The sequence below is a fragment of the Molothrus ater genome, chromosome 6 (genome assembly GCF_012460135.2).
Source record: "Molothrus ater isolate BHLD 08-10-18 breed brown headed cowbird chromosome 6, BPBGC_Mater_1.1, whole genome shotgun sequence".
Lineage (NCBI taxonomy): Eukaryota > Metazoa > Chordata > Aves > Passeriformes > Icteridae > Molothrus > Molothrus ater.
Genome location: NC_050483.2, coordinates 47496808 through 47623549, shown reverse-complemented (window position 1 = coordinate 47623549; position 126742 = coordinate 47496808). Strand labels below are relative to the sequence as shown.

Genomic DNA, 126742 nt, shown 5'->3' with positions numbered 1-126742 from the left:
GCTTTTCACTCCTACTGCCATGTTGATGGATAAACTGTTTTGTGGTTTTTGGTTTTTTTTTTTTTGGAAATTATAGAAGTAAAGGTCTTAAAGAGCTTTCTGCAAACTTAACTCCTCCTGTCTGGAAATTTCCTAAAGACTTTACTGCACAGGTTCTCAGCCCTTTGCTTTTTAATAAATCATTAGCAACTATGCTCCATAGGAAAATCCATCAGTCTTTAAGACCATATGAGAATCTGCATCTTCAGTTTCCTACTGAAATGGTGTCTGTTGTCAATTTGTCAGTGGTTGATCACTTGCTAACCCAGAAGCCACAATAACATGCAATGAAATATGAAATAACAATCCACAATCATATTCTGAAGGTTGAGAAAGTGCAAATCTTATTATAAAAGTACCTTTAGGTTTCAAAACAGGGACTAATGAAGAGGACCATTTGTATCTTGAAAGCTTAAACAACAAAAAAAGACCTCTACAAATCACAGCTGCTAAGTCTTTTATAATCTTATGCCTTTAAAACTAACCATTATCAAGATTTTTGTGAGGTCTGACTCATGAGTCTTGACTGTTTGTGATTGGCCAGTACTGAGTAACAGATGGATGATTCAGATTGTATTTAATTATCTGTGAATTCAGAACTGTAATAAAATGAAATTAATTCCATGAAAGTACATAAATTAACTACAAAATGTGAACATGTTGTAACTACATTGAGAAAAATATATCAGGATAAGGAAAATTGCCTTCAGAAACTGTAATTAATATTTTACAGAATCCTTACAGCAAAACCATTATATTTCCTTTCACCATAATTTTGAGGTCAAGCCAGTTAAAATCCCTTTCTGCTTTGCATTCCAAATAAATAGAATTGGCATTTTGAGGCAAATAGAAAAGCCAAACTATCAGGTGTCATATTTTGTAATAAATATTAAATGTGATGAGACAGAGAACAGGTGGCAACTTATGTTTAAAATGAAATGTTTCTCTTTTTTGGTATTCATGTTCTTCTTAATAAATTATGACTGCAGCTGAGTAAATAGTTCATAGTAAATAATTTATCCACAGGCAGCTTCTGAATCAGCCTGCTGGATATGTGGAAATAGATTAGGCTTAGCTCTGATGCTTTTGTTTGGGAGTTGATTTGTCTTCACAGTCTGACTAATACACTGGCTCACTGATAATAGTTCTTAAAACTCAGAACTGGAGCTCTTGTGTTGAGTTACAAGTATCTAGATACATCAAGAATTATTTCAATGTCAAAATCAGAAGAGACCAAACTATAACTTAAAACTACTGTGTACAGTAATTGAAAATGTTGCTACCAAGAACCCAACCATTACAGTTCTTACACTTGTCAGTAATGCTGTTATTGCAAATCGGCCTGCTTTTTAAAATTACTTATAACAAACATATAAATGTTTGAATGTTTGATTATAGCTTGAAAATGTTTTGTTGTTCTCATGAGTCTATCTGTAAGTGGATATTCAACTACTAATACAAATTGCTCCCTCTGATGATGTAGAGAAAGCAGGACCATAGCATAGCACTTTTTGATGAGGTTCTCAAGTTGAGTCATGCCAGAGATGAAAGGTGCAATTGGTGTGATATGTCTCTCTGTGCACAATTTTAGCAAATCTGGCTCATTATCTCCTCAAACCCTGTGCAACTCTTGCACCATTTCTTTGCCCTAGATTCCTCCTCAGAAATGAGGCCTATTGGGACATTCATACCCCATTTCCAAGGTCTCTTTTTAAGAGCTTATGGAGTGCAGTGTCAGCTCTGCAATGAAACGTGGCTACCACAGCCAAGTGTAACACATTGATAAACCCTTCACCCTTTCACCAGTGGAGCAGCTGATAAAAATAAGGCCTTGTTCTTTGTAAATGGCATTGATTACTTCTGCTGTGCTGAAAATGAATCCACTCCAACAGTTTTGTGTAAGAGACAGCATGTTATTTCAGGTTCTTATTTAAAACATTACATTATTTCTATTCAGAAAAAAACCCACCTATTCCTTAGAGAGGTAGGTGCTTATATCTGGTTTGCTACTGAAGAACAGCCCCCATTATTTGTCCTTCTTTTAAATAGGACACCTTATCAGCCTGACCAAAAGTTTATTTAAAGATCTCCTGCCTGCCTGTTTGCTCAGATTCTGTTTCCAGGTAGCTACTGATTGCTGCTCACTTGCATGAATTTCCTCTTTCTCCCCTAACTCACAAGACACCAGACCTCTTCTAAGATGAAATTTTAATAAATTATTCAGACCATTAATGTCAAAAATAGAGTTGCACCACAGCCTTTCAGCAATTAGCCAAGAGGTGTTTTGTGATGGGATATGCTCCATTCTCTAGCCTGCTGAGGGTGCTGTGTATTCAACTAATCCATGCTGAATTTTGCCTTTGCAGGTATTTAGGGTGGGAGTGGCAGAAGGAGTTGGCAGAGACTTGCCAGGAGGCCTGGGAAAATTAAAAAAATTAAAATCTGGCAAGAATTGGAAATCGTGGAAACTGAGGAAAAAAAGAAAGAGATAAGACTTTTTGATTCTGTGGTAATGAGAGAATAACTCTTTCTACTTAATTAATTACTTACCTCAGTAACATCATGTCCTTTTTTTTTTTTTTCTGTAGGATTTTAATACAAGAACATGAAGACCACATTCTACCTAAGTTTGCTGCTGGCTGGGTTTCACACTGCTGCCCACAGTCAGCTCCCACCCAGTGACCACAATGGACATGACCCAAATGACCCTAAACACCACATACATCATGGAGGTGAAGCGATGGCTTGCCTCAGACTTGTGCCAAACAATGCTGACTTTGCATTCCAGTTTTTTAGGGAGGTTGCACAGGAGGCACCAAATAAGAACATTTTCTTCTCTCCTGTGAGCATCTCCACTGCCTTTGCAATGCTGGCCCTTGGGGCTAGATCAGCCACAAAGTCTCAGATCCTGGAAGGACTTGCCTTCAACCTTACAGAGATTCAGGAGAAGGAGATACATGAAGGCTTCCACAACCTAATCCACATGCTGAACCATCCTGAGGGTGGAGTCCAGCTCAACATGGGGAATGCCATCTTTGTAACAGAGAAGCTGAAACTCCTAAAAAAGTTTTCAGATGATGCCAAGGCTCTGTATCAGCTGGATGCTTTTACAACTGACTTTAACAAACCCACAGAAGCTGAAAAGCAGATCAATGATTATATAGAGAAGAAAACACATGGGAAAATTGCTAATTTGGTCAAGGACATGGACCCACAAACTGTAATGCTTCTGGCTAGCTTTGTTTTCTTTAAAGGTAAGTCTCCTCTAGGGTTCACATTCTCCCTATTCATTCTTATCAACACCCCTAATGTCGCCTACCTCAACTAAAAACTGGTCTGGGGAAAATTTCCAATGCTCCTTGCTGAAGGCCAGAAGATCCCCTAATGGCACAGTGGAGGTGGTGGAGGGGTAACAGGAGGCAGGTAATGGGCAGGCAGCTGGAGGCCACACAGTCTTGTTTCTCTCTGTGACAGCTCCAGGAGCTCTGTTCCAAGCCACAGCCTTCCAAGCTGGGTGTAACTGTAACTCCAATTGTCCCATATTCTTCTCATTTTCAGTGAAGGCACTGAGACTTATATAGGACCTCATGCCTCTTTTTAGATTATGCATGATTCCATAGCCTAATTTACTACATACTCCTTTTTTTCTCCCTATCAGAGTCCTTTATGCAGGCACACTAACATTTATATATGGGAGAAGCTAGTGACGAATAGGGGGGAACATTTTAAGGAACAAAGCAGAAACAATGTGCATTTCTGATGTGGGTTAGATGTGCCCTTAAGCCCGACATAACACCAGTCAGATATGAGATCCTACAATATTTTATCTACAAATATGATTAAAGTCAGTAGAAATTATTGCATGCAGTATATGAGTACACAGATGATATTTACAGAAAGCCCACATAGATCTCCTGAACAGAAAAGCTGTGGTAGGTACAAAAAACCCCATCTAATTATTTCATTACTGGCATCTGAATTATAAATTGAAAGTGGAATACAATGCACTTTTTTGAACAGGTAAAAGATCCTTGCATTACTGTGATACACATTCTAAAGTGTCACATTTGAAAATTCAGTATTTAATGCATGGAGAAACAGGTAAATATTACTAGCTATAAAAAACTTAGACTATGATGAGATAAAACATTGAATATTCAGTTAAATTCTCCTTCTCTCTATCAGGCAGCTGGGAAAAGCCTTTCAAACCAGAGCATACTGAAGAAAGGGAGTTCTTTGTGGATGCTGAAACAACTGTGAAAGTCCCCATGATGTACCAGATGGGCAGATTTGACTTCTACTTTGATGAGGAGCTGTCATGCACTGTGGTACGGCTGCATTATAATGGCAGTGCTACTGCATTTCTGGTTCTGCCTGCAAAAGGGGAAATGAAGAGTTTAGAGCAAACTCTGGACAAGGAAACCATCCAGAAATGGTCAGACCATCTCTTCCAGAGGTAATCTTCTGCCAGTCAGCTGCAGTGGCACCTAATTTGTAGTATTTCTTCTTTTTGGGGAATGCAAACACTGTGATTGTGGTGATTCTGGGAACTGAGTGGGTTATTTTTGGCTCATATGCCCTAGTTGTAAAAATCTTGCAGCTGGTTGGTATTTAACTATTCTTTTGTTGGTGGATGAGTGACTTGCTGGTCTCCCAACCAGAGCAGAGACCATCCTATTCCTACCTAAGGAATAGCAAGCCTAGACGGGTGTTTCTAAAATACTCCATGGACTGAAAGGAATGGTTGCAATTTTAAGTCAAATCTTCTATACTGAGATTTCACCTAGTGTGTTTTTCCTCTCTTATGTCACTGATACACTGTGACTCAGGCATAAGTATGAACCTTAAATAAACCATAACTTACACAGTTTGTAGTAATGCTTACAGGCATGGTATGTCCTACACAATTATCTTGCAGCATTCAGTTGTTGTTAGAACAGGCAAGTGATTAATTGTGGATGTCCTGATTTTCTGGCATTTTGTTTTGAAACTATATCTAATGAGTTTCTGTTAGCTTCAACCATTGACACCAACATCAGCTAATGCATTTTACAACCTTGTTTGTCTGGGAGAGACCTTAGCAACAGTAGATGAGTAATATCAAGTTAATATATGCTTAATTTACCAAGCTCTGCCCTAATTCACAATTAATAAGGCTGTGCAGTTCACACCCATCTATCTCAGTGCATCATCACAGAAATACCAGCACAGTTAGTAAAAACATAATGGATAGCAAACTGAATATGAGCTAATAATGTGATACCTCAAATATCAAAATTAGAATGTATCATTCTCAGCTGCAATATCAGAAAAACCCTTATCTAAATGAATTTGTGGTGCAAGGTCATTGAGGATGAATATAGGAATAAGTTCTCCATGGGAGAAACTGTGAGAACCAAATGGCAATTTCTGTTTTACTGTTTTGTTGCAAAGCAGCAAAAGACTTGAGCTACCTAAAGGGTAATCACTGCTGTGGGTGACTGAGGACCCCTGGACAGGGTGTGAAAAGAAACCCAAGATAAATCATACTGAGCAGGAGCTGCCTGCAGACAGCTCACAGTCAAAGGCAAACTTGATCATGGCCAGCCCACAGGAGGAAGACAATTAGAGGACATGGAATCCAAACGTGCAGGCAGCAGATCTTTCCTGGGGCCATGCCAAATGCCCCAGTTATGCCAAAAAAACTTATTTGATTTGAAATGCTGGGATTTGCCACACTTCTCCCCAGGCAGACTTTGATCAGGACTTCTCTTCAGCTGTCTACCTTCCTGAGCATCATGGGCTATCCTTTGTCTCTGCCTGTAAAGAGGGGCTCTTGCTACTGTTCTAGTAGAAGGCAAAGTGCTTTCAGATTTCCTGAAAAAAACACCAGATAAATACTATTATGATTGCTATTTTTATTATTAAGTATGATAGTGCTTCTATCACCATGAGAAGCACCAGCAATTGAATTGGTGCTCACTGTACATTCAGGGTCCAAACACCTGGGATTTGATACTCATGGGAATTAAACAGATTTCTCACCATCCTTTATATTGCTGAGAAATCCTTCTCACCACACTTTGTGTTTCTCCTCTATCTAATAGATCTATGAACTTCTATTTCCCCAAATTTTCTATTTCTGGGAGCTATGAAATAAGTAACACCCTTAGAAAGATGGGAATTGTGGATGTGTTCACCAACCAGGCAGATCTCTCTGGCATCACTGGCACCCCAGATCTGAAGGTTTCCAAAGTAAGTATTTTCCATTCATGCAGGAAAATCCATAAGTGGTAGTAGCATCCAGCAACACCAGGTATCTACAGCTCCCAGCTTCCCACCTTGCCTGCAGCTGGGTCACCCAGGCCTCAGCCTGCAAGCTTAGAAAAGGAGATTGGCTCTTGGTGACACTGGAGATCAGATTGGATTCCTGCATGTCTGTTTTTTACCAAGAATAGTATTGGCCAAAATTTTTTGGGCAGTATCTGAAACATGGGAGGAGCATCAACCCCTGACTCCTCAAGGAAAACCACTAATGCTCCCAGACACAGCACAACCTGTCCTTCTCACCCTGGAGACTCAGTTTTGGAGGCACAGACACACAATTACAGGTGGAGCCTCTATCCTTCATCCAGTATTTTGGACTTTTTTAGGAGATCTCCATAGCCCCATCCTAACCCTCATTTAAGCAGCCATGACCACAACAATAGAGCTCTTCTGCCTCTACTCACTTCTCAGTGGATCCCCCAAAGCAAGGCTGCTTTAAAAGGACTCTGATTAATTTCTCAAGAGGCTGTTGACTGCCCAGAGTGACTCTATTTTCCTTTTTCCTAGGTTGTCCACAAGGCTTCTCTGGATGTTGATGAGAAAGGCACTGAGGCAGCAGCAGCAACTGCTGTTGAAATAATGCCAATGTCTCTTCCTCCAACCATTGAATTCAGCCATCCCTTCCTCATGCTGATTTTTGACAGAGATACAAACAGTACACTATTCATAGGAAAAATAGTTAACCCAACTAGTTGAAGTGACATATGAATTTTGTTTGCTACTACTAATTAAAGATGTGAAAATGCATTACATGATTTATTTCCATTTGTACCAGCTCATATATGGTTCTTTGTTAGTAACAGTTTTTATTTTATGTCATCATCAAAAACTGTTGGTATTGACACTTGCTGAAGAGGAAGGAAGAAATTGTTTTAAATTCAGCTAGAAAATAATGCCTTTTTTACCTGACTGAAAGACCTAAGCTTTGCCAGCATTTGGAAAGAAATGTTTAGATTATAATGGAAGACTCCTGCTTAATACGAGGTAGTCACAGGTAAAATTATGAACATCCTTGCAAACAAAGCAGAAGTGGTTGCAATTTACCATAAGTAAATCTGAGATGGGAACAGTTGGATTAACATTGCAGGGTCACAGAAAGCTGAAGCTCCTAATAGATTCAGCACCGGGAATGTGAAAAGCGGCCTTCAACAGTCTTCTGTACCAGAAAGCCTTTTATCATTCTTAGTATCAATCTAGCAGCAAATCTTCCAGAGTTTCTTGCAGCTTACAAGAGAGCAGGAGGATCAAATCTGCCTTGAATCTGATTTTCACCACATGTTACCAATTTGACAGATTTAGATGGAGTTACTGGCTCCTCACATATGTATCTATCAGTGGTGAGGAGGAGGGTGTAGCTGAATGGGAAGGTGAGGTATTTGGGTGGCAATTACTCAAGCATACTGTCAGCAGAGATTTGTGGAAAACCTAAAAGGAGACTCTGGAAATTAGAGATCTTTCAAATGCTTTTGTCCTTTTACAGCCAAAGGTGTAAGTCAGGAGCATGCAATAAGCAAATCATCTGACCCAGGTGGGGGTGCCAGGCACGTAGGTAGAACATAGGGCAGCTTGAAGGCTGGCTGGAAACCACCTTCAATGGACTTGCCTTGGCACCTGGTATCAGAGGGAGTACAATTGGCTCTGTTTTCCCTAAAGTTGTGGGGTTTGGGAAGAAATGAAATGGTGTCATGTCATTGTCAATGATGCTGGGAGCAGTCAAAGGCTTGGGAAGCCAACACAACTTCAGCAAGTTCTTGTGTGCTTGCTGTGAAATTAAGAGCAAGTGTGATTTTATTAATGTGGTGCAAAGCATTGTCTCCCCTGTTGCAGTCTAAAGGAAAGCTCCCTTTCTGCTCTGTGTTCCTAGTAAATACCCTCTGTTAACAGGATGCTTGAAGGTGTTTTTTGACTAAATATAGTCTCAGTATAGGTGAACATACATATCAACAACTCACAGTATTGAAGGCAGGACTCACAGTGACAGAAATCCAGGTACTTTTCCAGCACATTCCTGCATGTTCCTCTGTTTGGGTGCCTTTGTAGCCCACTACCCACACAGCAATAATTAATGAGACCTCTTAAATACAGCTGGAGGCTGCCAGCCCCAGTGGGGTCAGTTTCAGCTGTTCTCACTCCTGCTAAACAACGGGCATCCAGTAAAGCCACAGTAAAACCTTTGGGGGGTAGAGAGCTCAGAGGCAATATCCTTACTTATGAATTTAATTCCCTAGAGTTGCAGTTAAAAAATGGAAATAATTGATTTTAGTTGGGTGATTGTCAGTTGACATCAAGAAGTGTGGAAGAAGCAGAGGCCACAGATGAATTAAATATTCCTTGCTCCCTTGTAAACCACTTTGAACTGGATGAAGACATAAACATAGAAATACAGCATAGTAGGAGGAAAGTTGTTCCCATGTGGTTCTGGGAGAAAATTGAAGAGAATTTCTCACCTAAGCTCAATCAGCTTTTGCAGGCTGTTAATCCTTATTTTTGGAAGGAGATTCCTACCTCTTCTACTGTTAGTGCCTTGGTGCCCTGACAGACGTGCCCCCTTGGCAAGCAGGATGCTGGAATTGCATTTCCCTCACATATTCCAGGGAGCAGAGCCCACTGGGCAGCAGGAGGGGGGCACAGGAGCAGCTGCGCTGCTGCCAAGAGCCGGCACTTCTCAGTTTGTGCTTCTCCTCTCACTGCATCTCTTTCTTACCCGATCTCTGCGTGTCTGTAAATGCGTGGGGAGGTTACGGGGACGCCGAGCGGTGCCAGCCGTGGGAGGACAAGGTGGCAGCGGTGCGGAGGGGCGCCTGCCGCTCCCACAGGGGATTTCCTGTCCATCAGTCGGCGTCCAGGAGCTGTTTGCTAGACTTGCTTCATCAGGCAATAGCTCCTGCTGTACTGACATCACGCTGTGATTTTCCACTGCGGGATTTGCCAGAGACAGTGCTGAGAAGAGGCAGGCACCACACTTAGCACAAAAGAGCAGCAGACAGCTTGCTCCCTGCCTACATCCGTACTGTGCTGCTGGTTATGTGGCCCCTTCTCATCTCTGCCCCCATCCGCCAAGTCCTACTCTCTTAATCCTGCTCTCGTCGCTGCAAGCAACAAAACAGGTTTTCCTCGTTACAGTCACTCTTCCCATTTCCTCTCCGGACCAGCTCCTTTTCGCAGCCTCCCACTCTCCCTCCTGCAGGCTAACATTTCGTCCCTCCCACTCGCCGGCGCCGTTTGTTCACGCAGGAGGGGAATGCTGCCGCCTCAGCTGTGGCGGCGGCCCCGCCAGCAGGCCCTCCTCTCTCCTGCCCAAAAAATGGAGGGCAGGAGGAAACAGGGTCCTCTGCCTTCCACAAAACACCTCCAGGGCACTAGGAAGGCAGGGCTTCAGGTCACTAGGCTATTGCCATTTGCTGTGATGGGCAGTGTGGAAATGTAAATGAGCCACAGGCACATCTCAGGGACAATTAGTGACCAGGTTCATTAGCCATTGAAACAGCTGATACAGGTATAGAGTGCAAGGATGGAACTGACGGCTGTGCTTGTGGTCATCCCAGGTTTGGGTGGCCTGCCTGTCACTGGGCCGGGTGCCAGCCCTGTTTCAGTGACTGCACCCCGGCAATGCCATGGGCAGCAGCCTCCAGGTGGTCCGAATGGCCCATCCGGAGGCTGCCACAGCCTCCTGGGCTCACACACTGCTTGTTGAAGCAGACACTGAGGGATTTGCTCTTCCCTCACCATCACTGAGGCTGTACCTCCAGGAAGGGAGCCAAAAATCCCCTCACTTCCCACCCCACACCGTTCAGCCTCCCTCCAAAGAGGAGTCAAGGGAAAGACGCCTTATTCATGCTTCAGGCAGGTGTGAGCTGATAGCTCTTGCTCATCAGGAGGAAAGACACAGGTCAGCAAAACCTCTAACTTTGCAAATACAGTAGTGTTGTTGTTTCTTGTAGCCCAGTGGCCTCCTTTTTGTTAAACTAACAGTACAGGCCTTGATTCTTTGCACTTGCCGGGCTGTGCTTGGACCTGCCCAGGCCTGCCTGGTGTTGTGTTTTAGCTACTTTTTGTGTAACAGTAACTATGCAGCAATTAGGTGCTAAAACCCACTTTGTTTAAATTTTCCCTTAGCTTTGGATGATTGTATACAGATATTTGTGTAACCAGGAGATATTAAGAACAAGGAGTTCTGCATGAATGAAGTGCCTGTGGCCCTAGACTGAAAAATGAAGGTATGCAGACATGGTAGAATGATAGCAGGGGACTGGAGAGTACAAGCAGAGGATGATGCTGGACACCACAGAGCTGAAATAATCTTGCCAGTGGTCAGTCACTGGTCATCAAAGCTTTACAGACCTGGGAGCTGGGTGAAAACAATTTGGGGCTGTTTACCTAGGAATAACTAGGAACTATGAGAACAGAGATTGAGTACACAGTGTATGTGAAACACAGCCCAGGTACTGTGTCCAAGAGTACTGTGGACCTGTGAAACATTGAAGAAAATCAAGGGGAAGAACAGGTGAGCAAACATGTAACAGTGATCCCAAGCAGACCCCAGAGCACAGAGGTTACATTTGCCCCTTGTACTCCTCCTGGCAAGGATGTAGCCATCCCTTTCCTGAGGTTGATGGTAGGTGAAAAACTGATGTTTTGGAAAGAAAGCATGCCCCCCAAAACACCCCTTTGTAGTCAGTCGGTGAGCTCTGCCAAGTGCTTCAAACCTTGTGGATCAATGTTGGACAAAAGGCAAAAGTTGGTGCAACAGGGGGAAGAGGAATCAGAGGCAAGGAGCCAGCCCTGGGTAGCAGTCCCGATCCTCTCCCAAAGACCCTCCCCTGGCCTGCCCTCCCACCAAGCCTGCTGCTGAGTGTGGGGCCGCAGGATACTCAGCTCTTGCCCACAGCTGGGCTGCAAGACCGTGAGGAGGGCTGGCAGAGGGGCAAGAGGGGCAAGGCCCCAGGCAAGAAGCTGTGATCTGCAGCCCAAGGACCTCCTGGGTGACCACTCTGGGGCTAACAGGCACAGAGCTCTGTTGAGGAGATCTGTCCCACAGACAGAATTTCACACTGCTTTCTTTGTTAGTCCAGAAACTGAAGAGAGCAGTACAACAGGCATCAGTAGAACTCCTTTTTCTGTGCCTCCTTATCTTATCTATTATGCTGATACTCTGTTATTCAGTCACTAGATGTTTAGCAACTTGACCAAAGCACCTTTTTTTTTTTCCCCTGGATAGCTAATGATGTCATCATTATTTATTCTGTCTTATCTTCAGGAGCTGAGCTAGTCAGCTACAGATTACTGGAAGGCATGAGCATGACTCTACTCATTGACAAAGGAGAGGAGCTCACTAAAAAGAGGTGAAATCAAAGCTTAAAACTCTAGTTGGTTGCTTTCTTCATGGTTACAGAGAAAACCTATTTTAAAACAAATCTTCACATCTGTAAATGACTGTCAGTCCTGTGACAGCAACAGACAAGCTTCTGTGGCAAGACGCCTGTGTGCTCATTCACATGTGTCAGAGCTCCCAGCCTCTGACCAGAACTGAAACATCCAGTGTTGTTGGTGTTGGGGCACTGAAAACAGCCAGCATTTTTAAGGGCACCTTGTTGCAGGCCACATGTGAATGTGGTTGTGCAGGTTGTTGGTTGTAGGAGACAAGCATGAGAGTCTGGTTTTGTTTGTCATCGCTCCCTAGGATATCTGGGTATAATTTGAAGCACTTAGATTACAGCTTGATCTAGTTCTATCCATTATTTTATATCCCTGGGTTGGCTATGTTAATTTACACAGAGAAATTATTTGCCTGGTAAATGGCGCAGCTGAGAGATTGTCAGACTACCTGCTGTGTTGAAATAGCTGGCTTCAAAGCACAGGAAATAACTGTTTAATCAATTTAACATGTTTGGCCACAGGTAGAAGTCTAGCATGACTTAAGAATTGTATAACATTTAAAACTTTAACAAAAGCTTGGGGGATTTATTTTGTTTTATTTTATTTTATCTTATTTCTTGGTCGATTTAACTTTCAATATTCTCAAAATATATCCTCAATCCCTTATACAGTCATGTGGAAAAGACCTACTACTGGAGTGGCTCTGCAGTGGAAATGAGCTCAGCCTGTCATGCTGGCCAGTGAGGGTGATGCCATCCCACAGAGCCCAGCAGCATCAGCCAAGAAAACCTGTCTGAATCAGCAGTGTTCCCAAACAGGCAGATTTTGTGTGCATGTTTCTTTGTCAAGCTTGCATCCTTTGAAGAAAACAGAAGAAAAACTTCCTAACGATTCCAGACTTCAGTAAAATACAAATGCAAAGTTCAAGGATGTGTTTAAGCTGGTGTCTGCAGAAAAGCTCAGCCTCTTTGGATAGCACACGAGGTCATCTCACTCTGCTTCTGCCCATGGCCACCAGAACTGGCAGTGCTGGGGCTCAGCCTGGCCATGTGTGAGGCCACTTGGGCATAGAAAATGGGGGTATCCCTCCAGGGGGGCTGATGATAAGCAGGAGTTGAGGTGAAAGGAGCCTTGGGTTTGTAGCTCTCAGCCTCACTGCCAGGCAGAGAGCCACTGATCATGATACAGAATCCCAGTGCCATCGATGGAGTGTCCCTGAGTGTGCTGTCCTTCCTTGGGTAGCACACACAAGCACATGAGGGGAAAGGAAAGATTTCCATGAAGCTGGAAGTCTGAAGTCAGGAAAGTGTTTTTGCTGCTATATTTGTAGGCATGATCTCCCCTGCAGAAAAAGTACCAATTTCCAAATGTGCCCTTTAACATGATACAAGCAAACCCCACAATTTTTAGGATATGACAGCTGAGATCACCTTATCACTGCAGAATCAAGAATTGACACTTGAAGACAGCCAATGCATTCTGTTTCAGCTCATCTCTGCCTACCATGTATATCATATTGTAACCCATGCAGGTCACATTTACCAACACAGGGCATATCTCCACACCTCCCAAAGTGCATCAAGAAGAGATGAGTCTCAGACCTGCTGCAGCTGGGGAAGTGAACAAAACCACACATCAAGATGGCACAAAATCTGGACATTTTTGAAATTACTGGGAGACTGTGATGACAGCACTTTATAATACAGATTTCTCCCCAGCTCAAAGGCATCACTGTTGAGATGACAAAAGCAACAATGGGGTTTAGGTCTCTGCTCCCTCCTGGCTGTTTCCCCACATCACTGAGCAGTGCTGGGGCTGCTTGACATGTCAACAGGGCTCCCCATGTGGGCTGTGCTCCAGCAAGGCATATTGTCTTCTGATTCCTTCCCAAGATCTGCACACAGGCTGACTTCAATTTGCCGTCATTCCTAAGCAAACCCTGGCTAATGGACAGAGAGACACAGCCCAGGTCCTCCCAGCTCTGCATCTGTTTGCTAAAGTCCTGGCACTCAGGCTCAGTGTCCTATTTCTTTCCTACAGATGCACCCACAAACAGATACACTTGCACACACTGGCACACACTGATCTTTACTGTATGGTTTGGGGACATCAAAGTGTTAAATTACACTGTTAGTGTAATTGAACCAAATTATTCTAAAGGAGATGGTGGGTAAGGCCCTCAGTGCACAGAGGAGGTTCCATGAGAAAATGCTTTGCTAGCTTATACCTTTGTTTTCTGCTCTCTCAGGGCAAATTTAAGATAAGGCTCATGTTTGCTTTGCAGTGAGCATGCTGACGTCGCATTGTTCTTCCACCCCGACTCCCTATTGCTTGATTTTAAACTAGGAGATAAAACTCTGGGCAAAGACTCCATTGCACAGCTCATTTTTCTTTTCAGCAGAGCTGAAAAGAGATGAGGCATTTGCATTTCATATGTGCTTAGGACAAAATTTCTAGCCAGGCTTCAGCTTTTGCTTTTGCAGCCTCATCTGTTAGAGCTTGTTTGCTGGCAGGCTTTCAGTGTCACGCTGTGGACTGGCCTCAGCAGCTGAATCTATCACAACTTCTTGAACTAGACATGCTGTTACCAACATAAACTGTAGCATGTGCATAATTAATTACTGAAATGGTCCTTGCCTGAGCAAGGGCAGTTAAACCCACAGCCTGCTCAGTGGAGTGATGGAGTTAAGTCATTGTACCACTGTCTCGTAGGGAGACTGTTTATGTCACCTCCCTGAGCTGCTGAGCTGCACTGCTACAGGCACAGCTGTAGTGGTGTAATTGCTCCTACAGGGAGTCTCCCCCTGGCTCAGCTCTCAGTGAGAACTCAAAGCACCATGGCAGGTCTGGGCATGCCAAGAGTAAGAGCTGCTGTGCAAGTCAGCTGAGTATGGAAGTACATAGCCACAGAGGGACAACAGACCCAATCCTTTGGTGCTAGCTAGCAGTGGAAGCTGTGAGTTTTACAAGGCTTCATGTGTTGAATTTTGGTCAAAAAGGCAGAAAGAGTTAAATCAATTTCCCAAAATTATATTCAGTGATGTGCTGAATCATTCCATCTTCCATTAAACTTGATGCACACAAAACCAAGGTTCTGCTATGATCTAAAGGATTGGTTTAAAATAATGTAGTTCTAGATTGAAAAATTTCTGTACAGAAACTTTTGTTCTGACATAAGAAATCTTTTTTTATTTGTCATCTGTTGAAGAGTTTGCGAGTTTAAGCTCACCGAAGAAGTCAGTCATGCTAGAACAGAAATTCACACAAGGATTTAGGATAGTAACACTTTCCCATCACAATTCCACTACATTATTTCCTCAGGTAATAAGCCCTATGTCAGTTAAAATTTACTGCTATAACAATGAAACATCCACAGAGAAGGCACTGGTAGTTTTTGTCCCCTTACTATTGGAACTGTCTGTATCTTGTATGTTTCTTTTTCATATGAAGAACAGTTCTCTAGTTTTGATGTTCTGTTTCATGCTCCTGATCTGCTGCAGCCCATGGTGTCACACTTACCTGGGAGGAGCAATTTGATCTGGTCACAGCAGCAGGAGAATGAGCATCTGAGCACATTGTCACACATGATCCACATTGCTGGCACACAAACCCAAGGAGCTGAGACAGGATGCCTGCAGCAGGTTAAAAGCAAAGCTGTTTGCCAGACCAATCTATATGAAGTGGCAGGGTGGATTATCATTGGGTCTGACCTCCCACAAGCATCACAGTACAATGCAATGACTGTATTCTGCCTTTAGAATGGGAGCATCTTTGTGTCTAAGCTTAGATCTTCCAATGCCTACCATGGCTACCTTGTGCTTAAGTTGTAAGATAGCTACAGTCAAGCAAAAGATACAGGTTTGGGTGGCAAGTGTATGAACCATGATTTTAAAAAGTCTTTTCTCTTACAGTCTCTTGATAGAGTCCTCTATTCTTCGCTATTACTGCACTGTGTGTTCACATGAGCACTTGTTTGCTTTTTGGTCAGAGAGAGCAAAGTCTTGTTAAATATAGCCACTTGCTCAATAAAATGTAGCTGAAATATCATATTCACCCCACGCTTCCACGCTTATCTTCTACTGAACAGAAGTGTTGGCTGACAAGAAGTCTGACCACAGGACTGGCTGTCCTTTAGAAGGACAGTGACTGGAACTTGAAGACACCACTGCTCACTGAAGAAGAATGGGTGGTGGCTTGTAATTTAAGCCTCCTGTCAATGCAAATGTTTCCATGCTCATTACAATGCCAAAAAGAAAAATGAATACCTCCATCAAAAGCAAATTATATGATGCAGAAATCTTGCATTCATTCTATAATCACATGCTGACCAAGGTTACTATCATTTACTATAGAGCGACTTCAGTGGGATCCAAAAATTGTTTCATTATATAGGGAGCAAAATAGGTGCTTTCAATCAAAAATGCCTAAGAAGGAACAAGTAAAGATGCTAGATGAGGCCTTCTGGGAGGTAAGAAGGATGGCTTGGATGTGTTCAGGCACTTATTCTGATCTGGCCACAGCCCCAGGAAGTGTCTGAAGTAAGACTGCTCCCACACTAGAGATACCACTCTCTTTAAAGGAATATATAATACAGTGTATTATAGGCTTTTAAATGCTTCAGTTTGGCACAAAATCCTGACTGTAGGAGGCTAGGAATCTTTCCAAGAAAAGGCATAAAGAACAGTGCTGATACTGTAGTTATGACCGTAGCACAGAAAAGCAAGACTAACCTGCAGCTGAATTGCCACCGGGGTCCTGACAGTGCAGGTGCTTTGAGCTGACCCATGGTCCACATCCTGTGGGAACACAGCTTTCTACTCCAAGTGACCCAGAGAGTTCCCTGAGAGACTGCATTGTCCATGCCAGCCTCTTGGGAATGTGCTAGTACTAGCCAAGAAACAGACCTTGAACAGCCACGTTTCATGGATTGATGGAATCTTGGGCCATGCTTTGAGTGCCTGCAAGGTTCCTTTTTCTGAGCTCTGTTTGATAAAGTCTCAGCTTTCTGCAGCCTTGATTGTCATCCTTTTCTTCTCCTTCCAGCTGTCCTATCACCCTATAGGAATGGATACTTATACAAAAACTGTTAATCATGAACATGTCTCACTACTCTTTGTTATCCTGGAAGTGAGTATTAAGATTTTATCTGCCTCTGACACATTGATGGGATTAATTTACCAGCATAAAAATAAGTATCTGAAAGCAAATGTATTTTCACTTTTTTGGTACATACAAAGAGTTATCTGGCCTGCAGATTCAGTGAAACCTGGTTTCCATATCTTCTCTGGTGTGGATTATCTGATGTCTGACAAGGATGAGCTCACCACTTCCTCCCACAGTACAGGCTGTAAAAATATCTGCCCTGGATCAGGTCATTCAGCTTCATGAGCTTGGTATATTTCAGACCTTTATCATTTTGTCATGGTGGATGCAAAAAGAATACTTTCAAAATACATAAAATGCAATTGAGAGAAGGCAAGAGAGAGAGAATGAGATAAAGAAAATATAACCTAAATCTCAAAAAACTCAAGCAGAAAATTTATTGACTCAAAGTTCAGAGTTGGATGGCATTTTAACCAGAAAACATCAGGAACTGGGAAGAGCAGTTCTGGGAGGAGTAGCAGGCTGAAAGAAACCTCTCAAAAGATCTTTAAACTTAGCACCTGGTTTCCATCAGGACTGAAAGTGGTTCATGCATTTTCTCCATTTGCCAAATTTTTTTCCAATACAAATTATCCTCTCACTAGCAATGTATGTGCATCCTTAAGAAGTTCCATTTCAAAGATGAGTAAGGTTGCTAAGTGACATGAGCGCCTAAATCAAGGAAGTGAAAAATTAACACCTCACATCTGGCACTGCCCACATATTAAATGGAATATTTTTATGAAACATCAAGAAAGCCACATTTGAGTACCTATACAGCTCACAGAGGTTGCTGTCCACTTAATTATTTCGCTGTCTAAATAATTTTCCTTATGAGAAAGAAAATGGAAATGTAGATACTGTAGATACTGTCTTCAAAATATAGATACATAGATCACAACACGGATACTGTCTTTAAAAACCTCAGGAAGGGCCTGGTCACAGACCAGCATGTATAATGAGTAGAATCAGAGAGGCATGGACATGTCTCATGGAAGAACAGGTAGTGTAAAGTGCTGGAGCAGCTTAAACAAAGTCACCAAGTCCTGTATGAAAACTGATTCCTGCTTAAATACTTCATGAGAGCAGAGCCAAGTAGATACAAGCTTTCTTGAGGAAGAAGTGTTGCTTTTGAATATCCAATCCATGCATCCTCCAACAGGAAGAGCACACACAGTGCCAGGCCTGCACTGGTTACTGCGTTGATAATTCTGTTCAAATGGAAAAACCCCTGAGAAGCACAAGTACCCAACCCCACAATGCAGAGCTCTGCCAGTCGCTCTGGACAATGCAGGTAGCACTAATTTGCACTCATTTGGTGCTTAGTAACCCTCAGCACATTTCACAGGTGCCAGAGGGCACCTTTTGCATGTCTGCTACAGAGGCCACAGTGCAGAGATTTCGTCATTACATCAGATAATTGCTTCAGGCCAGACAGTCAAACACTGCAAGTCCCAGGGACTTAGATTGATTATCACAGCAGTAAGGAGATGTATGTGCAGTGCATGCAAATATAGAATTTGATTAAGAAATAGTGGGCAAATATATAACTTTTCAAGTTCAGGTCATCAGAGATTATTGTCTGTAAAATTTTCTGCCATTCTGAAGGTGCAAAAATAAGGGTTTTTTTCCCCTTATACATGCCAGTCTCTTACACACTTTGTCATTCCAGCCTTTTGAATTGGATTTTTTCCAAGAATTTAAAATAGAAATGCACTTGCATTTCACATCTCCTGGAGAAACTTTGAAATGCCCTCCCTGGAGAACAGAAATATCCACCAGTACCATTTTCTTAAGTTTGTGTCTCCTGCCTGCTCAAGTCCGGTCTCGTGACAAAAACTTAGTAAGGCACAGAGAAGGGCAGCTGTCCAAACACACAAAATTATCCTTCTTCCCATCTGAGAACTAAAGGTTGTGATGACACCTGCTGGCTCGATGGGGACTCAGCAAACACCAGCCAGCCCCTTCTAGAGCTTTGCAATACTTGCAGGTAAAAATGGAGGATAAATAAATATTAAAATTTTTCATTGCTGCAAGCCAGAAAATCACAGGAAACAAGGCTAGGCTAACTTTAAAAGGTCATTTACTCAATTTCCTGGAAAAAAAAAGGGTTTGTGCTACTTCCATCATACATCATGAATGATTGCCTCTTTTTACCTCTTACTGAAAATTGACAGTACCTCTCTGGACACACTGTTACAGTGTTTCATCATTTTTGCATTTCCTATAAAAGATTCCACAGTAAGATGTGTTATTAACATACAATTATACTTTCATTTGTGTGTTCAAGGACAGTTAGACAGCCCTTGACTGTGAAGTTGAAAGCATCATGGAGATACTTCTGCCCTATTTATGAGCTACTGCAGCTTTGCTGCTTTGTTGAGCTTGTACAGTAGTACACCCATCCCACCCCAGGTGACAGGCAGCAATAGGTGCCTTCCAAAGAGGCTTTCACTACAGCAATCCTGTCACATGAACAGTGGCACAGTTGTACAAAAGGGCTCAAGCTTATGAATAGCGTAGGCCTGGAGCCACGGTTGCATCCTGATGATTTCAATTATTATTGTGCCTTCTTGGAGTGGGAGAAGCAGCAGTCACCTTGATGAATCAGCTCGTTGACAAACTAAGTGTTTTCAGAAGACTGTATAAGGAGCTGTTTCATAACTGCTGGAGCATGTTAGTTTATGTGTTATGAGTAATTTCACAGTGAGACTTCAGAAGAAGTCCCTGCAAATCATCCCTGAAAGTCATCCATCCCCTGCACCATTCCTGGGATTTTGTTTAGTCTAAGAAATGTGGAAGAGGTTAGATCACATTCAGCCTAAATATTCTCCTGAACTGACACTTTTTACTTTCTCATCACTCTCCAGTATGGTCAGTATTTCTGACTGATTTCACCTAGATCCCTCAAGACAGTTGTAAATGCCCTGTGTCTGCCCTTGAGAACCAAATGTATAGCCATTAGCTGGGGACAGAAATTTGCAGGGTCTTGACAGAAATGTATCTGTTTAGTTACTACCTTGTTTGAGCAAGGCAAGAAATTCAGTTCCAAAAATCTCTCACTGGGAAGCTGGTACAGATACAAGTAATTAAACCACCCATCTCCTTCCTGGAACCTGCTCTCAGTAGTGCAATCATGCCCACGATATCTCATAGCCCACTTTGAATCTCAGCTGTGGTCGAGTTACAAACTGCTAAAATGGGCCATGGAGTGTGGAACAGAGGCATTACCTAGTCAAGAACTATTGCTGCTCCAAGGAGATCATAACTGGGAGGAATCAGACTCAGCACAGGGAACCTAAGCCCCCAAACCCCCAATATTAGGATGACTGGTTTCTTCATGGTCACAGAAGGTTTCCTAAAACTGACTGAGGAAATTAAGTAAGAGGAAAAGCAGCCATTGAAATAGAGGTGTTGCCAGTCCCACAAAAACTGAAAAAGGAAGAATTCTGTCTTATAACAGAAACTCTCTGACTATTTGGAACAAGCAGCTGAATCTGCCTCTGCAGTATCTACTCCCAGGTACTCAGGAGTCACAGGGCTATGTCAAACAGATTGGTGAGAACCTGGACTACATCATCACTGCCAAGTTTTTCAGAGTTGCATATGCATCCAAAAACAGTTGTCTATTAGAGAACAGACCATCTTTAGCTCAACTGCTGGCCAGCCTCAGCACTGGCACAAGCTCCCAGCAGAGACACAAATGGGCAGCAGTGCACCTCCATTGGTCTTGCTTGGTCTGGTTTTAGAGGTGGTTCTGTCCTGATGAACTGTGGAAAAGTGCAATTCTGCCAGAGTCACACACAGGCAATCCTCTCCCAGTAAATCACTCTGCATGTATAGCTTGGCAGAGTGTTACCCATATGTTGTGTGGAGTTTAACTGCTCAGAATGCTCTGTTGAATCCAAAGGGCAACTGACAGTATAAATAGGAGTTGGTGGGAGGAATACGTTACTCCTGATAGTGCATGGTGGATACACTCAGCAAGGTGTTACCTGGCATAAAAAACTAGCTAGGGCTTTGTGAGTAACTAGAGAGGAAGACAGTTTTCTCAGATCTCTGTACACAGCCAATACATCTCATAACAGCCTCCTTTTTCCTCTGGGTAACACAGGATTGATATGGGCTTTGTGGTACAGCAAATATTTAGCCTAGAGATTAAAAAAATTTAAGATTTCTTCAAGCCCCTCTTTTCAGTACCACCTATAAACAATCTTAATCTTTTGAATATTAAACATCAATATTGAGTCTCTTAGCTTCCAGCAGTGACCACATGTGTCAGCATCCTGGTGCAAGGAGGAAGAGCTACTCTCATTGCAAATAACTGCTGATTTTGCTGAGCACAAAAGCCAGGATCTCTATCCATCAGGTTTTCCTTGTATTTTATTTTGGGCCACAACCACAGCACCACAGTCTCCAGAAGACACACAGATTCAGAGGCACACCACAGTAATGCAGCTTTGTTCAACCATATCATATGCAAATTTCTTCCATGCGATGAGAGGACATTTGAATTTCAAATCCAACTGAATTAACACAAATACATATAGACTAGGAAGTAGGAAAAAAAAGTCCAGTCACATGGACAGAGAACAGAAGTTCTGAAGTCACTGGGGCATCCACAGTAGAGCTTTTTCATGCTTAGGGACTAGACTGCCTGACATTACAGGCCCTTCAGTTTGTAACCCCATCTTATTTTCCCATATTCTGTAATACAATGCCTACACTGGGGGCCTATTATGACTGGGATTGCTTCTAAAAGGAAGAATATTTTAAATTAATTTTTAAAAAATGGAATTTAACAAGCTAGAGCCTGTGACCTCTCTGTTGAACTCCTTAAGAGCATAAACCCCACAACTGCCCTCCAGTATGGTATCCTTGCAACAAGGATACAAATCTGCTTAAATAATAGAGGGGCTACATTCAGTTCTTAAGCCCTTCCTAATGAAATCTTGCATCTTGTAAGCAAACACTCTTATAGAATCAATACTCATCAGCAATAAACAAAAGCCTTTTTTAAATTGAGTCCTGGATGCCCTAATTCTTAATGGGCTTTCTAAAATGTCTAATGCATCCATTTAGACTGCATATAATATTTATTTTTTTCAGTTCAGTGGAAAATCAGAGACTAGTACCCTTATCTCACATTCTAAAGCCAAATTATTTTTCTTTTACAATCCAAATCAAAATTAAGTGTTCTATTTCATTTGGGAATATTTTTGAAAACAATTTAGGACCATGAGGAGATGATAGGGAATTCCATGTGTATGTTTTATCTGGAATTAGGCCAACGATCAAAATAGTGAAGAGTTTGGACCATCCCACTCTAGAGAAATTGTTGAATGAACTGTCTTAAAGAATGTGCCTTGCCCAACTAATAAGGCTCAAGACCCAAATCTATTCAAGCAAGAGAAACTGAAAATTAAAAAAATTTATTAATGCCTACCATAGCTCTGCATAACTTTTGCAGGGATATCAGCTCGGCCCACTTTGTATTTTATGGGAGAACATCCCTCAGTGGTTATCAGGCATTGATGTTGGTAGACTGATACATCACCAAATACCTGGCATGCTCTTCAAAGAGGGAGTGGAGCCCTGGCCTCTCCTCTCAAAGCACGGCCAGATTGCAGGGCAAGGATGCTGGTAACACCCCTACCAGTGTTCTGGACCTTCTCCCTCTCTCCTCCCTCATGCTCCCCCTGCCTTGGTGAATATTGATATATTCTTCTATGTAAGGGGATAATTTAAACAGGATTGGATACTCTACTGAGTAGCTCAGAGCCTGCCTGAAAAATAATTCTCATGGGCTACTGGATGTGGGGGGCCACATCCTGATAGGGTGCTGAAGGGCTAAATGCAAAGAATTTATTGTTCTCTTGTTTCTCATGAAAGACAGAACATATTTACTGGAATATAACCCTCCCTTATTATGCCATTTATAGGAAACACACATTCAGTGTTTATAAAGCAGTTAATTTATAACAGACAAAACCAGATTATCTCTCTTTGGAAGAGCAAATATTTGTTCAAAAACTTCTAAATGCAACAGACATCTTCATCTCATTTTTAAACATAACTGATTGAGAAACGTAACAGAAGAGCCACCTAATAGGTAAGATAAGATTTATATGAAGCATTTAGATTTTAAAGGAAAGATTATTATATCTTTTTATATATATATAATGCAAGTTTATATATTTATCAATGATTGTCTAGATGTGATGTTTTAAATGGTTGTCGACCTTAATTAGCTCCTAATGGATTTTTCTCTTGCTCTAATGCCTTCAGAAGAAAAAGGCATTTGCACAAGAAGCTTCTTTCTTTGATATTGATATTACTAGAAATAAATATTTCTTTAAATGGAAATAATGTTCACTTTGCTCTAACACACATTTATTAATGAACTGTCTGGTCTACAAATAAAGTGAGTTGTCAAAAATTAGTAATAAGCTTCACTCAGGTCTAAAAATATGAGCCTATAATGTACATAAATTCTACTTTATTGTTCCCAGAACTGTTTTTCCTAGTTCTAGAGGACATGCTCTATTTGTAACCAGTAAAGGTGAATGATGCAGCTGCTTTAATGTTAACTTTAAATGTTTGCAATCTCAGATTTGCAGTGATTACTTAGTGCAACTGCAAGGTTTTTATTCCCGTGTTCATTGCACCCAAATCAGTAGCAGATGTGTATGTGTTTGCCTGAGGATTCAGGAATCTTGAGTGTTGTATAGTTTGGGAGAAACCTGTAAACAAGAGCTTTTGCGTTTGTCCTGCCCTTTCTGTCCAAAACCTCTCTGTGTTGGGAAGGCAGAGCCCTCTGGAAGGCAGCAGCACTTTGCCCAGCCGGTCCCTTCACATCTCCTGGGGGAAGCTGGTGGCCACTTGAGCCAAGTCCTGTCCCAGACCTCCCAGAGAGAAGCAACAGTGATGTCTGCCAGATGCAACACTGTGTGCAGGAATTGCACCCTGCCTAGAAAAGATGAGGAAAGGCTTGTGCTCTGCAATGCTTGGTGAGCAGTTAGGCCTGATGCTAACTGCATTTAGAGGGACAAATTGCTGCTGCAGTGATTGAATATGATCAAAAGCAAAATTTTCCAGTCCCTGCCTCTTTGCTAGAGCTGACTCTGCAGTGTCCAAGGATGCTTCTTCAAAGTAGGGATGATTCTCAGAGGAAAGAACCTCCTTCTTTGCTGCCAGGGCAGATGCAGCACTGCGGCAGGAACAGGACCCCTGTGCCTGTGCTACTTCCCACAGAAGTGGGTCACTACACAAGCAGAAGGAATGCTCAGCAGTTACTGCACTAGCTCTGAACTGCACTGCTTCAGCCTGCCAGGGGACAGTGAGTATCCCAGCATTCCAGATGTTGCAGGCACCACTTGACCCACTTGACCACCAAGGCAGGAGCTGAAGACAAGTCATCCCCTTCCCTACTCCAGTCCTGAAAATCCAGACACTGGGAATCTCATTAAAAATAAATCAAGGGTTAATAGGAAAGAAAAATAAATTTTAAAATATTCACAACATATTTACTGCATATTTTGCTCTGTTCTCTGTCTGCCATGCACTCGAGAGCAGGCATAACATTCATCGAATTCGCTGCCTCCCGATTAAGTCATAACAGCCCATCTGTGCTGCAGCAAGTACAGAACGTGACCTATTATCTCCAAAGAAAATAGCACACCACCTGACTGCCAAAAGCACCTCGTGACTTGGCACCCAAATGTCTCAGTACTCACAGCAACATACCTTTTCAGGACTAACTCCCACAGCCTGAATCAGCCAACTGTGAAATTCAGCTGAACTCTGAATAAACCGGGTAAAACCAGCTTTCCCATATGCCAAATCACAAATTATACAGTGACCGTAATTTGCTGTTACAGATCCTGAGCTTAAAAGGAGTAGTTAACAATTGCCACGTGATTCTAGACTGTTGAATCACTTACTACTTTAATGATGGGCCATATAATCCATCTTTTAATCTCATTTATCCCTTTGCCCACTGCTATACAAAAGGAATCTGTGCAGGTTTGGTGGTCTTGAACATCCCATTTAATTTATAATTGGAAAATGCATCTCCAAAGATTGTAGCCATTCAAAATTTTTCCATGAAGTGCAATTCAACACTGCTGTATGGGAGAGAATTCATATATTGCTTTATGGAAAGATGGATGATAATCATATTTGCACTATATGCAAAGTGCATTTCATTTGCAAATTTACACAATGTTTGATGCTAAGGTTTGCCTTAGGTGTCCTGTAAGATCTGCCTGGTCTTCTCTGAACATTTTGTTAGACAGGTTTGGAGTATATACCCTGAAGGTGCAGAAAGACCACTACATCTTTAACCTTTTGCATTGTGAATGGAAGAACAAACTAAAAAGTCATTTTGTTGCCTTTCTTTTTTCTAGGAAAAAAACCAACTCTAAATAGTTCATTATTGGATGTCAACATGAAAGCAGGAATCTACATACTTCTCTTAAGTGAAATATGTTTTGAATTCATCCAGGCTGATATCAAACCTAAATTTCCAACGGAGGAAAAAGAGAGTAATTTCTTGGAAAGAAATAACATCAGTATTTCCAAAGAGTGGTATCATCACAAAAATATCTCTAAGTCTTTTGAACACCAAGGTTTTGAAGACCAAGGTCTTGAAGACTTCACTCTTCACAACTTCACTGAAAAGACCACAAATTTTGGATTTAACCTCTACAGAAAAATTGCAATGACACATGATAACAATGTAATTATCTCTCCATTTTCTGTGTCAGCTCTCATGAGTGTCTATATGATGGCAACCAAAGGAGAAACACAGAGACAAATTGTAAAAGGTCTAAACCTCCATGATGTGAAGGACAGAGTGGATCGCCAACATTTACCAGCTTTGTTTAAACAACTGACAGGTAACATCACAATGAATGAAGAATTTCTCCTCATGCAAGGTGTACTTTCTTTTATTCAAAAGGACTTCAAACTCAAGGAGTCTTTCCTGAATTTATCTAAGCAGTACTTTGATATGGAATTTCTGAAAGTAGACTTTGAAAACTTAACACAGGCAAAACTTTTCATCAATCAAAAAATTAACAAAATGACAAAAGGAAAAATCCCAAGACTTTTTGAAGAGCTGGACCGCCATAATAAACTGGTGCTTGTGGACTACATTTTCTTTAAAGGTAATTGCTGGTTTTACTATGCAGAATAATTATTTATTAGGATAATCAAGACTCTAACGTCAGCTACATTAGGAGGAGTTTAAATTAATTTAGATGTCATGTTTTCTCTATGTCTTTATCTAAGATTACTTTTTTCTATTAAGCTCATATAATAGGAAATTATTTTTCATTATAGGAAACCACAATTCTTCTATGCTATCTTCCATAAAATAGAGTCTCAAAGAGAACAAAAAGCCCTGTATCAAACTATCTCAGTCCATCTCCAAATTATCCCTCTTTATGACAGGAAACAATGTTTTATTTTAATTCACCCATTAAAATGAAAAAGTCTTAATCATAATAGTTTTAAATGCTGAATACTGGGCATAAAATCATGCACTGATTTAACATAGTACACAAAATCATTGAAACAAAAATAATTTCTCTATTTCCATCAAGAATCATCTGCCCCAGAGGAACCCAAGAATCCCATTATATCACCTTACAGGGGGAGGGAAAGAAATACCAGGGATGGTCAGAAACCATTCCATGGAGAAGTCAGTGAATCCCCATCCAAAATATTGGATAATTAAATTAAATACAGGATACTGAACAGCTGGTAGACAATTTCAGAGAAGGTTACATGTTACAAAAGGTCAACTGATACTGAACAGCTGGTAGACAATTTCAGAGAAAGTTACATGTTACAAAAGGTCAGATGCTCACCAGGCATTGATAAAATAAAGATAACATAAATTCTGAACTTGAGTGGCAACTAACCAACCTTAGAAAAATATTTCCCTTCTTTCTGCGCAATGAAGCAGTTTATTTTGTGGATTACTCTGGGGTTTTTTCTGTAAAAAAAAATTTATATACAATAAACATAAAATATACTGAAATTGTCATCCACTTATCCCAGACACAACTGACAGCCACTTCAACTAGATGCAAAAAATATCCTATAGGTTTTTTAAGTTTTTAGAACATTTTTCAGAACAAATCTAAACACACATAATGATTTAATTTCTTTCTTTCTTTCCTCAGGCAAGTGGGTCTATCCCTTTAATTCCAAGTTCACAGAAATTGAGACTTTCCACATAAACAAATACAGAAGCGTACAGGTACCCATGATGTTCAAGTCAGATAAAATTAATTCCACTTTTGATGAGAACTTAAGATGCACTGTGATAAAGATACCTTACAAAGGGAATGCCCACATGCTGGTTGTTATCCCAGAAAAAGAGGGTGACTACATTTCAATTGAAGACCATTTGACTGCAGAGCTTGTGGAATCCTGGCTTGGGAACATGAAAACCAGGTATTGCTTTGACACCCATGGGGCCCTAATGTCTTTGATGTCCACTGCAGAAAAGCAACAAAGCCCAGTAAAGATTAGCTGGTCTTCCTAAGCCTTTTCCCATGGTAGCATGGCAAGAGCTATGTACAGAGTAGAGGTCCTTTAATGGCCTTTCCACAGCCCAAGTGGCATGTGAAAGTTGTGACTTAGAGGCAACAAAACTTCAGCTCATCTCAGTTAAAAATGTCTCTCTCTGTGAGAGAAGGCATGAGTCTTTCCATATTCTTCCTTAGGTCTCCTCTCTCCTTAAATTTAGTACTGCCAAGCAAAAACCACTATAAATCTAGACATTTATTAAACATTTCTTACTAGGGGAAACCCAGAGGAATTGATAAATTTGAATATAAAAATGTAAACCCAAATGATTCCTGTGAAACATAGTTCTTGAAGTGAAAATTCTTTTCACCAGTCAATAAATTAGTGTGTTGCCCTGGTATCAGGGCACTGTGACTGCTGGTGGAAGTATTTATACAGAGAAGGAAATGATTTGTAGCATCACTGGCAGCCAACAGGTTAGAAATTATTTTCTGCAACCTAAATGCCAGCAGAGACTGTCCAGTTTTTGTCCCTTCTTTTTCTGTGTAAAGCTTAATTCCTGAGTAGTGTGCATTTCAGCAGTCAAGTGACTGTTTGCGTTATTTTTTTTTAACAGAAAAGTGGATATTTCATTTCCAAAGTTTAAACTAGAGCAAAAATACAAAATTAAGAAACTGCTTCAAAGTCTTGGAATTAAAAAGCTTTTTACACGTTCAGCAGATCTTAGTCATCTGACAGATCATGAATATGTAGCAGTTTCACAGGTAAGCCCACTAAAATTATTTGTTGTTTGGATTATAATAGCATATTATTATTATTATTATTATTATTATTATTATTATTATTATTATTATTATTATTATTAGCCCAGCCAAGATGGTCATATAAATTTATAGGGACACTGATAGCAAAGTACCTCATCAGCCAGGTATGTGCAATCTACACATCTTAATCAGGATGGATCCCACTTCAAATATGAGTTATGTAAGGGAAAGAAGCAGTGACATCTCATAGGTGCTCAACACCTCCCAGAGCTAACCCATCACAGGAGAAAAGCTCTGCCTCAAGAGGAATATGGTTGGCAGAGAATGAGCACAATTTCACAAAAACTGTGAACAAGAAAGACAATGTAAATGAGAATCAAATGGTAAAACCCAGGGCAAGTAAGGAAATTCAAGGAAAGAACTCCTCGTACACATTCCAGAGACAGTTATACGTTATACTTCTCAAAAAATAAAGAACCATAGAAAGATTAAATAATAAAATCTCAAAAAGGTAACAGTGAGAAAGAGAAGTCAAAGCACTCCTGTTTTTCCCTCTATATACCATGGAAGAGAAAAAACACAATCTCACAGGAAAGGATTGGCACGATATAGTTGCACTCCAACCCATATTGATGTTCCACCTTGAATGCTGAAACTTTCAAAGAACCTTTAAACAGGTAAAGGCAAGGGCAGTGAATGGCCAAGAAGGCAGGAGCACAGCCCCATGGAAAAAGAGGAGCAGGAAGAGATACTTTGTACCACTGTTTAAGGGAGAGCACAGATGAAATTCAAAAGACTGATGGAAAACAGAGGCAGAACGAGAAGCAGAAGAGAATGGAAGACAAAGGACTTGTCAATCACGTCAATATCAAGAGGGAACAGGTCTATGTGACCAGAGATATCTTATGAAAAACAAACAGCTAGTCTATAAAAAGGACAATTTGCTGGTAATAGAAAATTAAAATGAATGGTCAAAGAAAGGAGATGAAAGACAAAACACACAGAGATACTTGTGCCCACAAGAATGGAGTGTGTGGAACAAGATGAAAAGCAATGAATTCTAGATACAAATTCATACATTAAAGTTAAAAAAATTTCTGAAACAAGATGAATTTATAAAGAAGATCCAACTAAAATTACTCTGGCACAGGATTTAAAAATGTAGCTTTATAAACTTATGTAAGGAAATTGTAGCATGCAACTGCTTGTGGTTGTGGAGGGTTGTATGGCAGAGACGATCCAGGACCACAACTCCAGGAGAGACTTCCCAGAATCACAGAATGTTTAAGGTTGGAAGGGACCTCTGGAGGTCACCTGGTCCAACTCCTCTGCTCAAGCAAGGTCATCTTGAGCAAGTTGCTGAGGTCCATGTCCAGACAGATTTTGAATATCTCCAAAGAGGAAGAACTCACAGTGTGCCAGTGCTCAGTCAGCCTCGCATGAAAAAGCATTTCCCAGTGTTGAGAGGGAACCTCCTCTGTTCAAACTTCCTGTGTTTCACTTGGTGCCCACTGCCTCTGGTCCTGTCACTGGGCACCACTGATGAGCCTGACTCTACCTTCTTTGCACCCTCCCTTTGGGTATTTGTACTCTATGAGAAAGAATCCTTCAGGTGCTGCTCTTACAAGTCTCCCTACACCATATCCTTATAGAAGCCTTTGTGCTCAGCCAATTAACAGGGTGGGATAATAAACACTTCTATACAAGTTTCAAAAACTCTCATGCTTCATCTAAAGGTTTTCAAAATTGCAGTGGCTTGAAAAAAAAAACCTTCTTGGGAAGATCTAATATCCTAAGAATAAATATTTAATGGATAAAATTGCAGAGATTTTCAGTCTAGTATGAACTATTTCACCATTGGGAAATATAAAGGCAATCTGCAGCACTTTTCTCCCTTCCTCTTGATCATGTAACTTTCATGCTGATTTTCAGCCGTTAACTATTGTGTTATCAAAAAATCACACTTTAACAGGAACTGCTAACTGATATTAGAAGCAATATGTGCATCAGCTACAGAGTGCCAGAGGAGCATCCTGTCCCTGGGAATTGTGACAGACAGAAGTATTATTTAAAAATATGTAGCAGAAACCTCAACACTGGTGAAGTCCTTCAACTGTTTTCACATAAGTAATTCCTAGAATTAGGAGTTTAGGAGCTGTAAATCCACTAAATGACCAGGCAGTTCACCAGTACAGACACTAACATAGCAGAAGCACTCATAGGTATAAGCAGGCTGAAAGAACAAAATGGAAAATATGAAAAAATGAAAAATCAGATTCTGCCAGGCTGCAATTTCAGTGGGAGTGGAAAATATTCAAACCAATCCAGGACTGTACCTCATTGCTCTACATATTTAGTCTGTGCTACCAAATGTACAAATTAGAAATATGCAGGGGAAAAAACAAATATTGGTGCAATTCCCTAAGCTCTCACAAAATGAGCTGTGAATGACATATCCAGCCAGTCAGTGTTTGTGACTGGTGAAAACACATTTCCTACAACTGAGAAACTCCTTTGCACAGTTAGGTGTCAAAGAGGAGCACTCTACACAACAAAAATGCAATGGCTATTTCACGCAAAACCCCCGATTTCTAAGTAAGGTCTGTGCTCAGAAATGTGGAAAAGTGCAATGACTCCTGAACTGGCATCCACACTGTGAGCATTGTGGGCATAGTGGCTGTGCTGACTCCTCTACCAGTCTGACAGAGGTAGATTGCACTGAACTGCTCATTTTAATCCTCAACAGAAGCCTACTTCAACTGAATGCCTGCAGCTGGAAAAATACTCTTCAGGTTAGTATTTACTTCTGTCACATACTTATTTCTGCCTTGCACTTCAGGTTATCCAAAATGCAGTTATTGAAGTGGATGAAGAAGGAACTGAGGCTGCAGCAGCAAGTGGCTCAGAAATAATTGCATTCACATTGCCTCGGGTCATCAAAGTGGACCGGCCATTCCTGTTCATGATTTTTGAAGAAACTTTTAAAACATTACTGTTCATTGGCAGGGTGGTTGATCCAACAGAAATGTGAATAAAGGTAATAGCTACTATTCTTTGGTATGTAAGAGGCTTTATTTTTAATAATTTATTTTATAATAAAAAGACACTAAAATATGATATGTGAAAACCTGTTCTGTCTCTCCTAGCTAGCACTAGGTCATCCTAGCAGTATTTTATTAATGCCACACAACAAGCTAACTTCTTTAAGGCTCAAAGCAATAAAAATGTGACTTGTAAAATCTACCTTTGGTAAAAGAAAACTCAACAACCACAGAAGTGAAATTTTTTAAATCAGTATTTTAGTGATAAATCTGAATAAAAAGCCCCATTCAAATACCAAAATATTCAGGAAGCTCATTCCCAAACACTGCAGATTCCTCAATGTTATCTTCTGTTACAAAGAGACGAAGAGCCCAGTGATGTCAATGTTAGCAGAATTTTGCCAGTTATAAAAACAGAAGCAGTATCAAGTCCTAAAAGAGAATTTACAAACTTTGTCTAGAGATCTTTATTTTATTACTGTAGAAAATAAGTCTATCACGAAGTCTACCTTGTGACCTCTTTCAAAGCATTTATGCAGACTACCAAATCACCTCATTTTCTCAGAGTACATGATGTGCCTTGAAAACATTCTTTGAATTTAAAAAAATTAGTTCTGAAGAATAACTTAGTTATTCTGATTTTGGAAAATCTGGCCTGTACTATTTCATAGCACAAAGCTAGCCCATAGCACAATTCTAGCTAACCCCAGAATTTCTACCTGTAATATCATCTAGACACCAGGGTGAACTTTGTAACAGGACTCTATAACTGAAATAGGCAGACTTTGGTAGGAAAAAACATACCTCCATTAAAGTGTAATAAATCTATTCACAGAGTTGAGCCTAAAAGCCAAAGGTGTTGCCATTATGTTTCAGAAAAATATTTCAGAAATATTTTCAGAAAAATATTTCCATGATCTAACAACAATTTCCTTTATTCAAGTAGAGCAGTGCATCCAACAGAATGACAAGATCTTAACATTTAATAGATTTTAATTAGCTGAGTTCTATCTATAAAGTACAAAACAATGCAAAAAGCCACTTCTAGGTTTACGTAACTTACAGATGTCAGCATTATTCTGCTTGCTCATACAACCTTCACAAAATATCTGCCCAAAAAGGAGCAGAAGACTGTTCAAAATCATTTGGCAAGGAACTTCACAGGTGTCTATCAATTAACACAAGATAACTCTGCTAGAGAAGATACAAAAGATACATTATAGGATAAAGCTGGTAAATCTCAAAAAATCACCCCAGTCACTATTTGGTGTCTGCTCACAAGAGCCCAGACACTGATGTACCCCACTCACCAAAGGACTGAGGAGGCAGGCTCTGCTATCTGACTAGACTATGAAGGTGCATCTAACCTAGCTCCAGACTGCATTACAAACATATCCAGAAAGAGAATCACTCCTTCCTGCCACTGGTCTATACGAAAACCAACAAATGGCACTGCACAGTTGACCTTCAGCTCTTGTTCCAGAGCTACAGCTGACCAGCAGGTATAAACAGAGCTTTGAAGGGTTCAAATGCAGTGGTGCTGTTTAACGGAACGAACCCAGAAGTAAGTGACCCCTAAAAAGACTGCTTGGATGGAGGCCTGTAGTGCAAAGGAGTGATGAAAGTATGCACAAGACACCAGAGGTACTGCACAAGGAAAATGACCAGTCCAAAAATGTCTAAACACAGCATTTCAAGATTACATTGAAGGAATTTTAGGTAATTGAGTAGAGCACGTTATCAGCATTAAATAAATTAATCAGTTTAAAATGACAGACAGTGACAGCCAAGAAGGAACAAAAGACACACTGTTTACAGAAGTCATTACCTGCTTATTAAGGGGAGAAAGAATTTCAATTTTCTGAACTTACTGGTTGTTCTGCATTGCTCTGCAAGGCGTCAAAAGAGCAAACACAGTTTTGAGTCCTGTTCTACAGCTGGCTACTGATGATCTGAGTTTGGTCCTGCCAAAGGTCAGACTGAGAACAGCCTGGGCAGTCTCCTGTGGCCCACGGGGGAGCAGCTGTAGCTGGCACCTGAGTCAGCTGTGCCTGGGGAACTGGAGGTATCTGCTCGCATCAATGCAGAACCCAGGAGGAGCCAGCCCAGGTCATCGGTACACCTCTATCAATACTGAATGTTAAACATCATAAAACTCAAAGAAGCTTTTAAAGAAATCCATGATGTACAAGATCCTATGCCAGGCTGCAGAGCAAACTGAAAAATTAAGTATTTCCAGAGAACCCAAATAATGCCTGTGACTTAAGACAGAGAATACTGCTAAATCTAACTGAGGTGTAGGAAGCTTTAGCATTTAGACAGTGCTTAATCCAAAGAAACATTTTGTACTTCACACAAGACAGCACACACCCAGCATTATTAGTATTTTAAATAAATACCCTCCATGGGTAAGTGCTTTTATTCATTTTAATTATAAAAGATGCCCTGAGATTTTTCTTTCAAGAACATGCATGTACAGCATTGTCCTAGATTTTATTTTGAGTAAATCACCATTCATGTTTTTACATTATAAAAAGTAACCACACTCACATTTGCATACACAGACCAGATCATCTTTATCATACACCAATAAATTTTAAAAACCATATATTTCTGATATCAATATATTTATGCTGCCTCCATTTTGAAAGAGAAGCTGACAATAGCTTCATAATCTCTCTCAAGTATTGGCATAAATAGAACTTTTCAAAATATGATTGCATGTTTTTCCACATTAATTTTGATAGAAACATTAGCATTAATACAAACAAATGCAGATGACATCACTGAACCATGACAGCTTGCAACAGCAGCTGATTAAAAACTAGATTCATTATTATAAATTATTAAATTGAAAATACAATTTGAAATACTAAAATTAAAACAAGTATTTATACAACAAAACTTATGAAATACAACTTTTTTTTACATCATCTGGAGACATTTGCTTTTAGATTGCTTTGAAACTTACACAGGATTTTTATGAACTTAGTACTTGTAAAAACATTAATTCCAAATTCACAGCACAATGCTTCAAAAGTCTAGGTTTTTTTAATAATGGTTCTGGACTTTGGTCTTAAATTAGGTTTGCAGATTCTTGAAAATGTGGGATTCCTTTTTCATATTCATAACAATTCCTTCTATTTCTTCCTTAAAATATGGGAGCTTAGGGTTGCTAAGATTGTAAAGAAGCCAATTAAATAATGGGTATGTGCATTCTAAATCCAAGACTTCAAACTATAAAGGCCTAACTGAAGAAAACAAAATCTCCTTAGCTGCAGCAGTTAAGAGCACATAGCTGAAGTTATAGTTCAAATCATTTCACTATGATGTTAAAATTCTGCAACCATTACATTGTTTATCAGAACATATTTTACAGCTTGGAATTGTATGTAAAAGATTTATTTTAAATTTTTAACATTGCAGGATGCGTTTTATTCAGTTCGGGCATCAGAGAGTCCCATCTGCTGCTCCCACCTTATCCCACCAGAACGTTGCTTCCTCCAGTCCCTGGTTCCCTCATTTTTCTTTCAGGTGATTTAGGAGTTTGATTTTCTGTTTTTTCTTCATACAAAAGAAGAAACACACATAATATGTTGTTACTATATCATTAAATTGCATAACATATTAAACTGTTATTGTGTAGAACATTTTAATATAGCTCTTAGCTGCTGTACTTTAAAAGTTATGAGCTGTTCTATTGCACCCAGTGAAAAAGCCAAATGGATATATTCTGAGGGCATTCTTCTCAAGAAGGGTGAAGTTCTCCATTCAGGTGTCTACAGAAGTTCTTGTAGAGATCCATCTGAGTGAGATGATTAAGGTGGCACAAACAGTCTCTTCATGGCTCCAAAAAGTGCCAAAAGTCTGGCACATTGCACTGTGATTTCTAGCTGTTCTGTTGACCACAAGGTCATTTAGGTAATTTCTGGACTTTTCATGGCTTAATTTTTTTAATCTTTAGATATACTGGTTTTCAGTTTCAAAGAGTAGTAGATGTCAATTAAAAACAATTTGTATCAGACAGAAATATTTCCAAGATGGGTGTAACTTTTAGAACTCTTGGAAAAACTAATTTTCATCAATATTTTACACTATCATTTACAAATAGCACAATATATTGTTCTGTTTCACTGCTTTAAAACTGCTGAATATTTAAAAATGGAATATATTATATGATAATATATCAGTGTCAGGATACCTACTAGTTTCATCATAGAAATGGGACACAAAACACATGCCAGTCCCACTGGAACTTGGAACTTCCAGCATCTTAAATGTGATGATCAAAACATGAATAACATCCGTAAGCAACCACCTCCAAATGTAGTAGATCAGTGGCAAAACTATTTCATCTTGTGCTTCACTTTCTAAGCAATTATAGCACTGGATGAAAGACATTACTTTAAAATACTTATCTTAAACATTTAACTGGTACATGCACCAAACTAGATGTCTTATAGGTCAGTTGTGGAATCTTATAAAATACTGATATTTATTTAGATTTATTGTTGCATAAAAATTAATTTACTAATAATAAATTGGAAAATTAATTTTTACACAACAATAAATCTACTCCCTCTTTTTACAAGATGGAAAACCTGTACCACACATCCTTGAAGAAAGTTTTGATTAAAAGTGAAATAAAATCAACCAATATTTGTATGTCTCTAGGCAAGATGCAAAATACTTAAATGCTATCTATGAAGTGGATGTATTCATTGACAAATCTATAAAGTTTCTAAATAGTTTTAAACAATTGCATGTTGAACATTTGCAGTCATATTACAGCAATATAAACTCAAGCAAAATATCTTATATCTAACAATCTCATAAAGCTGAAAACATTCAAAAGAACATAATAAAGCTACATGGCCTAATGATAGAAGATCAGACTGCTTGATAGAACACAGTGTTCATGATTTATATCAATGTCTGCGCTAGGATGATTCATGATCTAACTGGCAACTCTTCAACAGGAAGTCAGAAAAACTTTTCTGCTCTGCATACTAAGCAAGATTTCTTGTGGGACAAAGTACTCAACCAGTGCTTTTTCTGATTCTTTCCTATCCATCAGGTACTCAAAGCAGGTAGCCTTCTCTTTTGTGAGTCCCTCATTAAGTTATATGGGTGCTGCTTTAGCATAATTCTGGCATTTTCTATGGCCTAAGTATCACCTAAGACCTAGCAACTGACACCTACACTTAAACAATACTTCCTTGTCACCTGCTTGTGAGTACTGGATCATTATTTACTATTTTTTTTGCAGCTGTGTTATTTTCAAAAAGAGATAAAACTTTAATTGGCACATACTTATGAATAAGTTCAGACTGAATGTTTGAATGCATGAGTGTGATAAGAAAATACTGCAGGTCTCCACCAAAGTAACTCTGAGTTTTGAAAGATTCCTGGAGCACTCTCATATATGAAATCAGAAATTCTTCATCCCTGCAAACTGCACTATATTGTCAAAAGCGAACACTTACCAATAATCTGCAGAGCAATTTTATGGGAAATATTAGGCTTAAGCAATTAAACAATATTTTATCCAAACATATACCACTTCAAACTAAGAATCAATAATTTTATCTGCTTATAATTTAATTATTGTGTTACTACCCATATATTTACTTAGAAACAGAAACATATTAGAAGTTACTCTACTCAAGTTGCAGAGCCAGGAAACTAAAAGTTAGGTCTTGCCAGAATTAAGATGGTCAGTGCAAATTTTAACCAGCACATACATGAATCTGCACAATGATACAGTCTAAAAAAACACCCAAATATTATTTTCTCACCTTAGTGAGTTTTCTGCCTTATTCAGTCCACCAAAGGTGGTGCTCATTGTTGAGCATCAATTCAATTGTACTTCTCACTGTACAATTGTCAAATTCTTCTCACAGAGTGATTTCTGTCAGCTGCTTATATATTTGGATATCAATTTTTTCCATCATTAAACTTAGAAAATAATGCTTCCTTGAAACTGACTTTTTTCTGGTTTGTTGTTGTTTATTTTTAATTTAAGTGTGCAAATATTTAGCACCAGGCCTGATTTCCTGAGTAAAAGATAAAAAAGTATAGCTAAACATGTCTGTGATTGAATGCATTTACCACCAGACATTCCTGTATCTGTATCTCTTAATATCTCCTCATAGAGCTGCTTCATTTTCTTATGAAAACAGTTAAGTATTGGGTCAGTTTACAAACAAGAAGTTGAATCTACAGCACGGCAGACATCAGACCAAATTGAGAGATGTCTTTTCCTAAAAGAACACAGAATACTAAAACTCTTATTCAGAACTAAATGTAGAACATCCTAAGCTTCCTCTTCTTTTCCCAAAAATGTTTTTCTTCCCCTGATACATCCTCTTAGCTTCTGACCCTATGCAGTTCAGGGACTTTCTGAACCTGACAAAGCACCCAGATCGCTGTGTTTGATCAGATACCTACTTTCAAATACTCTGCTCTTAGGGTATTTGTTTGGGAATGGTACACAGAGACTTGAAGCTGTGTTTCTTACATTCCACTGTCCTGCCTGAAGACAAAAGTGCAAACTGCTCTGTGTGAGCCTTTTCCTATCCCTCTGTATTTAAACAAAAGATATCAGTTTTATTTTAAATGAAAGATGGAAAACCTTTGAAATTTGGGAATGTTTTATGTGATAAAAAATATGTCTAACTAATCTTTGCACCTCATTGCTTCATGAATATTAATTAATTCATTTTTCCCCAAATCCTTGTGGGACAGCAAGTAATTGGAATTTCAACAGATTGCTAAAAATATTTACAACATTTGAACTAATTTGAACTAATAGTTTTAAAGCAAGGAAAAGAGGCATACAGTGATTAGGGTGAAAGAAAATGAGGTTTTGAGCACACCTGATTTTTTAAACTATGTAGCACTCCACTACATTTTATTCTCAAGATAAATGCCCCATTTACTTTAGAGATAGCTGAAAATGTCAGCATGTCTACTAATCTAACTGCTGACTTAGAAATGGTGCACTTTGAAATAAGTGACCCCCTAATGATCACCTATAAAAAGCCTGAAGTGCTGTGGGTAGTATTAAGAGAAGCCATTAGACACTGGCAAAGACAAGGACAGAGGGCAAAGTGATTTGGCACCTTTAAGTACTACTCCTGTGAAGCCACTTACTCAACAGAGGCCATCTGCATTCACAACTTAGCTTCCAACCTTCTCTACAAAATAAAAGCAGTTTTAAAAACTACAGGTCACTATGCAAGCTTGAGTTCATTCCAGAAAACAATTTATCTTGTACAGTGAAGATGGTAGAATTCCAGCAGAAAAAAAATCAAGTACACAAGGAGCTAAACGAATATTGTCCTGAGAATTTCTCTTTTTGTTTGTTAAAGTTTTTAGTGCTTTATTTTGCAATTTAGTAATTTTATTAACTTAAAATCCTGACTAAGGTGGGAAGATATTTTGGTTTTTTTTTAAGGGAACTGAAAATACAGAAGTGGAAAAATATATTCATCCAGATATTTAATTCACCAAAACAGACCATCACTATTGTTTCCTCTCTCTACCTAGCAAACCAGTATGTTTTCTCTTTCCTATCTTAGCTTCCAGTTGTAATTTCATTGTACATTGTACATTGAAGTCTGCTTTCCCAGACTCCCTTTCTTGCTGTAGCAGGCTCCTTCCCGTTCTCCATTCTGCCTTGACTAAGAATGCAAATCTCTGCTAGCAAAGAAAAGTCTCAGTTTGAGCCCACAAAATTACAGCTAGTCCAATGACAGTAATTTAGTTATAGTGTAAAAGGAATCTGCAGGGAATTTGCTGCTAGAGTCTACAGGGATCTGGGTGAGTGTGTGTCACAGTGATTTTCTATGATTTACAGTTTTAGCACAGGAGAATAAAATACATCTTTGATTTTGTTCTTGCAAAATGCTGAACAGCACTGGCTGATGTTTAAAGGAAAGCAGCCTGAGGGAGATGCCTAGCATTGATTTTTTGGTTTTTTGTAAATGGTAAGGCAAAGAAGTCAGCATTAATAACAAATACCAGTACCAGTTCATTGTAAGGCTCAAGATTCATGATGGAATTGTTACATAACGATAAAACATATATAAGTCCACAAAAAGAAGGAAAATTAGAAATGAAGTAGTCTAAAAATACTTCAATTTCTCCAACTACAGGCAGCTAAATCACTGTGACTGTAGTTATTACATATCAAAGGCACTAACCTTCACTTTTTCCCATTCCACCCTCTCAATTATATACCAGCTGAATGCAAATATGTGCAGGAGAAACAATGTGAAAGACTAATTAGAAGGTAATGCCATCTTAGAAACAGTTACAATTGCATACACCACATTTCTACCCTGCTATTTTAGTATCTCAAAATCTGTGTGAAGTATAATAAATACAGGTCTAATTTTTTTTACATGGCTCTTTTGAGTTCCCTTTGAAAGCATTACCCCTAGGCTCAGATTAACATCTTCTCAACAACTTACATGCTCATCTTTCTGAGGGTCTGACTCTCCTTATTCCCATTGCTCTTGTGGTCAGCTGAGTTGAATAAGTTGCGAGAAGAGCTGGAATGGAAGGCAGCATTCCCACTATTGCCAGCAGCATGAGTCCTGAAGGAGTCATCTGAAACACAGAGGGGCAGCTTAGACAAAGAACTTTGGTTGAAAACACTGCACAGAAAGTAAACAGAATGAGCTGTTTTTCCTGTGACAATAGTGGCTTATTTCCTATGGCACTAATCCGAAATTTTAATGGAATGGTTTCTACTTAATATTTCTTCAAGTATTTTTATTAAACAGCCCCACTAAATAACTGGAATACACATTTTCAAAGAAAATATTAATATATTTAATGTATGTAAAGAGTGTGATTTCTTAGGCCAAACTTTAGCTGCTTAAAATTTAGCTCTTTAATGTAATTTAACTGCCTAGTGGCTAATGGTAGTGAATTGAAAGAAAGGTTTCTCTAGGAAGCCATTCATCTCAATCTTATCTTTAAGCATCCAAACTCTTTAAAATTTAGTGGACAGAACCTGCAAACAGTAGTTTCTCTCTCTTAATTCAGTAGAATTTTTACATAATATGCATTCTCCTCATGTAAAATAGGTGGAGAAAAACTCCAGACTCAACCTTTTTATGATACCTGAAATTCCAACCAGGACATGACAAACTCAGTTTACTTCTACTGTTTTTAAATGTCAATTAAAACAAATGTGTAGGAAAAAAAAAAAAAGAATCTGAAAAATACTTACTAGACTAGCACTTAAATGCCCAAATCTATTGGATTTCTATTATTCTGTTTTCTTTAGGAGAATGACACCTTAGAGTATGCCTGCCTAATTGGGCCCATATGTTCAATAACCAAGCAAAAAAACTGAAGTAAAACACATTATAGTGACCTACTTACCACTAAAGGATAACATACAACTCTTTCCCATCCCTGGTACTGAAGATGTATATCCTGTAGCAGAACTTTTACTTTAAAAAACCAAACAAAACAAAACCAAATTGGTTATTTCCAAAAGTGTTCCTCTCAATTACATCATCCTGCAGTTTAATAGTATTGGAGGTTATTTCTGAGTTTATATGAAGAAATTAAATGAGAAAGTTGTGCTGAAATGTATTTAAGAAATGTATAAAATTAGATTTAGCAATTCATATTGAAAATTACTTTTAATATATGATAAAAGGTGACATTTATTAACTTAAAAGGAATTCATAACCATTTCTAGGCTTCAGCATGCCTTAGATGTTTCTTCCTTCAGTTAATCAATTAAACAGAAAGCTGAAAATATAAGTCACAATTCAATGAGCACATCACTGCTTTCAGAGATCATGAGCACTAATTTCATAAGAGCTGTCCATTAGCAAACATTTGCCTATGAGGTAAGGCAATGAAGATTATAAAGATACTTAGGGCACTTGTCTATGTTGCTGTATTTTGGATGCAGTACTTGAGTACTGAAAGATTGGCTTCGAACCAGCTTGGATTTTTTTTCTTCTTTGCCTAAAATTATAAAGAACATTTTTTAATATGAATATTGCATTTCCTCAATAATTAAGAACACTTTTAAATATATTTTTCTGTCAATCTATGATAAATGAAGGAACGAGATGATTTAAATACTTTAATTTAAAAAATAATCCTTAAGTCACTATTTATATATTACAGAATGAAACAAAACTAAAAACCAGAGAAATACATTCAGTTCTAGGAGAAGTATCTTTTCCTCTGTGCAGTAGGTATAACTACTTGGGTCCACAGATGTCAGCAGCAGCTTTGCTGGGGTTTAATCTGATGATGTGAAATCAAAGTGTTTCAGTGAGTCTTTGAACTCTTCTTACCTGCTGATGTACCAGAAGAGCTTCCAGAAATAGAGAGATTGATACTTTTTGCCAACACTGATGATGTTTTACTGTCTCTACCTACAAAAAAAAAAGTCTGGTAAAATCCCTTCCCTCTTAAAACTTAAATTTTTATATGAGAGAGGACATAACATATCAGTCCTGGAGCAAAGAGTAATACTATCTAATCCAGTGCTACTAGCACTTCAGAAATACCACAGACAAGTACTTACACTATAACCCAAAATGAAAAATAACAGAGAACTAAAACTGTAATGTATTTTATTAATAAAGCCAAAATAAAATACATGGGTTATTATATATTATACATAATATGAGGCCATTTTTCGTAAACAACTTCATTAATACATAGAAACAATTTTTATATCCAATTTCTAAATCTCTGTTTATTGTATAAAGTGTCTCTTTCCTGCTCCTTTCTCTACTACCTTTGTAGAAGACTAAAGCATGCATAAACATGTACATAAACAAACTTACGTTTCTTTTCAAACATTTTATCATTAATATTTGTAGATCTTCCTTCATTTTTCTGCTTCTCTTTTTCTAATTGTTCCTACAAGAATGAATAATTTTCTTAGATATTACTCAGGTAAAAGTAAATAAACGTGTTTCCAAGTAACAGTTCATTTCTACTCTCCTGCTCTACAATCCCTGATGAATATCCAGAGAACCAATTAAGTAATACAGAAAGAAATCAGGGTACATATCTCATTTTAAAACCACAATCTGAAGAAAGCTCAGAGTTGAAGTTCACATCTAGAACTTATAATTAAAATTATGCCCAGCTTTTGGCATTTTTTATATTCAAAAAGATACAGACATTGGCAGCTGGCAATGTAAAAATGTTCTGTAACACAGACACCCTGAAAACAGAACAGGCAACACTTTTATTTCATACAATTCAATGAAAATGTTTTTCTTAAATTTTAAGCTGTGTCACATATATTCAAACTTTATAAAGAACTAAAATCTACAGTTGATAAATCTTTATGACAAAATCGACTATGTAAAATTGTTCAGGTTCATGGAATTTATTTGCCCTTCTGTAATACTACCCAGCCTAAAAATATATTCCATTTGATGAGTAGAAATCACACCAGCTTCAAAAAATTACACAATATTATCTAATTTTCTATACCATTTTCACAATGAAAGTTAAGTGAACCATAATTGCTCTAATCTATATTTTTCATGCCATTCTAATTACTACCCAGTCAAGAAAAGAAAGAGGTAATTAATTCAGGGTCAGGGTTGCTGGAAAATAGTTCCTACAAAATCAGCTACTAAAATGAAGGAAACTTATTAACATATTCAGTACTAAAATCTTTGGCAGTCAGATACATTTAAGTGGGTTGAATGGCTCTGCATCTGTTTGGGACTGCAACATGTCCCAATTCACTGTGTGCCTCTCAGGTTCCCCAAAAGCATGGCTCTCACAGACAGTGCCAATGAGGCCTTTGTGATACAAAAGGGTGGCACAGATCGGTGGCCTAAACCATAAAAATTCAGGTGCTTTTCTAAACTGCAGCTGTAGAAACAGGGTAAAAATTGATGTCATCATACAACACACAGTAGCACTGGAGGCTCTTTTGCACCAGGCAAACCCTTTCAGTATAAAAGCATTAACTGTATCTACCTGCAGACTGCCTGAGCCAAGTTCAAGACTTTGAGTTGAGTGTGTGTGCAGGTCTGAGAATCCAGCTGGCCCAGGACACTGGAAGTGGCAGGAAATCTGTGGCTCAGGTATATTTGCTCATGCTGACCTGCAATACCCACTGACAGCAAATTGGACCACAAAGGAGGAAACAAGGACATTTTTGGGACCCTCCTAAATCTCTTCTGGTTCACTACAAAGAAGTTCATTTACTACAAGTCAGATGAACCATGCTAACAATTTTAGGATCTTCTGAATCGTGTCAGCTGCTCAGCTTCTCCCACCTCAGGCTGGAGGTGGAGGGGAGGCAGCAGACAGGAGGACTGCTGTGGTCTAATTTAGGCTTTGTGGAGATGTGGTGAAGATACAAGCTGTGTGCTGAAGTGCCTACTGCACCTTCTGCTTTTCTCTCTTTCCTGGCTAGTTGGAAAGCCTGTAACACAGAGCATTCTTTGGCTTCCTTGGGACAAAAGAAGTTATGAGAATAATTTCCTTGCCTAGGGAAGCTGTATGTGAATTCCAATTCCATTGGTCAGTTTATCATGTTATACATGGTATTTCTCAAAAAACTCAAGTTTGCCTTTCTAATTGACACAGCACGATTTAGGTAGTAAAGAAAAATGTTACATGTTACTTTGAAGGACTTAACCCTATTACAAAGTGAAACCACACACAGATAATGAACCGATCAGGTCTCTCCAAAATATGCATTTCCCCTACCTTAAATTACTGCCTCATTAATATAGAGCTAGAAACTATTTTAAAATAATGACAGTGTACTGATAAAATATACCATTTCCAAAAGTAGATGTTCTTGTCTCTCTTTTTCTTGATCCAATAAATCATTTTCGTAAAATCTTTTCTGAAACTTCAAAGTAAAATCAATAAAAATAAAAAATCACTACATGAAACTGGAAACTAAGAGGAGTTTATAAGTATTAAAGTTAGTAAGTACTTACAGCATCCACAGAGATCTCCATTCTGTCCAATTCTAACACCGTCTACAAAGAAAATTAAACCATTATTTATTATTACTCTACAGCATGCCACACTATGAAGTAAAGAATTGCCTTTTCTTCCTACATATTTGAAGCCTATGCTTTTATTTTTGTGGCACAAATGCAGTTTAAAAGCTGCATAAAAGTTTATCAGAGAGTATTCTCAGAGCCCTGCTGAGACTCACAATGAATAGATTCACAGAATATCTGTATGGAAATCAAAACACACTCAAGGAAGCACCACAGCAAGAATAGCTATAGCACAGGCATAGGAACCAGGACTGAAAAAAGCAACTCAGGAACCTGTGTCTAACTCAGAAGGTTCCACACAGGTTTTCACCCAGCCTCTCTCCTGCAGACTGGCCCTGTAAGGAAGCCATCTACTTGAGCTATTTCACTTCATGGTTTCTAAATTTGAGTCTAAGCATGGACATTCCTTAAAGATGTACTTTTTTGAATATTCACATTAAAAAGACATTTGTAACATTTTAAAATCCTGCAAATGCTTTGTCTGTATATTGAAAAATATCTAGTCTAACAAGATATCTCTGTCTCACAAACCTGATGAGTTTTACTAGAATCAATATTCAATCTTTCTCTAGTCTTTTTTTTTTCATAAATGGTCATTGAGTCAAAATCCTGAATTTGAATCACTACAAAATAACTGCAATATAAGTAACCAAGGAAAAAATTAACACTTCTAAATTTCACAGAACATACTATCATCTTTTAATTGTTCAAAATTACATAATAGAGAATGGAATTTTTTAATCTCCTGTTCTTACATTGAGAAAATCCACAGAAAGCATAACTTTAGTCATCTTAACTTTCAGTGATAACCCAAGATTAAACACTGCTTAAAAAGAAAAATGCTTACTCTTTTCACAATAGTCAAGACATCTTTGTCTTTCTCTTGACACAGAAGTTTCCTTATACATAATTCCAACTGCTGAAGTAAATGTTTATCAGTGGGAATCTTCAGAGTAGATTTGACTTTTGGCAACAAGCAGCATAGCTTCATTCTACAAAAAAAAACCCAAACAAACAACCCAAATATTCACCTTTTGATGCAGACGCTTAACATAAATCATTAATTCTCAATGCATTGCATGCTAGCATTTGACACAAAATAATTAAGTGGTCTTATTTTTCAGAAGTGATTGTTGCTTATGTGTTGATTCCAGACATACTGTTTTCAAAAAGTCTCTATAGATCATGAATACAGTCCATAACCATATTTGGTTTGTCTGGGTTTCTTTTTAAAATCTAGAGAAATAAGGAGACCTCTGGATTTTCCAAGCGATATGCACACCTAACTTTATCAGTTACCTACTGACCTGCTTCTGGGATTTTCTAGCACCATTCCCACACTCCCCTGCATCTTTAGTACTGGTCATTCTGAAAGCTCTTTATGTTTTCATTCAATTCCATTATTTAAGCAAAACATAAAACTATTAACAGTATTTCTAATATATTATTTATAGCTCTTTTTCCTGTACACTGCTACATAGTCTACATACCTGACATTTGCCACTGGGTCATGGGTAAGTTCAAGCACAGGTAAAAAGAAGTATTTACAGAAGAATGATTTTGAAAACAGTTCCATAATGAATTCACAAGTATCTAAAAAACGAAGTCTGTTCCAGTAACTTTTTCCTTGGCCCAGTTCTGGAAAATAAAAATTTGCAGATATTATCTGTCAAGTTTTCAATGTCAGATAGAAAACATTTCACAGGCTGACCTTTGACTTAAAAGATGATAATCACAGGCATCAAAAGACATATTCTCAGCCTATCTCAATTCTTTCTTTTAGTAAAAAACTAACATTCTGAATTCAATTAATTCTGTCAGTGAGCACTCAAAAAAGCAACAGAGTGAGTGAACTACCTACAGAGTTAAAATAATTCCTGTAGGCCTTTCAAACCATGTTACATAACTATCAATATTACTGTGTTAACATCAAGGAATGTTAATGAGAACTGTTAAAACTTCTAAGCTATCTTTAAAACACATAGCATACACCAAAACATCAAATTTAGATGACTGATTAATAAATTAATTTCTGAGATTTATTATGCTGAAGTCTCTAGAGAATTTTACTTCTACAGCGGAACTCTGTTTTTTATATTGCTGCACCCACAACTTAGTAATTTTGGCTAAAAGAAGTAGGGTTGAGGGGTCTTGGCATATTATCAGTTTCTGCATTGCCTCTTCCCCAAGCCCTTTATATAAATCTATATAGCTCCAGCTCTATTCCTCACATATGCACAGTACATTTTACTGGTGATAATATGAGCAACTGAATGTCTTCGAAGCGTAGTCCTTCCGATGATGGAAAGAAATTACACTGAATAAATGTAACTGTAAATAGATCTTCAGCCAAAACTAACTTTCATTTCTCAGTAATGGAGGAAAGATCATCTCTTACGTTCGATCAGTTTCTGAATAACCTCGTGTCTCTGTTCCTGTTTGCGATTGTAGCGCAAATAAACGCACAGAGTCCGAGCAGCTGCTTTCTGCACTGGCAGGACATTCTTGAAAGAAATAAAAGGAACACAGTTAAATGTATCTGCAGGAGTATGACTAAAAACATTTATAGAATTAGAAGAAAAATAGCTAAAAAGTTACGCAACTTTATGAATTTTTAAATAAATGCCATAACGTAAGGGAGAATTAGGAAGTTTGGCCAATTCATGAGACACCTGCTTCTTTATTCCTTCTGCCCAACTTATAGATTTAACTATTCCATAAGCACCTTAAAATATTCCATGTTTGGCAAGGCACCTTCTGTATTGCAGGTGTTAGAAATAAAATTTACATCATCTTCTTTTACAACAGTTTTATTCATGAATTATCTCAGAAAAATTTCAGAGTAGTGGCTCTAAATGAAAATTTATTTTAGAAATGCAGAGTTCTTTCATAAAGAACAAACACGAATGTATGGAATCAGGAAAAAGAAGGCATATTTCAGAGGAAAAGGTTTTGATTTATCTAGAAACAAACTGATGATGAGCACAAGGAAAGGAAGAAGTCTTAGGTAGGAGGAAAACTGTCAATCCAAATTTTGTTCCTCAAATGGGGGCAAGTTTTCAGCAAAAAATCTTATAGAAATAATGACAGGGCTTGATATACCATATGAAAAGGATAGGAATTTAATACAACACAGGAAGTACTACACAGAGCAAATACCCAGTGGTCTAACTTGAATTAACAAACCAAAACAAATGAGAAAGCGACAGGTGGGCTCACATTTGTCAAAATGATTGTCAACATCCTGTGAAGAAAACGGTAATAGATCTGATCACTTGATATGATATGAGGGAGACAAGCATATTTTTGCAGTAACTTCTCATGTGTTCTCCATTTTAAAGAAGTCGCTGCTCTCTGTTCTGCTGCCGTTAATGCAGGAATCAAGTCAGGAATAGAGAGTAACTAGAAACAGAAAGATAAACAATAATTTTACATTTTCAAGCTGTGTGTCTTGTCACTATACTTAAAAAGAAAATCACAACAATAGAAGAAGGGAAGACTAATACAAAAGGTATTTTAGTACCTAGCTAAATAGACTTTCATCTCTAATCCCTTCTCCTGACAAAGGAAAACTAAACACCGTTCTCTTTGGAACACCCTTTTACAGATATTAAAACCATTACACCAACTCTCCTCAGCACTCTCTTTCTCAAACCAAATGAATACCAATTCTCTTTTATCCTCTTAATCTTTGCAGTTATTGTTCTCAATCCCCTAATTAGTTCTAGTAGGAATTAATTTTAGTAGGAATTGTACACCTTTTCTCAGTAGAAGGCAAAGAATTTTTAGTAGCCAAGCTAAATTCCCTTTAATATTAAGAAAAATTAAACAAACTGCCACACCTGGCATTGCATTTTCTATATGTTATATATATTTACAGCTGTAAACAACTGACAAATTCAAATTTTTTAATTACACTGTCAACTTCTTCACGTACAAGAAAATAAATTTCTTCAGTTCTTATACTACTGCAATATCTCAATTTATCATACATTTAGGAAGTATGCTCAAAACCAGCAACCTTTCTGTTCCATCTTAGAGGTGAGGAGTCAGGGAATAAACCATCATCCAGAGCCACATACAATTAAATTAGAAAAGATGTGAGCTGAGTACAGATCTCTTAATTCAGTGTCTTCACTTCAGGAAATAGATTTTCTTCTAGCAGAAGCCTGAAAATGGCACCCATGAGCAATTGATACATCAATATGAAAAATTTAAATTAGGTATTAGCTATTAATCCCTTAACACAAAACCAAGTTTTGTTTTCACTTACCTGTGGTTAATTAGAAAAAGAACATGTATAAACTGTACATTTTCATATTAACTCTAATCTTTCAATTTTTTTTAATGTTAAAGCTTATAATGTCATCAATAAAAAAAGAAATGGAAACTTTGTATCTCTTCAAAGCAGAAACTAATCATGAAAGCCTCTTCCTACAAAATTTGTCTGAAATTTCTTACTACCCTCATTTAGAAAGAAAATTTGAAAAACCCCATGAGAATACCTACCTTGCTTTCTGATCCATTGTTTTCTCCTCTATTAGTCATTAGTTCAAGGATTTCAGGAAGGTGACCCACTAGGGCATCTAACACCTATTTAAAGAAAGGCTGCATGAAAGAGGTCTGTAAATTAACTCCATTTTTAACTCTCACCAACATATCCCTGCTGACACCTTTCAAGTTACTGCTCTCTCATATTGAAAGGAAAATGGAGATTAGTTGCATTAGTTGCATTGATGACTGATATTTTAATGCAGTAAGTAATATAAGCATTACAGGTCTCAGTTTTTACTTCTGTGATCAGACAAGTTTTCTAACTGGAGTAGTCTAACTTACTACCAGAGAAACCAGTATCAGAGGAAATGGTCATTTTTTTCTTGAACATGTCTGTTTTTTACATCCTAAAAAGTCTCACTGTGCTAACTGCAATATAACTGATTCATGTTCTATGCAAGTTACCATGGACCAAAACTCCTTCTGGAAATCTTGATCTTCAAACCATACACAACTTCTTTATCTCCTCCTCAACTGGACAATAAAAATGAAACAAAGCAAAAGACCTTGAATCCTATCAACTATTACTTTAATATAGTACCAAACCCAAAGCTTTTTAGAGTTTGCAAGGTAATAAATAATTATTACCTACAATTAACTATTAACTATTAACCTACAATTAAAACTATTTAGAATTAGTATTTTTAAAAGCTAATAAATTTAGTGTGGGTTTACTAAATTCAAACACCTTCCTATTTTCCTCCTTTTTATTCACAGAAGGCTGGCATCTTTATGCAGAGTCTGTGCAATAGACGTAAAAAGCTGTTAATCATTTCAAATTGTTACTCTACTATGGTAGTGAAGAGTTATTAAACATGAAGATTATCTGCCTCGATGTAACAAGCAAAAAAAGCTCCAATAAAAGTGTATTACCTCCAGTGACTCATCCTGTAACAGTGTAACCAGTTCTTTATGTATTGTATACACATCAGAATTTAAAAGCTTAGCAACCTAGAAAATGACAGTAAGATAGCAAGGTGAAACATTCTTTAGTTCTATGGCACAACACTGCTTTCTTACTTTACAGCAAGCATGAAGAGACACAGAAAAAAGTGTTTAATATCAGCTTCCTAAAGTTGTGTACTTTCCCCCGATCACATTAAAAACAAGCTTATATAAAGAACATGAGACAAGAAACAGGTCTATTATCTAACTATGAAACATTCTTTTGGAATTAACTCTATTCACATTTAACAAGAAGTTTTTAGGCTGCACTGCAAGACTAGAAATTTCCTTGAGGAATATTCAAATGCTGTAAATTAGGAGAGTTAAGAGTCAGCCTGCTGTATAATTTACAGAAGATGAAATGCAAAATTTTCTTATCCTGTGCTGGATTTTAAGTTTCCCAAACCTTCCACCTGAAGTTTCCACCCCTTACTTCTTTTGGTTTTTGACTGTGACTGACTCATGTGATTCATAAGTCTTATGTACACTTTTAAAAAACACCAGCAGTCCATCTCCATGCTATTAAAAAGCTTTTATAGCAAGCATAACACAAACTTGAGGAATGAGATTTTTTTTTGCCACAAGAAATATTTAGATGATTTTTCTTAATGTTACTTTAAGCCAAGTGAAAATAAGAGCTTACTTCCAATCAAGATGAAGCTTTAAGAAAATGGCTACAAGGACTTATATTTTTTGGAAAGTAATCCAGCTAGCAGGGAATGCCATAAATTACTCATTTTTACCTGTCAGCTGGTTGCCTAGGTAAACTGCTAAAATTAAATCAACAAGAACTAAATGTATATTTAGACTAAGGTATAACTTTACAGTTTTTTTTTTTTATGAGCTAAAATACTTTCCTTATATTCAGGCAGTATTTAATAGTGCTATGCAGCTAAAACAAAATATTATGCAGAATTGATGCTAATTTTACAAGTTCAACAATTATGTTGGACTATCATTCATTAAAACAAGATATCAATAGCTAATGAGAACTGGAAATCCATACATCTTTCTTACAATGGTGGAAGTAAAGCCATTTTTTCCTCTACTATTCATTTAAAAGTTTTCAGCAAACTGCTTAATTTACCAATTTCCCTAGAAAAAAAAAGGGATCAAAGCTAAGCTCAAAGACTGAAACACAAGTGTTATAAAACACATTTTAATTTCTGGAATTCACTCCATAGAGTTAATAATACCTATGCATTTGTACATTTTTTTCATTGCTCCTTACAATCTGACCTAGCAGTAATCTCTTGTAGACAAATGTCACACAACTTAAATAAAATAATGTGTGTAAATGGGCTATATACTGAGGTTAGAAGGAACCAAACACCCTTGAAAAACTAAATAATTTCAATACGTTTTCTCATGTCTATTTTGGTTGAACAGCCACAAATGTAAGCTTAAAGATGAAAGCAAAATAAAATAAAACTATGTGAACAGTAACAAAGAACCATTGTAGACTTACTTCAAAGAAACTAATGGCCATGGTATATCTGACAGGAACTTCAGGGTCATGACAAAGGCAGAAGAATACAGAATAAAGTTCTAAATGGAAGTTCTTTGGATCCACAAAAACAATCATGGCCTGTGGAAAGATAAAGTCCTTTTTAAACTACACAGCTAAAGGATGACACTAACAGATATTATCAGATGAACTTGAGAGGTAACAGGTTGTTATTTTACAGAGGAAGTGTGGAGGTTTTGCTGGCCTTGCTAAAACACAGGCACCAGGCAAAATCCAGAGTTGAGAACTAAACTGAATTAACTTATCTTCCAGACATGCTGCAGGCTGTTTTTTTGAAGATAAAGACTAAAACCATGAGATATAAAACTTCAAATTTATAAATATTGCTAATGTTTCTGTACTCTAGCAAAAACTGCAAATGGATACTTCAAAAACAAAGAACACTTCAGCAAGCAGCAAAGGAAGAATCTGAATTTCAATATGATTATGTTTGTACATACCTTGGTTTTGCTCAAATAAACCAACAGATGTCTACCTACATTTTTGCTTCTGTGTTTGCCTTTAAAAGGCAGAAGAAAAAATAGCAGTCTACTGGCTCTTGGTGCAAACATCTTTTCATTGAATACAAATGCAGAATGTCAAAATACAAAGTAGATTTACAGAAATATGACTGGTGTATTTAAAGACCTCACATAAAATTGAAAAGTCTTTCTGTACTCAGGCAGGAACATGACTAAAACATCAACCTGAGCATTCAGTTTCAATCTCCAGCTCCCTAGAATGATGTGACACACAATGAATGTGGAAGTGTAGATTCAAGTGGTTTGAAACTGGGGACTCTGTTTCACAGACCTTTTCCCAAATCCTTTGTGCTAAGTTTTTGGAAAAAATGTGTAAGAAAGAATAAGACCAGTAAACTCTTAGAACACCATTCCCTCAGTCCGAATTTGCCAATAATTTTTTGAGGCTCTGCAAAAAGTAGTATTTCCTAACTCTTTTGCACAAGCTCACTAACTGAAAGTTTGCAGGAAAGAGCTAAATCTAGCTAATAACTTGGGAATAACTCCTCTATCACTTGTATAGTCCTATATAGGGAACTATATGTACAACACAAATTAATATTAAATATTAAATATTAAATTAATATTACTTACTGGAAAATTGTAAGCACAGTTCTTCCTCACTGAAATATACTTCTTTTCCTGTTCCAGAGTTTGCAGATGTAGTTGATTATCATTATGCCCATTTTCCTGCTGTAAACCCAGTGTGGAAAGCTTCTTGTAAAATTCCAAAAACCGCAAGTGCTGTTCAGGAGTAAAAATGCCTCAAAAAAAGAAAAAAAAAAAAAAACAAACAAAACAACAAACTTTCCTCATTACAAATGCTATTAATAATGTACCCAAACAAATCTCACTTTAAAATCTATCAAATAACTTGATTTTATCCCTCCCCCTTGAATCTGCTACACACTCAGAACAAACTGGAATGTAATTAGCAAGAAGAATTAAAAAAACTACAAGTACATTAGTAATAAGATTAACCAAGAAAAGGCTCAATTTTCTATTCCAGAAGGCAAGGAAAAGATATCATTGATTGGTATCAAGAAGGCTGAAATTCTTAAGAATTTTTCTTTTCAAATTCCACTAATATCATCCGGCTGAGTACAATTAATAACTCTGACAAAAATTCAAGCTTTAAGTAGAGAAACAACAGGTCAGTGGATCTTAAACAAGAGGTTTTCAAAATGTGCAGTCAGATGTGCTTCATTCCAGTACTCAAAGTACTAGTTGTTGAAATCTTAAATAATAGAATAGAAAAGGGTTGAAGTGGTACTTATATTTAATAGCTGGAGAGGGAAAGGACAAGCCATATAATTATGTAAATCAGGCTACTTTCACACCTTTGAAAAAATTGAAACAAAAAACATCTACTACTAAATACCAACATACACACGCACCCACATATATCCTCTCACAAAAAATAACAGTGGCCAACATGGTAAAAGAAAAACTTGTCAAACTGATTCAATTTCCTTCTAGTATGGGATAACAGGACCTGTGAAACAAAAGAGGCAATAAGGCTCATGACTTTCACAAGGGAACAGGAATGATAGATTAAAAACTATAAAAGTGCTCCAAAACTGCTTGGAAAAACAACTAAGAGAAAACTACCCATATACTAGTGACAAGATAGGCAATGGTATAAAGCTCTGTCCTAGTTGTGGTACTATTTGGTATTTTCACTGACATTCTAGATGCTACACAAGAGACTTTGCCTATTCAGAATTCTGGAAGCATCAACCAAAGACAGAGACTACTTATTCTTCAGGAAGACAGAGTTAAAATGATCTTCAGTAACTGGACATATGGTCTTAATACTATTATTCCATTAGAACAGCAGTAAGGTACCATGCTTAGCCTGATCTGCATCACCTGCACAAGGAAAGAGGAAAGACTAGCTGCTAGATTTCTTTTAAAAGGCAATTTTTCATACTGGAAAATGTGAACAGCAATATATTTGGCAAGATGTGTGAAGCAATCCTTTCATTTCATTCAACTGTCCTAAGGCGTAATGCTCTGAGAAAAATATGAACTTGTCAGATGGAGTTCAGAGGTGAAGAAAGATCATGAGTTAGTCATTCAACCTAGAGAAAAGAAGACTGGAAAAACATGATAAACACAGGATGGACTGTCCTAGCTCTCTGTCTCTGAAAATAACATTTTGACACTGTGGAACATTTCAAGTAATCTGTAGTGAAGTAATGGTCACTTTGATTATCTCTAGAATAATCACGAAGGTTCATTTTAAAGACCTGTAGGAAAGATCAAAGGTTTTAAGAGTCTAGGGGAAAATTATAATGTAAAGCCATGATTCTGTGCTCTTCCTCCAAAGGTAATATATGTGGGCAGAATTATCAAGGAAAATTGTGCTGTGCTCAAGTGAAAATTCAAGCACAGATTATGGATATAAAAGTAATGAGTACAGATTTGGCCTCAGCTGCAGCTGGGGAATCCACATGGCATCTCCTTTCTCCCCTGAAATTCTTTATGGAGCACACTCTGCACTGTGCCTTAAAAAGGAGATCAAGCACAGAAAAGAACAAAGTTAACATCATAATGTTTTCAGAGGTTTCTAGTTTCAAAAATTCAATCATCCAAATAACAAGCTCCAGAATACCCCAAAAAATCAGTCAAACCAATAAAGATGAAACACCATGTTTCCATCTTTGACCAAGTCTAAACAACACAAAAACAATAATAAACAATATGCAGATAGTCACCCTAAGAGGAAATTTCCAAAATCTAACCAACTACCATTTCCTTTTTCTCCCCATTCCAAGGGGTTCAAATTCTCCAATCTTCCCTCATGTTTTAGATTTTTAAAAAGAGATTAAATCATACCATATAATCCATTACACAGTTTCCCTAAATGGAAAGATAAAGAAACTAGGATAGATTCATCTGTTTTGAAGGATTTTTCACAGAACGATTTCACTAATGGGAGAACAGTTTGACTCCGATCATCTGAAAAACAAAAGAAATTTTTAGAGTTAGCCATTTGTCAATATTTTCAAAAGAGTACAGAGACTGAACTTCTGTAATAAATTGAGAAAAATTTCATTTGACATTCTCAGGATTACTTCTGGCAGGCACTCACTGAAGGTACAAAACAAGAGGTAGAGAGAAAGATCCTAAATTTAGTACTTTCCTGTTATGTTCATTTTTTGTTTGTTGTTAGTGAAAAGGCATCCCCCAGCAAAGGATGAGGCAGAAAATAAATAAACAGTGACTACCTTCTCCATTCACCAAGAATATAGAGAGAGAAAGACTACTGCAGTACTCCTACAACAAGATTTCCCACAATAGTAAGAATACAGCGAGATCAAGACTGAACAGGCTGTGACAGTAAATAGAAAAATCAGGATATTCTGTATGTTAATTTTTTAAACCTACTGAGAAGTGTTTCAAAATCTTTTGGTATACCATAAATTCACAGAGAATAATTTTGAAATTAAAGCCAAATCCAAACACTCTCTGTTCTCATAAAATAAATGAGCAAATGTTTGAAGAAATTTTTATCTTTGGACTGATTTTAAATAAAATCATTGTATTAAAATGTTTGAGTTTTAAAGGGATAATGATTTTTTAATGGTAGATCAACTGCAAAATTCAGCAAATAATTGTGTCTGAACAAAGTTAGATTGGCCTGAAGAAATATTTTAATATTGTGGGAGAGACACTCTAGGATGTAATATTGGGTCACCTGCCTTAAAAAGTGTTCATTTTCTATTTCAGCCATGAAAGCAAAACCCACACAAACCCAACTTCTAGAAACATTCCTTAAAAACCTGTAAACAACCCCTGATTGCTGTCTCTAAGCTTCTCACAGTAACTCAAAGCAGTAGTTACAGCAGGGAGTGCAGGAGGAGGAGTGAAGGGTGAGAGGTGCAAAGAGAAGCACAAACTTAACAGCACCAATACAGAGGCTCAAGAACTAGAAAATTAACCTACTATCATACTTACTGGTATAAACACTCACTGCTAAAAAGTCCATTTACAGTATTCTCCCCAAAGCTATACTATATTTTTCTTTTCCTTATCCACTCCTCTAAATGGCTTAAATACATATATTGTAGTAATTCATCACCAAGTTGCTGTACAGTACATTTTTGTTGAGCTAACACTTTGAATTCTGTGTACTGATAGCACTACATTAATTAGTTAAATGCTAGCAACACAATATTCCCATAATTTATGCAGTAATTTTACTCATTCTATTTAGGTGTATTATATTAGAAACTTGGAATATGATAATTGATTTCATGGACAACTAGCTCACCTCCCTTAAAACTTTCTGCATATAAAGCACTGCAAGACATGAAATATAAGGAAATACAAAGGACAAAGCAATGAATAAAATAAAATCAGAAATGTCTGAATAATGCAGTTGGAACAAAAAGCATTTAAATACCATTATAAGATGCACTAGAGCACTAAGAATTGGGCTAGGAAGCCTAAATTAGGTTCTTACCTGCATCAAACATATCAAGCAGGTTCACCAAGGTCTCAAAAGCTGCCAGGCGTACACTGCTGCCCTCATCTCTTGCCAGCTCCACTAACTCAGGAAGCACCACAGTTTTCGTTAGTTCTGTCCTGCAACATGAAGCAAGCAGTCAAAAGAAAACTTACAATGAAACAATACTGCCACTGAAAAACAGAATTCTGCCTTGAAATATTCATTTAGATATTTTTTGGGTAGCCAAGAAGAAAAAACGGACCAAGTTCTAAGGAAATTAAAGTTAAATAAAAAACCTCCAGCAAATCTCAGGACTTTTCTTCTTTGTCAACCAAGGAAACATGCAAACTTCAAATGCAGAACTTCATCATTAAAAAAGCATTCAAATTAGCTCAAAATAAATTAGAGAAAATGTAGTCTGAAAAAAAAAAATCAAAGGACTCCAGCTATTTCACTGTATCACTAAGAAAATTCCTATGATCAAATATGCTCAATATGAGGGTCCAAAGTCAAAATTTAATAAATATGAGCCATGCTGGATTGAAGTGTCTGGAAATTTTATAAATCAAAGATGAGCCTTCTTTACAGAGAACATCTACTGCTCAGAAAAAATGCCATTTCCCAACTAGTCTAAACACTGACTTTTGGCCTTCATTTAAAGTAGTAAAAAAAGGGCTCTGTTTGTCCTTTTTTTGCCTTGGTACATACTGACATACTGCTGATACTTAACTCCGGGATGCTGAAATAAAAATGCTCAAAATATCCCTTCCAATCAAACTAAAGCAGTAACAGCTGCCCCTTTTGTAAGTCAATATAAACAATAATCCTTTCAAATGTTTATAATCAGCAACAAAGTGATTTGCATCTTATAGAGTTTATTTACCTACCAGCAAATCAAGAGGTGTTAACAGTATTCTTCCAAGAAAATTATTAAATATTCAAAGAAAACTATGATAAAATAACAGACCATTTAAGTGGCAATAACCCTAACTAGTAAAAATAAGTATTTGGACTGCTGTCACATTATACCTTCAACATTTACCTGACAATTTGCTCATGTCTGTTTAGTTACTTTTTATTTACCTACTACTTATTCATCCTCAACATGACACATTGGAATACCTTCCATAATGAAAGCACTCAATGTCCACCATTTCTCATGAGATGATTAAATCACCTAAAGCACTGAGAAGGAATTAAGCAAAAACTTCAGAGTTAGAACAGTCTATATGAATACATTAATGCTAAAAATAAAAGTTGGTGAGGAAAGAATCAAAGAAAAAATACACAGGAAAGATTAGTAATTGATAACAAAGTATTTAGCCCTATGAAACCTACTGTTCTAAGGTGGGGTAAATTACCAGTAGTGCTGTCATTTGCCACTGCATAATACATAGGATTTTTTAAAACTTTCAACTCCCAGAATAAGTGAAATTTAGAATAAATGAAATTTAGTTCATTTTAAAGACACTAAACAGAATTTAGAAAATTTCTTTTCCAGTATGGTTACTTATTAGTATAAGATCTAATCTATATCCCTGCTGTCTAGCACTGGGTAAGGAATGTTACTTGATAAATTTTCAATCTCTAAAAGAAGTTACTGGTTTTTTTCCTCCCTGACAAAATAACAGGTAGAGAGACCTCGAATTTTAAAATATTTGTTCAGTCAGAAACCAATCCTGTATGTAATTAACATTTTCTTTTATTAAAATTCCAGACTTTTTTGAATCCTGTGTGTGAATATTGAAGGCCCTCAAGGTTTGAGTAAAAGTTGATACTGAGCTGAAATTTGCTTACAAAAGCCATTTAGCATTTTTTCTCAAAACACTGCACAATAATTATTAAAACTGCTAATACTTGTCAGAATTTTTAAATAAGACAAATACTACCAATGGATAATTGAGATCATTTCAAGAAGCTATAGATGAAGTCATTATTTAAAAAATCTGCTGGGTTTACGGTTCAGCAATTTTACTATAAAAGAGAAAGAAAAATCTAAAAGCGGAAAAGAGACAACTGCCAACAGCAAATTACTAAGAACATCTGTACCTTCCAAATTCATTATTGAGTATGCATTAATTCAGCAATTTTAAAAGGAGTTGTTAGGTTGACATTTTAGAGAAATATTTTGTATTTTAGATCAGTCAGGCAAATTGCACTCACCCTATTCCTCGAGCTACATGTTCCAGCTGCCGACACATGCAAGCTCTAACTTCATATTCCACATCCTGGCACAGTGATTTTACCAATGGAAGCACCTCTCTTTTAACACTAAAAATGTGAACATTTTTTATTAATATATAGAAAAAGAATATATAAAATCTATTGAATAGTACTGAAGTTATACTCACATATTATTTGTTTATCCCATAGAAAAAGTTAATAATTTATCACACACAGTAAAGGATTTTTCTGATAATCAGCAATTAGAAAAGAATATTGTACATTGGATGCAAATATGTGTTACAAAGAAACAGGAAAAGGAATATTTACTGTCATTATAATTTGCTCATAGTCATCTATTATTTCTTATAAAAGAAATAATTTCTCTACAAAAACAGTAGGTAGGCTACTTTAGTAGGATGCTGTCCTCATTTAATAAATTCTATTCTTCAGTACAATTTCTGAACAGCCACTGAAACAATAAAAAGATTATACAAATGGAAATGCAAATCCCAATTAAATGTCTGTAATACCTCATCTTTGATATGCAGGTATCACCCAAGACATAATTAGGAAGAAAGAAGAAAAAAAATTTAAGGCTAAAAGCTTGAATATTGCAATGCCTTCAGACAAGTAGACCAAGTATTCATGTAAATTAATGGCAGATACAAAATAAAAATTTTGATTCTTATTTCAGTAAAAACATATATTACAACTTGGCAGAATCAGTTATTGTGTTTCCTTTCACTGCTCAAGGTTCTGTCATAAGTATTCATAAAATATCCCTATAAAAATCCTTATGTTATTGCAAAACTCAAGATAAATAATATGTAGACACTGACAAGCAAATTTTCAAGCCAGCTTGCACAGCCTCTATTCATTTCAGTGGAAATTAATTTACTTCTTACAGAAAAAAATTAGCCTCAAGTTTCAAAAATTGTACAGTCTTGGAAGTTTGGCATTTTAGAATACACTAAATTAGGGGCTACATAAAAAGAAAAAAATACTTTTTATCTTGGAACACTGGAGGGTACAAAAACTAATGCTCCGTGACAAGGACAGGATATAGAAAAAAACTAGGAATAACATCAAATATGAAGTTTTTAATTATAGCATAAATTTTATGAGAAAAAACTGTGCCATTCTGCAGAAGAAAGTGAAGATATGCTTGTATATTGCCTACTCCTGAGGATAGATATGTCTTCTGGGCCTGTACCAAGAGCCGTTCTGAAAGGGGAATGAGAGTGTGCCCTGAATTTTACTCAGTCTGCCACATTCTAAACCTGAGGACCCAGCTCTGAACTGCACTCAAGAGCTCTCTACCAGAAAAACAACATATCCCAGAAAATTCTGAGTTATCTTCCTAAAATGTAGTGGCTGTGCAGAAAAAGTGCTAGGATCTGTTTACTGAAATGTGGGGATTCCTGCTTCTGAAGAGCAAGGAATCATGTTGAAGAAACATCACAAAAGATGTGATTGTTATGGCTACGAATTAACACTACTATATTTAACAGAAGATTCCAAGTAATCCATAAAGTCACTTATTTCCATGAGATTGTAGCATCAAATAAATAAATGCAGCTACTATTCTGACAGAGTCCTAGATATTTATATTAGGTAATTTATAGATATTATTAGATATTATTTAAAAAATCTGCTGGGTTTATGGTTCAGCAATTTTACTATAAAAGAGAAAGAAAAATCTAAAAGTGGAAAAGAGACAACTGCCAACAGCCAATCACTAAGAACATCTGTACCTTCCAAATTCATTATTGAGTATGCATTAATTCAGCAAGATTTGGTAACATTCTCAAAAATACTACTCTACCATTTTCATTAAATTTTGCATGTTCAACAAGTATATATATATATGTAGATTTATACACACACACACACACACACACATATATATATATATATATATATATATATATATATATATATATATATATAGGGTGCTTCTAGCTCTTTTTTATTAAAGAAAAAAACCCCATAATCTAAAGAAATTTATTCCTAAATGTCTTGTCATATTGTCCTGTTCTTCTTTTCTGTTATGCTGAATTCTTATATTTTCGGGCAGATCAAAATCATTGTTAGAGTGTGCTTCCTCAACTAGGTAGTTTCTGGGCATTTGGTGGCCCACTGTGGATTTCTGTTGTAATTCAAAGTCATGTTGTGCTGGATTATCCAAAGTAATGTTGTGCTGGATTGCCCAGATACCAAACACATTTGGGGAAGTGGTCCTGCTATCACAGGCCTGTGTAAACTGACCAAGGAATTTACCACACCAGCTGCTTTGAGCAGATGAGTGACTCAGATTTGCTTTCATCACTGCACTCTCTCCTGTCTAGGCTCACAGACACTGAATCTAAGGGCTGGAAAATATCAGGGAATAATAGTAGTTCCTCATATATCTACATTTTAGTTAGGGATAGAAAAAAAAACAGATCTACATGCTAGATTTGGTTACATAATAAAAAGTTAGGAATGGAATTCCTCTTCCTATGACAAGAAACTTAAAGGAGATGAAGTTGTGTTTTGTGCCTGTAAGTTTGCAGAGAAATCCACAGTGTGACTTATTTTCTACTAAGAAAAACAATGTGGAAGAATGGCCTGAAATGGTATCCATTCAAATCTGTGAAAGAACATACAAACTCAAGTTATAAAATGATGAACATCAGCAAATCTAAACATGCTAGTTAAATAATGAAAAGGATCCGTGAAAAAAAAAGTATTTCATTTTTGCAATGAAGTCTACTTTTCTTGTAGTAATTTGTGTCCACTAACAGAGAAATACTGGTTTACACTGTAGAATGAAAATACATTGACAGTCTACTTACATATGAGCTTCAAATTTGTTAGCTACTTTTCCCATGATTTTACAACTAACTAAGCGGGACTGAAGTGTTGGAGAAAGCTGTGCTTTGGAAACAAGTGGATTCAGAATCTACATGGAAAAAAAAAGAAGGCATATGAGTGGAAAAAATTGTGAGCATCAAATAAAGTATTCCTCTTCTTAAAAAAAAAAAATCTACAAAAACATATCCCAAATGTCATTAACCTTTTCACTGAATTAATCAGTACTAGCAATAATGGCACTTACGCATATCAATAGTCAATTCTGTTTAAATTACATATTTTAAATTACATTGCAATTAGATTTTGAAGCTGACTAGAATAATTTCTCTGTGTGTGTTCCAACCTTATGTTTTACCCTTTATAAGTTGAATTTTTAAACAGTTCTGAATTTTACTCTTATTTTAATGAGGATTTCTATACTACACAAATAATCGTTTATTTAAATCTCCATATTGTTTTAAATTATAAAAACAGTCAATATGTCTGTTGCAAACCTTTTGAACTTAACAAAATATGAACACTTAAAAGTGAATAAATTAGCTGACTAAAGGGGACTGGCATTATAGCTTAGTGACAGATTTTCTTCTTTCTTTCTTGAGCTACACAGGGAAAAATGAAGAGTGTTTGCAGTGCATTAGAGTTTTGGTACACCAAGAACTACTGAAATACACTAAGCAATAGATCTCCAGCATTCAGTTCCATTTAGCAAATATTGGAATTTTAGTCCAATAGTAAAAAAAAGTAGTTTCTTCATGAAGACATAGATTGAGATACTAACCTGTAAACCAAAACAGGGTGCAGGAAAACATCTTACTGAGAATACAAAGTGCAGTGGAAATGTTACAGTGGAGTGTAAATAAGTGTTGACCTTATTTGCTGAAGAACACTACTTTTTTTAAGGTGACCTCCCTGTCTCGCTATTTCGCCCATTCATCTCTTACAGTGTGTTCCACAATCATTACCATTTTCACAGGTATGGAACTGCCACAAATCTGACTGAGGTGAATAAAACTTGCAAGGACATACAATCTTACAATCTTAATATTTTTTTGTGATCATAAGAAATTAGTATTACCTCATGTCTGACAGTTTCTTTTGGTAAAGCTTCTATTACAGCAAGAAGAGTTTCTAACCATGCATTGCTGACACCTGTTTAAAAGATATGAATTACATGTGATGTCTTATATTGTACATACAACAACTAAACAAAAACATGTACCGGTTTTACAAAACTTGTTCTAACTTTTTGCATGCATCTTCAAGGAGCTATGAATCTGAAAGCCACCATATTAACATTCAAGGCTTCAGAGTATGAAATAGGATAGGTAAGAAGCAAGGTCTGCCCCCATTTCTTTTCCCTTTCCAATTCCTACATAAAATTATTAACTACTCTAATTGCTTTATAAAGCTAATTTCCCTCATTTCATTCTTTTCTTACGCCCACTGAAACTTTATAGTTGCACAACAGTCCTTTTCTTTCCTTTGTATTCTAAAATTAGTGTCAAAGAAATTAAGAAAAGATAATCAACACAGAAGAAATGTCAACCATCCTCCCTCCATTTTCTCAGTCGCAAAATGTTGGTACTTCAGGAGAAGCTCAGACTCAGAAATAAGTATGGGATTTAATCCTTCAGACAAAGTGAGAGGGGTTTTTCTGCTTCAATCAGAATTACATTTAAATATCAGTATGAAAGTGGTCATCATGCAAAAATCTTTCCATTCATGCAAGTCCAGATACAAAGTCACAGTGATTGCACTCACTGTTGACACAGTATTGTAGGGTCGCTAAGGAAACAAAACATGTAGAGGTCATCAGCCATCAGAGTGGCTGTGCAGCCCTGACCTGCATCTCTGTGTTCCAGGTTCTGGAGAATGATGTGTAGGAAGGAGTGGGAGTATGTATGAATGGACACCGACTCCTCTTGCAGAACAGTCAAAAAAGAAACAGCAGCTGTTAACTGCATTTCCACTCCTGCAACATGCAGAACCTCCTGTATAATTACAAATTATAACAATTTAGAGAGTGAGGCAGAAATGTACTGAAAGAACATCCAAATTTTTACATTCACTTTTAGAATTAATATGCAACAACCAGGATAAACTACAAAAATTGCTGTAAAATTATTTTCTCTTAATAGCAATTTATTGCAGAGATTATATTTTCTTATGATATATCATGAATCTTCTAAGAAAAAAAAGTTACTTTTAATATTCCTTGTGACTTTAAGTTTCATCAATGCAATGCATGGATTTTTCTACTTTACAAAACAAGAGGTAGAAACAGACCAGCCAACAATTGCACTCCTCTTGTTTATGCACATGAATTAAAAATAAGTATTTCATTCACTCATTCAGTAGGACATACTAAAATAGCAGAAGGCAATTTAAATTTCATCCCTTGACTAACATGGAATGCAAATAAAAAGTACATATATATAGTCTTAAGAATAAAGCAAGATCCACTAGAATATTTATCTAGCTAACTAAACATTTGTATTTCTGAGCTCTGACACACAAGAATGTCATTAATTAGGCTGTTTTTAAAGTCATCCACTCAGAAGTTAAACAAAGTTAATATGTTGAAGTGAAATGAAATACCACTATTTTTTTAAATTTAAAAACAGGCAATTTAAATTTTAAATTTCAGATTTATGCACAGACCTTGCAGGATGCAATCTTTGACACAGCATTCATTGTAAGTTTTAGTAACTGTAAATACCTGTCAACTAAGTGAACATTCTATTTGTTTACTTTTCTAAGTGTGTCTTTCTATTTCCTGAGAAAATAAAAAGTTCATTATTCTAATACTAAAGCATTACACTCATTTTACAAATTACTCCAAATTCAGTAGGAGTCTAAAGCCCATACTTCCTACTTAGCATTTTACATATGTGGTTTTTTAAACTGCTTGATATGAACAGTGTTTTCTCAGATCACTCACCAAAAATCAAAAATAAGCCGAAATTAACTGAAAATAATAATAAGCCTGGATCAGATTAAAAAATATATATTCATTTTGCAGCTAAGTGCATAGTTGCTAATGGATTGTACTCTTCACTGGGTTACAAACTGTCTGCACGTCTGGGTCCCGAGTGTTGGTGAATGGAATTACATCCAGTTGGCAGCCAGTCACAAGTGGGGATTCCCAGGGCTCAGTGCTGGGGCCAGTCCTGTTTAATCTCTTAATTAATATCAAGGCCAAGGCCAATGGTTTGAGGTTCAACAAAGGCAAGCACTGGGTCCCACACCTGGATCACACAAACCCCTGAGTGCTACAGGCTGGGGACAGAGTGGCTGGAGAGTGGCTTTCCTCACTCAAAGGCTGGTCAGGCACTGGAACTGGCTGCCAGGGACGTGGTGGAACCACTTCCACCATTCCTGGAAATGTTCAAAAGACACCTGGATAGGAACTCAGAGACATGGTGAAAATGGTGCTGCTGGGTAAACAACTGGACTTGATAATCTTAGTGTTTTTCCAGATTTAATGATTCTATGACTCTAAACATTGCATATCAGAGGTATTTTGCTGAGAAAATAGTTTGTAGAGAACATCTGAGAAATTACTATTTGACTTGGTATAAAACAAGTTCTCATTCTACAAATGTCGAACCATTTGTACATACAACTGTACAATTATTAGCTATTTCAAGGAGAACAATAACTTATCTTTCAAAACCCATCCCAGTTTACAACGATGTTTCTTTCTCAAAGGATTCTGTGTGTCCTTGCTCCCACAAATGAAAAAAAGAAACAGCACTGTGCTGCTTTCCAACAAAGTATTTGCATTCAACACCTATGGAAACCACCTTCTTCTTATTTCCACAGACTCTGACCTTGTTCCACCACTGCTCTTACAGCCACAGCCAAAAAAGAATAAGAACACCTACCAGTTTTGTATTTTGAATATTTTTGGGATCAGAATACATGTCCATACTTTTATGGGATTCTGGCTTAAAATTTGTTCAAAAAAACATCACCAAGAGAACCAAGAGAACTATCCACACACTGTAGATTCTAACACAGTAGTGTAGACCAGAAATTTACGGAGCAGTGCCAGGTTAATATTTGGACTTGATGAACTTAAAGGTCTTTTCCAACCTAAATAATTCTGTGATTCTATGAATTCAGTTTTCCGTACATATTTACTTTGTACTCAATACAAACAGGGTTACTTACCAACAAACAAAGTTTCCAAATAGTCTCCTCCACTGATCCACATAACTCTGGATAGTCATGTGTGAGAACACATTCTCTGGATGTGCCTCCTCATGGACCTCGGGAGACATTGAAATATAAATTTCTAGACTGCTTACACACCTGCCTGCACTGATGTTTACACTCAGAACTATACAGTTCTGCATTTGGAAAAGCATGGGTCTCCTCTTTCCATTTTCATACAACCCAAGCTGAGTAACTTAAATTTACTTAATATAAATTTATTTATTTAGAAAGTAATGTATTTTTCTACACATGGATAGTCCAAAAATTTTCACTCCAAACTAAAAAAGCTCTCCCTGTCTATCTTATTCAGACAAGCATTAAGTATTTAATGGAATTTAAGGGTATTAACATGTTCTTAACTATTCTAATGTCTACAAGTTAAACTCAGGCCTCAAAGCATAAAATTTAGAAAGCCTAGTTTATGCCATTAATTGGAAAAAGGAAAATTCATCTCTAGTTTAAATGAAGATTTTCTCCTGCAACAACAGAATTCTCTTGAAAGAATGCTGCAAGCAGAGACATAGTCAAATCATTTTAGTAATTGCATTGGTATGATAGAAATTTTAGACTAAAAGACTAAGAGACACAGAAATAATGGAGATTACAGAAGTTGAAGGATATAATGAGAATGGACTTTGAAATTAATGTACAGTATAAGGAAGGATAAAAATCACCCCACCTTTTCTTAAGCCATAAAATCAGCTACAGAAAAAAAAAGCTTTCAAGAGGAGGCTGATATATTAGGAAAATAAGTAACTCTGAGAATTAATTTGGAATTAATGAGACAACATTGAATAAAGCTTGATATATACACGACAACAAGAATAATCATAGTTTGCTGCAATCACAGCATTTGGAAAAATCTTATTAGTTATTCAGATAGACACCTGCAATCTCCCTCCATCACTTTTGGTTGCAGAGCTCAAAGATGGAAAGCAGAAAAAATACTATTAACATCATTTGAAAAGAGCCATTTTGTGCACAAAGAGAAATGCTTTTAAGAATGTCTTAGCTTTGCCTAAATCTGCATTTCAATGACTTCGAAGGTTCATGAGGAGGTGCATGCAGAAATCCAGAGTGGGCTTCTCTATGCAGAAGAACACATACAAGGATGCAACTTCATTTAAACAGCAGAATTTTAAAAGAAAACTTCCTAATCTCATTCCTACATTAACATCTAAATTATATACTGTATGTTTGTTTAAATAGCATAACCAAAATACTGACACTTGATTCAATGATTACTTATGTATGTCACATTTATTGGTGTATTGATTTTACTCATCTCAAATCTAAAATATGTTAATCATATAGTGTCTTTGACACAATTTTAATTTAACTAGATTTCACAAAATGATAAGCAATTTGCATACACCCATTTCTATATTTCTAGAAGTAACCATTTTTATCAATTTTTTCACAAATGAAATACAAATTTGCAATGTATTCAGACTGAACATTCCTTGTATTTATTTCTTTCTTCATCTGCCTTACCCTCAGCTCTAATAAAAACATTAATTTTGCTTTGGGTATCTGCAAGTATGCTAAATAAGTACACTGGTTTCCTTATGCAATTATATGGTAACAATACCTTCAAAGAAACAGCCCTCTGAAACTATTACACAATTCATTTTTCATGTGCCAATTTGATTTCACAAATGATTACTCCCAAGCTAAAGAAGTAAAACCAAGTGCAGTAATTTAAATCAGTTTATTTCCCTGCAATGGCAGACTACATTTGCAGGACTCTAAGCGCAGTGGAGTTCAATTATGCTTTTACAGACTATAAAAGTTTCCATTTAATGGTCAGAATGATTCCTCCAATAAAAAACAAGGTTAAGAAAAAAATAATAGGTCAAATTAATGATGTCAAACACTGTTTTGCAATTAAAAGTGCAGTGCACATGGTTACAACATCACTTTACTTCTACTACAGATAAATTATATTAGATAACAGAACACCATTGAAGGACTGGCTTTATAAGAGCAATGGCACAGAAAGGAACTTAATTCATACACATTCCACAACATTTCAGTTTATAAAGCTTAAACTTTAAAGGAACTATTGGATTTAGACTGACCTCATTATATTTTACTTTTTTACCTCTGTCTGGAGCCCATTAGCTTAGGTTTCATTTAATTTATCATCTAGGAAGACATCCAGTTTGGGTTTAAATTATACTGTAAGATGAAATCCACACTACGTTTCTCAGTAATTTGCTCAAAGATTGATTGCATTCATTATTAAAGTTGTCTGCTTCATTTCAAATATTTCTATCTTCAGTTCCTACTGCTTCTTTCTTCCTATACTGTTTTCAGTTGAATGTCTTCAATATTACACAGGAAGACACTTTTACAAAGTAACTAAGTACAGCCTGATCAAATATCACACTGAGATCCAACTTCCACTGTACAAATACTTTCCTATTCATGCAAATTATTATACTTCCAAATATTTTCTTCATCCCGAAATAAAAAATTTAAAACTAGAATCAAAAACTGTATTCCCATACTAGACTTTTTATTGAAGACAGGGCAAGACCAGCATTTCTCTACAGCCTGAAAAAATAAAGGTAGAAAATCCCTAGTGTTTCTTATTACTCCTTAATTTTAGGAAGAATTCTACTCTCAAAGTAGAAGACTAGAGGAAAAAAATGGATTCGGTACGGTAAGCATAAAAAAACCAAACCAACTTTTCTTGAAGCCAGTAGGTTGGTTTAGAAAGACTGCATTACATATGTCAGGTTAATTGGTGGTTGTAACTGCAGATATTTGGTGCAAGTTGAAGGGTTTCCAATTACTTTGCAACTTCAAGTCATTCTTCTCAAAGCACTTTTACACTCATACATATTCAGCAAATGCCTATTGACCTGCATCTCATAGTGCAGAATGTAGCCAGAAGCACTTCAATGTTTTCTAAATCATCGGTCAGTCTGTACCAATCCGTAGTCCTGAGAAGAGCTATTTCTTGACCATTTGCTGAATCTAAATAATCAGATAAAAGTTGAAACAGCTCCTTTTAAGAAACAAAATTCTCCTGAGATCAGGACAGGCCATTTCAGGACATAACATGAAGTTGAGAGGTGATGTCTGATATTCACAGAATGCTTGAAGGCTGGAAGGCTCTTCTGGAGGGCATTTTCTCCAATCCCCCTGATCAAGCAGGGCCAGTTACAGCTGAGACATGCCCAGATTGCCTTTGAATACCTCCAAGGAGGAAGACAACAACATCTCTAAGCAACTTGTGCCACTGCTCTGTCACCCTCACAGTGAAAAAGTGATTCCTGATGTTCAGAAGAAGGCTCCTGTGTTTCTGTTTGTGCACATTGCAACAGTTGCAGTTCTGTCACTGGGTACCATTGCAAAGAGCCTCTCTCTGTCTTTGCTTTGTCAGGTATTTGTATACATTGATAAGGCCTTCTCCAACCCTCTTCTTCTGCAGGGGTCCTAGGGGTCATTAGCATTATTAAGTTTTACATTTGCATTTGTGATTTAGTTTGTTCTTATTTGGCCAAGGCGCTCCTAAAACCACACCTTAAACGAACTTGTACATTTCTTCTGGGTACTTATCTGGGATGGAGTGGAAATATGGAGACAGGTATCTTCTTCACAATCACATAATCATAGAATAGGTTGGGTTGGAAGGGACCTTTAAAATTCAGCTAGTCCACCCCCCTAGCAATGAGCAGGGACACCTTCCACTAGACCAGGCTGCTCAGAGTCCCATCCAGTCTGACCTTGAACATTTCCAGGGATGGGGCATCCATAACTTCTCTGAGCAATCTTTTCCAGTGCTTTACCATCCTCATGTCAAAGAATGTATTCCTAACATCTAGTCTGAATCTATCCTTCTTTAATTTAACCCCATTGCCCCTTGTCATATCTCAAAAGGCACTGCCAAAAAGTTTGTCCTCGTCCTTTTATAAGCCCCTTTTGAAGAACTGAAAATTCAAAATAAGATGTACCCAGAGCCTTCCCTTCTCCAGGTTAAACAACCCAAATCTCCCTTAAAAAACATATCTCTATATAAAATTACTGCACAACATTACATGGTCAGCGTGCATTTATCGCAACTAGCAGTGACTTACTAAAAATGTGGAGGGTAGAACGTGAAATTGCACAGACTAAAAGCAAACTATACTCTTCTGGACAGCACCATGAAGATCTTAATGTTTGGATGAAAGGGGTTTCAGAACATCAGAATCGACCATTATGACTCGATAGTCCTCAAAAAGAATTCTCAAAAAAGCTGTCAAAACACTGGTAAATCTTTTAGAACATTTAAATAGTACTAATTCTGCTTTTGTTTTTCCCTGTCATAACAATTTTTAAAAAAACTATAATGCCTGTAATACTTTGTAAGTTCAGTGAATTAATGCAGAAGACCTACTGGACATACACCTCCTAGAGACTGAGTTTGCAATAAAAGTGGATTTTTTTTCTTTTTTAAAATAATTAAACTGGCAGAAAAAGATACATTCAAACCTCAACACACAAAACTTACTCTGATTTTTGGTAAAACCCGACGAAGTGTTTCTGCAGGATTCTGTCGCATAAGGACTGGAAGATTTGCCACCACACTTGTTCCTTGGATATCCTGACCAGAACTTACAAAAACATAAACATACAATACATTACTCACTATGATGATTACAAGCTCATGGCTTTCATTAGAAAACAAAACAAAACCAAGAAGAACAAACCTACACTACTCAGGCTTTTCATGCAAGCAATGAGGCTTTTTTTTTTCTTTTTTTAAATATGTGGTAGAAGACCACGTTTAAAAAATCAACCTATCAAGCTATTATATATCATTTCCTACATGGAATGTTTTAAATTTTAGTGTAGCTCTGCACAAAACTGTGAAACTTTTGAAAGATCTTTTCAAACCAGATGATCAAGGCAGTGGTTTCATGGAATCTTTTGCCTTATGGCAATACAAGGGATAAACCATAGGAAGGCGGCAAATAGAAGATATACATGAAAATAACACACAGGGTGCAGCATTTTACCAGAAACCTACCATTATATCCTTTTTGTAGGGAAAGCAGTCAGATGTATAGTCATATGCACACAAACATGATTAAAAAAGGATGTAAAAAACTTGGTTAAATTACAGACCTTGTACCTTTCTCCCCATTCTGTCTCACTCAATGGCATCCCACAATTGAAAAAGGAAACAAACAAAAAAAAAAAAAAGCAGGATGGGAAGGAAATGGTAGGCAGCAATGAAAAAAAGTATGAGGTGAAAAGAAAAATTACTCAAGTAGATCAACTCCTAGAATAGAATCAGAAAGCAAGAGGGTCTGGATGCCAAAATTAAAACTAAACATCAACACATCCTTTTCCTTTGGCAAGGCATGCATATCTTTGTGTCATCCAGTAGTAATGCAAAAAGCCAAGGTAACTTGAGAAGCTTTTTAATTTAAATTTTATTCATTTTGTATCAACATGGAAGAAACCCTAACTGCTAAAAAATGCAAACAAAATGCTACGCTTATCCTTCAAAACATAAAGAAAAGGGAAGCATTTCCCTTTAAATCAGAAATTCTTAGTATCTGGCCTACTGCCAATTAAGAAAGTGAAGCAGGAGGCATTTCAACACCTACACAGTCTGTAATTTTCCAACTGCAGAAGATTTCTATTTCTACCAAATGAGCTGCACCACAGATTTTCTTTAAATATCAAAAACTCCAGAATTATAGTGAATTATTGCTAAATGCTCAGCCGTACACATTTTTGTACTAATAAACAAATTAAAATAAATCCTGTATCTTTTCTTCAGAGTCACAATAAGCTCAGTGTTTTGAAGGCACTATTCCTTTATTAACAGTGCTAACTATAGAAGAACACAACAGAGCCCTATACTTAAAAGCAATTCAGCTCAGCCTCTTTTGTGCTAGCAAAATCCACACACCATTTAAATATAAAACTTCAGGACTCATCTTCTGAGTTCATCCTACAGGAGATCCCAGTGATTTAGCAATGATGGGAATCCTCATGCAGGGAGGGAAGCTCTCAGGCCCCAGTGCTCCTGCCCAAATACTTCCTTCCTCTGCAAAAGCAGCTGCTTCCTGCTGGACAGTGGTACCAGACCTGGCCTAACTGTAAGACCCCTTGTAAAGCAGTTTTCAAACACTTCTCAAGCACAAGCATAGCACTAAGCCTTCTCCTTCTAGCTCCTGCATTTGCTTTTACTTATTTCTTTTACCATCATAAAATGAAGTCCACATAATCATTGTGATTTCTTGCGACTGAAGCAAATCCTCCTAGAAACCATTTCCAAACATTTGAAGGACAGAAATGTGACTGCGAGCAGTCAGCCTGGATTTGTGAAGGGGAAGTCAATCCTGACCAGCCAAGTTGACAACATGTGACTGGCTGAGAAGGTGGAAGTTGTTTAACTCCTTTTAGCAAGGCTGCTGACATTGTCTCCCATCATATCCCCATAGAGAAACTGATGAAGTACAAGCTGGACAAATGGAAAGTGATGTGGACTGAAAACTGAGTGAACTATTGAGCCCAAAGGGCTGTGATTAGTGGCAAGGGAGCCATCCACAGGTGGTTTACCTCATAGTTTACCTTACTGGGGGCAATAAAGTTTTCATTAATGACCTGGACGATGGGACAGTGGGCACCCTCAGTATGCAGATGACACAAAACCAGGAGGAGGTGTTGATAGACCAGAAGACTCTAGTGACTCAACAAACTGGAGAAACAAACCAACAGGGATCTTATGTTCCAGCAGCAGGAAACACAAGTTCTGTAGCTGTGGCAGAACAGCCCCATGCACCAGTAGAGACTGGGGGCCAGCCAAGTGGGAAACAGCCTGGCAGGAAAGGACCTGGGGGTCTCAGTGGACACAAAACTGAGCTGGAGGGAAAGGCAGCTGACAGCATCCTGGGCTGCACTCAAGAGCATCACCAGCAGCTCAAGGAACATGATTATTCTTCTCTATTCAACAAAAGAATCTCAGACAGGTGGCAGTGAGTTCATTGCAATATTTGTGCAGAAGCTTAGACAAAAGGGATTTTTAATCTTGAGAAGAGAAAGCTTGGGGGCCTTATTTGACATGTATAAACTCTGATGTGAGACAGTAAAGAAGACAGAGGCAGATTCTTCCCAGCAGTGCCCAGTGATAGGATGCAAAACAATGAGAACAAATTCAATACACAGGAAATTCCACTTAAACCTTTAAAAACCCACAAATTCTTCTGTGTCAGAGTATTCAAATATTGGAAAGAGTTGCCCACACAGGTGGTGCAGTCTCTATCCATAGGACTCAAAATCCTGCATTCAAGACAAGACTCTGAATACATTGCCACTAATTGACACTACTTTGAGCAGGAAGATGATCTCCAGAGATCCCTTCCCACTATACTACGATTTTATTCAGGGTATGTGTTGCCAATTTTGCAAATTTTCATGAAGCTCAAGGAAGACAATAAGATTTCTTATATTAATTTTAAAAGCATTTTTAAAAACAGATTCTACAAGGTAAGAACAAAGAAAATTTTAAAAGTCCCAGGGTACTGAATTAGAAACATTGCTATTTGGAAATGGATGGAAGGGCTACTCCTTCGGCAGCATGAAGAATTGAAGATCAGTCACGGAAAGTACTGCAAGACAATATTATCACAAAGGATTTTGAAAAAGAAAAGACAGATTTACATTTCTCTCTCCTTCATTCACACTAGCCTACAAAACACAATGGCAGGAGCAGAATACAATCCTGTAAAGAAGACTGAGGTACAATGTTTACCCAAGCTCTAACTGAAGCTCTGTTTGTGTAGAGGCTTTTCTTTCACACTGGGGCTAACTGCACCAGTTTGGCAAAAGTGATTTGTTAAATAGCCATTGTTGAATCAACAACTCAAATCTGTGTTCTGTGTAAACAGAGTTCTGATGAGTGGCTGCAGGGAATTACAGCGTTAACTCAACACCCCTTAAGTGACATTATTTTCAGTGCAAGATTCTATAACATTCTATGTTGGTCCAAATCTGAATTTGTTGAAGACAGAAGTAAAAATTTAGCAACTTCAATGAGTGAGGGATTAGAACACCACAATTAAAAAAAAAAAGATTAAAGCATTCAGTAACTAACTGGGTATTAGGAAAATGAAATTCACAAACACTCAAACCTGAAAAAGGGTGTCCACAGTTGTGGGAATCTTTGGACACATTCATAACTCATCTGTACAATGTCTTGAACAATGTGAGCTAACATCAAATGGCATCAGACTTGGAAGCTGGCTCTGCTTTAACCAGGGCATTGGACCAAATGACTTCCAGGGGTCCTCAACCACCTGAACTATTTTGTGACTGGGATTCATAAATCCTAGACTTAATTTCCTATTTGTATAAAAGCTCAGTATCTGACAGGATTTAGCCTTTTCAGAATTATTCCATTTCAATTCTCCCCCCAGGATTTCTGTTTTCCTGTGCAATCTACAGTTGCCAAGGCAAACTAGAAATCCAGATAAATATTTCTGTCAATAACATAAAGGTGTGTGGCTCATAAGACTTCCTTTGAGAATCATCTTCAGTTTATTGTGAAAAATCTACATGGTCTATATATTAAATAAGAAGAAACTAATCTGATTTTAGTACATATCTGAACTTACACCACTACATGTGAAACTTCTGTTGTAATTAAAGTAAGAATCGAAACCCAAGATTTAGCTGTACAGTAGTTCTGTATTCATAGCAACCTTGTTTACCAGGATAGGTTTGGTCAACTGAAGTCTCTTATTTTTGCTTCCTTGCTGAATATCTGTCAAAGAGAGAAATTAGAATTTCTAACTCATACAGATACCCCCTTCTGTTTCTGAACCAAACCAAATACATTATAATGACACAATAATTTTGTTCTTCTTAATATCATCAGATATTAAGATGAGTTTATACATTAATTATTATGAGTAAAAATTGAGCTTTTCTGCCTTGAATTTTAAGAAAAATTTCAAGAATGTAAGTGCCTCAAAGGAACACATTTTTCCTCTCAAATATTACCTCAATATAAACATTACAATATCCTAGAAGATAAATGTTTCTTCTTCCTTAGAGGACTTATAACACGTATTGCATTTTATATGATTTCTAGGTAGAATTCATTTTGTCATTTTTTATTTTGAGTCTGAATGTAAAAAGTAAAGCTGGTCTTTTTACTTCAAGATCAAGATAATGCCATTTCCCATTCCTAGGTGATACAGCAAAAATGAGCTATGAGCTGGTATTATCTTTCATTCTGCCAGTCTTCATTCACTGACCCAGAATTTATAATTTTCACATTCAACCAGATTTGTCATGTTCACAGCATGCATTATGTGTTATAAGAAGTCTTCTGAAAAAGTACAAGGCCTGTAATTTTTCTAAACTGAAAGTGAAAACAAATCACAGATGCTAACAGAATTCTAGAAGGGTAAATTACTTCTGTTGACCTAAATTTGTCTTATAGTCTAATTTAGACACAGGATATATTTTCATTCTCCAGTCTTATTTTTTCTATCAGTATACTTCATTCACACAGAAAGGAAAACTTTAAATGACCTAATAAGTGCTAAAATCTACTTAGAGTCTTCTTCAGTTTGTGGGTCTTACCTGTGTGGAGAATTATAAACACCAGTTCCCAAAGCTTGCCCTTTATTACTCTGTGTATTTCTATCATGCCTTCTCAGCCTTTCTGACTATAGCATATTCCATCTTGAATCAATTCCATACTTCTTTTTTCATAGCAACTATAATCTAACAGTCCTAGAAGCTGATGAGAATTTTTTTTAAAAAAGAAAGCTGTAATTGTACATTTCAACCTCTCCTTTCTAAACTGACTCACAGGTCTAAAAAAATTGTTTATTTCTTCAAGATTTATTGACAGCTCTAACAGAAGCTGCCACTTCACCTCAACCCTTGCTATGAGTCTCTTCAATCATTTAAAAACAAATTATGCTATGCTAAATCCACTTGCAATTCCTCTGCATGCTATTAAGAAAAGCACATTAAAGGTTAGCAAAGCAACTGTTAAGTGGTTTCTGCCTGTATCTGCTTGGCTTCATAAAAAAGTGCTTTCTGTATTTGCAAGAGTTGAAGACAATGGTAAAAGCCTGAATAAGCCTAGCCTTTTAGAATCAAAGTATAAGTAGAACTTCTTCCTAATCTTTCAAAAAATTCAAACTTTTTAGAATAGGCTTATAATCCCCATAACAAAATCCTACTAACAGTAGAACACAGACAAATGGTAAACAAAACATACTTTGTACATGAGTTGATCAGCCTTTTTCAAAATCACAGGGACTGGATCAAAAGAAAATGCAAATATAAAAGAATCATAAAGACACCAAAAAAAACCTGAGTACAGAATGAAACTACAGGGTATTAGTACAGTGCCTGAATGAAAAGCCACAAGAAAATAAAAATAAAAAATGCTAAAGAGAAGGTTTGAAGCTTTTGATCACAGCATTTTCCTCATATACAAGAAAACCATAACTAGATATCTTAGATATACTTTATATGGATATCTAAATATTGTAAGTAGATAGGCATTATATCTAGTAATACAAGCTAAGCTTATGTTCTAAATTGATAAATATAGGAGTCAAATTGTGAGCACTGAAAAATATATCTAAAATTTTAGAAACAATTTGAAGTTTTAGCTGTAGAAGCAGCTTTATTCCCAGCCAAGGAAATTAACTGTGAGCTCAGAATGACTTTCAACAGTTCATATTAAATTTCTATCAAATTACTGCTGTAAGGGCCTGATGACTCAAAAGAAAAAATAATTAGGAAATGAAGATGAGCAGTGAACTTACTCCATATAAGAGCTAGATTTTAGACAAGTTAGAAGTGGAAAGCTTTGCTGGTTCACATTCTATTCATTATTCAAGGAGTATACATAGCTTCAATACTCATACTTTCAAGTAATTTGGACTCCTATTTTCAAGTATACTCATATTTTCAAGTATATTGGACAGCTCCTTCAGACTGATGCAGTTCCAGGCATCAGCAATACAGCCTCAAACAGCTGACTCTAGTGCTGCTTTCTCATGTATCAAAAGCAACCATAGATTGAAGGCAGCTTTCTGAGGCAAATACACAAATAACTAAAAACTGCTTCAATTTCAAGCTGTTCCTGATTCATGTTATGTCAAAAAAAAAGTGTTTTACTTTACTTGTTCACTTTGGAAAGTAGGATAAAATTCAGCTACTTAATTAAATAGAAGAGTTAGAGTCATGTCTCTCAAACAAACATAACATTTGTTCCATGTTGGAGTGGACAATCAAACCAGGTAATACATTTAACATAACAAATTGAAGTAGTGACACAAATCTTTCAAATTTCCAGCTCTCTGACAGAATAATTTCAGACAGTAGATAAAAACAAGCATTACATATACAGATAATTAATCCATATCTGCATTCTTTATAAAACCATTATCAGCACACCATCAGAATCCTCCTACCTACCTGCGCTGGTTTGGCCTGGGGAACAGTTAATTTTCTCCCCAGTGGCTGGTACAGGGCTGTGGTTTGGATTTGTGCTGAAGACAGGGTAGATTATAAAGAGATGTTTTTGTTATTGCTGAGCAGGGCCTACACAGAGCCAAGGCTTTTTCTGCTCCATGTTAGGGAGGAGACTGGAGGTGCATGGGAGATTGGGGGGAGACACAGCCAGGACAGGTGATCCAAACTGACCAAAGGGATATTCCAGACCATATGGCATCATGCTCAGTATATAAAGTGGGGGGGAAAGGAGGAAGGAGGGGACATTTAGAATGATGGTGTTTCACTTTCCAAGTCACCATTACACACGATGGGGCCACGCTCTTCTGGAGCTGGCTGAACACCTGCCTGTGGGAAGCAGTGAATTTGCTTTGCTTTGCTTGTGTGCATGGCTTTTGCTTTCCCTAATAAATTGTTTTTATCTCATCCCACAAGCTTTCCAGCTTTTACCCTTCTGATTCTCCCCCAGTGAGTGAGTGGCTGCGTGGGGGCTTGGCAGCTGCCTGGGGTTAATCCAAGTCACTACTCAATTATGTTTAGGTAACTGTAGTAGTCCTAGTAACATTCCCTATCTTTGAAATCACTAAAATAATCTTAAATAGCCTTTTGCTACACTATTTTTTCCTCACATATTAGCTTATTTTTTTAGTGATACAGTTATCCCAGAAAGAGTTTGACGTTCTGCAATGGAAAGAATAAACAAAAACATTTACCAGTAATTCCACCCACATTTACTAAAATTAGTCCAGAACCATCTCTGAAGAAAAGAATATCTCTTTCCTTTGAATACATATCAAATATGCTCAGCTGCATAGATCCTTCACAGCATATATTCAGTGTTAAGCATCAGAATTTCTGGCTTATGTATTTACTATGTTGATATCAATATCATTCTATGGAAGAAAAATTAACACAGAAGAAGAAAAATTATTTTAAAAAGCATCCATTGGTACAATACTATTTGCATGCCATTCCCCATGGTTTGTTTGTTACTGAAGAAGAACTTTAACTGATCACTGAAAGGTTTGGGACAATCAATCTTTAGTCTAAGCTCATGGTGTAGTATTAACACAATATATTATTTTCATGAACAATACTTTTGTTAGCTATGTGAAGAGGCATCCATGCAAATGGATATTGACTGGCAGAATTTGTCATACACACAGCCCACAGTGCTGAAGCTATCGATGTTATTCTAGTGCATAAAGAACTCCAAAGTTCTATACAACTTCCATTGGGCCAACATAGTCTTTAGAGATGTCACAAAACCCATCTCAGTCGGTATTCACTGTGCAGTCCCCTGAAAATAATGAGTTTAAGGCAAACCCCCAGTCGCAGCAATGAAGGCAAAGAAAATGAAAGTGAGAAAGGGAAAGGAATAACATTTGGGGGAAAATACTCCCAACACCCTTTACCAAAAGGCAGGTAAAGCGAGTCATGAACATCTCAAATGACCTATCAAGTACTAAACTCTAGTTAGAATCTTTTTCAACTTGTGGGTTTTATGGGTGGGGGACATTATACCCAACAGATCAAAAAGCAGCCACATTCCAACTGTTCATTTAAAAAGACCAAAACCACCTTCTTCATTTAATAAGGAAGATGAGATACTGAAGAAATTTTTACTTAATGCCCTCAGAATTTGCAATAAATATGTAAGATACAAAGATCTGTATATCAATTTTATTGATCTATCTACCCTCTAACACATCATTCTCAAACAGATGGGAAAGTTTAAGTGATCAAAGCACAAGTGTATTTATCCACAATAAGAGTTGATTTTTACATACCAGTATGCATCTAATGATTTATTACAAACTTATGGTGCAAGTATTTTCTTGCAATACAACAAGCATGCACAGTTCAAAAGAATTTACAAGTAACCCTTAAAATACACTTAAGTTTGCTTTACATGGTGATAAAAACAAGAAGAAATAGATATACTCTTGGGTTCAAACCTGTAGTAAATAAGCAGGTTAATTTTAAGTATCATTCTTTTCTGCATTGATTTAGTGACTATCAATTGCTGCAGTTGGAAAAAAACAAAAATAAATTTAATCTTGCCCTGAATGTAACTAACTATAGTCTAACTAACTTCTAGTTCCCAAAATGGCAGAGAAATAGGTGTCCTAGTCCTGAGCTTTGAAACGAAAGTACATAAAAGAGATTAACTGTTTATAACAGAAAAAGTTTGGTGCAAGCAGCAATCAGGCAATGACTCATGTTTTGCTATTTAATATGGACATAAATCCTCCCCCTCAAAAAGCTCAGTTACAATTTCAGCAGTGAAAATGGGATCTGTTCTGTTTCTCCATTTAAAGATAGGATTTTTATCTCCAAGCCTGCCCAAGAATGTAAGCAATATTATCATACAAAAAAGTGTATTAAAGCACACGCCTTTCACATTTCTCTTTTACATATGTTTATTCTGCTAGAAACAATACAATCAACACTTATTTACAACAAAAATACAATTAGCATGTTTAAACCATTTTCCTTCTGTTCCTAGTTGAGCCTTCTCAATATATGCTTGGTAACAGAAGTTACCAAGCAATTTCACTAAGGAGGAAGAAAAAAAAGCCAGTATATACACTTCAGGAAATCTGACCACAAGCTGGTCAGCTGCACTTCTCATGCAGCACAGACAAACAGTAAATCATCCTATTTTGTAGGCATAAACTACTGCAAGCAAAATGCAATGGTTTTATTGAGTGCAACATCACTTCTGCTGTGCAGCTCATATCAATCGTGTTATCAAATGCTTTCATCCACCTGGAATCCAACTTTCCTTGTCTATTCCAACTGATAAAGAGAAATGCTTTGGAATTAAACAAGCAGCTTTGAACAGCCTATATTTAATTGTAGCATAAACTGGTGGCTCCAGTGCTTAATGTTGTTCTTTGTTGTTCAACAATAGCCATGGGGAGGCAGCAGGGGTGGGGAGAGAAAGAAGCAAATTGATACCTACCCAAATTAATTTACTGGTTTTACTTCAAAAAATGTTGAATTTTTACTAGAGGCATAATTGAAAATTTGGACACAAAGCTACTTGGATAAACAAAAGTCCTCCAAGATTTTCTGTTTATACCTTTACTCTTAGACTATCACATAAAACCCCGTGGAAACCTATGCAATTTTATTTAAAGTTGCATTGCTTTGCCATTTAAAAAACTAAAAAAAAATTATAACATTCTGATTTAAGATAGATTTCGGAAAGAAAAAAATATTTTTTCCCCCCAACAATCAAACAGGAGATTTAACTCTAAAAACTTAAGAGAAAAATGCCCTAGGAAAAAATCCCATATTGGTCCATTTCCAAAGTTAGAAGTATTCTCTTCGGATGATTCTTGAAAAATGGATAAGGACAAGAAGAATGCATAAATTGCTTTTTCTCCCTATTTGAAAGAATGTAGGACCATGCTCTTTGAGACTGCAGCCTTTCTGCACCACTACACATCATATTGACTTAGCAATGTGGGTCACCTTCATTTATAGAATCTTACAAACATTGTCTTTTAAAAAAAAAATATCTGAAGTCTTATAACAAACTTCTGTTACTATACTCAGCTTGGACTCACACACACTTAAAATGATGGAATTCCATTCATGCCAGTTGATCTATCCCTGCATGCACACTGCCTACACCTGACTTTCTTATAGTAAATTCAATAACAAGTAGAAGAATGTGAAAGTAGGCATTACATAGAAACACTCAGGCTAAATTCACACTGTAGCATGTTTCTGTAAACAAAGCAACTGCAATTTTGGAATTATGCAATGACTAAGAAGGACTGTCTATATGTAGCCTGTCAGGAAAGGTAATATATAAGGGATAGATGGGCAAGACGTTTCCAACAACAGTTAATGAGTTCAGCAAAGCAGAGCAATTACCCTTGGTCCTGCTCTGAATTGATACAATTGACAAGGAATGACTCAGCTACACTGTACATGAGAGTTGTACACATTCTCACAGCCCACAGTCACGTAACATGGAATAAACAAAACTGCTGCTAGAACAACTGCTACCAAGATACAGGGACATATCCCAAGCCTGATATTTTTATTTCTTAACATTAACTCCTCACAGGGTAATGTTTTGCAAAGAGAAACACACAGAAACATTTATCTGAATGTAAAAGAGGCTAAATAGGATAATTTAAATAAGAATACCTGCATCACCAAGAGTCCATTCAAATAATAACACCAATGTGAAACATCTGGTACTTTCTGCTTGTGTAAAAGTATCAGGCAGCAGCAAAAAAGCCTCAGACAGATGTATCCAGGAGATCTAGCAAAAGTTTTCAAGTGGTTCTTTGTCCCTTTCTTCATTCTGTTTAATTATCACTCTTACACCAGAAAGACATTTTTCTTCCAGATACAAGGGTGGATAGGCCACAGGGAATTAGCATTCAAAGGCAAAGATTCCATCTTGTCAAAGTTTGGTTTTCAAAGCCTGCAAAGGATACTGTTACTGTTCAGACTGCAAAGACACATCCACAACCTGATCTAGAAAGGTAAAGATTCACTGGGGTAAAGGAGAGAATCAAGATCTAAGATGCCAGTGACACATTAATTCTCAAAGGGTAAATTACAAGAAAAACTCAGTTATGAACAATTCCCATCAATGTGCTTTTGTATTACTGGTGTTTTTTAAAAAAACCTTGCCTGAGGACATAACTGTCTTTGGCTAGAGATGCCAGTTCTGGCATCAGTTTTTGAATCTGAAGTGGCCTTATTCAGGTACAGTGTCCTATAATTGTGTATCATGAAAACAGTTCGTTCTTTAGCTGTAATATGGGTTTTGCCAGATTATGTCAATAGAAGCCCTTGCTATAGAAATCACTTCAATTTCCTGTTCTGTTTGTCCTCAAGAACTAAAGAGAACTTCTCTTACACAAAAAACTGCCCCTAAAAGATTAAATAAGATGTTCCTACCAATGTTGAAGATCTTCTCAAGGAATAATGTAGACCTCTTTGAGTTGCTTAGTCTCAAGCCCAGTCTACATTCACATTCTGTTTCCACTGTGAAAAAATTTCTCTCTAAGTGATTAAATGATCCTGGTTTTGTTTCCTGTGACATAAAGCTTTGGGCTCCAAGGCTTGATAAAATCCAGGATAACTCAGTGCTGGCACTTAGAGTACCAGCTGGTGGAACAAGGAAAAAAACATTAATATTACTAAAGTTAACTCTAAAAATAGCTAAATGAACCATTATACAAGTTTACCCCAGAGAGCAGGATTAATTTTAAATCTCAACAAAGCTATTTCTTGTCTTGTTCCAAATTCTTCTGTCACAGCATATCTAAAAAGGCACAGATACAGGCCCAAGACTGCAGTCCTAGTTCCTGAAGTCCTAAAATTTTAATCAGAATTTCCCCTTAGTAAAACAACTTCACATAAAGTGTACAGTGTAGCAATATGAACCAATATATTTCAGAAAAGATTTAAACAGCCCTGAATGCAAAAATACAGGGTGTATCAGCACATCAGCACTAAGAGTCACTCTTCTGAGGAGTCTCAAGAGTACTCAGATGTTTTGGGACAGCTAGTGGTGCATACTACTAACCTGCTTTTAGGGAAAGAGTGGCTGAATCAGTACTAACTCCTGTCTCTTCTTTGTGCTAGCAACATATGGAGTCAGAGTGCAGGGCCACGGAAGCATCACATCATGACATGTGAAGGGCTTCCAATGTCTACAACAAGGTAGTCCTCAAAACACCATAAGGAATTTGCAAGAAAGACATGTTCAGTAAATAAGGAATCAGTGGGATGTTCACATTTAGAGGATAGTGGTCATTGTTCCAGAGTCTCAATGGACATCAGTGATGAGTGGTGTCCCTGAGAGGTCCATACTGGGACCAGTGTCATTCAGTATCTTCGTTAATGGTGCAGACAAAAGGACTGAGTGCTGCCTCAGCAAATCTGCCACCAACACCAAGCTGAGCTTTGCTAGAACATCATGAGGTTTGACAAGACCAAGTGTAAGGCGCTACACCTGGGTCAGGGCAAACCCTGGTATCAACACAAGCCAGGGGATGAACAGATCAGAGCAGCCCTGCTGGGAAAGATTTGGGGGTGTTTGTGGGAGAGAGTCTGGATGTGAGCTGGCTACTACTGCACTGTGCAGAAGCCAGAAAGCCAATTCTCTCCTGGGCTGCATCCAAAGCAATGTGACCAGCAAGGAATGTGACTCTGTACCCTGCTCTCATGAGAGCCAACCTGGAGCGCTGGGTCAGGTTTCCTCAGCAGAGAAAGGACATCAACGTGTTTGAAGAAGGGTAACAAAGACCCTGTTCAGAGGAGGGTCACAAAGACAACTAAAGGGATGGAGCATCTCTCCTGCGAGGAAAGGCTTAGAGAATTGGAGTTGTTCAGCCTGGAGAAGAGAGCAGCCTCTTATAGAAGCCTTACAGTACCTAAAGGAGTCCTACAGGAAAGCTGAAAAAAGACTTCTTACAAGGGCATGTAGCAATAGGACAAAGAGGGATAGCTTCAAACTGGCAGTAGGTTTAAATTGAGTATTAGAAAGAAATTTTTTACTGTGAGGGTGGAGAGGCACTGGAAGAGATTTCCCAGAGCTTCCAACCCTGGAAGCACCTACAGCCATGTTGGATGGGGCCTTGAGCAAAGAGGCCTAGCTGAAGGTGTCTCTGCCCATGGCAGGGGGTTGGAATTAGATGACCTTTGATCCTTTCTGACCCCAGCCATTCTATAAAAATTGACTAGAGATTTGTGTTTCAGTCACTAGCATACAACAGTCATTATTTTACAGGCTACTATCATGTGAAAGCATATTCAGACTAGCCAAAAATGGACAGCTCGATCTACTCTTTGAAGAGTCTATACCTTTGATGTATTCTAACACAAAATATTATATTTTCCCATCTACATAGATGCATTTCCAGGACCTGACAAAAACCAGTCCAATATTATCATCTCTTGCCAAAGCAGGCAAATGATAAAATTTAAATTAGTATTATTGAGCAAGGATTAGTATTATTGAGGAAGCTCCTTATGCGCACAAAATGTTTTTCATAAACACTTGGAACTTACTAAGGAAGGTGATATAAAGAAGAATTATGTTATTTATACATTAATTATGTGACATCTAAAATGAATTGTGCAACTGTTTAACCTATTTATTAAATGCCAGTGCTCATCCAAACAAAAACAAAAGAAACTCACTCTCCTGATGGGCGACAGGCTATTTATGTATGGGATACATCATGTAGGAAGAAAGAAATATGGGAAATATTTTGCTGGATATTCCTATGTCAAACATTTCTAGGAGAGGATGATAAGGTTTTCCTAGGACAACAGAACAATTTTTAGAAGTTAAGAAAACCCACAGATTTTTCAACTGTGTTTGATATTCAAAAATATCAAGCTAGATAGTTTCTCCTTATTATGTCATGAGCAAAGATGCTCTGAAACACAAATAAAATTGGCATCTCCAGAGAAGAATCTGACAACACATAAGGAAGAGCTACCTGGTCTCACACATCACAGCTCAGGCAGACTTCCAAATCTCTCACAGAGCTGATCTCCCTTTCATGACCAGATGAACCATGTAGGAATGGTGTAGGGTGTGGGTCTTTGACACTGTTTCCCACATCTTTCTTCTGGAGAAGCTGACAGCTTACCACTCGGATGGGTGTGCTGTTGGCTGGCTTAAAAACTAGCTGGAAGGCTGGATGCAGAGAGAGGTGGTGAATGCTGCTGCATTCATTTGGCAGATGGTCACTAGTGGTGCTCCCCAGGGCTCAGTGCTGGTAACAGTCCTGTTTGATAACTTCATCAATGATCTGGACAGGGGATCAAGGGCACCCTGGGTCAGTTTGCAGATGACACCAAGTTTGGTGGGAATGTCACTATGCTGGAGGGTAGTAAGGTTCTGCAGGGAGATCTGGAGAAGCTGGATCCATGGGCTGAGACTAGTGGTATGGGGTTCAACAAGTCCAAGGGTCAGGTTCTGCACTGGGGTCACACAGTGCCACAGGCTGGGGCAGAGTGGCTGCAAAGCTGCCTGGTGGAAAAGGACCTGGGGGTGCCCTCTGACAGCAGCTGAACATGAGCCAGCTGTGCCCAGGTGGCCAAGAAGGCCAACGGCATCCTGGCCTGTGTCAGCAATGGTGTGGCCAGCAGAGCCAGGGCAGGGATTGTCCCCCTGTACCCAGCACTGGTGAGGCCACACCTCAAATGCTGTGTTCAGTTCTGGGCCCCTCATGACAAGAAAGAGATTGAGGGGCTGGAGCATTGAGGGCAGCAGAGCTGGAGAAGGGTCTGGAGCACAAGTCTTGTGAGGAGCAGCTGAGGGAGCTGGGGTTGTTTAGCCAGAAGAGGATTACTCTTCTGTATTACTTTCCACAGCCACCTGAAAGGGGTTTGGAGCCAGGTGGGGATCAGACTCTTCTCTCAGGCAACAAGTGGCAGGATGAAAGGAAATGGCCTCAAGCTGTGTTAGGGAATGTTCAAGTTGAAGATCAGGAAGAATTTTCATTAGTTAAGGCTGTTCAGAGCAGTGGTAGATTCTCCATTCCTGGAAGCGTTCAAAAATTGACTGGACATGGCACTTAGTGCTATATTTTATTCGACATGGTGGTGTTTATTCAAAGGTTGGACTCAGCGACCTTAGAGGTCTTTTCCAACTTTGTGATTCTTGAAGTCCATTTTATGTCAAAGGCCTTGTTATACAACAGCTGATACTTACTATCCTCTGCTTATTTCAGCCAGTACTTAACTTCACAGATTCAAAGTATACATTCAGAATCAGAGTAACAAGAACCACATCTGATTTGCTATTGACAGCAGAGTCATCTACCAGCTGTGACTTCTTGTTTACACTCCCATTTATAGCAGCATGAGCAGTTGCATTTTGTTCCACACTTTGCTGGAACCAAGCATCTGAAAATTTTGTTAGACTTAGCATGTATTCCCTTATCTGACTGTGAGATTGTGTGGCTGCAACAGCATCAGTGCTGGAACACAAAACTTATGAGTACCATAATGTACATAGTTATGCAGTCACATAATGAAAGGAGAGTTGAGCTTCTCTCTGATATCAGGAAAACTTCTTTCAGCTTAACTTGAGTGTGAAACCAGACACCAGGAAACCGTAACTTCATAAATACCATAAGCCAGTCAAAGTTTCAGGCATTTCACCCCCTCCCAAGCACTGTTCCCATGCTGCTATTCAATTCTTTGTGCTGGCACAGGTCTTCTTTAAAGTATACAAAGTCCTGGACCACACAGTTGATCAGTTTTAAAACTAACCATCATTTTCAGGATTTGCCTCAGGTGAAGTCCCCAGCATGTTGTGCAGACAAAAGGGCAAACATAGTTCAAACACTAGAACAGGGAGAGGACTGGCACTGCCATCTTCCTTCACTGTAGCCTGAGAAAGAAACCTGAAATTTTTCTCTCTCCTTTATTTTAATGCTTCTCAATGCACTACAGTAACTCTGTTCTGTATATTCACAGCTGGCTCAGCTGCAGTTTCAAGTCAGCAAACATGATTAACAGAAGTATTTGCACCAATCTAAATTTAAATAAAGGTATGTGACTTAGCAGCACTTTAGGAATCTACAGGTACACCTTTTACTTTAGGGTGAAAGAATCAATATTATACTCATTAGTTTATTTGCATAACACATTTAAGGTCAAACAAATTGTTCATCTGTCCAAGTAAGTGAATCAGAATGAAACTTTTATAAAACTTAAAGTTGCAATTTGAAAAATAAAGGATGGGAAAAATGAAGAAATACTTTTTAGGTTGATATTTACAGCTTGACAGGACAGATGGAAAAACTATTTTCCAATATGCTGAGCATTACAGCTGGATCATTAGGACCATAAACTGTATAACTGGAATAGAATAGCCAGTTCTCATGATTATGTAACACACCAAAAAAATCTATACAATGCAGAAAATCAGCTCCTAAAGTTACATGTAAATGAAAGCTTTCATTTAAAATCAAATTATTTTAAAGTGATTTGCCTGAACCTACAGAAAAGTTAAATTTTCCAAAATTAACACCATCACTAAAAACCAGACCAAAAAAAAAACCCACAAGCTTTTAAATAGTAGTGGTTTTGACATTCACAATCAACAACATATAATGCATTAAAAGATGTTTAGAATTTGAGAATGCTCTAGCTAATCAAGGATAGCTTGTACAATACAGTACAATTTTTCTTCTTGTTGCTGTGGCCTTTTTAAGACATCGTAACTTTAGAGGCATTGAATTCTTTCCAGACTAGACAGAGTATCTATTGTGTCTTCAAGAACTGTGTTAAATGTTTTAGAAAGGGATTGTTTTCTACACTGATAGATAGGATCTCTCCAAAAACAATGGTTTTGTTCCTAAAAGGGTGAATAATTCAATCTTCCACCTTGATAAGTCATTATTACTGTGTTATTTTGAGTAAGACACAAATGTCAAGGTCTGGAAGCTTTAACACTAGCAGGCACAAATGAAAAAAAAAAATAGCTGAACACAAAATCATACACTACACACAACAATCCAAAAGCCCTAGGGAAATCTATCAAAAAGTCCTCAGAAAACAAACCACCCTGCAGTGGTTATGCCAATAAGCATCCAGAACCAGATTCTCATCAGGCAAAGAATACTTTGGGCTGTATACCCAAGAGTGAGCTACGGTAAGACAAATTAATATAAGTAGTAACACCAATCAAGCATCAGAAAACATGGAAAAACTAATTACAGGCAAAAATTCACAGCAGGAATAAAAATTATTGTCCCCAAGCTGCTTATTGCCACTGTCCTGGTAGAGGTCATGATGCCCTGCGGTGGAATGCAAACTATTCAGTTGCTTCAGTGTGTTCCAGCAGCTCCTCTTAATCTGCTGATGGTTTTATGATCAGCCATCAATCTTGACACTGACTCGGTTGAGAGTCAGTGCTGTTTTGCTGTCTTTGTTCTTCTGTTGGGCCAGCATCATACAAAGTACAGACAGAATACAACTCTTCAGTGATTCCTGTTAGAGGCTCCAGAAACCACCAAACACACAAGTTGAAGCTCTAATATATAGTTCTGAGACAATCAAATCCCTCTTCCTCCTAAGTCCCTAAACCCATTTGGTTTCAATGCGAAGTTCATAAACATCCCTGACAGTCTGGTCTAAGGAAGCCCAGTTCCTCTACCAGAATCAAGGTTAAATGAGATTAAAATAAATTACAGTCCACTTTGTTACCACATTCTTATTAAATTAGAACTAGCTCAGTCTAACTGCAGAATGTTACCTAATTAAAACCGAGTATTCTGGGCGTCAGCAGTTTAAAGCAGAAGTTCATTTATACTCAGGTCATATTAAAGTGATCCTAGCCACCAGGAGAACTGCTACATCCTCTCCTTTTGCTTGCAGAACTGTTTCTATATCCACATGATGTAGCAAATTGAAGAGTTGGATTTATCTGACAATTAATGTGACTAGAAATTATCAGCTTTACCTAGATCTTCTTATCAATCCACCTCATTACACAGTTATCTGAAAAACAGTACTAGCAGAAAAGGGGAGACTGAAAGCAAAGACATTCACTAGCAATAATAAAGAGAGAGAGATTTACTTTCTAGATGGTTACAAATACATACAGGATGAGCAAAGCAATTAACTTCACAATGTCAAGTAAAAGTCCACACCAGAAACTGTATGGTACTACTGGCAAATGAGAAGCAAAGAACACAAGAAGTGAAAAGAGAAGAATAACTGATGAAACTCTGAGAGCTGGAAAATTAATACCTTCTCATATATACAGTAAGCAAGAATCAGTCACTAGGGAAAAAAAAGAAAATCTATCTCCAACCTGGATCTCAGTGCACCCATTTTCAGACTACTATAGTAAAAGACTTCAGGAGCAGAAATCTTCTAAAAACAAGTATCTAACAAACATACAACTCTGCATATAAGCAAATATAAGCAAATCCAAGTTCAAGGGTGGGGAGGAGAAGTTTGGGGGCAGGTTTTAGAAGTGAAGGATGTGAAAAGAGAAGAAAGTGGTTGAGTTTTTGTTCAGAATGAAAGCCTTTAAAATGTGAAGACTCTTTCTGAACTTTCCCAGAAAATCACTAGTAAACATTAGCTTTGCTGTAGCATACAAAGCTTCTACCCATTATTAATCAGCTCCATTGCACTGTAAAAGCAACCTGAAAGATACTCACCTCAGTAAATTTAAAATCTTCAACTTGCAGATTAGAGTGCAATAAGTAAATGACAATACAAAAACCATTGTGACAAAAGTAGTATTCTGATGCTACCTGTAGATATTTAAGATGAGAGACCCGCTTTCCGTTACTGTTCTTGTATATTTTTAATGTATATGTAATGTATACATCCTTTCCAAACGGGATACAACAGATACAAATTGTCTTTAAGAATTTGTTTCAACCTCAGCAAAGCTATTTCTATAGATAGACTTTCAGAAAAGGCAGTGGCTTTTTGGATTAGATCAAGGTTAGTCCCACATAAGGAGCAACGTGAAGGACAGTGAATAATGCATCTGTGTGAGAAAATGAGGCAAAGAAAGACTGGACTGATATTACTATTAAACAGCAATAGGCAGGTATATTGTATTAAAACAGAGGAAAAATTCCTGACAAGCCAGAAGTACATACTCTAGTACATTATATAAAAGGTACTACTAGGTTACAGGCAGCTTTTCAACTCTGCTTTTACTCCATTCAGTATAAGGACAGCAACGTGCTATTCAACAGCAACAGCTTCCACTGGATGACTGTATTAACATACATGCACAGCAAGACTAGCTTACAAAAACCATATCAAGCAGATTGAAGGTTCCTTTCAGCAATGAGAACAATGCAGAGGGAAAAATGAACGCTTCTTTAAAAGAAAAAGAATATTATGTGTCGAACAGCTGCTGGAGTAGAGAAAATCACATAAAGATGTCAGGAGAAGGTCAAGGCCAGGTTGAAAAGCAATTGATAAGATGAAAGCTATGAATGCCATTTAAAAAGGCAATTATCTAGTTAAGACATATATGCTGGAAACATGGATTTTTAAGTGGAAAAGAAGCAAAGAAATTTGCTACACACTGGAAAAGAAAAAAATCATCTATGCTGGTTGTTGTAAGGTAAAACCCAGAATGGATACACGTCCTTTCAGTGATATGTACCACATCCAAAAGGTTTACTCTGAATTTCCCTGCAGTCAACAGACTGCTTTGATTACAGCAACTAAGAGCAAAGCAAGTTTTAAAAGCTTCTATTTAATAAATTTCAGTAGTCAGTATCAAAAGCAGTATCAGCAGTCAAAAATGATTACTTACAAATACTGCCATGCACCCCAAAAAGAGAAAACTGTATCACCAAGAGTATCTATTCTAAATACTGAGCACAGGCTTAAGACTAGAAAAGCACTTAAAATAGCAGAATAAGCAAACTGAGAGGGAGCTGCAGCTGGTTCTCCAATTACTAGGTATTGTTTAAAAATGCATATTCAACTCAAAATCCCCCAGAACATTTGTACTCTCCAAGATGAATTACACAGTAGTTGAAAGATCCATACTTTAAACTACCAAATTTAAGTTATTCAAATAGCTGCAAATAAATATTTTCAACAAGAAGGAGGAGGTAAGATGATGAAAACCAGAACAGAGGGAAGTATTAACACAGTATTTTCTACAGTAATTTCTAAGGACTATAGAACTAATGTCTCAAGTTTTTTCTTCTGAAAGTCCAAACACACAGGATGCTAGAACTGTTAGGCTGTTACCAGCCTGTGTTAACTGCCCATGAGTGAATATTTGCTTGGAGTGAGTATGAACTCCCTGAATTATTGGTATTAATAACATTGACACTCAGGGAATCTTGCAAAATCAACTACAGGGGAAAAGACGATTAAGTACAACTCTGTGATGGTGAGGAACATATTAAAAGATCAGAAATTCTTATACATGTACACAGACACCCTATTATAGGGTGATTTTTTTGGAAATTACAATACCTATTTTCATCTTGCCTAAATGCTTAACATAGTTGAAGGCAAAAGAACTACTAATAGACTGAAAATTAAAGGAGTGAAGAGTAAAACACTAAAAAAGCTGTATGTAAATACAATGGTCAGCAATGTTTCACAGCAACATTTTAGGAAATACCTGAGTAGATAAACAGCCCTTTCAATATCACTGAGTTCTTCATCAACTGTCAATCTTTCTATTTCTTCTGGTGTCTGTCAAGTGTGAAATAGAGATTATGAGTTTACAATGCTTGACTACTTTACTGTTTTAATCTTAAAACAACTCGCTTCTCCCCACACATACAGGGATAGCTTCATGAGTAATCTGAATTTATTCATGAAACCTCCAGCCAACATTTCAAATTCAATCACATAAATCTTTCACCAGGAAAAGATGGAACGTCAGAGAAGTACAGTTTCAAGTCAGACACTATCACTATTAAACAAGTGGCATATAATTTAATCTAAAGACCCAAGCTAGTCTATTTGTTCCCATCTTAATATTCTTATACTGAAAACATCAAATCCCTGCTATATAGAATTGGAGATTGTTTATTATAAAATGACTGAGAAGGAGGTTTCATATCCTGGTGCTGTTCAAACAAACAAACAAACAAACAAACCAAAACAAACGCTAGAAAAACGGTCTTTTCACTTATTTGTGCATAATTAAAACAGACCCAATTTAAAATAGATTTTAAAGCACCGCTCTTTTTCGAGGTATATATACCTTCAGGCTCCTGCGTACTGGCCTCTCTATAATAGTTAGTTCCTGCAGGTCTTCTATGTATCCAAAAAGACTGCTATGACTAAAATCCATTTTGGAGAAGATTACTGGGCGCATGTAACAACTAGAGCCTTCGGCAGCCGTCGCTGTCCCCGAGCCTCACATCGCAGCGCGGGCGGCAGGAGCGAAGCCCCGGGGCGCTCCGGCGGCCGGCAGCGGCCCCGGCTCGGCGCACACACTGCGGCAGCGCCGCCGGCCGCCACCCCCGCCCGGCCTCCTGCCGGCAAACTTTCCGCTCCGCCCGAGCGGCCAGGCGGCGGGGCCGGCGCCCGCAGCCCCGAGAGCCGCTGCGGCCGCTGCTGCCTCGGCGGGCGGGAGTTTCGAGCCAAGTTTGCCCTCGTCGCTGGCCACCCCGTCCGCAGCGAGGGCGCGGGGACCGCGGTGCCCCCGGGCGCCAGAGGGGCCGGGCGGACCCCTCGGCCGCGGGCTCGTTCCTCAGCAGCAGGGGCAGGAGGGCAGGGCAGGGCGCGGAGCGGAGCGCAACAGCCCCGCTGCGGTGCCCGGGTGCCGCCTCCCCGCCCGCCCCGGGAGGAGGGACGGTCGCTGTGGTGCAGTGACGCTCCCCGCCCCCGTCCCGCGGCGCAGCCCCTCGCCTCCGTCCCCGGTGAACGCCGCAGCCCCCGGCCGGGGCAGCCCCAGCCCCGCCGAGCCGGTCTCCGCGGCAACGCGGCGCTACCGCGGCCTCCGCGGGCAGGGCAGGGCAGGGCAACGCCGGGCGCGGCAGCGGCGGAACGCGCGGAGGCGCGGCCCCCTCAGCGCCCGGCCCCGCGGGGCTGCCCGGCCCCCTCAGCGCCCGGCCCCGCGGGGCTGCCCGGCCCCCTCAGCGCCCGGCCCCGCGGGGCTGCCCGGCCCCCTCAGCGCCCGGCCCCGCGGGGCTGCCCGGCCCCCTCAGCGCCCGGCCCCGCGGGGCTGCCCGGCCCCCTCAGCGCCCGGCCCCGCGGGGCTGCCCGGCCCCCTCAGCGCCCGGCCCCGCGGGGCTGCCCGGCCCCCTCAGCGCCCGGCCCCGCGGGGCTGCCCGGCCCCCTCAGCGCCCGGCCCCGCGGGGCTGCCCGGCCCCCTCAGCGCCCGGCCCCGCGGGGCTGCCCGGCCGCCGTGGTGCGGTCCCGGGGGCTTCCCCTCGCACGGCGGCAGCGCCGCGGCCGCTGCTCCTCCACCCCTCCCCTGGGGGGCGCCAGCGGCACTGGGACCCCCACCAGTGTCACCCGTCTCACCGCTGTGTCAAAGCAGAATTACACCGGGGAAAGTGAAAACAAGTGCTGTTTTTAATGAAAAGTCCAAACCAGGTTCCTCCCCAATGAACACTTTTATATTAATGCTTAAAAAAAAAAGTACTTCTTTGGCAGAAAACTAAAACTCTGACGAAGATAGCACTTGCACTCTTCATAAATTCTTACTCTTCACCTTTGCATTCTATACCCAGGTTACACACCAGTCACACTCACAGCAGCAGCACAGATTCCAACAGGAATAGTTTTCCTGATATGTGCAGTTAGGCCTTGGATGCCTTAACCATTTCGGCTCACAAATGTGGAATGCCTTGGGGGCTAAAGGGAGAGTGCTTTTTTCAAAATAAAAGTATCCTAATTACCTCTGATTAATATACAAATAAGCATGGATAATCTTTAAAAACTTAGTAAGAGAGCTTCTTTTGGGGTGGGTAAGTGATGCAAAATGCATGCAGGACAAGAATCATCATACAGAGTTAGACTCAGCATTTACTGACATAAGTAATTCACCAGACCTCTAGACAGTGGACTTTGCAATGGTTATATGAACACATCAGTCACACTCAAACCAGAAATTAGAAAACCTGTTGTCATGGTTTGAGAAGAAGTAAGTTTTCTGGGATGCTGTGGTATTGGCACCTTGTGTGGCCACTGGGAGCATGGATATGCCTCTGAGAACACAGGGGTTAAAAGCAGAGCACGGCGGGGGAAGCTCTCTTGGGTTCCAGTGAGGAAAGAGTTCGGGTCTCTCCCCTGTCCAGCTGCTGCTGCTGGGTGGGGGAGGGAAGCCATGCGGCCGGGTGAGGTAGGCCGGGGCTTTGGACAGAGATGGGAAGTGAAGAGGTCCCCCGAGGATGGAAGGGTGGGAGAAGCACCAGAGGGGCAGCCCCCCCCCCCAGGAGAGAGAGAGAGAGTGTACAGTCTGTGTTTGGGACTGTGCTACCTGGAAACTTGATAACATGTGCCGGCAGCACAGCCGAGAAGGAGAAGAAAGGGGGGGTAGCGAGGGTGTCCGAGTTCCTGAGCAGGCAGAGCCCGAGTTTTTAACCCTTTTTTGGACAATGAAAACTTTTGCAGAACATTAACCTTTCCTAGAAGAGAGATAGAGATGAAATGGAAGAAGGAAATGTGCAAGTGTGAAGGTCTGGGCAAGTGAAAGATGTCGAAAGAGTAGAGAAGAATCTTAGGTGGGAAGAGATGATGGAGTGGCTTTTGCTGGACTCTTCTTGTTATAGCCATGGACAGAACCATGTTCCTTGTGACACAGAGACTGCATCCAGGGGGAGGCAATGGCTCAGAGCCAAGAGGGTTCAGTGTTGAGACCCCTCGGCCCCAGGGGTGAAATTTGAAGGGGACAGGTGTCCCAAAGGTGAGACTGTGCTCTTTTTGGAACGGGACAAAGCATCCTTAAAAGGATGACCCTAGAAGCAGCTCTGGTCCATGTGCAGTGGTGAGAGCACTGGATGTGGAAGGAAGAGGTCACGATGGCAGATGTTCTCTGGGCAGTGCCACAAGTGACACGGAAACACACGAGGCTTCAATGGTGTTTCCAGGGGAAGCCTATGGCACAAGAAGGACTCCTCTCCTCTTGATGAACTGAGAATTGATTGTCTGAAGGGTGGTGATGGACTGAGAGTTGGTGATTTGGAGGATGTATTGGAAATTTGGTGGGGGGAGGAGGAAACATTTTTGGAAAGTTTTCATTTTCCCTGTGTGTTTCTTGTTAATTAGAGTTGTAGTTTAGTTAATAAAGTTTTCTTTTCTTTATTTCTAAGGGGGGGGCCTGCTTTGCTTATTCCTGCTCACATCTCACAGCAGACACCAGAGAGCATATATTTTCATATTTTCATGCATTGTGCAAGCACCACACCATGACACCTGTAAATATTTCACAAGGGCTTGTTTGAGGGGGTGCGATGTTTTTTTATCCTTGGAAAATGCCCATGTGACCAAGTCAGTTTTGTTGATAAAAGATTAAAATTCCAGCAGTCATAAAGATTATATGATACTCTGTGGTATTTTACCCAGAATTTTATTAATTTTTATTCTGTGACTGGAAAGCACCTCAGCTTTTATCTAGCAAAAATAAACATTGTCCCCTATGTGTTACTTATCTGTCTACCAGTTAGGCCAAATCCTGTGCTTGGACAAACCAGTAAAACATTAAAAATTAGAGGATCTCCATTAATTTCAAATGTACAACAGAATTATTAGCAGAAAAATCTAATCCAATACACATATACATAATTAAAGTGTTATGTAATAGAAAACTAAAACCATTTGGAATTTTCAAGGTATGATGATGAATTAAAATAAGAAACACTTTTTTGAACATCTCCTTTGCAAAATCTTTTTAACCAGGGAGCATCATTAACCAGAAAATACAATAAATAGCTGCAACTGAACCTAAGTCCTCTCGGAGTTGGTAAGGAACTAGCTCTACGAGAGGAAATAAAAAAAGAGTTTTAGACAATGTTCCTTCCTCAAATATAAAATCCTGGCATGCAGGCTTCTGCCAGTGATAAGTATTAGGAAAACATACTGAAATCCCAAACACAGTTAGTTAGGAAAATCCTTTTGCAAGTTCTTTCACAGCCAATCTGTGGTTATTTCACCTTGCAAGTAGTTCTCATGAATCATAGATATCTTCTGAAATCAAAGGTATTTTCTTCTGAATGCCTTGAACTAGGAACTCAATGCAGTTTTCAAACAAGGAATTCCAGAATTCAGTTTTATAGACTGAATAATACAGAGTTTAAATATGCAATTAGGCTGATTACTCATGCTGTATTTTATAACATTTATTATAAACTTTGTAAGCCACTAAGGAAGAGAGTTTTTTATAAATGTGTAAACATTTAGAAAAACATCTCTTCCTTACTGCCTTTAAAAAACTGTCCTTCTAACTCAGTCCAGGAAACACTGAGCAGAAATGATTCCCATTAAATTTAAAATCTGTAGATATGTCAAAGATATCTACAAATATCCTGGAAATATGAAAAACAGAATTAAGAAAAAAGATTTTTTTTCCACTAAATATAGTACTGGACTAGAATAAAGAACACAGAAGGAATTAGATTAAATATAAACATATCTCATTTTGACCCATACATTTGACAGAAAACATAAAGCTTGCATATTTTGTTCCAAAACCACATAAATAAAAATGAATCCCCTCTGATAGTAAACCTGCAGGCAAGTGGTCTCTCATTCTCATCTGTGACTAAAGTCACGTATGACTTCCCTTCCACTGCTGCTGCTTTCAGCTCCTCCCTTTTCCACTCCTCTCTTCTCTTAAATAAACTCTACTCTCAGCTTCATTCCAACCTTGTCATAGCTATTGTATTAGAATCAAGAGCTATTTCATGCTGCTTTAATGAAATCCAGAGTGAATTGGAGCCTTCATTTTAACACAGGAGCTGTGTAACCTTGGAAAGACAGTACCAGGCTTTTTATTTGAATAATCCTTTCTTGAGGAAGACAACTGCAGAGCACCTGGGGAAGTGGTACCCATACTTACCTAGTGGAAGGAGAGAGTATTATTCCTGCCTTCTAAAGCAATGAGCTCTAAATTCAATGCAGGTGAAGATTAAAAAAACAAAACAAAAAACAAGACAACATACGTAGAAGGACTTTGTATCTGAAGTTTTCTTTAGGTACTCTGACTCTTCCTCAGGATTCTGGGGTGAAGTGATTTGTCAGGTTGGACAGATGCAGAATTCTTCTTTGCTACCCAGCAGTGAGGTGTCTGCCTTTTGGAAACTGCTCTGAAAAAGCTGTTTTTCTTACCATATCTGTTACATGTACCAAAAGAATCTACCAGTAAATCAAATAATTCACAGAGAAATTGAAAACTTGTGAAGTCTCAGAATGTATTGCAATGCCTGAATCAGCTGAAATATGAAGGAGCTGAGGAACTGGTTTGGGGGATATAGAAAGACATGCCAAGAAATGCTTCCAGGCAAAATGTATATGCTCCTGATTAAGAGTCAGATTTCTCATGCAATAGCCAAACCAAAAAAGAAGGAAAAATTCAGCGAAGTATTTTTTAATTATGTTGGGAAAAAAACCAAAAAACCCAAAAAAAGGAAATCATTCTTCATTTCTCATTTTCCCTAATTTAACAGTCCAAAGAAAAAATAAATACCACTTCATAATGCACACAATGTAGGTTATGCACTGTGTAATTACAATTCTGCTCAGGACTCAGCACCTGAACTGTGCAGAAGTTCAATTCAGAATTTTGTCTGTTTGCCACCACTGAGAGACAGCCAAAGCTGCAGCAGCTGTTGCTCACCATTTCCAAATGAGTGACCTCTGACTGAAATTGGTTTTTACAGTCCACCAGACTCTTAAAAAATGCAATTTTGATGTTCAATCTAATCCCTTAGCCTTACAAAACAAGGTTGTTTTTATTCTATTTGTACTCCAAGTAAAAATGTAGCCATGAACAGTGGCTTTTCAGGAAATCTCTGTGTCAAGGCAAACCTGTAACAAGAATAATATAAAAGAAGCATGGTCAAAAATATTAATCTACTTCAGAACACTGCTTGGAATGTAGCACACACAAACCTCAGTAGGAAAAAGATATTATTTAGTGTATTTTCCCGTTGTTGCTAAGAAACTGTTGCTTCATTTCACTATTGTCATTTGCAGAAAAATTTTGATTGTTCTTTTGCATTTTGGTCATCGCATTGTAACAGCTATATAAATAAGTGGGTTATAAAGGGAAAAGCACTGAATTGTGTTCCATGTGCTTTCATCTGTAGCCTGGTCTCCCATATTCTTTCCTGTAACTTAGTTCCCACCAAAAAGATCTAAAAAATTAAATAGATTATTTTACGAGAACACAGAAAAGATCCTTAAATTTATTTTTATGTAACATATAAAGTCTGCAAGATCACAGTCATTGTGCTCACCCTTTCTCTGAGAACTAGGAATGTGTTCCTACAGTGTCTAATCTGCTGCCCTCTGTCCAAAAGTAGTTAAAAGCACATGCAAAAAGATAGAATAACAACAGAGAAAACAGAAAGTGTTGTTTTTCTTCAAATCTTCCAGCTATTTGTATGATTTTTTGACCTGGCAGTAGGACCTAATACCCAACTACTTTACAAAGTTTAAATGAATGATTTTCTATTGTAAAAACTGGCTCTGCCATGTTCATAAGAGGAAGCTGATGAGTCCAGTTCCTTGCTATGACAACCATGAACACTGTCACACTCATGTCAAATACTATATTAAAACTAACAACTTTTTGTCTTCAAGTATTCTTTACTCATTAGTTGTCATAGAAACTTAAGATTTCCTACATAAAATTACTGTTGGTGAGTTTACCAAGTTTTTTCATATGTTAGTGTCCTTTATTCTTCTTTTCCTGGTATGTAAAGACTGCAGTCATATCTGCTCTCATCCTGGATTAAATAAGCTAAACTCAGAATTTAGTTTTCAGTCCTAAAAAAGGCTCTTCATTCTCCTGCCCACCCTAGCAGTTCCCTTGGCATCTGCTGCAGTTTGACTTCACCTCTCTTGAATTAAGGTAATCAGAATACAGTATTGAAAATAAAAAATATCTGGGAAATAATGCCTCTTGCAAAGAATGAATATCTGTACAAGAGTTAGTTTACCAAATATACTACATTGGCAGCTCACAGTTAATCTTGTAGTCAATTACTACTGTCATCCACAGTGACCTAAAATTAATTAAGTCCCATCTTAATGGTATACATTCTCAGGATTAACCTTAGCTGAATAGTGCTGTACTTTGGATAATACAATTCATCCAATTATACTGGTCCTCAAGGTCCTTTCAATCGGCCTTGATATCATAATTCCCCTCTGTATTAATAACTGTGTCATCAGCAAATTTAATACTGTGTCACAGTTATTCATTAAATAAGATTAGTCCACAAGACTTTAAGAAACTCAAGCAAACTCCATATAGCTGATAGGTTAATCTATCAATATGCACACCAATGTGCTATGCCAAAGGAAACATACATTTCCCTTCCTCTTTAGCCAACTTCATTCCCCTTGAAGTTCTGTCCTATTCCTTTTTCCCCTATGAAGAATATTTTGAGGTTGTCCAAGATTACATGCACTTTATTTCTCTGCCCAGAAAACCAGTTACCCTCTTAAGGGACATGGCCTGATTTCCCATTTCCCCTTGGTTAACCAATACTGACTTTTATTTAATTTCCTGTTATCTTCATAACTTCCTTTAGCATTCTTCCCTTGAAGATACATTCTGAAGTATCTACTGCATCTGACTGCAATTGCAACCATTCCAAATGTTTCTCTCATATTAAATGGAGTTGTCTTTGCTATTCTTCAATCACACAGAAAAATCTTCACCTTTATAAATCTGTACTTGAAAAAGTCTTTGCTACTAGAACTAGAGTTAAGCATGCCAGTACTCTTAAATCTCATACTTGTTCTCCTGGCTTTATGAACACATTCTCTGAAGGAGAGCATGACGCTTGACAAAAGTAAGAAATGCATTTGTGAAGTTGGAAGAACAAACAGAGAAAAAGTAAAAAAAGGCAGCACAGGCAAAGGGGTATATATTTTCAAATGAGGTTTGACAATAGTTATTTTTTCCATGGTGCTATGCTAGAACAATATTCCAGAACTTCTGAAAATGACAACAAAGGCCTTAAGCCCAAGAACCAAGGCTTTACCTTGCCACTTCAGGACCAGGACAACAAGCCTGATCTGGCTGCATGACAGAAAAGAGAGAAAAGCAAATTTTACAGTCTGCAAAGCACAGGAGGCATCAGGTCCCCCACTGTCCAGCAGCTGCATGTTCTTCAGGTGTACAGCGCACTGTGAGTATTAATATAAGTCACAGTACAGTGACACTCCTTTGTTAGCAGAAGCAGCTATCAAAATCAGTAATTAAGCACATACTGACATACTCTCTCCTGCAAGAGAGAAAAAAAAAAAAAGAGAGAGAGAGAAACCAAAGAATTTGATTACTAAGTGAAAGCCTACATCAGCTGCTGACATGCACATTCAACTGTTCCTGGTGCTGAATTCAGCTACACGAATCCCAAAATTAAAGGTACTGGTCAAAACATTCTCTAGCTTACACTTCTTTAGGATAATTCTTCCATATTTTATAAAAAACTAAAATATGAATTGAAAAAATATATAATATCTATTATGTAATACTGCACAGTAGGGACCAAACCACCATCCCTGGGCTACTGATCTGCAGGAATGTAAATTTACAGCTGGGAAGAACAGGATCTGTTACCAGGTGAAGTTCTGTAATGAGGACATCAAACCCTTCAAGTTCTCTTGGGCTCTCAAGACATACTGGCTTAAATACCTTGGAAACTATTGATAAAATAACAAAATATGCATGTACTGACATGAGTTATGCAAACAAATGACTTATTAATACAGGTTATTATCTTCAATTCACAATTTCCTGGTATTTAAAGAACTGTTGATCTAAAGAAGCCCTAGGGGGGTAAAGCAGACCTGTTTCATTTGCCATTTATAGTTTTACTAAGAACTCACTCTGCAGTGTTGGTTATGGAATTGTATTTACCAGGAGTTTAACAGCTGTTAGACATGAAGGTGAACTTCTCATTGACAAAGCCTTGTCACAACATACCAAAGCTGGGCCTCTTTCAGGTCACAAAGGCTCAGAAAGATTAATGCTACAAAGGCTTAGCAAGATTATTGTTACTGTAATACTGAGCAAATTTTTAGTTCCCTTGGTTATCCCATTTCAAAGCAACTCAAATAACCAAACAGAGAAAGTTACCATGTCTGTGCTGGCTGTTCTGAAGCTATTGCTCATTACAATCAGGCATGTCCCTTCTTTCAAAGTGAGATTTAGGGCCTGCAATTCAGTCCCTCAGTCCAGAATAGAGCTCAGTACTGCTCTAGAAGAAAATCAGCTGCACCCCTCACATGAGTTCTTACAGAAAAAATCAGAGTACCCCTTTCTGCCGTAAAAACATGTCCACAACTACACTAGAAAGCATAATTCAACGTAATATGGCAAATCATGTCCATATTAAATCTTTCTTTCAGGACAAAGCTGGAAATTCTACAACTACAAAAGGACATGTAATTATACCTAGGAATAACAGGTAAGAACACTTCTTACCTGTTATGAAAGAACAGAAAGAGAAAGCTTTCTCATTATTTTTATTCAGTGTCAGTGTTAGTCAACCACACCAGAATTTCAGGGTAATCTACTTCTTTTGCTTCTGCAAATTTATTTTTGCTTACATGCAGTAAATAAGAAGAGAGAAAATGAAAAATATTGTCAAGAAGCTTTTTTGTCACTTCTTTTGAATCTAAACAACCTTTAAGGAGAGGTACTTTTAATGAAGGAATGCATGAAGAGTGCTGGGAGCCTTCCTTAAGGCTGGCACGAGGATGCAGTCCCAGCTCCTGTCAGTGAGACAGTCCTGTTGGCCATTGCTGCCTCCAGCTCAGCACTACATCAATAAGGTTTGATGGCTGTATAAGGTACCATGTACAACATGTAAACCATGCACACCAAGAAGGGGGAGTCTTCTGAAAAAACTGAATTCTCTAAGTGCCCCAGAGCTGAGCCTGGGGGTTTTTGCTACGTGCCAAAGTCACTGCCTCAGCTCACAGGGCAGCAATGCTCGCTGTGGTGGCACAAGTGACACTGCTCCCTCCTGACTGGCAGCCTGACCTTCCCCTCTCTGCCAAAATCCCCTCACCAGGAAAACTCCTGCAACGTGTCCTCTCTGCCACAGAAAGAGCAATTTACTCACTGGCGTCTGTTCTATACACAAAACCCAGCAGCACTGTCTCCATCTCCACAGACACATTGCTCTGGCATTTCTGTGTGGGAAGAGTATTATTTTACACATTTTTGAGGGAATTTCTAAGTATTTGAGACATGTTTACAAGCAAGTAAACTCAAGGGTGTGTACATATTTTTGTCCAGACAAGCCCAGGAAAAATTCTAACACTAAGTAGTGCCAAAAATAAACTTAATACTGCTGTAATAATTAGATTATTAATAAACGACACTGACATATTTTACATGAACTACACCATAAATGAATTACAGGGGAGTCCCTGCTCCCTGAACTCACTTCCTGACTGTCACTGATTTAAACTCATCTCATACAGAACATCAGGACCAAGCATCAAAAGCTCTTTAGCCTTGCTCATGGAATATGAACTGGGAGAAACTCCTCATATTGTGCATTGCTAAGTCATTAATGATGACTACCTGGAACTGAAAATGTCATTGAAAACATTTAATATGCTTATTTCTGTCCTTGGCCTTAAAACATTTAAAAGAAAAAAAAAGTAGAGAAAACAATCCTCTGGTTTCCCATCTTCTCACAGACCCAGGAAAGACCTGCAAATACCAATCAGAAAAAATAATTATAACTGTTGTAATTGTACTTGAACCAGTCTCTATCACCTACAAAGCTCCTGGTTTTTAACTCACTCTCCCCGTCTCATAGCAAGACGCTCTTCTGAACATCAGCCGACCTTTTAGAAGAAAAAAACCCTTCCATTCTTATTTATGCTGAGCTCTTCCTACGACAGGATCCGGCTGCCAAGAGCATGGGTGACACAAGAGGAAAAAAGACCCTTGCTGTGACCTCGGTGGCGTTCGCTCCTTCCCTGCAGCTATTTACAACACGTAACTCTGCCTGTAGAAGGCATTAAAAACAGCACCACACGCACACCCAAGCAAGCGTGAGTAACAAATCCCGGTGTTGCGGCAGTGTCGCTGACCCCGAGCAGCCGCAGGAGCGGACCCCGGGCGGGATTCCCGGGCCGCTCACGCCCCCCTCTGGACCGCACCCGGCCGGCGCCGCGCACTGACGTCACGCACCGGGTGACGTCACGCGGCAATGGCGGCGCCCAGGGGCACACGCGGGGCGCAGCGGCGGTAGCGGAACGCCGGGCCTGGACAAGGCCTGTTGTGTGTCCCTGTGTCCCTCTCGTCCCTCTCCGTCCCTCTCCGTCCCGGAGCTCCTGAGCGCGGTAAGCGCTGGGCGGGACGGGGGGAGCAGGCGCCCGGAGCTGCCGCGTGTGGCGGCGGAGGCCGTGCTGGGCCCCGCCGCGGCTCCGGTGCTTCCCGGGGCGGGCAGGGCTGGGAGCGCTGTGCGGCCTGGTGAGGGGATTTATCCAGCGGTCCTGCTTTTATCTCCGGAGGTGTTCCAGGAGGGACGCAGTAGGCCTGGCCTGCCTGTTGTATTTAGTTATATTATAGTTTAAGTTATATTTTAGCTATATATATATTAGCTCGAAGTTATATTTAAGTTGTGTTATTGATATATCTAAAAAAGAAGTAATATAACTATTCCATGTATTCTCATTTGCGTGAATATCAATGTGGTCTCCATTCTTTGTATTTGAAGGTCTTTTTTTTCTCCCTCGGTTTCTTTTTTAGGTAAAAAATGAAGGCCAGAAAAGGAGGGAGATTTAGATCTTCCTTTAAATTGAAGCGAAAAGGCATTGAAGTAGTAGGAGAATGGAAAACCGTGCCGATCGACCCCAATCTGTTTGCTGAGGAGGAGTTTCGAGATATAGTGTGCTTGGAGGAACTCACAGAGTACAAGCTAGTCAGTTCTTCCAAAGTGGGGAAAGTAAAAGAGAAGAAGAGAAAAGCTGAGAGTGCTTCTGAAGAAGGCAGTGAAGAGGTGGAAGAACCTGTTGTTCCTCCAAAAAAGAAAAAGAAAAACAAAGATTTGAGAAGCCAAACAGATAAAGGCAATACTCCTAATGCAGCAGAAATTGATGTGCTGGTTGATAAAGAGGCAAAGTGTAATGAAATAATCAAAGAAGAAGCTAATTGTGAAGACCATGGACATGTGACTGAGAGCATATCAAGCAGAAGAGACACTCCAAGGAAGAAGAAAAAGAAGGTGCCTAAAAACAAGGCTTTTCAAGCACAGGAAGCCCTTCCATCAGTAGCTACTTCTAAAAAAGTCAAAAACTGGACAACAGAAGTTTTATCTGCCTCAACTGATCAAAAAGCTGATGTGTCTGCATGGAAAGACCTGTTTGTACCTGAGCCAGTGCTGCAGGCCTTGAGCTCCCTGGGGTTTAGTGCTCCAACTCCTATCCAAGCCTTAGCCTTGCCTTCTGCCATCCGGGATAATATGGACGTTCTTGGTGCTGCAGAAACAGGTACAAGTCTGTTCAGCTGATCCTGTATGCTGGAGTATCCCTTTCTCTCCTTAAAATGTAGCCCATGGCTGCAAGGTTTTATATGCAGAAGAAGCAGCTTTTCTGTATTATAAAAGAGCTTTTGTCTTTTACATATCCAGAGTATTAATAGAGTGTTAAAACTTTGAAACTTACGTGTTTGTAAGCATGGGAACTTACATGCTTGTGAACTTACATGTTTGTAAACATGTGAACGTTCCCATCTTTACAAAGCATGCAAAGCTTTGAAGCCTCAATGAGTTTCTGTGCTTTTGGCAGAAGTCTCTTTTCCTGTTTCTCAAACTGCTTCCTGTTTTGGGAATGGTAAGGTGACACTCTGCAAAAGGCAGAGTATTAATGAAGCAAGCAGGGTCATTTCTGCAGCAGCCAAACACAATCTGTGGAGATAATTCATGCCAGTGTGGAGCAGTGAATGAACCCTGGGCACAGTGTTAAGTGTGAATATGACCCAGGTCCTACTCAGAGCAAAACGTGCCCACCCTGTGCTCTGTCCCCCGGCTTTGCCCATTTGTTGTCAGCAGCCCTTCTCCCTGCTTAAAATGAGTTATTGCATTAATGGTTTGAGAGGTAGATTCACATCCATCTTGTGCTCAGCTCATGCTTTCAGTGTTGCTAGCCTTCATGAAATTTGTAATAGCTTCTTGTTTACTTAATGCTATGAAGTCTCAGAACATTGTGTTCCCTCAAACTTTGCAGTTCATACCTTTGAAGTTTTGTCTTTAGCAACATTTTTTCCCTAAAACACCTAGAGATAGGAAGTACAATTGGAAGTTGCCTTGGTTTAAAAGCTTCCTTTAGACTGTCTTCATTTGTTCCAGTTGCTTTATCTCACTGCTTCTCTGTAAAGTCATTTACTGCTCTCCAGCAAGAAGGTATAGTAACTAATAAGATATGCAGTCATTTGCATTTTTATTTTAATTAGAAGCTGCGTTGATGCTATTAGCTTTAGTAAGATTAGAAAGCCCCACAGGGAGTGTTTTTAAAAATGGAACTGAAAATTTAAATGATGTTTTTGTACTGCAAAAAAGTGCCATTTTGGCAGTGCTGGTAAGCAAATTCCTCTCTAGCTGCAGAATGGCATGCATGGTTGTTGGCAGGCTATGTTGTTGCTTTATAATTTTGCATAACCCTGAGGTAGTAGGAATGTGTTTTGCTCATTTATTCTTTCATGAGTAAAATCCAAATTCTCCCCAGAGAGTCCATCGGATCATCATGTTCCTGTAGAAACTTGGGAGATCTGAACAACTGCCTGTAAGGAGGTGCTGCAGTTGGGAGAGGTTGAAACTCTAGTTCTTTTCTTCTGCATCCTGCAGCACCTCTTAACATTGGGCCTGAGGGAGGAATATGCAGAGTTAAAGAACTAGTAAAGAACTAAATAACTAATATTTTCTAGTAGCAACATTGGGAAGACTGGGAAGATTTTGATACGGCAGTAGATCCATGTGCAGATCAGACAAAGGGAATGTCAAGACTTGGGTTTGCACTGAGTCTAACCCTTGCTGTTCATTACTGTGTAGAACCAGTGAAGTTTCTGGTTAAGGAGCTAAATCTATGTGAAATTATACAATATGAAACTGCTTAAAAGAGCACAAATTGGCTTGAACTGTAGTACCAATATATTCCTTCCTCGTAGTTTTGCATGCATGTCTGTGGTATGTGGTTTGTGTGTTATAAAGATAACATGTCCTGTGAGGTGATAATTTGTTTAATTTGTGGGTGAATCTATTGCCTGTAGAATAGCCCTGATTATCACAGCCATAATCTGTCTGGGTGCAGTACTGACATTTGCACCAGCAAACTGCATATTACATTTAATTCAAAATCAGCAGTGCTTTTCACCTTAAAAACAGATATTCTGTATTACCAGAACCTTATTGTATAAGTGCTCTAAATACAGGTTATAAACATTTTCCACTTCAAGTGCAGGCAGAAGTCATAAAATACCTCCCAGCCATGCAGAAAGGTGAGTAAGTGGATACCAGACTTTGCAGCAACACTGGTCAGGATGATGACACTGGGCTTATCTGTATTAACTCATATTAAGGTTCTCCCCTTAAACAGGCAAAATTCTGTGTTGCTGAATTGGCAAACCTTTACAGCTTTTTGATATGGAAGGAATTGAGATGAGATTTCCAGAGGACTGTTTTCCAGCAGTGGCCTATTACAGGCATGGTGTAATAGTGTCTTGTACTCTGGATGCTGCTTTCATGTTTAGTGAATTGCTACATCTGAAAAGCTTAACTGGGGTGGATGTGCTACCAGGCTTTTCCTAAAGTCTTTATTACTGACAGATAGTTCAGAAGGGAATATGTGGCAGGGATGTAACTTGCAGTTAGTACAGTGAACTCTTGCAATTAAACTTGCTTTTGACAAGCCCTGTCTCTCCAAAGTGGATTCTCTCTTTTAAATTAGATGCGTGTATTCTGATTGTAAAAATGTGACCCAGTGCTAGATCAGGAAATTAGACAATGAGTGTTTCAAAATACAGTATCTTAGCAAATTGTAAATACAGGACTAAAAATTGAAGATGGAAGCTAATAATCCTTCAAGTGCATTCCAGTTTGTCCTTGGCCTCATTTGCTATTGCTTTATTTGGAGAATGTTGATTAGAACGTTCAATTAGGGCATGGTATTCTCCTTATGGGCATACAATTCTTTAAAAATATCTTGACTGCAACTGCAGCTTTTTAAAAACACTTTAAGAACAAATAAATATGCCTGACCTGCTAGAGATTGGAAAAATACCTGTTCCCCAGGAACAGGGGAATGGAGATGTATAAAGGGAACAGGAGAAAAGATGCTACTGCTGCAAGTTTCTGGTCTTCTAAAGATCATGAGTTTGCATCTGTTACAATGCTGTGTTTTAAGAACAGTGTGTGATTGGCTGTTGCTTTTCTCATCTTTTCAAATAAATGACTTGTCAGTCTGTGTTATTATTCTTGTTTGTTTTTTTTTAGGAAGCGGCAAAACGCTTGCCTTTGCAATTCCAATGATTCACTCTGTGCTGCAGTGGCAAAAATCAAATAACTCAACAACCAGAAATGACAGTGTTTCTAAAGAGTCCCATCAGCATCATGATGAACCAGGATGGGAAAATGAGGATGAAGCAGAAAAACTAACCCATCAGCAGGTTGAAGATAGCGGAGATGAAGATGATGCATCTTTCACAACAGGCTGTGTGAAGGTGCTGGAAAATGTTGAATTTGATTCCAATGACGAGACACTCACTGTTGGCTCCGATAAAAACAGACCTCTTTTAGGACTGGTCCTTACTCCTACAAGAGAATTAGCTGTACAAGTAAAGCACCACATTGATGCAGTTGCAAAGTTTACAGGTATGTAAATCCCAGAGGCCATGTTCCACAGCCAGATTAGACTGTGTTTGGATCTTGGCGTTGGTGTTGAGCCAGCATGTGTGCTGCACTTCCTTCCATAAAATCATAAAATTAGTATAACTTTTGAGGGGTTAGAGTTTTAACCACTGATGTGTGAGAAATGCATGGAGATTCTTCAGTGAGATGCTCATCGAGGTAAGCAGTTAATGTGAGCTATTTTGCTTTAAAATGTGTCTTCCTTCAAAGAGGTATTGATTCATGCTCTCACAACACAGAATCAGTAATAGATACCTGGCGACAGATAACCTTCTTCTAGTTTTGGGTAATGTAGGCTCTATATAATTAATAATTTCATTATAAATAAATAAATAAATATATATATATATATATATATATAAAATTTCATTTTTAACAAGTATATCAATCTTTGTATATACTGTATACGTATAACTTTGTTCTGTCTAATAAAAAAAAAAGTTATGGCCATAAATATTTAGGGTAGATAGCATTGCTGGATTGTCTGGTTTATCTCCTGCAGCAGTCAAGCCACAGAAGTGTTACTAAATAACATGCCTGACAAAAGCAGTTCTCCCCTCTTCCTTTCGTTTCCAAACCAGAAGTCAGTACATCTGTTAAGTGAATGAGTGAGGACATGTTGAAGACAGAGAGTTTTTCCCAATTCTCTGTACTTCTCTGGTACCAGTAATTGTTTATTTATTAAAGAGGTTATGTAGTGCAACACACTACTTTTAAGCCCATCTTTCTTTGGTGTCTGTATGTCCTGCTGTGCTCCTCAGTCTGCATCTGATTACAAGGCTTATTTTAACTGCTAGGCTGAAATAATCAATTTATGTCATACAGTTCTGATAGGAGCAGTACTATTTATGTATAAAAATCTGCTGCCCAAGTGATAATATAGTTGCTGCAGCAGGAGAGGCAATATTTTGATGTGGACTTTTCATTGCCTCAAACTCACTTTGGGGAAAAAAACTGCTGAAGTGTTTCACAAGTAGTCCAGAAGAGAGATCAGTGGAAGCTGGAATATTGTAAGGGTCTTGCACAGTAGCATTGAATTTATCAGGGGCCAGTGTGTTCTTTGAAGAAATAGGGTGAAATAAGCCATGTGTGGAGTCTGCTTCCAAAGATAAACTCCTTTCAGTACCTCTGCAATCTACTTAAAGCTAACGAGGTCTGTGCTACTGTGCAAGAATCAGTAATTGGGTGAGAGCATACTTTGTAGGATTATTCCATAGCAAATGAGCAGCTATTTAGCAAGACAAGCATTTCTCAGTTTCTCAGTCTTATTCTCGAAAGGATCTTCTGGTTATTCTTAACAGGAATATGTTTGTTCATGCAAATATAATTGAGAAAACAAGACCCAGAAATTTGTGTAAACAAAACTAACAGCTATGGATGTGATTCTTCATGCTGTTGAAACACCGGTGCACTAATTCTTGGCATCTAACTATAATGAGAATTCTTCTGTAAAATTGAGTGCATTTCTGTATGCTCAGTGTTACATAAAACCCCTGAAGTTTCCTGGCCAAAATGCTTGTTGAAAGTTGTGATGTAGACTGTTTAAAACACTTCATGAAGCAGATATATATAAAAACATTCACTGGTAAATGAGTGGAATAAAATCTGTTATTTATATGTTCTAGGCATTAAGACTGCAATCCTAGTAGGAGGCATGGCTGCACAGAAGCAAGAACGTGTGCTGAATCGAAAGCCAGAAATTGTAATTGCAACCCCAGGCCGTCTGTGGGAGTTGGTTAAAGAGAGACACCCACATCTTTCAAACCTTCGTCAGCTCAGGTAAAGGGGCCTTTTCAGATGACTGCTGGATACTGAACTGGGCAGCCCTGCATACTGGTTAGGTTTACTGACAGATTAAATAATTTAGACTACACAAGGTCACCTATTTCTGTGTCAGTGTTTTATTGAAATGCACATTGGTTATTTTGATGGAGGGATATGTCAGTTAAAGGCATTAGTAAAAAACTGATTCTTCACAAAAATGCAGAAGGCTACTGTAGCTGCTCCAGCATACCTGGTGTTCCTTTTGGTTTTATATGCATAACATCCTTTATATGTTTAGCAGGAAAAGTTGTTCTTAAATGTATCAGGTTTGTATTTAGCTGCACAAGTGTATTTTTACTGTGTGTTTTCTACTTGACAGGTGCCTTGTGATTGATGAAGCAGACCGAATGGTTGAGAAAGGTCACTTCTTAGAGCTGTCTCAGTTGCTGGAAATCTTAAATGATTCACAGTATAACCCTCGACGACAGACTTTTGTGTTTTCTGCCACTTTGACTTTAGTCCATCAGACCCCTGCAAGAGTTTTACAAAAAAAGAATGCTAAAAAGATGGACAAGAAGACCAAACTAGAATTGTTAATGGAAAAAGTAGGAATAAAGGGCAAACCCAAAGTAATAGACTTAACAAGGAAAGAGGCTACTGTTGAGACACTGACAGAAACCAGAATCCACTGTAACACAAATGAGAAGGACTATTATCTCTATTACTTTCTTCTCCAGTATCCAGGAAGAACCATGGTCTTTGCAAACAGCATAGACTGTGTAAAACGCCTCAGTTCTCTCCTCACAATCTTGAATTGTGATCCTCTTCCTTTGCATGCCAACATGCACCAAAAGCAAAGGCTGAAAAACCTGGAAAGGTTTGCTGAGCGAGAGAGGTGAGTTGATTTTCAACTTCCTAGTAGAGAAAAAAAGAAATTTCATGTAGGGTGGTGGTGAGGGGAAACAACTCTGTTAGAGTAGGAGCAGGTTGGGGAAGTTCACTGAGGATAGGAGTCCCCTGTTCATGAGCCCAAGATATTAATGATTAAGATGAGGTTTCACAGTTAAGGTGATGAACTGGAGCAAGTTCAGTGGAAGGGCCACCAAGATACTCAAGAAGCACTGGCTCTGCAAGAGAAGAGGCTGAAGGGACTGGGTGTTTGTATTATCTAGGAAAAGTATTTTGTGGGGAGCTAGTGGCAGCCCTCTGGCACCATAAGAGAAGGTTATCCAGAAGATGGAGCCAGGCTTTTCAGAGTGGTGCTTGATGGGAGGATGAGGGGTAATGGGTGCAAGTTGAAATAGGAGATTCAGGCTGGATATGAGAGAGTTTTTTCTCTGTGAGGACAGTTGAGCCTGGGAACAGGCTGCTTGTCTTGGAGTTTTTTGAGGCTCAGTTGGATAAAAGCCCTGAGCAACCTGGTCCAGTCTTGCAGCTCACCCTGTTTTGAAGAGATTTTTCTAGAGATCTCCTGAGGTCCACTAGAGCCTGTGGTCTGGGAGCTTGTTCATGCTGAAGGAGCTGTCACTTGATTTGTTTTCCGACATTATTTTAGAACTGTCCTGCACAGCTCTGCCCAGGTCTTGGCTCTGGAGCTCATTTGATCCTCTGTAAATTATTGAATCTCCCTAAACCATCAGAAAACCACTTATTGCTTATTTGCAGGTTTAATTATATAAATCAGTATCTTGAGGGTTGAAGAATCTTTGAGCAATGCAGAAGAATAGCATTTGTGCCTTTCAGCAGTAGTGGGCAACCAGGGCTTACCCAAGCAGACCCATCCTCCCATTGTAGGAAACATTGTTTGGGGTGTCTTTGGCATGGCCTTTGGGAGGAGATTTTTAGTGTCATTACTTCCATAGTGCAGAAGCCTCACAGTTGAGTCCTGCTGCGTGCTATCTGGGAGTTTGTACCTTGTTAATAGATCCAGGCATGGAGAACAAGGTTGAATTGCTGTGATGGAGCTGCAGCATCCCTTGGCAAATGTATTGATAGCATTTGCATAGGTCAGGTGAAGTGTTTTCAGAGACTGCAGATTTTCAAGGCAGGAAAGAAATTTATGAGACCATCTCTCATGGCCTTGTGCAGATTGCAAGCTGTAGAATTTTCTGTTGTTATTTCTGCTTTGAACCTTGTAGCAATAGAGTATGCAGTCAGATGCCATAAAATCTTAACAAATTTCTGTTACCTGAAAGCTACTCATTTCAGTTGGTGGGAGATGTTTTTAAAACAAACTGTTCCATATCCTGGGGAGACTGCTGTCTCTGTAGAGACTTCTTATATAAAAGAACAACTTCTTTGAGTAGTTCATTTTGTCTAACAATAAAGAGAAATAGTAATTGTTAGAACAGAACTCCCCCTTTATTTCTAGGTTTTAATTTACTGAGAGTATATTTGAGTACAAGTTACTCAAATATAAAAAGTAAAAGATACTTCACCCCCAAAAACCTGTTATTTATATAGATAATGTTAATAATGTGATTTTTCTCAACTGGTGAAACTTTTAATAACATGTACTGCCAGAGGATCAACTGTGTTGTTGATGGAGGGGTTGTAGCAAGCTAAAGAAATTCTTTAGAACCTAGACAGTGCACTGAAAAGTGTAATGCAGGGGCACATATCTCCCCTTCCTCATTGAATAGCAATTTTTTCTAGCATTCTTGTGAACTTAGAGAGAAGAAAAACATAGGAAAACAGGATCCAGCAAGGTAGTGCATTTATTAATTGAAAACAGAATAGACCTGCTGAAGGCAACACTTGCATTTTAAATTTTACTTTAAGAATTATTGTTTCTGTTATTGTTATTGAGGTAAATTGGGAATCGTTTCTGTAAGGGCAAACAGAATGCATATGTCCTACAGATAATACAGTATAAACTTTTTTCTTACTGCTGTGGTAGAATTCTTGGTTGCTGTGTTTTATGTTCCTTGGCAAATTTTTTGCTCTTCAATTTTACATTCATTAAATTTTGTCACTTTCTCAGCTGTGTCCTCCTGACAACAGATGTTGCAGCTCGTGGTCTTGATATTCCTAATGTCCAGCATGTCATCCACTACCAGGTTAAGCATGTTTAATATTTTTCCTTTTACTATTCTGGTTTGATAGAAGTTTTTGCTAATCCAAATCCTGAACACAGTAAAGCTGTAATTCTTGGACCCATATATAGTATAGTCCCAAGTACAGAGATTAAATCATTCAACTGTCCTTAGTGCTTTGTACTTAAAGATCTCATTTCTGCAGTGACTGTAGGTAGCATTTTATGAATGTGTGATTATGTATCAGAAATGACATGATAGATATGATCCTCCTTGCTTTTTGCTTACCTTTGATATCCAAAGGTGTCAAATTACTCAGCCTTATAACCGTTCTCTGGAGACACATAAAATTTGGGTTCTCTGGCTTCCCGCAGGTGCCTCGCACCTCGGAGCTCTACGTGCACAGGAGCGGCCGCACGGCCCGAGCTGCCCACGAGGGCCTCAGCCTGCTGCTGATTGGCCCCGAGGACTTGATCAACTTTCGGAAAATCTATAAAACATTGGAGAAGAGTGAAGAGCTGCCATTTTTCCCAGTTGATGCCAAGTGCATGACTTCTATTAAGGTAAAGAAATAACATTTTTTTTTGCAGCCTGAGTAGTTGCTTCCTTATTTATATTATTGATATAAATTTGCCTGTTATATTATATCAATATCAATGTTATATTTATATCACTTAATTATATTTTTGATATAATATTGCCTGTCGCGTTTTTTCCAGGTTTCAGATGAAATTTACTCTTGAGGATCTGGATTAGAAAATTAAGTTAATTGCACTTTATATTTTTTTAGCAATATCTACGATTTCTCATCAATAAATGGCCCAAGAAAGTTGTTCAAACATAAACATCACTTATGTTTTTCCAGAAACAGTACAGGGAAGTGGATATGTTTTGTGGCTGTGCAGCTGGGATGTCTCTGCTAAATACATTGTTTGAAGCCTCTTATGTTAGGAACAGACTAGAGAACAGTAGCAGGTTCAGGGATATTCAGTGATCTTCACCTGCCTCTTCCCATCTGAAGTTGTGAGTTGTCTGCTTTTCTAAAAGTTTTTGTACTGTGAGGCCACAGCTGCCAAGGAGTCAAACTGTGTTTCCTGTCAAACTGTATTTCCCTTTCCTAGGTTATTGCTCATTTTAAAGATGATTCAGCCACTAGCTCACAAGATACACAATGGTTAGAATTTACAAAACAGTGTGTTTAAGAAAGCATCCAGCTAGCCATTGCAGATTTTCTACTTCTTTAATAAGAGACTATTTCATGTCTCAGCATTGTCTTAGCAGTTTGGATGGTCAGTCATACACAAATGGGACATATTTAAATACTAGATTTTAAAGGAATCCTGCTGGGGTAGAAACGTCTGAATATTGCACAGTCATAGAAAACAGGGAAGAGTGCAAGCAGTCAGATAATGCAGCAGGTGTCTTCCTCATGGTATTTTGATTCAGGCTTACCTACTTGGATTGGACTGAGCCCAGGGTCTACCCCAGTGGCAGCAGCAATACTTGGGAATAATGACAGGAATCTTCAAAACCCAGGCTTGCTGCAAATAGGGTATTCCTTTCAGGGATGCAGCTTTCTGAAAGAGGAAAGGAAATCAAATAGATGCTTCCACGGATTCTTTTTTTTTCCTCTTGGTAGTAATGAAGAGAATCTGATTCCTACCCCTATCTCCCCCATTGTCCCTTCCACCCACTAAATGTTACTAGTTACTGAGAGAAATCTGTTATTTTGAAGAGTGTTGCTTCAGAGGTTCCTTCTGTGTTTCTTGATGAGTAGTTGTTGGCTCTTACCATGCTCTGTCAATTAATGGGCAAATAAATGTTGTTTCTACACTTTCTTTTTCTTGTCACCATCTCTATCTGTAATAGTGCTCCTCTCCCCAGAAGAGATCTCTGTAATTGTAGCCTCATAAGCCCTTGCAACAGTCCTATCTTGTTTATGCTTTGTCCTGGGTTTAACCACAAAGTCAATGTAGTTGGGACTAATAGTGCTGCTGGTTCTTTGTCCTGTCGGCACACTCCTTCTCTCCTTTTGCATGCCTTCATTCAAGTTCAGGAAAAGTTTGAAGGGGTTTCACTTGAGAGGAAAAGAATTGTTGAACTAGGATAGATTTAAAGAGGACTTAAATTTTACAGAGATGGAAAAGGTTGCTTTAAATTCCTTGTAATGATCTAACAAGTGACTGACTCAGTAGTCCACTGTGAGTGTTAGTCTTTCTCTGCAGTAATTACCCTGGCAGTCCTGGCTGCTGCTGTTACTGTGCAGCACTATTCTGATTCCTGCATGGTTTTGCTTTATGCAACTTCAGGCACATTCCAAAGAGCAGAACTTGCTTCTAGTTGGTTCATAATTGCTGTTAGTGCAGATTTTCTTTCCACAGAGAATTAGTTATTTGTTTGGCCCAGCTGGAAGCCTGCAGGTCAGGTTAAGTTTGCTGGACATCTTTGTTCCACCTGTGTGCAGCTGGGAAGAAGGACAGGACATTCTGTCCTGTGCCTAAACAAGATCCAGGTGCATTCCTGAAGATATGATCTGTTCCTTCCATATGGCCTGCAGGAGTTTACTTTCTTCAGAGTGGAATGAAAGTACTGCTGCTCCTTACTGCTGAGACTAATAACTCTGAGATCAAGCTGTACTATATAAGTATGTAACTTGGAAATGATTGGTGTCTGAATCATGGTTTGTTCTTGATGTCTCTCAAGTGTTTATAATGATTCATTCATAGAAAGTTGAGCTAACATTCAGGTATGTTTAGTAGTTGAGATGTTTAAGAAGTCAGATTCTATCATGGATCTAAGGAAGGAAAACGCTAGTGAATGATGATGTGTTTATTAGGTGGGACGTGAGTAGGGAACAAAAGTGTCTCTGCACCCCAGATGCACTGCAGTGCATGCTCTCAAACACTCTGCTGAAGTACCCCACATTTTAACCTGATCATAATGTCTAAATGTACTTTCATTGCAGGAACGGATGAACTTGGCAAGGCAGATTGAGAAGGCAGAATTTTTCAACAGTCGGGCAAAGCAACACAACTCCTGGCTCCAGCAAGCTGCAGAGGCTCTTGAGATGGATCTTGATGATGACATGTTGATGGGCAAGTAGAAAATGTTTTTTCCATGGATATGCTCAGTAGGGCCCATAGTGCTGGTGTCCAGAAGAAGCCTCACCATGGCAGAGAAGCTTCAAAAGCTTCAGGGCAGAAGTTGGGGGGAATGAAAGGAGTGTTGTTGGTGCGTGGTGTTAGTGCTGTTTTCAGGATGGTTGTGCAGCTGGAGCTGAGGAAGCAAAGTGTGACTGTTCTGACAAGTCTGCATGTTGTAGGACCAGAATTGGTGAGCTTCTGGCAAACATTTCAGAATAATCTAAGCAGCCCAGTATGTCCTGATTTGAGTCTTGTCCCCTCTTGTCATAGAGAAGGCTATTTCCACACTTCTGCTTCTCTCTCCCACTCTCTTGTAGTCAGGCATCAGGACAGGAGCCTGACAGCTCTGTGTGGGAACAAGCAGGAAGTGCTAGGGAACACCAAATATTATGTGAGCCTTAAGTAGGTTGAGCTGTGTGGGCTAAGTGGCCGATACATATATTGAAAATGATGAGGTTTTTGGTGGTTTGTTAGAAGTAAATAATTTCTTACATTTTTAAAATTAAATATTTTTCAGGCTGTAGCTGAGAGAATTTGTAGGGTTGTACAACTGCAAGTGGCTATTAGTTCAATGCCATGAAATTTTGCAAAGCTTAGATGCACTGTAAAATGCCCCATTGTGTGTTCATATTTCAGGAGCTGTAGGTATGATTTCCCACCCGTTCTTTGAAGGCAGGCTGAATAGGGTTGCTGCAGAAGTCACTTCAGATTAGTCTGGCACTAACCTGTTAGATGCTAAGTATGCCAATGCCTTTATTTTGAAACATGTTTAGATTAATGTCTTTATTCATGCCTGGACTAGCTGCTTCTCAAGCAGCAAGCAAACATTAACCATCTCTGTCTGCATTGTTCAGGAGTGCTTTCAGATAATTAGCACTCTGCTGTCTTGTTTTGACATAATCTGAGTATGCTGTGTTTTGGAATGAGTTTCCAAATAGCACATCCAGTCCAAGTAAGTTGTAACTCTCAAGTGAAAGACTTTGTAATTGCCACCCAGAAACTTGCCAGGTTTATGCTTTAAAGTGTACTCAGTCTCTAATTCTTGTGTGCCTTGTTGGAGCCCAATTAAACTCCCAGTCATTCGTGCCATAAGTGAAGTGCCTCTTACACAGTTACAAAAGATTTAGTAATTTGCTTTCAATTTTACCTTACAGCAAGCTTGATTTCATTTTTCTCCTCAGTTCAGGCCTTAACTGTGGTTTCTCAGTAGTCAGGATTCTTCTTGATATTATTATCTGGTGAACAGCCTGGGTGATCTGAAAATGTCACAGATGAGTGGGGGTTGAGTGACCTTGTTAGAGAGAGAAAGCTGGGGTCAGCATCTGCCCTTATCAGGTCTACCAAACACCTGCAATGCAAGTTTATTTCTTGTTGTAACATTCTGTATCTTTGATTTCTGCCCCAAGGAAGAAAAGCTAGTGAGCAAGAAGAAAGCCAGAAGCAAAAGATGCTGAAGGGGATGAAAAAACAACTGAAACATATGTTGTCCCAGCCACTGTTTAAAGTCCTTATGAAAACCAAGTACCCAACACAGTCTGGAAAACTACTCTTGCCTCAGACATCAGAGAGCATTTCAGCTCTAGGTGCCATGTCCAAAAAGCAAGCCAAGAAGAAGAAATCAATAAAATAAAATTAGATAACAGCAAGATCATTCAGTGTGACAGAAGCAAGGACTATACTCAATCAAGGCTGTCAGTGCTTGTGGAGGATCCCAGCTAGAAGACAGATTGTGTAAGGATGTTGCCTGTGTATTGGTTGTGCAGGCACAAAACAAAATGCTGATTTAAAGGGCTTAATTAACATCTGGTTAGTTACTGTTGAATATTGTCTTTGATCTTGGTTTTTTATGTTCTTATTTTTTTTTCACAAATCTCTATATTAATAGAAGTTAATTAGTTTTTACATAGTTCTGATAATTACTCCACTTTGTGAGATGGGGTAAGAGTTACTGAGTGGAATTCACTATGGGCATACTCTAATGGTAGAACTTGATTTGAATTTTAATGTTTTTGAAGGACAGGGGAAGGTCAGCTATATACAGTGCAAGTACAGACTGAGCTGGTGGTAGTGGGAGGTTTGGCTTTTACTGCCTCCAGCTCAGTGTGGAAGGCAAAAATACAGATAATGTTACCAGTAAGTCTGCAGTTCTGGTTGTGGAAATGTCCCTGTTTTCTTTCTCCTCTGATAATATTTCTGCTCTGTTCTCCACCAGCTTTAATTCTCTTAGTCCTGTGTTAATACATTTGAATGTGCAAAAATAAGTGAGGGTGGCAATGGGTCAGGACTGACCTTGGGAGATGTGTAGATTTCTGAGGAGTAAATGTTGCTACTCAGTGTTTTCTTGATTAATATTTGAAGTTAAGCCTGTATTTGAAAACATGTTAGAACCATGACCTTTACTGTAATAGAAAAAATGTTTTGAAATGTCACTTTTGAAGATTGCTCCATGATAATTGTGCTTTTAAATAATTCTTATCTGATCTGGGCAAATATTTTTTTAAACTGTTTTTTAAAATATGTCAGAAAAATATATTTTGAATTTTTGTTAAATTATAGCTGCCATAAACTTCAAAGCCTGTGTCTGCTTTCAGTTACTTGAAATTTCTAAATCCTTTATGGCTGATGCTGTTTACACTTAGAAGGCAAGGAGAGGGGAAAAGTACCCAAAAGACAAGACAGTGGAATCTGTATTGGTGGGAGGACAGGTAACCTTCACCTTCTGGCTCTGGGTGAGGCTTAGTTTAAGTGTCTCAAACAGTGTGGAATGAACCAGTGTCACTGCCATGACAAGAATCACCAATTTACTCAGCTACCCAGGGAAATTTGTCTGTGGAGTTGAGACTTGCTAGTTATGTGAGAATAGCAAACTCTTTATTCTTTCATGTGTGTAAATAATTGAAGCCCTCTGTCTCTGGAGGGCTTTTCTCTTGTTTTCATGCATTACTGAAGAAGAGCTCTGACAGTGTAATCATAAGCATACAGAGTTTGTCAATGATGTATGAGACTTTCCTTGCAATGCACTGTTTGTCTCATGCCCTTGGGAGCAGAGGGGAAAGTTCTGGGGAGAAGAGATGGGAAGGTTGTGTTTCCTCTCTCATGTGAGGAGATGCATCTTTGGAGTTAATGTGACATCTGAAAAATAAAAACAATTTTATGACAGTTCCTTGTAAGGAAGGCTGAAAAAAGAACTGAACAAAGGTAAGCATGCCCTCATTTTTTTTGCATGCCATTTTAATCAGACTCTTATAGTATGATATGGAAACTTGTATTGGTTTTGCATCCTGAAGGATTAGAAGACCAGGTAAGTCTTTTCTGAATCTTATGATGCATTTCTGTTTCCATTTCAATAACAAAATCAAGGCTGGATCCTGACAACAGAGCTCAGCATCTCCCCATCTGAATCTGCATGAGTTTTGGCAATTTCTACTTCCATGAGATCATGAGGAGAACTGAGTCAGGGACAGTGAGTCTTGTTATTTCATTTCTATCATTGCTATGAAGTTTTCCAGCTGCTTCTGTTTCCCTGTGTTTAACCCAGCTCTCACACTCTCAGCCCGCTGTCTTGCCAAGTCTCGCCAGGATGGAGCATGGCACTTGTGCCCTCCTTGCTGCTTTCATAGAATCATAAAACCTAATTCCACCATGCCCAATAGCAAAGTGCCACATCCACTTGTTTTTTGAACACTCTAGGGGTGCTGACTGCACCACTTCCCTGGAGAGCCTGTTCCAATGCTTAATGGTTCATGTTTGCTTGTGGGACATGCTCTGGGGCTGGTTTTCTTCTGCAGCCTCTTAGGTGCTCTGCATGAACTCTCAATGCTTAAATCTACTGATGCTGCACCCCCACAGGAACTAAAGCAGAAATTGGACCCTAAAAATATCTCAGTGTCTTAAAAAGAACACTTGTCTAGAGCTCTGAAAGCTCTCTTGTGGCTGCTTGTTTTGCTTTGTCATTATCTTAGCAGGATACCCTGAGTCTTCTAGCTAGAGGAAAAACCTAATATTTGCTTTAGCTAATTTTGAAGAATTGGTAAATCTATAACTGAAAGATATTACCATTTAGCAGCCCCACTCCTATGTGAATGAAGTTACTGCAGAAAGAGGACAGTAAAGGGGAATGTTTTCTCAATCTCTGATTTGTATGTGTACTACTGGTGCATATTAGACATGAAAAGTTTTACATCAAGTCCATATGGGCAGTGTCATCTTCCTGTTTATCAAATATGTAGTAGCAAATGTTTTCTCTAATGCTGTGCTGGCACAGCAGTTACACTGAGGCCTCTAACCAGTAATCTCATGTTTTGTGGCAGCTTATGTCTGCTGAAATACCCATAATTAAAGGACTTATTAAGTCTCTTTAAGCTGTCAAAGCAACTTCCAAGTAGTTTAATAAAAGCATGACTGCAGCAGAGTGGTGGTAGGCTTCAAGCTGATACAGAGCAACCAGTACTACCTAACAAAGAAGTGAAACAATTGCTTCTGAACCTTCTTTTATTTTCTAAATGCATGGGGCCAGTTGATCTCATCCCTGCCACAGAGTTCCTGCTCTGTCATACTCTATAAAGAAGAGTCCCTGCAGTTTAAGGCATCTGCTGAGGAGATAGTTTGGACAGGATCTCACATATTAGACAAGAGAGTTTCCTGACATTCCCCATGCCTTTTCTTTCCTCCCCTGTATGTTAATAAAACAGTAAATTAGCAGAGCAGAAGCTGGAGTGGTGCCTTGCCATATGCCAGCAGCCCAGGCGCAGGGCTGGCCATGTGGCACAGGGGAGGTAATTCACACCTTCCTGAGAGAGGGCTGGGTACCCCACGCTTTCTGCAATTAGTCTGTATCACTCCCTGAGGGACAGGAGATAGGAAAGGGACACTTCTTGACAGCCTCACCTCACACAGCCTGACACAAGCAGGAAAACGTGGTAAGAAATGCTGTGCTTTCCTGGGTGTTCAAACGCTCCCTGCTATGTCCTCTGCTAGCAGGATGTGGTTTGTGGGTGCCTGAGCTATTCCAGACTTTTTGATGAATGGCTTGGTGAAAGAAGGAGCTCAGAAGACATGAATGACTGATATATAGCAAGCAACAATCTGTAAGTAATACCCAAAAGTCATTGCAGAAAAGTAGGATGTTGTCAGTGGTCATAGGTTTGGGAAGTAGAAGGGAGGCACAAGACAGAAGGGGTCTCTTTAGGAAAATTATCCTAGTTCTGTAACCTCTGTAGATGCCCTCCATGTAGCCCCCTTCTGACACTCAGGAAGATGTCTGATACTCTTCTGGCCTGTGAGAGATTTTCTATTTCAGCTTCTTTTTGTTTTCAGCTTCCTGAGTGTTTTCTCAAGTCAGTCATAAGCTCCTCCTGGGGTTGGCCTCCCACAGTGAGTAAGAAAGAAGAAAATAATCTGTCACTCCTGTGGCAAGTTTATTGGCCTGGGGAAGCAAGTGAAAAAGAGCTGCTGTGCTTCCTTGCACTGGAGTTCAGCAGCTCTTGCTGTGAAACTGGAAGAAATTGTAGCCAGTTTCCAGAGCAACCAACTTTAGATGGTACAAATTGCCAAATTTCTGTAGGTGAGAGCTGCACATACAGAACATAAATACAAAACCTGGCTTGGAAAAGCAGAGCAGGCAGTACATAGTACATGTGGGCTTTAGTACCCCACTGGTCTAATTAAAGGTCTGATTATTTTTTATTATTGATGTGATTATATCAGTCTAATCACTAGTGTGGATGTTTTTTTAGAAGTTTCTTTTTCTTTACTCGTGGCAATATCTATAGCAGTATGAACTGACAGGTGTTATGGAATTACACACACTGGCCATCTTAACAGGGTCCAATCCCAGGATCCCACTGATTAATGTCAACTCCAAGTGAAGGTTTCCAGTTCTCTTTTGTTAGCTCTCAGGTTATAGGTGTGTGCCTCTGGAGAGGGATCCCTTGCCTAGACCCTGCCCCTCAGTTATATCAATACCAAGCATCCCCCAGTCTACACATCACTTCATTCTGCTCAGTGGTCTCTCACTTTCAGATGGTTTTCACTATTGCTGGGCTGGCCCTTCTTAAATTACCTCATTCTCTTGTAATTGTCTCCTTTGTCCTTGCATTCTAGAAAACAAAAGGAACTAAAGCATCCATACAATGAAGAGTTTAATTCTAGTATCTTAAGGTATAGAAGACAGCCCAATAATAAAACTGGTTGAAACCATCTGTCTTGTAGATGTTTTCATGTCCCTGGTATAAATTTGGGAATTCATTCCTCTCCATCTAAGGGGCTGATCATAGCAGGGACAGTGGTGGCAGATACAGCTAAGTGCCTGCCAAACACTATTTCTGCTGCTGGCAGGTATTTCTAATAGCCTAAAGGCTGTTTCAAAGCTACCTGACTACAAATTCAAGTAATTTTGTCTTGAGTCTTACTCATTTTTTCCCCCCTCTCCTGAGGACTGTGAATGATATTGAATGTGTAGTTGTCACTGTGTTCCTAAAATTTTATAGATGTTGTTTAGTATTCCTGCTGGAAAGAGAACCTCTAGCAGGTTCCATGTTTTCAGGTATTCCATATCTGATAAGGATGTTTTAATCACTCCCACAATAACAGTTTTCCTGGTGGGAAAAGCTTCTACCCATTCTGAGAGCTGGTCCATGATTACCAGTGCTCATAAGAGGCATGTCAGCATAACCACTTTGCAAATGGGAAAAACAAACATGATCCTACTTCAATCTCTTGTTTGTGTTAGAACACTTTCAATATGTCAGACAAGAAATCACAATACTTTTCATTGTCATATATATTTTGGGGACTGCCCACATTTTTTCCATCTGGTTAACAATTGCTATCATCTCTTCAGATATTTTATCATGAAACCACATAACCTATTCTACCAAGAAAATAATGAGTTTGGCTATCTCCCAATAGTCCAAATTCCAGTTTTGTCTTTCACAGTCTTCTAACTTTCCCATCAAGCCCATTCTTCCTGAGTAACCTCTGCATATATTTGGGCTGGATTACTGATCTCTAGTCAACCACCATCAGAGGGAGTTATTATGGTGGCACACTCATTATAGGTTGTTGGACAGCAGTTTTAGTTTCTTTATCTGCCAGTTCATTATTTGTTCTGCTTTGCTGGACCCTTTGATTTGGGCTGGACAGCACACTACAGCAATTTCCCTTGGAAGCTGAATAGCTTCCAAGAGCATTCAGAATTCAGTTCCATTCAAAATATACCTCCTTGCTGAGCTAAGGAACCTTCATTCTTTCCACAGCATACCCATTGCCTGACACTCTCCAAAAACTTAGAATAAGAATAAACACCGCTGATGTCCCAACCAGGCTGCTCTTGCTAACGCAGTTAATTCATCAAGGCTTGTGGAGGTTCTGCTTCAAGTACCTCTGGCTTTTTCACCACTGCATAGCCTACATATCATTTTCATGTAGCATAAAGATCTGTCAGTGATAAGGGTTAGATTTGAGTTCTCTAGAAGCAGATCTTCCTGTGTGCAGTTGGAGTGAAACACAGCCTTAGCACAACCATGACAGGGCCCATCACCATAAGGAGCAGGCAGTAAAGTTGCTGGATTCAAAACTACATCTCTTTAAAATAACATTACTCTCATTTAAGATAATTAAATTATTTTAAATCATAGAGCTGTGCCGTTTATGGGGACAATGCTTGAGTAGCATGTCGCTTCAACATCAGTTTTACTTGATGGGGGGCACGCAGGGTTGAGGGGCGAGCCGGGGGCGATGCTCTGCTCTGCTGCTCTCCGCGCCGGCCGCCGCTCCCGAGGCTGCGCTCCGCTGGGTCTGTCCCGCGCAGGGCCCGGCTCCGCCCGGCGCTGAGCCGCGGGGCGGCCGCGCTGCGGAGGAGCTGCGCCCGCCGCTGCCTCGCTCCCACACTTCGTTCTGAGGACCTGGAATAATTCAGCAACCGCAGGGCAGGAGCAGAAGCTCCTTTTATACTTAGGAAATCCTTTCCTCTTTCTGGATCCCACGGTATAGTATGTACAAAATATATATATATACACACATATTATATATAATATACTCATAGATATCATCTATAATACAATATATAATGGTTATATGTATTTTAGCTATAACATATATAATATATATAATTTTATATGTTATATATTATATATATATTTATATATAGAAATATATATTAGATATATATTATTGATCCCCATGCCTCTGCCTTTGTAGCTTCTCCCCCAATATCCAGGGTCTGCAGTATGCTGCTGTGCCTAAAAATCCACACAGTATCTTTAGTAATCTTTAAACAAACTGAAGAATACAGTAGGAGAGCCAGTGAACTCTGGGGGCAGGAGGGTCCATGTTAGTGGTTGATTTTTACACATAAATGCAAACAGGAGCTGGCTGCTTTCTGCTGCAGGAATGGAAGAACCCCTACCCCAGAACAAGCCCCTCAGTTATACCTGTACCACCCACTACTCAATCCATACATCCAGTCTCTTAACCCTGGTCAGTGGTGTCTTGATTTCTTATTAGTTTTCACTCTTCCTGGGCTGGCTTTCTTCTGAAGTTATCTCATTCTCTTGGAATTGTCTCCTTACTCTTGTCCTTACCTTCTTCATTTCACTCACATCTGCTGGATCCTGCTAGTTCTGTGTTAGGAACAATTGTTTTTCAAAAAACTTGCTCTCAGTCAGCCCTTGCAGCCTAGAGCTTCAAGTGCTTTAATTACTGGTGCTAAGCAATTAAAGCTAAATGAGTCTATTTAGAAAGAACAGTTAAATGTCTTCTATAACACATGAATAAGGTATAAGGTGCAGTCACTGCTCTTTCTTATCAAGTTACTTGTAAGCTGGCTCAAGTGAGACCATTTCCATCATTGCAGTTCCTAGATGATACCACAGTTCCCTTGCCAAGTTAAAAAAATTGTGAGAATTAATTTGCTGAAATATTTCTCACTAATTTTCTTTCTTTTTCTAGGTCTCTAAATCTCCTAAATTCCAGCTGGGAAAAAAAGTTTATTCTTGCACATTTATGCAGGTATAAACATGATTGGAAATAATGTCCCTTTCATCAAAAGTCTTTCAAGAGTCTATTTTTCTAGTACATCATTCAACTATATATGTGTATATACATGGACATGCTGTGACTTCTTAGCTAATTGAACTACATATTTTTATATAAGAAAAGTTATCATCATTATCTTCCTTCCCCTAGGAGGTGTTTTTTTCATTCATTAATAAAATGAAGTAGATGTTTACCAAATGATAAATGAACGTAAAATGGAAAAAGTGTTGCCATCACAGATTTCAAAAGAAACAAGAAATTTTCAAAGTTCTATCTCAACTAAATCGGAGCCAAAAAAATGCAGCTTCCTTTAAGCCTTAAAATATGATTCCTCTTGATGTCTTACCTTTTTTCTTCCTATTTTCTATACAAGGACAACAAAAATTACATTGATTTATTGGCAAAAGAAGCCCAGGAACGAATACCTGATATTTGACGGGTATAAAACCCTAGGACAGGTTTATCAAGTTGAAATTTAATGTTGTTTTTTTAATTTTTAAAATACGATCAGTGTGAGCACAAAAATAAACACTGAGTAAATTTATCAGGAACTGTTTAATTATAAAAAGGTACTGCCATTTCTGTACACAAAAGCATTTTTCTGTACACAAAAGTCTTGGTGTTACCCATAACCAGGGACAACTTCCTCCTTCAAATAAAGAAAATGTTTGCAGTTTCCATTATATGACATTCACATTTTACTGCAATGCCTTATTATTTAAAAACAAAACCAAATAACACCCCAAAACCCTAGACAGGGAGAAGTTTATCTATTGTATATAATTGGAAGCTGTCTGTTATTCCTGTATTTTAATTAAACTGTTCCTTACACTGATGGTGAAACCAGAACCTAGTTTATGATGAATTATGTCCTCCCAGAGCTGAGTTACTGTGCAAGAGCAAACAGCCAGACACTGACTCTACTGCTGGGCAATCAATGCTGTAAATTAACATTTCTACTCCTTGGTGTACTTACATTTGTTGTCATTATAGTGCAAGAGTTCTAATGCCATTACATTTCAAGGGTTCCATATTGCTAGAGTTTTGTACCTCCTTGATGTTTCTCATAGGCAGCTCCTCCAGGCACTGACTATTCCTTGTCCTCATAGCAGCCAACTGACTCCAATTCCCCCCAGCCAGCCAATCCCCTCTTTTATAACACTCTTCTTATTGGCTACAGCTGTGGCCTGTTAAACTCAGGCCTGCTCCCAATCTCTAATAATTATCTCAGCTGCAAGTCCTTAATGGGGTAAGATTACTTCTAGTCTACCTTTATTTACTTATATTCTATCCCCCTACATACATTTATGACCATTTTAATATGCTCTGGAAAGCAAGTCAGGCACTTGCATATATGGCCCTGTTTCCCCAGCAGAGGATGAATGGACATGGCACAGGTACACACACAGGGCTGGTAAATGTGCCTTGCCCTACACAACAGCCAAAGCAGAGGAGTTAGCAAGGAAGCAGTTCAAGAAAACATTTCTGTGACCTTGCAATTACTGGAACTTCATACTCTTTTTCTCTGTTTTATTTTTAAACTATTAGCATAACTTTTCAGATGATTTAATGTGAAAAGTAAACACTCATTTAGAAAAATTTATTAAATATCCCTAAGGGTGCAGAGGGAACTAGATTTGAGTGACAGCTTTACAAGTGGTGCTTGTGAATTCCTGACAGCTCCCACCAGTTACTGATCCAGTACTATTAACGCAGCCAGAACCACCAGCTGCAGACCAGGCTCCTGTGTGCTTAACAACCATGGATCAAAAGGCTGTTCACACCTCCCAAGTCAGAACCTGTTTGGGTGCCAAATCATTTGTCACTTTAAACCCCTGTTTGTTCAGCAGGCTGCATGGTGTCCAGGGGATAGACAGGTGTCTTCCACTAATATCTGGTGACTGGTGAATATCAGGCATTGTGTCCGTGTGCCCTTTGCAGAAAAATTCCATGATCCTTCAAATCTTTTCACAAGTTTTGAAGGAAACCATCAAATTTAAAAGGCTGCTGCTGTGAATAGTAAACAGGTCTTCTCTCTGCTTTAGCCACTGGTTTTATCCATCCTGGCAAATCTGATAGTATATTTTTCCCTACCCAGCTTAAAGTAAACAAATTCCATTTGGTGTTGCACTATAAAATGCATAGCACATTGCAGCAGTGGATACATAGAGAGGTAAAGCTGGTACAGTGATTAAGTCCTGCACTAATTTCAGACAAAGCTCTTTT

The 126742-nt window shown here is 38.5% G+C and overlaps 4 protein-coding genes across 6 annotated transcripts; 3 read left to right on the top strand and 1 right to left on the bottom strand.

Annotated features, from left to right (window-relative positions):
• Window positions 1-2644: 2644 nt before the first annotated feature.
• Window positions 2645-7041, top strand: LOC118687423 (alpha-1-antitrypsin-like). The gene is made up of 4 exons (XM_036384378.1): window positions 2645-3297; window positions 4229-4495; window positions 6126-6273; window positions 6853-7041. The coding sequence occupies exons 1-4, from the start codon at window positions 2645-2647 to the stop codon at window positions 7039-7041; spliced, it is 1257 nt and encodes a 418-aa protein (XP_036240271.1).
• Window positions 7042-25300: 18259 nt separating this feature from the next.
• Window positions 25301-31200, top strand: SERPINA10 (serpin family A member 10). The gene is made up of 4 exons (XM_036383890.1): window positions 25301-26033; window positions 27057-27330; window positions 28022-28169; window positions 31009-31200. Exons 1-4 carry the CDS (start codon window positions 25313-25315, stop codon window positions 31198-31200), a joined length of 1335 nt encoding a protein of 444 aa, XP_036239783.1. The 5' UTR covers window positions 25301-25312.
• Window positions 31201-33586: 2386 nt separating this feature from the next.
• PPP4R4 (protein phosphatase 4 regulatory subunit 4) lies at window positions 33587-91902 on the bottom strand. 3 transcript variants are annotated; one of them, XM_036383887.2, is made up of 24 exons: window positions 91695-91902; window positions 91104-91177; window positions 69981-70083; window positions 63099-63246; window positions 62331-62404; window positions 61237-61343; window positions 58397-58504; window positions 56249-56370; window positions 54619-54741; window positions 52372-52541; window positions 51218-51337; window positions 49678-49755; window positions 48760-48843; window positions 47470-47652; window positions 46649-46754; window positions 45741-45888; window positions 45098-45242; window positions 44182-44223; window positions 42046-42121; window positions 41548-41628; window positions 41116-41209; window positions 40610-40680; window positions 39688-39826; window positions 33587-34774 (listed from the first exon to the last, which is right to left on the bottom strand). In XM_036383887.2, exons 1-24 carry the CDS (start codon window positions 91806-91808, stop codon window positions 34750-34752), a joined length of 2535 nt encoding a protein of 844 aa, XP_036239780.1. In that variant the 5' UTR covers window positions 91809-91902; the 3' UTR covers window positions 33587-34749. The 3 variants fall into 3 exon arrangements, with proteins under 3 accessions (XP_036239780.1, XP_036239781.1, XP_036239782.1); XM_036383888.2 differs by lacking the exons at window positions 69981-70083; window positions 91104-91177; window positions 91695-91902 and adding an exon at window positions 65432-65506; XM_036383889.2 differs by lacking the exons at window positions 33587-34774; window positions 39688-39826; window positions 40610-40680; ... (15 more) ...; window positions 61237-61343; window positions 62331-62404 and adding an exon at window positions 65432-65529 and having other exon boundaries at window positions 63106-63246; window positions 91695-91815.
• A 10963-nt stretch (window positions 91903-102865) lies between these two features.
• On the top strand, window positions 102866-118053 carry DDX24 (DEAD-box helicase 24). The gene is made up of 9 exons (XM_036384812.2): window positions 102866-102979; window positions 103389-104128; window positions 107125-107502; window positions 109164-109317; window positions 109682-110197; window positions 112286-112361; window positions 112712-112900; window positions 115303-115432; window positions 116887-118053. Exons 2-9 carry the CDS (start codon window positions 103396-103398, stop codon window positions 117108-117110), a joined length of 2400 nt encoding a protein of 799 aa, XP_036240705.1. The 5' UTR covers window positions 102866-102979; window positions 103389-103395; the 3' UTR covers window positions 117111-118053.
• Window positions 118054-126742: the final 8689 nt, after the last annotated feature.

Coding starts and splice junctions, on each gene's coding strand:
- LOC118687423 (XM_036384378.1), top strand. CDS start 2,645: ATGAAGACCACATTCTACCTAAGTTTGCTGCTGGCTGGGTTTCACACT. Junction 3,298..4,228: donor TTTGTTTTCTTTAAAGGTAA/GTCTCCTCTAGG, acceptor TCTATCAGGCAG/CTGGGAAAAGCCTTTCAAAC. Junction 6,274..6,852: donor CAGATCTGAAGGTTTCCAAA/GTAAGTATTTTC, acceptor CCTTTTTCCTAG/GTTGTCCACAAGGCTTCTCT.
- SERPINA10 (XM_036383890.1), top strand. CDS start 25,313: ATGAAAGCAGGAATCTACATACTTCTCTTAAGTGAAATATGTTTTGAA. Junction 26,034..27,056: donor GGACTACATTTTCTTTAAAG/GTAATTGCTGGT, acceptor TTCTTTCCTCAG/GCAAGTGGGTCTATCCCTTT. Junction 28,170..31,008: donor AATATGTAGCAGTTTCACAG/GTAAGCCCACTA, acceptor CTTGCACTTCAG/GTTATCCAAAATGCAGTTAT.
- PPP4R4 (XM_036383887.2), bottom strand. CDS start 91,808: ATGCGCCCAGTAATCTTCTCCAAAATGGATTTTAGTCATAGCAGTCTT. Junction 91,178..91,694: donor CAGTACGCAGGAGCCTGAAG/GTATATATACCT, acceptor CACACTTGACAG/ACACCAGAAGAAATAGAAAG. Junction 47,653..48,759: donor ACAATGGATCAGAAAGCAAG/GTAGGTATTCTC, acceptor TTCTGTTTCTAG/TTACTCTCTATTCCTGACTT.
- DDX24 (XM_036384812.2), top strand. CDS start 103,396: ATGAAGGCCAGAAAAGGAGGGAGATTTAGATCTTCCTTTAAATTGAAG. Junction 104,129..107,124: donor TCTTGGTGCTGCAGAAACAG/GTACAAGTCTGT, acceptor GTTTTTTTTTAG/GAAGCGGCAAAACGCTTGCC. Junction 112,901..115,302: donor AGTGCATGACTTCTATTAAG/GTAAAGAAATAA, acceptor CTTTCATTGCAG/GAACGGATGAACTTGGCAAG.